Source organism: Pelobates fuscus, chromosome 7, assembly GCF_036172605.1.
Source record: "Pelobates fuscus isolate aPelFus1 chromosome 7, aPelFus1.pri, whole genome shotgun sequence".
NCBI lineage: Eukaryota > Metazoa > Chordata > Amphibia > Anura > Pelobatidae > Pelobates > Pelobates fuscus.
This window is the reverse complement of record NC_086323.1, coordinates 96,490,135-96,619,780: the sequence shown is the minus strand read 5'-3', so window position 1 is coordinate 96,619,780 and position 129,646 is coordinate 96,490,135. Positions and strand designations below refer to the sequence as shown.

General features: G+C 42.8%; 2 protein-coding genes across 4 annotated transcripts; one reads left to right on the top strand and one right to left on the bottom strand.

Annotated features, from left to right (window-relative positions):
- Positions 1-22,460: 22,460 nt before the first annotated feature.
- LOC134568014 (rab GDP dissociation inhibitor beta-like) lies at positions 22,461-54,350 on the bottom strand. Of its 3 annotated transcripts, none has more exons than XM_063426235.1 (11): positions 54,061-54,350; positions 46,663-46,770; positions 44,356-44,452; positions 43,536-43,670; positions 43,126-43,324; positions 41,753-41,884; positions 40,054-40,153; positions 29,782-29,953; positions 26,579-26,723; positions 25,918-25,972; positions 22,461-23,981 (listed from the first exon to the last, which is right to left on the bottom strand). In XM_063426235.1, the coding sequence occupies exons 2-11, from the start codon at positions 46,747-46,749 to the stop codon at positions 23,829-23,831; spliced, it is 1,275 nt and encodes a 424-aa protein (XP_063282305.1). In that variant the 5' UTR covers positions 46,750-46,770; positions 54,061-54,350; the 3' UTR covers positions 22,461-23,828. The 3 variants fall into 3 exon arrangements, with proteins under 3 accessions (XP_063282305.1, XP_063282304.1, XP_063282307.1); XM_063426234.1 differs by lacking the exon at positions 54,061-54,350 and adding an exon at positions 52,596-52,749; XM_063426237.1 differs by lacking the exons at positions 46,663-46,770; positions 54,061-54,350 and having other exon boundaries at positions 43,536-43,665; positions 44,356-44,431.
- A 3,804-nt stretch (positions 54,351-58,154) lies between these two features.
- SLC25A20 (solute carrier family 25 member 20) lies at positions 58,155-98,171 on the top strand. Its single transcript, XM_063426233.1, has 9 exons — positions 58,155-58,418; positions 67,290-67,382; positions 69,775-69,902; positions 70,619-70,709; positions 82,437-82,554; positions 83,286-83,358; positions 91,779-91,888; positions 92,356-92,480; positions 97,211-98,171. The coding sequence occupies exons 1-9, from the start codon at positions 58,314-58,316 to the stop codon at positions 97,271-97,273; spliced, it is 906 nt and encodes a 301-aa protein (XP_063282303.1). The 5' UTR covers positions 58,155-58,313; the 3' UTR covers positions 97,274-98,171.
- Positions 98,172-129,646: the final 31,475 nt, after the last annotated feature.

The window sequence follows — 129,646 nt, the reverse complement described above, 5'->3', positions numbered from 1 at the left end:
ACCAAAACCACTTCAGTGAATTGAAGTGGTTATGGTGCCTGTAGTCTGTTTAACATACATTCCAACATTGGCACACTGGTTCCTCTCTGCTAATGAATGTTGACTGCTGTGGCTTCTGCAGCTCTGCAGCAGCCGAAAGCATGTAACTGGACCGCCAGGGAGCATCGGAGCCCTGCGGGGTAGTAGATGTAGTAGTTATGATGCTTGGAGTGACCCTTTAAAAATGTTGTAAATGACAACAAAGCCGAGACAAACATTTCAAATAGAGACAGAGATAGAAACATTGTTTAATGTCTGCTTTTCTGCTTTCTCTATACTGACTGCCAGGACATAAGGTGCAGCCACCCAATTGCAGGATAAATAGGCTAAAGTTTCCCTTTATTAGCAATGGATCTCAACTAGCTGGGGTAATATTGTAGCAGATTTATATCACATTTTCACTAAAGAGACCCAGATGCATGTCTTCATTTGAAGGAGTGCTATGACCACTAAAATACATCCCTAAACTGGTAATACATGCCCGCCCACAAGACCTATCAGCCCACAGGACATATCAGTCTGGCGCACACACAGAATACCTTGCAGAGAGTACTGTTAAAGCACTCTCTGCTTGGCCCTAGTGTCCTCTACATACAGCAAACGTGTCTAATTATGCAATGGCACTGTGCTGTGCTAGACACATGGGGAAGAAAACAGGACAATGAGATTGTTCTATTGTCCCAAAAAACAGGAAATAGAGATTGTTCCAACAGATGCGGGACAGTTGGGAGGCCTGCACAAAGCAGCTTGACTTACAAATGTATAGATCTACAGATATAATAAATGAAATATGGTACTGACAACAGTTACACGCCTGACTGCAGAAGTTAACTCTGTAGCACTGTATTTTGAACTTCCAAATCTCTCCATAATTCATCTTCCCTGATAAAGGGTCAAAGTTTTTGCAATGATTTGCCTCTTGAGTTGTCATGCTGAGCGCTGGCCTCCTTTGGTGGTGGCCAATATCGCCATTCATTGATTGATTGAGAGTGTCAGCTAAAAGTTCTCTTGCAACTAATGAAACTCTGCATTTGGAGGTCTTGGCTTATTTTGCAAAGATTCCTGAAAGTGAAAGATCTGCTTTAAGCTTTTAATGGTAACAAATGAAAATACAAATGAGAGAAAATTAACTGAACTTGAAAACATTTTCCAACACAGCTATAGTCACTGCTTGGCAACTATCCCCTATGTTTTGTTTTGTATCTTTAGGGGTCACTTTAATGGTTTATTGGTTGTTTATCTTGTATTCTATTACGTAAAACAACGACAGGGGCTGGCGGGCCTGACCTTCATGGTGATAAGGCGTGTATCATTTTTAAAGAGGCTAAGCAAGTTATAAGAGCTTCCAAATCACACACAGAAGAGAAAATAGCACAGTCAGTAAAAAAGGGGGACAAAACTTTTTTTAGATACATAAATGAGAAAAGAAAAGTAAAACAAGGATTAGTTAGATTAAAAACAAAAGAAGGAAGGTATGTAGATGAGGATAAAGGTCTAGCTGACTGCCTCAATTAATATTTTTGTTCGGTATTTACAGCTGAAAATGAAGGAAAGGGACCTCTGTTAAAAAAAAGGATAAATGAGTCATTTATTACACGTGAGTTTACAGAGGAAGAGGTTCTATTTCAACTGTAAAAAGTAAAGACAAATAAGTCAATGGGACCTGATGGAATACACCCAAAGCTATTAAAAGAGCTTAGTGGTGTACTAGCAAAACCATTAACAGATTTATTTAACCAATCATTGTTAACAGGAGTAGTCCCAGAAGATTGGAAGTTAGCGAATGTTGTGCCCATTCACAAGAAAGGTAATAGGGAGGAGTCGGGCAACTATAGGCCAGTAAGCCTTACTTCAGTAGTGGGGAAAGTGATGGAAACCATGTTAAAGGATAGGATTGTTGAACATCTAAAAACACATGGATTTCAAGATCAGAGACAACATGGGTTTACTCCAGGGAGATCATGCCAAACTAATCTTATTGATTTTTTTGATTGGGTAACTAAAATTATAGATCAGGGTGGTGCAGTAGACATTGCTTACCTAGATTTCAGTAAGGCTTTTGACACTGTTGCACATAGAAGGCTTATCAATAAACTGCAATCTTTGAGTTTGGATTCCAATATTGTTGAATGGGTAAGGCAGTGGCTGAGTGACAGGCAACAGAGGGTTGTAGTCAATGGAGTATATTCGAAGCTTGGGCTTGTCACCAGTGGGGTACCTCAGGGATCTGTACTTGGACCCATTCTCTTTAATATTTTTATTAGTGATATTGCAGAAGGTCTTGATGGTAAGGTATGTCTTTTTGCTGATGATACTAAGATATGTAACAGGGTTGATGTTCCAGGAGGGATAAGCCAAATGGCAAATGATTTAGGTAAACTAGTGTGGTGGAATCTCGGTAAAAATAAATTTAGTAGGCCGAGATTACCACGTGGCATGTGTACGTGCATATGCTGACGTATCGATCAGTTGGTTGCACGTGGCAAGATACGATCAGTAGTGTACGGAGCATGTGCAAGAATACAGGATATAGTATTCCCCTTCCTCCATTGTGCTGGACAAGCCATGCGGTCAAACAGGAAGTTAATTCTTATTTGTGTTGATTGGTTAAGAGAATGTGCGGGTGGAGCTTAATATGGGAGGAGTTATATGCCTATATAAGGAGCCTGCACTATTGTCCGGGGCTCAGACTTTGCTGTATTTTGGTGACGCTAGTCCCTCTGAGTCCCGATCGGTGATCCAATAAAGAATCTCTTCCTTCCTGAAGAAACCTGTGTCCATCTCTCTGTGCTTGGCTTCCGTCAGTTTCTCCGGTATCATTTGGTGCATTGGCCGGGAAGCTCATCGTTCAACGGTAGCTGAGAGGCAGAGGCGTGAGACGGTCTATCTTTGCCCACGTTCTCTACGGCTGCACCCCTGAACTTCTGCGTGGACCTCCCTTCGTCTCGGCGCCACTGGTCTGTTGTCCAGGAGATCATCGGCCTCTACGTGAGAAGTGCTGGGGTGTCCCCGTCGATGAGTGTGAACTCAGGTTCAGGAACGAGGAGGTAAGATAACTGCTGTTTTAGACGGCAGGACCCGCTAGGGGTATACCGATTGTACGGTAGGCCCAAAGGGGTTTTTGAATCTGTATCTGCCCCCTCTGTCGGAGGGAAGGAGCGAAGGCGCACCGCTCGATCGAACGCTCTTTAGTCAGACCGTTTGATTTGGTTAGTCAGGCAGGGCGCTCTGGTGTAAAATAAGCCCTAGCCGGACACCGGTGTCTTGTCTAGACTAGCGTTCTAGGGTGTATATTTTGTTCGCTAGGTCGGAGGGACCGGGAGACTAAGCGGCGTCTGTGTAAATCCGGTTCGCTAGTTCTCATCCTATCTGGGCTAAGTGGGAAGGCGTGTAAATTTGGAACCCACTAGACTTTTGATAGTGCGACTAAGAGGCGTCTGTGTAAATTCGGTTCTCTAGCTCGCTATATATGTGGTGATTGGGCAGTGTGGCTAACCAAAACGTATGTAGATTGTTTTTAGGTAGTCCATTCAAGGTACTGGCCAATAGTTTAGTTGGGAATTGTAAATGTGTTAACGATTGTTTTAGTAAAGTGTATATCTTGTTAGATAGCGCGAGCTCAGCCGTCTAGCGAGAGTGTTAATAGTGTGTTGCTGTATTATAGTGCACGGTACCATAACCCTGTATATTTACTGACATTGTATAATAAGTACTAATCATTGTCGTCCATTGCATGTTTAACACCATAACCACTAATAATTGTATTGTGACCTTAACTTGTGCTTTGACCTATGCTAACCGTACTGTAACCGCTATTTGTAAAAGACGATGTTACTGGGGTGTGTTATAGACGGGTAATTCGTATATAGAGAATTATAGCGTGGGTGACTGTATAGTTACGCCAAAGGGCATAATATTGATTATATAGTGACTGGTGTAACAGCTGTGTGTGTACGGGAATTCCCTGGGTGATTATTGTTATTGTGTACGTTTCACTTGGTAACCGTACCACGTGGTGCTGTTGCCAGAGGAAACGGGTGTGACTGTTGAATAAGTACGCGTGTATAGTATTCGTTGTCGACGACGTTCCATTGTTAAATATGGGTGCGTCGCAGTCAACGATTCCGGATCCCTTAGGATGTATGGTTAAGAATTTTAAAAAGGGATTCAAAGTTTGTGATTTTGGGGTAAAGATGTCTCCTGTACGTTTGGTCACTTTGTGTACTAGGGAGTGGCCTACTTTGGTTGCGGCATGGCCGCCACGTGGCAGTTTGGATCCAACTCTGGTACAGCGCTTACACGTGGCTGTATCAGGTAGGCCTGAACTTTACGGCCAGTTTCCTTATATTGACTGTTGGAGACAGGCCGTAAATGACTCGCCAAAATGGCTCCAGACATGCCACGAGGAGCAGTGTCGCCTCATGGTAGCTAGGACTTGTTCGTCCACTAGGACTGGTGTTAGGCCCATTTTGGACACGCCCCCTGAGTCCGAGATCCCTTTGCCGCCCCCTTACTTTCCGTTAAGAAGAAGTGACGCAAACGCAGGAAGCCCTGCACCCCTCCCCTCATTACCCTCATCCACTTCCGCTTCCTCCTCCAGTACAGGATCCACCCCCCCTCGTACTAAATCTCCCCTTCCGGAACCAGAACCCACCCCCATTAAAAACGAATATCCTGATTTGGCGCCACTTCAGACTTCCGGTCAAGCTTCATCTAGCTCGGCCCGAAGTGTTCTATTCACTACCTTTTCCCAAAACCAACCTCCCACATCCCCATACCCTATCTCTCCCCGACCGGAACCCATGACTGACGCTTCCCTACGTAGCCCCATCCAAACCCGACAGTTGACTGGTGCCCAACAATTAAAGCACTATCAGATGCCTCTTCGCTTAAATCCCGGGTCAGCTTATATCGATGCCGCAGGACAAATGGCACACGCTGACCCAGTCTTCGTATATGTCCCATTTACCACTACTGACCTTTTAAACTGGAAGACCCATAATTCCTCGTATACTGAGAAACCACAAGCCATGACTGATCTGTTCACCTCAATAGTACAGACGCACAATCCGACATGGGCTGATTGCCAGCAGTTACTAATGACTTTATTTAACAATGAGGAAAGGACAAGAATAAATCAAGCAGCCATTAAAGCATTAGAAGATAGAGCCCGTGCTTTGAACCAAGCTAATCCAGCAGCATGGGCCGCAACACACTATCCCAACACTGATCCCGATTGGAACGTAAATGGTGCTGATATGGTTCAACTTAGAGCCTATAGAGACGCTATAATTGCTGGCATGAAAGCCGGAGGAAAGAAAGTCATTAACATGTCGAAGACAGTTGAGGTGATTCAGAAAAGCGATGAAGCGCCCAGTGTCTTTTATGACCGATTATTGGAGGCGTACCGCTTGTACACCCCCTTTAATCCGGAAGACGCAGACAATTCCCGAATGGTTAACTCCGCCTTTGTCAGCCAAGCATACGGAGATATTAAGCGCAAGCTACAAAAGTTAGAAGGGTTTGCAGGTATGTCCATCACCCAACTAATGGAGGTAGCAAATAAGGTCTATATGAACAGGGATACAGAAAGTAAGAAAGAGGAAGAGCGCAAGATGCGTAAAAAGGCTGATATGCTAGCGGTAGCGATCGCAGGCGTAGATAGACGGGGCCCAGATAGAGGCGATAGTAGATGGAATGAGGAACCTCTAAGTAGAAATCAGTGCGCTTACTGTAGGGAAGAAGGGCATTGGAGAAATGAGTGTCCGCGAAGGGAACAGTCTGAGAAAGACAGACCTAGGACAGGTTATGGAAACTTTAGAGGCAGAGCGAGAGGTAGAGGAGGCCCCGGAGGGAGTAATGGTTATAGAGGGAGTAATGGGAACAGAGGAAGTGTTAGGGAAGACAGGTATATTCCAGCAGCGCAAAGGTCCCGCGATAGAGAAGGTAGGGACTTCGTAGGATTGGCTGACACGGTCATGGAGGACTATTGATACCGACCGGGCTCCATCCCCCTTGGTCGAGCGGAGCCTATGGTCGATGTATCAATAGGGGGAAAAAGGAGCGCGTTCATGATCGACACTGGTGCTGAACATTCAGTGGTGACTAATCTAGTTGCTCCTCCATCTGGAAGGACTATTACTGTGATAGGAGCAACTGGAAGAAGTGCTGAAAGACCGGTTCTTAAAAGTCGACTCTGTACATTGGGAGGCCACGTAGTAAAACACCAATTCCTTTATATGCCTGAATGTCCAGTCCAATTGCTGGGACGTGATATGCTATCAAAATTACAAGCGCAGATTACGTTCCTACCAAATGGAACAACATCCTTAAAGTTTAATGGACCTTCAGGTATTATGACTTTATCCGTACCAAAGGAAGAAGAGTGGCGACTTTATACAGTGTTGACTAGCCAAAACCCTAGGAGTGATGAGACATTATTTAACATACCAGGAGTTTGGGCAGAGAACAACCCACCAGGACTGGCCCGCAATATTCCACCTATAAAAATTGAACTAAAACTTGGGGTTTATCCAGTAAGCCTAAGACAATACCACATCCCGCAGAAGGCTAAGAAGAACATCCAATCCTATCTGGATAAGTTCATACGGTATGGTATCCTAAAATTCTGTACTTCCCCCTGGAACACCCCATTGCTGCCTGTTCAAAAGCCCGGTACAGATGAGTATCGACCTGTGCAGGACTTGAGAGCAGTCAATGATGCGGTTGTTAGCATACATCCAGTTGTACCCAATCCATATAACCTGCTTGCTTTAATTCCGGGCGGGGCTACTTACTTCACAGTCTTAGATCTCAAAGATGCCTTCTTTTGCCTCCGAATTGCCGCAGAAAGTCAATGTATTTTCGCTTTCCAATGGGAGAACGCTGTAACGGGCTCAAAACGCCAAATGACTTGGACAAAACTGCCCCAAGGGTTTAAAAATTCACCTACCCTATTTGGTTCAGCCCTAAGTCAAGATCTATTGGATTTCGAGTCCATCCCAGGAGAGTGTGTCTTGTTACAATATGTAGATGACTTGTTGATAGCAGCAGTTACAAAAGAAATCTGTCAGCAAGCAACGCACGATCTACTACACATTCTCTGGAAGGCAGGATACAAGGTGTCCAGAAAGAAGGCTCAGTTGTGTTTGCCAACTGTCAAGTATCTGGGATTCCATATCTCTGAAGGTCAAAGGATTATGGGGCCAGAGAGAAAAGAAGCTGTCTGCCAAATACCAATACCCAAGAATAGAAGACAAGTGCGAGAATTCTTGGGGGCAGCAGGCTTCTGTAGGATATGGATTCCCAGCTATGCGATACTAGCAAAACCTCTGTACGCAGCTATCAAAGGTACAGAGCACGACCCCTTCTTATGGACCCAAGAACAGCAAACGGCATTTGAAGATGTGAAGAAGGCTTTGATGAGTGCCCCAGCATTAGGTCTACCTGATCACACACGACCATTCTACTTATATGTACACGAGAAAAGAAGAATGGCTGTGGGAGTATTGACACAGTACTTGGGATCATGGCAAAGACCTGTTGCCTACATGTCTAAGCAACTGGATGCAGTGGCCAGCGGACTTCCACCTTGTCTAAGAGCCGTAGCTGCAGCCGCCCTGCTAGTAGCTGAAGCCGATAAACTCACTCTGGGTCAAGAACTTTATGTACGAGTCCCACATGCAGTACAGACGTTGTTGGATTACAAAGGAAATCATTGGTTTAGTAACAGCCGTATGACCAAGTATCAAGCAATGTTGTGTGAAAACCCAAGAGTGCATTTAGAGACTGTAAACACCTTAAATCCAGCTACCCTTTTGCCACAACCTACTGAAAGTCAACATGATTGTTTGGAAGTAATGGATGAAGTATTTTCAAGTAGACCAGATCTTCGTGATTTTCCCATCCAGAACCCCGATGTTCAATATTACACCGACGGCAGTAGTTATGTGAAAGAAGGGATCCGCTATGCAGGATATGCAGTAACAACAATAGACAAGGTGATAGAAGCTCGGCCACTGGCGAAAGGAACATCAGCACAAAAGGCAGAATTGATAGCACTAACACGAGCGTTACAATTGGCTGAAGGTTTAAGAGTAAATATCTATACGGACTCTAAGTATGCGTTTTTAACCACTCATGCCCACGGAGCTTTGTATAAAGAAAGAGGACTACTGAATTCAGAAGGCAAAGAAATCAAGTACGCAGCTGAAATCCTACAACTATTGGAAGCAGTGTGGGAGCCGAAAGAAGTCGGTATCATACATTGTCGAGCGCATCTGAGAGGAGATGGTGATGTAACCAAAGGAAATCGGATGGCAGATAGTGCAGCTAAGCGTGCTGCTGAATCAGGAAGACAGGAGTATGTGGGGCATATAGCTGCTCTAATACCAACTCCACTGTCCCAATGGACTCCAGTTTATACAGCTCAAGAAGAGGAGTGGTTAAAGACTGAACCGGGAAAGTATTTGGAGAACAAGTGGTATCAGCTAGAAGATGGAAGAATAGTCATACCAGCATCACTAGCGGTAGAAATTGTCCAAAATTATCACAACGGGACACATTCTGGGAGAGACAGTACTGAAGAATCTCTCAGGAAACATTTCTACATACCAAGATTGTCCAACTTGACTCAGGCCATTGTACGCAGATGTGTAACGTGTGCTAAGAATAATGCAAGACAAGGACCAGTAAAGCCACCAGGAGTCCAGTTTATGGGGGGACTCCCCATGTCCGATCTACAAATAGACTTTACAGTGATGCCTAAATCGGGTGGACATCGTTACCTGCTGGTAATTGTGTGCACCTATTCAGGCTGGGTAGAAGCATGTCCTACTCGTACAGAGAAAGCAGGAGAAGTTGTAAGATTCCTGCTACGAGAAATAATACCTCGATATGGACTACCCTGTTCTATAGGATCGGACAATGGTCCAGCTTTTGTTCACCAGTGCCTACAACAACTGACTCATATGCTTGGTATAAAGTGGAGGCTTCATACTGCATATAGACCCCAGAGTTCTGGTAAGGTAGAGAGAATGAATAGAACTATTAAGAACCAGTTGGCTAAAATGTGTCAGGAAACCCAACTTAAGTGGAACGTTCTCTTACCTATAGCTCTATTGCGAATCCGCAGTACCCCTACCAGAAGGATGGGCCTCTCTCCTTTTGAAATTATGTATGGACGACCACCTCCCGTACTTGGTAACTTAAGGGGGGATTTGAGTCAGTTGGGAGAAGGAATTACTCGGCAGCAGGTTGTAGAATTGGGTAAGACTATGGAGGAGGTACAGAAATGGGTACAAGATAGATTACCTGTGAATATTTATCCCCCTGTTCATAGTTATCATCCAGGAGACCAAGTGTGGATTAAAGAGTGGAATAATGTACCGTTAGGGCCCAAGTGGAGAGGTCCTTATGTTGTTCTTTTGTCTACCCCTACAGCGATAAAAGTAGCCGAAGTGACTCCGTGGATACATCACTCCAGGGTTAAACCAGCAGCAGTCGATTCTTGGCAAGTTACAGCAGATCCAGAGAATCCCTGCAAGATCCGGTTGAAACGCACTACTCAGTCGGAGTAACGAGGAATTATTGTGGATTACAAATTTTATTGTTACAGGTGTGAGTGAGAAGGCCATAATAAAGCCTGTCCTCTTACCAACACATAGTGTATAAGCCAGGAAAGTCTCGAAGGGACACCTGTGAAGACGAGCAGGACTCCATTCCCTGCAGCCCTCACATCCTGGAAGCTGAGGTTCCATCGCACGGACGAAGACTGAGGATGACGGCGAAAGATGTGCTTTTGATTGTGTTTATTTACATGTGTTTTTATATTCAGGAAGGTAGAGGTACCGACACTCCTAGCTGTGAGGTATGCATTAAGACTACGAGAACAGGTAACCATATTTCCCAAACCCTAATTTGGCATTCACAATACGAGTGTAAAGGAGATGTATCGAGATGTAGATACTTAAATATAGACTATAGTGTGTGCCATTTAGGAGTAGGAGAACCTAAGTGCTTCAGTCCGGAGTATCAACCTCGTACAATTTGGTTGACTCTCAGGAATGGAGATCCTCAGGGGACCCTAATTAACAAGACGGTGTTAGAATCCGTACATTCTTCGGGTGTTCTGCTATTTGATGCGTGCAAAGCGATATCGAGTGGTAGAAAGCCGTGGAATGTATGTGGGGATCTTAGATGGGAGAGGAAGTATGGGTCTAATGATAAATATATTTGTCCCAGTAGTAAAAATAAATATGTGAGTCCTAGATGCCCAAATAAAGACTATAACTTTTGCCCATATTGGTCTTGTGTGGGGTGGGCGACTTGGGGACAGACAGTAGACAAAGACATGATAGTGACTAAGTTGCCGACTAGCCCTTATTGTAAGTCTATGGAATGCAACCCAGTCCATATACTTATTAATAACCCCGACAAGTTCCTAGATAAGTATGGCAATTTATTTGGGTTTCAGATATACGGGACGGGTTTAGATCCTGGGACATTATTGTTTATAGGAATAGAGACTGATACGGTATCCTCCCAGACTCATCAAGTATACCATTCCTTTTATGAAGAGATGAGTATAGATAATAAGATCCCCCATAACGCTAAAAACCTGTTCATTGATCTAGCTGAAAGTATTGCCGGTAGTCTTAATGTTACCAACTGCTATGTGTGTGGAGGTACTAACATGGGAGACCAATGGCCTTGGGAAGCAAAGGAGGTAATGTCCGGTTCTGAGGCAGTTGACCAATTAATATCTACACAAGCCGATTATCATATGAGTGTTAGAGGTAAATCTGAGTGGAGATTAAAGACCTCCATCATAGGTTATGTTTGCATAGCAAGGAAAGGAATAATGTATAATACTTCTGTAGGAGAATTAACTTGTCTAGGGCAAAAAGCTTATGATGATGATACAAAGAATACAACTTGGTGGTCGGCTTCAAATGTCTCAGAACCATCAAACCCGTTTGCTAGATACGCCAATTTAAAGGATGTGTGGTTTGATCTATCTATCACATCTACCTGGAGAGCCCCAGCAAATTTGTACTGGATCTGTGGTAAGAAAGCCTATTCGGAGCTGCCACAGGACTGGGAAGGGGCATGTGTGTTGGGTATGCTCAAACCATCCTTCTTCTTGTTACCGATTGAAACAGGTGAGACTTTAGGTGTTAAAGTGTATGATGTGAATCATAGGAAGAAAAGGGGACCCATAGAGATAGGCACCTGGGAAGATAATGAATGGCCTCCCCAGCGTATTATAGATTATTATGGGCCAGCCACGTGGGCTGAGGATGGTACCTTTGGTTATAGAACCCCTATTTATATGCTCAACCGTATTATAAGATTACAGGCGGTGGTTGAGATTATCACAAATGAGACATCACAAGCGCTCAATCTTCTAGCGAAGCATAACACCAGGATGAGGACAGCAGTCTACCAAAATAGATTAGCCTTGGATTACCTTTTGGCAGTAGAGGGAGGTGTATGTGGGAAGTTTAACCTAAGCAATTGCTGTCTTCAAATAGACGACGAAGGGCAAACAATAGCTGAGCTTACTAGCCATATGGTTAAACTAGCGCATGTGCCTACTCAAGTATGGAAAGGGTACAATCCAAGTAGTTGGTTTGGTAGCTGGTATGAGTGGTTTGGAGGGCTTAAGGCAGTGGTAGGTGGAGTCCTACTGATTTTACTGTTGTGTCTACTCCTACCGTGTCTTATACCCTTAGTAGTTAGGTCTGTGCAAAGCCTGATAGGAAGTATAGCAGAGAGGAAGGCTGCTGCACAGATAATGGCGATATATAAGTATAAGGCTCTAGATCAAGGAGAACCAATGCAGGAAGATGAGTGTTAAAAGATTCACATCATAAGATAAGTCTGGTCTGGTTCAAGGTAACTTGCGGTGTAAGCAAAACTAAGGTTATGTGATGCCTCAAGTAATTGTAAAATATCAAGAGGCATCAAAGGGGGGAATGTGGTGGAATCTCGGTAAAAATAAATTTAGTAGGCCGAGATTACCACGTGGCATGTGTACGTGCATATGCTGACGTATCGATCAGTTGGTTGCACGTGGCAAGATACGATCAGTAGTGTACGGAGCATGTGCAAGAATACAGGATATAGTATTCCCCCTCCTCCATTGTGCTGGACAAGCCATGCGGTCAAACAGGAAGTTAATTCTTATTTGTGTTGATTGGTTAAGAGAATGTGCGGGTGGAGCTTAATATGGGAGGAGTTATATGCCTATATAAGGAGCCTGCACTATTGTCCGGGGCTCAGACTTTGCTGTATTTTGGTGACGCTAGTCCCTCTGAGTCCCGATCGGTGATCCAATAAAGAATCTCTTCCTTCCTGAAGAAACCTGTGTCCATCTCTCTGTGCTTGGCTTCCGTCAGTTTCTCCGGTATCACTAGAAAAATGGTCAGAGTTGTGGCAACTGACATTTAATGTGAATAAGTGCAAGATAATGCATCTTGGACGTAAAAACCCAAGGGCAGAGTACAGAATATTTGATAGAGTCCTAACCTCAACATCTGAGGAAAGGGATTTAGGGGTGATTATTTCTGAGGACTTAAAGGTAGGCAGACAATGTAATAGAGCAGCAGGAAATGCTAGCAGAATGCTTGGTTGTATAGGGAGAGGTATTAGCAGTAGAAAGAGGGAAGTGCTCATGCCATTGTACAGAACACTGGTGAGACCTCACTTGGAGTACTGTACACAGTACTGGAGACCATATCTTCAGAAGGATATTGATACCTTAGAGAGAGTTCAAAGAAGGGCTACTAAACTGGTTCATGGATTGCAGGATAAAACTTACCAGGAAAGGTTAAAGGATCTTAACATGTATAGCTTGGTGGAAAGACGAGACAGGGGGGATATGATAGAAACATTTAAATACATAAAGGGAATCAACACAGTAAAAGAGGAGACTATATTTAAAAGAAGAAAAACTACCACAACCAGAGGACATAGTCTAAAATTAGAAGGACAAAGGTTTACAAATAATATCAGGAAGTATTACTTTACTGAGAGGGTAGTGGATGCATAGAATAGCCTTCCAGCTGAAGTGGTAGAGGTTAACACAGTAAAGGAGTTTAAGCATGCGTGGGATAGGCATAAGGCTATCCTAACTATAAGATAATGCCAGGGACTAATGAAAGTATTTAGAAAACTGGGCAGACTAGATGGGCCGAATGGTTCTTATCTGCCGTCACATTCTATGTTTCTATGTTTCTATGTATGGGGAGAGCTTTCCTAATCGTGATTATAAAGCTGCCAGCAGCCTTTAATCATTCACCAGCGACAACTACTTGACCAAGCACACAGTAGGACCCTTCGATTGTTAACTCCCGAGTCCCAATGCCAATCTAGAGCACCTATCTGTCCTGCCTTGCCTACAGGGAATGGAAGCGTCCATACACACCTTTTCCTGCATGGACTTAGAGCATGTTTGATACCTGCTTGCTACAAGTGGTTTACAAATTACCTTCTGGGGAGAAGTCGGGGACTGTGTCTATGCCAAGGAATTGGCTGTATTTGTGTGGTGGCATGTACACATCAGTCACAATAGCTACAGAGGCTAAATGTGCCATTTTCTTTTCTTGTGCCATTTACTTTGTATTTCCTTGTATATAAGCTCATTTTTTGCAGATTGCTGAGTAAATTCCTAACTCTATCTGTCCCTTAACTAGATATACATAGGTTTCCTTGGTAGTTATATGCACCCTGCCTTAGATACCTAGTCCCATTATTGTACACTCTCTTTTGCTATGCACAGTTTATTTGGGAAGGTTATTCTTATTCTTATGTTTACTCATCTTACTTTACATTTAAAATGAGGCCAACATCATCTAAATGTGACCTAGTGCATAATATTCCTTAGTGTAACGGAGCTCCAGTACTCCTACCGAGTACCTCAGTTGATGGATGCTCCTAGTGCTTCCTGAGGGCTCCAAGCACTTCTCTAGACACCATAAGCACTGCAGACCGAACCTCTCTTCCTGCAGAGAGCAAAGCTGGAACAAGCTCTAAAAAGAGCTTAGTGATTATAGCTAGGGGAGTATGCAGAGTATAGCAATCCCCCAGTGTAAATGCAGCCTTTTCCCCCCAATCATGAGACGAGGCTCTATGTTGAGGGTCAAAACAGGAACTCAGCAGTCTGAAGGTTTATTGGCACTTATATGCAACTTTTCCCACAAGGTTACCACCCCTGTGGTCTTGTGGAACAACCAATCAAAACATTACAATACAGTCAAACACTCCCATTCATTCCAGCAAAATCCTCCCCTTTGCCTGTGATAGAATTACTGTACACAATGGGCTAATGTAATTATCACAGGCAGGAAAATACACAGTTTTACACAATATTCATAACTTTAAAAGTATACATCACATAAAACTTACATATTCTGAACTAGCATACACAGTATACCAACATATGTAAAAATCATAGAAATTGGTCCAGTGGTTTAAAAGTTAGATGGAAGTCCTATTTGACCGACTGCAAGCATGGCTTTCCAGCCCAAACCAGTTCCACAGAGTTAGGCTGTGCAGCCGATCTATCTTCTCCTCTATCCTGGAGATAATTGGCTTAACTGGGTGTGGTAAGCCAATTATCTCCAGGTACAGAAAATATCTCCATTCACAACAGCAGCAAAAATACATCATTCCCATTACACTGAACAGAACCCCCACATTCAAGCTATCCCAGATAGATTGGATCTGAGCGCTCAATATATCCGAACAGCGTTTAGATCCCACGAACAAAATAAAGGTTAAAGTTTAGCATGGCCAGTTTCATTTTAAGGGCCAGAACAGTCTTTTAAACACCAATAAGTCCAAATAGTGTTTTTAAAGGGCCATACACCCCAGGGCCATAATCATGGGGAAGGAGGCTGGCAATCCGGCTTCTCCATAAGCCAGGGGAACAGGGTAGTTTGTCACATGAAAAACCAGTGACAAAAGGCCTTTTGTCACACTTAGCATTTGACAAACATAGCGACAATTTCTTAAAATATCATGAGACTGAATGCCTGGACTGTACTTTATTATATGACTGCATTTGCCACTGTAACACTGAAGTGATGTTTGTTATACCTTTGCCTCAATAAAAAATTATTGACAAAAAAACAAACAAAACAATGACAGTGCTTTGGTGTGAATATAGCAATCTTGAACTGGATGACACAAGTCAGTTACTGTTCCTAATGGAATTCTTAGTGACTAGCAGGGCCGGCCTTAGGGGTGTGCGAGCTGTGCGGCCGCACAGGGCGCCATGGAGCAGGGGGCACCGTGCGGCCGCATAGCCGGCCGGAATTAAAAAAATATATATATATATATATATTTTTTTTTTAAAAATTTCCGGCGGGGGCGGAGCTTACCGTGCGGCGGGGGCGGAGCTAAAAGCGCCGGAAAACTGCTGCAGGGGAAGCAGGAAGGAGTCCCTGCTTCCCCACCAAACAGTCACCAGGAGCTGCACTGCCTCCACAATGAGTGATTGTCAGGTGAGTGTGACTCTCTGCCTGTGTGTATTACTGTCTATGTGTGTGTATGACTGTCTGCCTCTGTGTGTCTGTGTGTATGACTGTCTGCCTGTGTGTATTACTGTCTGTGTGTGTGTGTGTATGACTGTCTGCCTCTGTGTGTCTGTGTGTATGACTGTCTGCCTGTGTGTATTACTGTCTGTGTGTGTGTGTGTGTATGACTGTCTGCCTCTGTGTGTTTGACTGTCTGCCTGTGTGTGTCTTTGTGTATGTCTGTGTGTGTGTGTGTGTGTGTGTGACTGTCTGCCTTTGTGTGTGTGTGTGTGTATGACTGTCTGCCTGTGTGTATTACTGTCTGTGTGTGTGTGTATGACTGTCTGCCTCTGTGTGTCTGTGTGTATGACTGTCTGCCTGTGTGTATTACTGTCTGTGTGTGTGTGTGTATGACTGTCTGCCTCTGTGTGTCTGTGTGTATGACTGTATGCCTGTGTGTATTACTGTCTGTGTGTGTGTGTGTATGACTGTCTGCCTCTGTGTGTCTGTGTGTTTGACTGTCTGCCTGTGTGTGTCTTTGTGTATGTCTGTGTGTGTGTGTGACTGTGTGTGTGTGTATGACTGTCTGCCTGTGTGTGTGGATGTCTTCCTGTGTGGGTGTATGGCCGTCTGACTCTGTGTGTGTGTGTGTGTGTGTGTGTCACATACAACCAATACACGCATATCACACACTGTTAATACACCCATTACAAATATCACACATAGCATACATATCACACACACAGACAACACAAACATTACAGCATACATGGATGACCGGGGGGGGGGGGGGGGGCGCTGTGAATATTTTTCGCACAGGGTGTCTAAATGCCTAAGGCCGGCCCTGGTGACTAGGTTTACTCAGTAAGTAGTTCCTTTTCATTTTTATGAAGAAAGCACTGCACTTCCAGGTTTGAACACAATGTACGCAATGGAGAACAAGATGACAGCTTCCACCTAATTACCAGAATGGAGAAGCTCTATACGTCATTACCCGCACATTATACTAATAAGAGCGTCGTAACAACGCTCAATAAAATGTTAGTATTATCATTTCAATTACCCCACTGTAATCTGACACTAATTCATTCCATATCTCTGTGTTAATTATTCTCCCTTTAGAGTGAACTCTGTCTATCGTGTTTTATGATCTTTAAATTAGCACATGACTTCGGTAAAGTTCGGGAGTATATGGAAGGGCCTTTAAAAATATATAGTTTAATCTTTAATAACTAAAGATGGTTGAACAATTACTCAACTTAGTAAATATCCCTCCTTTTCCTAAGTGCAAACAGTCTATTTGGACAGCATTTAGATGATTTTAGATGAATCAAGGTTTAATACAGGGTGCTACTAATTGATTGGATAATATAAAAAGTATACATACGGTAGTATGGTTCATCCATAAACATGATAAAATCCAGATTTAAATGAAACTATCTGATGCTGGGCAGAATATTCCTTGTGAGTCCTCTTTTTTTTCGAGTCTGCACACAGCACCTGTACTTTGAACAAATCATCAGGAGCTCTCCTCTTATCTCCCTGACTGACTCAAGATGGATTTTATCAGAGAACAAGACACGTAACCCTTTGTTTGCCTGAAGCGTTAAAGATGTTTTGTAAAGCATTACATCAATAATGTATCCAAAAAGATATACAAAACAATAAATAAAAAACATTTTCTAATTTGTGTCATGCTTCATTGTCTTGTACCGTATTTTTTAAAGTGAAAAAAAAATACATTCACATATTAAAGGGTTACTCCAAGCACTATGACCACTTCAGTGCTGAGTTTTGCTTAGAAACGCTGCACATACAGAGTTTAGAAATTCAACTCCAGAAGTGTCATACAGCCCTCATTAGCCAGCCTGGATCTAGAGTTTCAGGGCCAGATTAAGAGCCCAGTGGGCCTGGTGCTGACAATTATGACGGGAAAGAAAACACATACCCTATGCTAATCTCTCACTAATTTATGTTTTCATCTTTCAAGTAAATCCAAAACCCCTAACAGCAGTGTCCAGTCAAGCAGGAAGTCAATGGGCACGGTAAAAGGGTGTGCCACTGACACAAATCACGTAACCTGCCAAAAGGGGCGAACATGCCCAAAAAGAGGACATGTATGCCCAAAGAATTAGAAGGCCAGCCTGGCATGAATGCATGCCAGACTGCCTGCCAATCCTGCAGCTGGCCAACTAAGGGCATACTATGCAGGCAGCACCCTGAGCTTGGCATAAATGCATCTAATGATGTGCTCGCTCAACGCTTTCTAAGGACTGTCCTCTAGCACTCGCTGGTCCACTTGTCTCCTTACCTTCTTACTAGCAGGCAGAAGTTCCTGGTATTTAGTCTGGGACAGAGAAAAGCTGTATGTAGTGAGTGTAGAAGAAAGGGAACATTCCATAGTGTTAGAGAGACCAAAGTCAGCATTACCTTAAAGGATCACTATAGGGTCAGGAACACAAACATGAATTCATGACCCTATAGTGTTAACACCACCATCTAGCCCCACTGGGCCCCTCATGTCTCCATAAATATAGCAAAATCTTACTATATTCAAGCCTGAAGCTTTAACTCTGCATGCTGTTAGACTCAGAAAAAAAGCAGTCTGCTTGACATCATTAGAAGTGGTGGCCTGATCCAATCACAGTGCTTCCCCATAGGATTGGCTGAGACTGACAAAGAGGCAGGTCAGAGCCAGCATGATTCAAACACAGCCCTGGCCAATCAGCATCTCCTTAGAGAATTGAATTAATGAATCTCTATGAGGAAAGTTCAGTGTCTGCATGCAGAGGGAGGAGACACTAAATGTTTGGATGCATTTTAGGCAGCCATGACCCAGGAAGGATCTCTAACAGCCATCCGAGGAGTGGACAGTGAAGTTATCACTAGGCTGTAATGTAAACACTGCATTTTCTCTGAAAAGACAGTGTTTACAGCAAAAAGCCTGAAGGTAATGATTCTACTCACCAGAACAAATTCAATAAGCTGGGGGCGGGGCCGGACCGCCGAGCTGGCTGGTCGCACGCAAGACCAGCTCCTGCAACTTACCAAAGAAATGCATACGAACCTAAAGATTTTCGACCCCAAACCGACCGGCAACGGCGGCCCCCACCGGGCGGAGTATCCTGGAACCAGGGTGAGGCTGGCCTGATGGGCTTCAGTCCCCTGGTAGAGAAAGCCGACATGACTCCATCGCGGCCTACCTCGGTGACGAGTGGGGCGGACGGCCGCCGCCCTGCAGCACACTGTCCAGCACTCGGAGTCAGACCCACGGGGACACCGGCCCCATACCCCCCCCTATGGACCGGGGGGGTGATCCCGGTCTACACACCCTCGAGGCCCGACCACTACCGCAGATCGGCGGGAGGCCCATCCAGTGACCGCATGGGAAGCAACAAAATGGCCGCCGCACCTAACATAAACTGGAGGAACAGGGGGCAAGACAGGCATAACCGGCGAAACCTGCAATCCAGCCACAGACACCCAGATGGCGGAAGCCCAGCGGTAAGGAGTCCTGTTCAGTGCCCTCCTAAGCTGTTCACCCACAACGGCAGCTCCTGGTAAGCACAGGCCCAGGCCGTAATAGCACACCTGCAGACACCCCTGCATCCTTGCATGCCGCATACCCCTCGAAGAGACAGCACACTCAGAGGACAACTGCAAGACCCCGAACACCCTACAGAGCACACCAGTCCCCACTCTGCACCACATCTCCTTATGGACACTCCGAGACCCAGGCCCAGAGAACCGGATGGCGCACAGCCCCTAGGCAGAACCAGCTAACCAACCCACCGCCGCCACAACATGAGAAGCCCTCCAGACAACCACGGAACAAGCTAACTCCACGGACGGTGGGACTTTCCAGCCACAAAGGGACTTTTAGAGCACGACCTAAATAGTCTTTACTCTCATTAGCGTAAATATGGCGAAATAGTACCTGTCTTAATGTGTCAAATGCACCCATGTATGGCTATAAGAAGCAAGGGGTTAATGTAATATCTCTCAGGCCTTACCTACTGCATCCATGTGTAGCTAAGGGGCGTAGGGGGTGATGTTGTTACGTTCATAACTAAGCGTGTACCTAACTAATCCAAGCAAATACTCTGCATGTAACCATATACTTAATACCTGATATTATGCAACGCCTAGCAATAACTAAATGTTATGAGTCTCATCTACTAAAACAAAAAATGTGCCAGTTAATCGTATGCCACTAATATGTCCACAACTTTGCGAATAATGAGCTTGTCAGAGCTGCTGTGGCCATGCAAGCAATATTGTAACCTTCACTGCACAACAAAAATAAAAAATTCAAAATTCAAATTCAATAAGCTGCAGTTGTTCTGGTGACTATAGTGTCCCTTTAACTATATTCATTGTCAGCCAGTCTACACAAGTTTTGTTCCCATACATCCCTCTTAAGTTTCCATACTTAAGTAAGAGTATGTGAAAAGTAGTTAGGGTTGCCACCTTTCTTGGAAAAACATACTGGCCTTACTAATTTGCTTAATAAAATATGTATGGGTGACATCACATGATGTAAATCACAAGGAGTGACATAAGAGAAAATGCTGTAAAATCACCAAAAAACTACTTAGTTTGATTCTGCTGTATAGATGGATTCCTCCCAGTGCCCCCCCCCCATGTCTCCTATTGCCCTCATGACTCAGTGCCCCCATGTGTCGATTACTCCAGGTCTCAGTGTTCCTATGTACATGTGCCCCGTGTCTCCCAGTGTCTCCCAGTGTCCCCTAGTGTCGTGTCCCCAGGTCTCCCAGTGATCCTATGTATCACAGTGTCTCAATGCCCCATGTCTCCCTGTGTCCCCATGTATCCCAGGGTCCCCATGTCACTAGGACACTAGGAAGATGGGGAGTCCTGGGGACACGGGGAGAACTCGGGACACGGAGACACCAGTGACACTGGGAGACTAGGGGACTCTGGCTGGGACACATGGGGACACTGGGAAAATAGGGGACACTTGAAGACATGGGGACACAGACACTAGAGACACTGGCTGGGGGACATGGGGACATTGAGACATGGGGCACTGGGAGACATGGGGACACTGAGACACCAGGGCCACAGACACTAGGGACACTAGCTTGGAGACATGGGGACATTGTGACACTTGAGGCACTGAGAGACATGGAGGCACTAGGAGACATGGGGACAGTGAGACACTGGCAGACTGGGGGCACTGAGACACCAGGGACACTAGCTTGGAGACATTGAGACACTTGAGGCACTGGGAGACATGGAGGCACAAGGAGACATGGGGACAGTGAGACACTGGCAGACTGGGGTCACTGGGAGACTGGGGTCACTGGGAGACTGGGGTCACTGGGAGACTAGGGGTCACTGGGAGACTAGGGACACTGTGTCCCCATGTGTCTGTGTCATAATGTCTCCCAATGTCCCTTAGTGTCTCAGTGTCTGCCATAATGTCTCCCAGTGTCCCTTAGTGCCTCAGTGTATGTCTCCTTGCAGCCTTTCCCCCATCCCTTACTTCCCTGAGCTGTAGGCTGTCTCTGCAGGGTGGGAGTTGCTGTCTGTACTCTCTGTAGCTGCACCCCTGCAGATCAGTGATTAGAGAGAGGCAGGGAGGGATATGCTGGAACTTCCTATCGCTGCCTGTCTCCACATACAGCGACCCCTACTGACCAGTGCTGGTATTGCAGAGTAATCTCTTGTTTATACTGAGAAAAATACCAGCATTTGTATTGCCAGTATCACGGCAATATTGGCACCAGCCAGGCAGCCTCAAATACTGGCTGTGCCAATAAAATAAAAGAAAGGTGGAATCCCTAAGAGTAGTGTGTGTGTGAAAAATGTAAAAAAAAAAAAACATTTTTTTTTTTTTTTTTAAATCAATGGGCCTATTCCATGGGCGTGGGCCTGGAGCTGCAGCACCATCAGCCCCTATGTTAATCCGGCCCTGTAGAGTTTGACTTTAAGATTGTAATGCACACAACACACATTGCACTACATAGTGCGAGAAAATTGTCCAGCACAGTTAAAAAAAATATTTTATCTTCAATGATGCGATACGCTGCCTGCAACACTACGAGTGCTGCTGCAGCACTCAGACAGAAGCACAATTTTCTTTTTCTACTTTTTTATAGAGTTAAAAAAAAAAACAAATTGGCACAACGGCAGGGTCCATTCTTGCAGTAAACTGCCACACGCTGTATTTTAATAATTGAATCAAAGTGTGTGTAAGTGGCACTGACATTGGATAGGCATAGTGGTAACTTAACTATGTCACCAGCCTAATACTAGGATCAATGGCACTCATGCACAACAATGGGGAAACACACAATCACTGCTGGTCTGTCTCCTTCCGATCGCCCAAAATTCAGATGAATCATGATTCATTTGAGACCAAATGTGCAAGTCTATTGGTTTCGGCGAGATGTTCTTGACTTGTAATTTTCACTAAAGACTCATAAATGTCATGAGATCATGTAGTATTTTTGGAGCAATGAGGGAAAACTTTGCAGGTTGGGAGGAAGGAATAGACACTATTGGGTTATGGAGCAAAATTATTTTATTATATAAGTTTAATATAAAAAAAAAAGTATAGATAACCTTTCCCAAGACTCCACTAAGCATCCTAACATTTTACAAATGCCAATTGTAAAGGAAATTCATAACTCTAGCAAAAATTGTGAATAATATGCCGTTCTGAATATGACTGAGCCTGTGTTATATTGTCTTTGTGACATTTTCAGTTGAAAGAAGAAAAGACCTAGAGGCATTCCTATGGTATTTAGCACCCAGAACAGATGATTATTTTGTTGTCCCCCATGTCAAAATGTATAATATAAATATATAGAACATATAATATATGAACGTTATAAGCAAATTGGAAATAAGACAAATGCAGGATTATAGCTATTTAGTGAACAGACAATACAGCATTTTATTTTATAAAATGAAAATATGAGGAATTTTCTACAAATATATGTAATTTATGCTTCTCTGTGACTCAATACTTCTCTCATAATGTGTCCCCTTCACCTTTCCCATATGCATTTATGGCTTTGAGGGCCATCCCTAATGATACAATGTAGGGAATGATAGATCCAGGAGTTTCAGGCCGGAATATCGCTGCTTCTGTTACATTATTAAGAATTTGGTCATCACGATGCTGGCTTCCATGATATGAAATACTATTTAGGAGGGCTCCATTTTTAGGATGCAGAGAACACAATTGGCAAACACAAAGATCTGAGAATTCAAGCCATCGTATGCTTTACAGCTCCCTAGCAGTCAGCTCAGAAATGCACCATGAATAGTTCTGCCAGCCTAATGCATACCTCCCAAAATTTCAGGTAGACAAAGGGGGCATTTTCATTTTAGGGGTGTGAGTGGGGTGTGTGGCCAGGGTCAGGGCTGCACTGAGAAATTTTAGTTGACTTACTAATAACAATTTATGCAACTAAAATGTTATTTAAAACAAGAACAATGTATCTTATTTACACACACTAAATTCTAAACACGTTTCTTGTTCTTTAAAGATGCATTACTAGGAGTATTATTGCTGTGAAGCTCTGTTATACACTTAGACACATCAACAATACAGAGCTTCTAGGAAAGAGAGACATTCAGATAGAACAAGAGGGACAGATAGATTTGGTCCCAAAATATGGACTGTCCCCCCTTGTAGGTGAGATCCTAGGGTACCAATTAACTGAGCCCCTGGGTCTATGGGTAATCTAGATCTGCTTGAGATGGCATATTTTATGAAGTTCCTTGCTGACCACACGCACAGAAAAAGTTGTGAGTTCCATGTTCAGTATTCATGCTATGCAAAGTGTTACCAGATTGCATCTACATTCAATTTTTAACTGTTCTGTCTAAATTGTTTTAAGAAACTGGGTATGTGTCCGTGTCGATTAACTTTTTAATTCAAAGATTATAACAGTTCATTTTTATTTAACTTGCAATAATCTTTCTGATATAAATATTTTATAAACTGTGGTTGCCCCGTTGGAAAATATATTCTAAACTATGGAACCAGAGAATGTGTTACTTATAATTACACAAGAAAAGCAGAATCATTTTGCAACATATTATCATTTATCTGTGACAATAGACATTGAAACAAAATCTACCATTGACTATCGGAAGAAAAATCATGAACAGGAAACATAGATTGCAAAAAAGGAAACAAAATCACAACTGCTGCATACAACAGGGTGCAGTAAAGGCAGTGGATCAAAATATATTACATAATTAGAAATAAAAATAAACATTTTGATGTCACTGTATGTCTTGCTTGCACATTTCTGTGTCTGCACTCAACATGTCTTTAAAGACCAGAGTAGCACCTGTCATTCTTTTGAAGATGTCTTTAATGTCGTCACAAGTTGTCTCAAAGTGAGTTGTAGCATCGTATGATCGTGAGATAAAAATCTGCAGAAAAAAGAACCAAAAGAGAGAGTATAAGTTACGTTAAAATTGGAATGATGGAAAATAAAACAGTACAAAGATCCCAAAACGACTTTCAGAAATATTGCTGTTTCAGTAGGCTCCATATATTTATATTATATTTTTCAGAAGTGCTCCTGAGCTCCCCAATTTACATTTCCTTACTCTCTGTGACAATAGGGCATATATGGAACTGGCTCAGAGGACACTTCAACAGAGCTCAAGTTTTTTGGAAGACCTTAATAAATTGACCTTTTTAAAATTGTGTCTGTATTCTATGACCCATTCACCTCTTCTACAGCATCTGATATAGAAGACCTCAAAATGTGATCTCCACATGGGACCCAAGCTGAAGTGCTGGGCCAGATTTATTTTTTTCCATTCCACATTAAAGTAAGACACATATCAGCAATATCATGTTAAAGCACAAAAATGTTACACGTTGGACATCACATACAGCAAGCGGGCAATACATGCAGAATGTTTTTTTTGCAAGTAAAAATACAAATCCAGCCAATTTCAGCTTGTGCAAGTGGGTTTCCAGCTCAGGTAGGTTGCGTGCTCTATATATATATAGCTCCTAAACATATGAACAAAAGTACCTTCGGTGTTCCCCACTGGTACACGTAGCTGCTGCAGGAGATTTGTAAAGCTTTTCACCAAGTGAGAGTGCTTCTCGTGAGGAAAACTTATTGCTTCTCGTGAAGTCAGGAAACAAAGATATGGTGGAACCATCAAAGTGAAGTGGAGTTTTCCCATGGGCTGCTGCAAGAATTAAATTTTTATCCTGGAGAGATTGAAAGTGAATAATGAGATCTACAGTTGCCGTCAGGGTGCAGACACCCTGTTTTTTTGTTGTTGTGCGGAACATACCATGCAATTTCATTATTCTTGCTAGCTTAGGCAGTAGCAGTATTGTAAATAGGCGCCTTATAAGGTGCGGTAGATCACTCAGGCTCACGAACTCTGGTACACTGCGAATTTTGAGGTTGTATTTCCATCTGTATTCCTCCAGTGCATCCACTCTTTCCACAGTGATGGTTTGTTGTCGCTGTGGATCTTCCACTCTCTGCTCAACTGCAGTGAATCTTGTGTAGTTTTTGCCCGTTGAGGCCTCCAGTAGTGTGATCTTGGTTGTGGCCACCTCCATGGCGTCTTTAAAATAAGCCATGTATGTGGCTATGTTCTTCCGCAATTCTGCTAGCATGCTCTTAAGCTGATCTGCTGTCGCCAGCTCGCCGGCAGCAGGTGTTTTGGGTGTATACCCAGGGTTAAGGCTCACCAAAGTCCCTGCACCAGGATCATAGGAGAGGTCGTCCAAAGAGTAAGAAGAACCTTCGTCTTCCAGTACCATTTTCTCCTATGCCGTTCTTTGGAAATTCTGTAAGAGCTCTCCAATATTGCGGTTAATAGGGCCTTTATCGGCCTTTGGCTTTTTTTTCTTCCTGCCCATTGTGTTCCCCGGTAAGAATAAAAGATTTACAGACAGGCGTGCGGTTAATTTCCACCAATATTCTGCTTTGTTGTTTGTAAAAGGCTCAGGAGCTCAGAATAGTGCGACTACTCCAGATCGCTGCTAGATAGAGGCAGATGCAAAAACCCAATTTTCAAGTTTCTAAAACATCTCTATTTGTAAAAAAACATAGCAGTGAGCACTTACCCTTTCAATGATTATTACAGCAATTATTCCAAGCAATATTTCTTGAATAGGTCGTTAGAGGCTTGGGTAAATGTGGCAGCCATACACCCAAGAAACATCACTACATTACCAGATGCACATATTACCTTACCAGAGTGATGGATACAGTGGGACACAAGTTACTGTTACAAATCACCTTCCTTCTGGCCCTAATGATACTCTCAACAAATTAGTCTCTCATTTATTTTAATGCTTGCTCCTTTCTGGGAATTATATTCTCACCTGGTTCTTGATCCCATCATGCTTTGGGATGTACTGATCTGCTATCGTGACAAATCTGTGATGATTTAAAAAAAACAACAACAATAAATATATATTAAATATGTGCAGAATAAACAATCCTAGTCAAAACAAACACAAAGAAATTGGGAAAATGCCTGCTTGACATATTACACATAACTAGTTACTAAATAACTTACATTAGAATCAAATGATGTCCTTTTACTACATTGCACACGATAGACAGTACATAATAAGATTTACTATAATCCATTTTTAGTTTGTGGTCAGATTCAAAACACAAAACTATGGAACTTCTAGATCTTTCTAGTTGGCACAATTCCATGGACACATAATTATTATAATTGACAATACATGTTACCAGTCTGTAAAAGTATTTTGTGTAAAAAAAAAAGCACTCTATATTTGTCCTAAAATTATATTTTCAGTTACATCAATGGATCAGTAGGTCATTAAGTCACATTCAATAATCTACCCCCTGGTTACACTACACCCCTACAATAACAGCATGACTCTCTGTGGTCTTTTGAAATGTTAGGAGATATGCCTCGTGCAGAATTTAGCAGTCAGCATTGGCCGTACATTCAGGTACTCCTAAGACTAGTTATGATGTCACCATGTTGAATGACACAATCCTACTTACTTTTGATCAATAGGTTCCAGTAATTCGATGGCTGGCTGGATCTCTTTCTCTGGGTTCTCTGTTTCCACAGTGGTGCTAATTATAGCAACGTATTTTCCGTCCGATGCCACACAGTGCGAGCAAGATACCATGCAGACGTAGATATCTGAGCGGACGAAAAGGATACAACTGATTGCTATGAAAATGGCTACCATTAAAAATATAATTAAAAGGAACCCTCTAATGAAGAAAAACGTATATACATATGGCATATGGCACATATGTGGCAGTTGCCATGAATCACCAATTTAAAGCAACTCCATGAGAAGTGTTGAAGCAAATGCTTCTCATAGAGAAGCATTGGATGCACACCATGTCCAATGTCTGCATCATTTCTCAAATAGATTAAATAGCTGGATCTATTTCAGTCTGAAGTTTACACTGTTTAGTGCAACAGGCTAAGTGCACTGATTAGCAGAAAAGAGAGATAACTTAGCCCAAGAGAGATTCCAAAAACTCAGAGGGTCTGTCTTAGAGCTGTGTGATTTTTACAAATAGTTATAGTTCTAAGCCATGGTGTTCTACGCAACATCAGGTTTGCAATCATGCAAAGCTGTGATGGTACTTAAAATTACTCTTTAAATCTTAACTTGAGTAGCCTATCAAATGGAAACAACAGTCCATTCTGTTCTGCTCTGAATTTGAAAAGCAGGAATCTCTAAATATTGTTTGCAGATTCACCAAATCCACGATAACTATCAAATATGGAGTATATTGAAGTTATTAACTGGCACATTTTAGATGACAACAGTTCGCTTCTACCATGTCCTGTCTCTGATGAATAATATAAATAAAGATTGTCAAAAAAAATTGAATATATTAGTTGAGCAGTGCTAACACACTTTTTTTTTCCCAATCATTTTTTTTATTAATCAAGATAGTATTAGTGGATATAACATTTCATGAGAATAACATGTTCCAATATAACACACTTTTAACACAAATCTTGTGTTAATATGTCTTGAAATTTCAAAAATTACACATGCAACTCTTTCTGGTTCTGAGTATGAGTATACAGTGAGGGAAAACAAGTATTTGATCCTCTGCTGATTTTGAACGTTTGCCCACTGACAAAGAAATGATCAGACTATCATTTTAATGGTAGGTGTATTTTAACAGTGAGAGGCAGACTAACAACAACAAAAATCCAGAAAAATGCATGTCAAAAAATGTTATAAATTGATTTGCATGTCAATTAGTGAAATAAGTATTTGACCCCTTCAACTTAGTACCTGGTGGCAAAACCCATGTTGGCAATCACAGAGGTCAGATGTTTCTTGTAGTTTGCCACCAGGTTTGACACATCTCTGGAGGGATTTTATCCCACCCCTCTTTGCAGATCCTCTCCAAGTCATTAACGCTTTGAGGCTGATGTTTGGCAACTCAAACCTTCAGCTCCCTCCACAGATTTTCAATGGGATTAAGGTCTGGAGACTGGCTAGGCCACTCCAGGACCTTAATGTGCTTCTTCTTGAGCCCATTTCTTTGTTGCCTTGGCTGTGTGTTTTGGGTTATTGTCATGCTAGAATACCTATCCACGACCCATTTTCAATGCCCTGGCTGAGGGAAGGAGGTTCTCAATCAAGAGTTGACAGTACATGGCCCCGTCCATCGTCCCTTTGATGAGGTGCAGTTGTCCTGTCCCCTTAGCAGAAAAACACCCCAAAGCATAATGTTTCCACCTCCATGTTTGACGGTGGGGATGGTGTTCGTGGGGTCATGGGCAGCATTCCTCCTCCTCCAAACACGGTGAGTTGATGCCAAATGACTCGATTTTGGTCTCATCTGACCACAACAATTTCACCCAGCTGTCATCTGAATCATTCAGATGTTCATTGGTAAACTTCAGACGGCCTGTACATGTGCTTTCTTGAGCAGGGGGACCCTGCGGCAGTTGCAGTATTTCCGTCCCTTATGGCATAGTGTGTTACCAATTGTTTTCTTGGTGACTATGGTCCCAGCTGCCTTGAGATCCTCCCGTGTAGCTCTGGATTGATTCCTCACTGTTTTCATGATCATTGAAACTCCATGAGGTGAGATCTTGCATGGAGCACCAGACCGAGGGAGACTAACAGTTATTTTGTGTTTCTTCCATTTGTGAATATTCGCACCAACTGTTGTCACCTTCTCACCAAGCTGCTTGGCGATGGTCTTGTAGCCCATTCCAGCCTTGTGTAGGTCTACAATCTTGTCCCTGACATCATTGGATAGCTCATTGGTCTTGGCCATGGTGGAGAGTTTGGAATCTGATTGGTTGATTGCTTCTGTGGACTGGTGTCTTTTATACAGGTAACGAGCTGAGTTTAGTAGCCCTTCCTTTAAGAGAGTGCTCATAATCTCAGCTCATTTCCTGTATAAAAGACACATGGGAGCCAGAAATCTTGCTGAATGATAGGGGATCAAATACTTATTTCACTCATTGACATGCAAATCAATGTATTACTTTTTTGACATGCGTTTTTCTGGATTTTATTTTGTCTTTCACTGTTAAAATATACCTACCAATAAAAATATAGACTGATCATTTCTTTGTCAGCGGACAAACGTTCAAATCAGCAGGGGATCAAATAATTTATTCTCTCACTGTAGGTATCTCAAAGGGTGATTAACTTCCCCTTCTTGCCGTGCTTCCGTTATCATGTAATGAAAATATTTTAAAAAATGTTATGAAAAGATTCTCTATGCATACCAGGAATTATCCCAATAGATACAAAACTCACATGATTATGAGCCTAATTTCTGACTCTAGACTCAGTATAGGTTGTGATCTAGTGAATGTGCAAGCAATATATAAACATTACCTACTTTCCAAATTCTGAGAAAAATAATTGAATAGTTCTTTCCATTTGATATACTGTTTTGTCTATTTACTTTTGATTGCAATGCCTGTTGTGTGCTGTTTGGAAGTCACATAAGTGCTGCAGCATGTGAGACAATGAAGACTATTTTATTAATTTGTGAAGTCATATTGAGATAGAGACGAGAGCCATATAGTCAAATTGATATTACTTTGTTAATCACTGAGTTTTGACATCTGGCCTTTTTTCTCTTACAGGCACTCAACTCAACTTGGATCCAGTGTCTCAACAAAAAGTTTATTTGTAACCCATGCAACACCCACACTAATTCTTAAATAGAGCTGTTATCCTTGTTGTGCACCCAACCTGATTTTCTGTTGACCTGTGTCTGGGGGATGATGATTTGGCAAGACGTGCATTCATTGGTGTTCCTGATGGGGTGGCTGAGTATGCATATAACTCGTATAACTTGTCCAATCTTCTTCACCTGGTCAGGTACATAGCTGGGGTCACAAATTAACTTTTTACAGTGTGCAATCTGAAAGAAATCAGACAAGGTACTGACACTAGGGTATGGTGATTAGGTAGCTCCCAATGCTACATATACCCACTGGGAAAATTCTATTATATGGTACTGTAAGAGAGAGAGGGATAATGTAAAGGAAAGCCATTACATAGACAGGTCCATAGTGCTGGCAATTGCATTGTTCTATATCGGCGGTTCCCAAACTGCGCCTACGCGGTGTGAACTGTGCTCTCCCCTGCCGGCTCTGCAGGAGAGGACCCGGGGAGCTCTAACATTCAGTTCCGCTGGATTCTCCTCTCGTGAGCTCAGAGCTTTGCCGCGGTTACCATGGCAACGCTCCGAATCTCGCGAGAGTTAACTCTAGGAGCTCCTGAGGATGCTAGAGTTCACTGTCACCACCAGGACCACCAGGGATTGCAGTAAATGTCAAAATGACAAAGGTAAGCAGGGAGGGAAGACATCATTTTTATTTTTAATAAAAAAAAATAAATATATATATATTTATTAATTTGTTCTCCAACCCCCACAGACCCCACACCCGACACACTGCCCCCATACACACACTACCCCATACACACATTATCCCCCATACACACACTACCCCCAAACACACTCATTATCCCATACACACACACACACACCATACACACACACACACACACTGCCCCCCATACACACACACTTCCCCTCATACACACACACTGCCCCCATACACACACTACCATCCATACACACACACACACACTGCCCCCCATACACACAATTACCCCCATACACACAAACTACCCCCCCATACACGTACACTGCCCCCCCATACACACACTACCCCATACACACACTGCCCCCCCACACACAATTACCCCATACACACACACACTGCCCCCCATACATACACTACCCCCCATACACACACACACTACCCCCCATAAAAACACACACTGCCCCCCATACACACAATTACCCCCCCCACACACACACTGCCCCCCATACACACACACTGCCCCCCCATACACACACACTTCCCCTCATACACACACACTGCCCCCCATACACACACTACCATCCATACACACACACTGCCCCCCATACACACACACTGCCCCCACACACAATTACCCCATACACACACTGCCCCCCATACACATACACTGCCCCCCCATACACACACTACCCCGTACACACACTGCCCCCACACACACAATTACCCCATACACACACTACCCCCATACACACACACTGCCCCCATACACACAATTACCCCCCATACATACACACGCTACCCCACATACACACACACTGCCCCCATACACACAATTACCCCCATACACACACACTGCCCCATACACACAATTACCCCTATACACACACTACCCCACATACACACATACTGCCCCCCATACACATACTTACCCCCATACACACATTACCCCCATACACACACTGCCCCCCATACACACACACTACCCCCCATACACACTGCCCCTCCATACACACACACTGTATCCCCCCAACACACACACTGAACCCCTCACACAACCTGCCCCCACACACACTGTACCCCTCACACAACCTACTATCCTATACACACACTGTACCCCTCATGCACAAACTGCCCCACATACACACACACTGCACCCCTCACACACACAAACTACATCCTTCACAAACACAATGCACCCCTGTACATACACACTGTATCCCTCACACACAAACATGCACACTGCACCCCTGTATACACACACACACACACACTGCACCCCTCACACACACAAACTACATCCTTCACAAACACAATGCATCCCTGTACACACACTGTATCCCTCACACACAAACATGCACACTGCACCCCCATACACACATACTGCCCCCCCCCATTCACACACACTTCCCCCATACACACACACTGTATCCCCCAACACACACACTGTACTCCTCACACAACCTGCCCCCCTACAAACACTGTACCCCTCACACAACCTACTATCCTACACACACACTGTACCCCTCATGCACAAACTGCCCCACATACACACACACTGTATCCCTCACACACAAACATACACTCTGCACCCCTGTACACACACACAAACACACACACTGTACCCCTGTACACACACACACACTGCACCCCTCACACACATGCACACTGCACCCCTCACACACACACATATTGCAAACCTCACACACACACACACACCCCATACCCCAGGTAAGTTGTCAAACTGTTCTTAAACAGTTTGACTACTTAACTAGGTAGGGCACTACTGGCACTATAACTACTACAACGTAATGTAGTGGTTATTGTGCCTGGATTGTTTGTTTAAATAATCTACCAGTGCCACTCCCAAGATTAGGGGCCCAGTATATGCCGCAGCGCTGTACATATATACAACCTAGAAATTTTTTTGACTTGGGGTGTCTTGGAAAAATATTTAAATATTAAGGGTGCCTTGAACCTAAAACGTTTGGGAACCACTGTTCTATATTATGAGGGGATGGTACAATATTTGGGTTGCGCCACATACTGTACAAGAAAATAATTGAGTTACTAGTCATGTATGCCATTTGTTTTTGAAAGACTATATGGTAACTTAACATAGAAATGAATAAACGAAAATTATAGTTTACTTAATCCATTGATGGTAAAAGAATAGAATTCACGGTTCACAATTCTACAAAGCTCATTAAAGGAACACTATAGTCACCAAAACAACTACAGCTAAAAGTACTTGTTATGGTGAGTATAGTCAGCCCCTGCAGTCTTTTTGCTGTAAACCAAGCATGTCAAACTAGCGGCCCACAAACAATGTCTTTGCAGCCCGGCTAGCAGCAGGTTTGACATGTTAACAGGGCCGGACTGGCCCACCGGGATACCGGGAAATTTCCCGGTGGGCCGTCGGCACCTGGGGCCGGGCAGGCAGCTGGCTGACCTGCGGCCGCTGGCTGGAGGAGCTCTTTTGGCGGCCGCAGGGGGAGCAGGCTGTTCTGTCTCTGCTCCCCCGCCCCAGCGCGCCGCTTAATGAGACCGCGGCCGGAATATGACGTCATATTCCGGCCGCGGTCTCATTAAGCTGCGCGCGAGGGCGGGGGAGCAGAGACAGAACAGCCTGCTCCCCCTGCGGCCGCCAAAAGAGCTCCCCCAGCCAGCGGCCGCCAGAACGGCTCCCTCTGCGGCCGCCAAAAGAGCTCCCCCAGCCAGCGGCCGCCAGAACAGCTCCCCCAGCCAGCGGCCGCCAGAACGGCTCCCTCTGCGGCCGCCAAAAGAGCTCCCCCAGCCAGCGGCCGCCAGAACGGCTCCCTCTGCGGCCGCCAGAAGAGCCAGCTGAGCTCCCCCATGCAGCCACCATCAAACTGAGCTCCCCATGCAGCCGCCAGCACAAAGGTAAAAATTATGTGTGTCAGTGTGAGTGTATGTGTGTGTGTCATGGTGTGTGTGTGTGTCTGCCTGTGTCATTGTGTGTGTGTGTCTCTGTCTGTCATGGTGTGTGTGTCTGTCTGTGTTATGGTATGTGTGTGTCTGTCTGTGTCATTGTGTGTGTCTGTCTGTGTCATTGTGTGTGTCTGTCTCTGTCTGTCATGGTGTGTCTGTCGTGTGTGTGTGTCTCTCTGTGTCATGGGGTGTGTGTGTGTGTCTCTGTGTCATGGTGTGTGTGTCTGTCTGTGTCATGCAATGTGTGTCTGTGTCATTGTGTGTGTGTCTGTCATGTAATGTGTGTGTGTGTGTTTTAAGGTGTGTGTCTGTCATGGTATGTGTGTGTCTCTGTCATGTTGTGTGTGTCTGTGTCATAGTGTGTCTGTCTGTCATGGTGTGTGTGTGTGTTTCTGTCTGTCACGGTGTGTGTGTGTTTGTCATGGAATGTGTGTGTGTCTGTCTGTGTCATGTAATGTGTGTGTGTCTGTCTGTGCCGTGTATGTGTGTGTGTGTCTGTGTCACGGTCTCTCTGTGTCGTGGTGTGTGTGTGTGTGTCTGCATGTGTCATGTAATGTGTGTCTGTCATAGTGTGTGTGTGTTTGTGTCATGGTCTGTCTGTGTTATGGTGTGTGTGTGTGTCTTTTTTAAGGTGTGTGTCTGTCATGGTATGTGTGTATCTCTGTCATGGTGTGTGTGTCTGTGTCATGGTGTGTGTGTTTCTGTCTGTGTCACGGTGTGTGTGTGTCTGTGTCACGGTCTGTCTGTGTCATGGTGTGTGTGTATATGTGTGTTTTTACTCACCTTTTTTTCCCTCCACGTCGTGCTGGTCTCCCCTCAACTGGCCCTGCCCTGGAAAAAAATCTATGCCAGCCCCATAAGTCATTGCGCCATATATTGTTGCATGTAATATGTAAGGCTATGTCTTGCCACCTTAGATGATTGTATATATATATATATATATATATATATAGCTTATTCCAATATAAAATATTGGTCCTTCTTGTGTCAGTGCGGATTGGCTGAGATCATCAAGCTTGATGATCTCAGCCAATCCGCACTGACACAGGAAGGACCAATATTTTATATTGGAATAAGCAAAATATATATATATATATATATATATATAATCAATCATCTAAGGTGGCAAGACCTAGCCTTACATATTACATGCAACAATATATGGCGCAATGACTTATGGGGCTGGCATAGCTTTTTTTTCCAGGGCTGCTTTGGAATCCCCAGTCCGGCCCTGCATGTTAAGGCAGAGTAGGCACCTGCTCTCCCCACATTGCAGGTGCCTACTCTGCTAAAATTTACCTGGCCGGGAGGAGAGATCGTTGGCGGCAGCGAGGGAGCTCAGTCTTCCTGCTCCTCACTGCTCCCTCGTGTGCGACCTCTTTAGTGATGCCGGAATATGACATCATTCTGGCCCGGCATCACTAAACTGCGCGCGTGAGGAGCAGGAAAGGGAATCCTGCAGAGAGAAGATCCCACTGGACCCCAGGGAGAGGCCCCACACCGGCTCCCAAAGGTAGGGTGCAATAAACTGATTTGTGAGTGTGTGCAAGAATGTGTAAATGTGTGTGTGTATCTCTCAGTGTGTGTGTGTGTATGTGTATGTTTGTCTGTCAGTGTGTCTGTCTGTCTGTCTGTCAGTGAGTGTGTCTGTCTGTCAGTGAGTGTGTGTGGGTGTGTGTGTGTCTGTCTGTCGGTGTGTGTGTGTGTGTCTGTCAGTGAGTGTGTTTGTCAGTGTGTGTGTGTGTCTGTCAATGAGTGAGTGTGTGTGTGTGTCTGTCTCTCAGTGTGAGTGTGTGTCTGTCAGTGTGTGTGTGTGTGTCAGTGAGTGTGTGTGTCTGTCAGTGCATGTGTATGTCAGTGAGTGTGTGTTGATCAGTGTTCTGATGGCCATGACACCCAACGCCACGTCACATTCAGACGTGACGTCAACGTGCTCCACCTTCACAGGGTTTCAAGGAGTAGCGGGAGGATCCGCTTTGGCACGGGGTGCAGACAGCGCAACTGGGGTTATACCAGAGGCTGGACACCGGAGTCACATGCTGGCAGCGTGAAGTCTGCTTGTTGGCTAATATTGTTTTGTTTTTTTAAACAGGACCCGGGGTTTAGTAAAGGGGGGGTGCTGGAATTTAGTAGAGGGGGGGGGATCTGAGATTTAGTATAGAGGGGAGACTAGGGTTTAGTAGAGGGGGGCTGGGTTTTAGTAGAGGAGGGTGCTCTACGTTTATATGAAAGTTTAAGGCTTTTGTTTTTGTGGCCCACATAAACTTAAACCTTGTTTATTTGGCCCGTGCTAGCCTTTGAGTTTGACATGCTTGCTGTAAACATTGCCTTTTCAGAGAAAATTGCTCTCTAGGGACACCTCCAGTGACAGTCACTCAGATGGCCACTAGAGGTGCTTCCTGGGCAGTCGCCTGCAAGGGGAAACATTTCTCTTTCTGCATTTAATTGGACCTCAGACGGGGCACACAAGAACATTGCCCAGTGCTGGATTCCAGGAAAGTTTTAAACTATTATTTCACGACGTTTATTTTTATTTTTTTGTCAATCTTTCTTTTATTGAGACAAACGAGATGGGATACAAAATAAAGAGAGGGAAATGCAAGAACGTTTTACAGTATAGGGTTAGTACATCATTAACTTGGAGAAATTACATTTCCTGAATAGTGATGCCTCATTTTTTGTTGTTTTGTTATGTCGTGTAGAAAAAACATATTCAAGTCCAACAGTGTAGTAATACATAATGAAAGTCAGGTAGTTCTGCGCTGTATACACCATTCAGTCTAGATAACAGGGTGTGCTATTAGATTTTATGCTATATGAACTGAGGAATAGCGTTATTGTGCTTCTAGTGGGTCAGTGGGAGCAAAGTTAAACGTCAGGCATGCCATGTACTATATAAAAGTTGCGGTGGTAAGCAGTAACAAAGCGATACATCACGTGACATTTAAAATAGTACTTAATAGTAGTGTACAGGTTAGTATGGTTACGCACGTTATGGTACCTCATGACTAGTAAACAATTATATAACATATATGAGTCAGGTGTGACGGGTAACGCCTGGACGGGCTTGCTTAAGCTCAGTTTAAATGGTAAGAAGCATGCTAGCCCAGGCACTCCCTCATTTGCTTTTATGGGTACCGTTCAGGTACATATTAATTGTGTGCAGGAGTGTATTGTGGTATTAGATTAGCTCTGCCAGTACAACAAGCTGCCCAAGCTATAAGATTAGTCACATGGCTAAGATTTGTCTCACAAGGTAAACTTAAAGTAAACAGCACGTCTATGTGGTGCGACATACCAGGAGAAAACAGTGCAATTATAACGTAGGCTGCGTTAAAGGCAATAATTATAAACATAGCGTTTCATCGTTTGCAAGTAGGATATAGAGAAATAAAAAATAAAAAAATAAAATAAAAGGGGGGGCGGAGCCAACTGCCGAACCGACAAGTCGCACCCGCAGTGAGCTCCCGACGAAATCGACCTAAAAGACCCCAAAACCCGAAATATCACCCCCCAAAAAAGCAAACTAGCCACCCAAGTAAGCAGTGGAAATGGGCAGAAAAAGTAAGAAGCCTAAGCCCGACTTGCCCCGGGTGGGCACCAGTATAGGAGACCTGTGGCGGCGAGCGCACAGTGCCCCAGAACCTGTCATGGCCGCTTACATGGACGGCCTCGAAGATTCCGATGACATGCTCTCTGAGCCGGACGAGATCTGTCTGCCCACCATGCGGGCTCCGGAGAAACCTGCCGCAAAGCCTGCTACACAGCCCGACTCAGCTCCGGTCACGAAATCTGAGATGAGGGAGCTGCTGGCAGAGCTCCGACAGAACATTCAGGAGGATGTGGCGGGCATGCGGAGGGACATAAAGGGCCTCACTGACCGTGTGGCAACCGTGGAGCAAAACTCCCACACGCATAACAGGCAGCTTGCCGCACTCCAACAGGAGATGACTTTAATGCAACAACAACACATAAAGACAGAACAGGCCATGGCAGCAATGGAAGACTCAAGACGTGCCCAGAACCTCAAGGTCAGAGGCATAGCTGAATCTGTCCCAGAAGCTGAACTCCCCCACCTCGTGAGGCGCCTGGTGAGCACTATCCTGCCACCAAAACAGGCCAAAGGAGTGGGCCTCGAGGGCTTATTTCGGATCCCTAAACCACCAACGGCCCCACCGACAGCAACCAGGGACTTAATCATCAAACTCCAGAAACGACAGGACAAGGAATTAATAATGGCCGCAATCCGAAACACCGCGCCGATCATTTTTGAGGACATGACACTATCGATCTACTCTGACCTATCAAGGGGGACTATGGCCTGGCGCTCTACTCTAAGGCCTTTCACCGCTCTGCTCTGCGAGCGCGACGTCAAATACAGATGGCGCTCACCTCGCAAACTCCAAGTGCTTCACGGGGAGGCTACGCACCTTATAGCGGACTTACAAGAGGCTGAAGCCCTCCTTCCCACCCTGGGCCTTCCAGCGGACGCCATGAGGCGACCTCCCACAACCCGCAAGCCACACAAGTGGAATCCGGCTACCTCTGAACCCTTTGTTCCAGGCGGACCCACCCGCACGATGCAGACTGCAACCACCACCTGAATCATACAGAAGGGGACTGTCAAACCTCTATGGCTGCTCATAACACAGCTGCCTTATTTTCCGCCTTTATTTCTCGCCTATATCTCTCTCAGCTATCCTACTTACCGCTTTCAGATAGCGTTTAACTGTGTAATCTATACGTAGTAGTATGTTTAAACGCGTGTTGGGGGGAGGCAACCCGGGGACATGCCCGCCACAATGGCTCCAACATACACCACAGGTACTGCCACAGTCTAGACACGCGCAGCCCCATTACATGCCTATACCGAGCCGCTAAGCCACCACTAGACTTCACCCATACACAGACCAAATTAGTGTGATAGTGTTTCGGACCTAACATGGCAAACCAAAAGCGCACACAAGTCTACACCCATAGACTTTCATCTCATTCATAGGTCTAGTCCCAACAGTTTGGTAACCGATACACATAGTGGACCCACGATGGGTTTAGCGCGACAAGCCTCATTGACCCTACTATGACCCGCCTACCAGACAAGCGACACCGCTCTATATGCCGTAAGACTATAGAGTTAATCTTGTTATCGAGATCTTATTTTATTGTTAATTTGTAATCGACCTGTTTTAATGTTCATAAGTACCATATACTTAAAAAATGTGCAGACACCTCCACGTCACGGGAGTTCAAATACTGTGTCTTATTTTCACTTACTTCACTAAAAATGTACTGTATTATCCTATGACACGATATGACTGCCTGTGCCTGCTATGGTGGCTGATCTAGCTGTTTGTTTTACAATGCACAACAAAAATAAAGAATTCAAAAAAAATAAAAAATAAATAAAAGAAAGTGAGAGGAGAGAGTTAGAAATCGCTGCGTGTCTGCAAATCAGTCCTGTTCAGCCCATGCCGGTTCGCGGCAGGATGTCATCAGGGATGGGAAGGCAAAGGGTGTCGGAGCGACAGTTGCGGGGCGAGGACCCCCTCCAGCCCCAGGCCCTTATAGAGGGTGGCATCGTCTGACCACTGACTCGAGGGATCTGTGAGTTCGAGGCATTCCCATATAGGGTGCAGATGGAGCCGGTTTTCCGTCGCCGCCTGCAGCGGGCATTCCTCCTGCAGGGTGGTCGATGCTGTGGAGGCAGTCTTCTCACGGCCCTCAGCCTGGGTGGGGTGCGTGCTTCCGTGGTTAGCTTGGGGATAGTCGCTGTGCCCGGAGTGGGGCGCCTCTTCCCCCCAACCTCAGCTCCAGTCTTGCAGTCTGGCTGCAATTGCGGTGGTATCTTTCTCCGCTCCCCGTGGGCACAGTCTAGCTTGCACTTATCTGTCAGGGAGTGCAGGTTCGCTTAAAATTGCTTGCAGCTGATTTCCTAGCCTGTGCCAGAATCGGGCAAAAGCAGCATCTATTCGCCGCTGGATGTTGCTGTGATCCTCCGTCTCAGGTAGGCATTTTGGCTCGCTTGGTGTGCGTGTCGCCGCCATTTTGGGTGCGCCATGTGCTCAGCTGCACTGGCGTTGCGGTTCGTCGAGTTGTATGGTTGGCTCATTACTGCCACTCCAGTTGCTTGATGTGGACCGAGATGACCCCCATCGGTCCAGGGGGGGGGGGGGGGTGTAGGAGGTGACAATCTCGAGGGATCCATGTCCAGGTCAGTCAGCATGGGGAGCGGCCGTCTCCCCGCTGCCCGATCTCCGGTAGGCCTCAGTGCAGATTGTCAGGTTCCCAGGGGGTTTTAGGCTTGATTTTAGTATCGCGTGATACCCCCGGGTGTCCCCTTCATGGTAGCTCCTCTCCAGTGTGCGATTGCGCTGATTTGTTGGGGGATTACCCCCAAAAAGTGCAGAGTGAAGCTGGAGCTGAGGTTCAGCACAACCACTCTGCCTGGATGCTAGGCTCCGCCCCCGCGACTTTTATTTTTAATACAGTTGGTAACCTATTATATAGTGCCCAGTTTGGCACTATAAACAAAAAAAGAAATCAAAAAACGGTTGGAGTAACCCTGTAACTGGTCAATCATATGCCAAGTTGGTGGAACTAGCAGCTGCATGGCAGGCCTTCCTTCACTGATGTTTAATATGACAAGCACAGAGAAAGGAGTTGGACTAATATGATGACGTACCTCTCCCTCAGACTTCACACCAACCACGTGTCCCTTTTCCATTATGATCTCATCCACAGGTTTATTGAGCATGTAGATCCCTCCATACAGAGCACTCAGCCTACAAGGAAATAGGTAGCAATTATAACACGTGAAAAGAAATGGGGTTTCTATGATCACATTCATATTTAAACTCATGCCTAAATAATTATTTTTTCTGTGCATCATATGAATAGAAATATTAAAGGGACACTATAGCCACCTGAACAACTTTAGCTTAATGAAGCAGTTTTGGTGTATAGAACATGCCCCTGCAGCCTCACTGCTCAATCCTCTGCCATTTAGGAGTTAAATCCCTTTGTTTATGAACCCTAGTCACACCTCCCTGCATGTGACTTGCACAGCCTTCCATAAACACTTCCTGTAAAGAGAGCCCTATTTAGGCTTTCTTTACTGTAAGTTCTGTTTAATTAAGATTTTCTCATCCCCTGCTATGTTAATAGCTTGCTAGACCCTGCAAGAGCCTCCTGTATGTGATTAAAGTTCAATTTAGAGATTGAGATGCAATTATTTAAGGTAAATTACATCTGTTTGAAAGTGAAACCAGTTTTTTTTTCATGCAGGCTCTGTCAATCATAGCCAGGGGAGGTGTGGCTAGGGCTGCATAAACAGAAACAAAGTGATTTAACTCCTAAATGACAGTGAATTGAGCAGTGAAATTGCAGGGGAATGATCTATACACTAAACTGCTTTATTTAGCTAAAGTAATTTAGGTGACTATAGTGTTCCTTTAAGTTTAGTATTAGAAGTTGTACTTTTTGAATCTAGTTCAGGTAAATTCACTGCTAAACTCTAAGGAATTTTATGCACATAAAAGCTATGAATGTTTTCACTTAACATGAAAATGTGGCCATTTAACCAAATAATTATACACTTAGTCAGAATAACTAAACTAGCATAATTTCCCAACTCAGTTATACTTATGCTTTGGCTATAATGTTTTAAAATGTGCAATTACCTTGAAAATATGATGCAATTTTATTTTTGTAGAATAAACTACTATAGGTTAGTACAACATAGTATATACCCCCAATGTCCCGTGAACAGGGGGGAGGGGGTGGGGGGGGGGCAGGCTAGTGACCTGCCAATCAAGAAGGTCCATTGAGGGTAGGACTTGCAGGGAGCACTCTTTCAGTGCTCTTTGAAGGGTTCTAGTGCCCTGAGTCTAGCTCAGTAGATGCACAGGCGCTACACTTTTTGTGGACAGTTGCCTGATGTCCCCAAAAACAGTACACCAAGGAACAAAGTAGGGACGGTAGGACAGAACATGAAAATTGTGACTCTCCCATCAAAATTGGGATGGTTGGGAAGTCTACATGAGATATTTTACAAATGCCTTGATTGGAAAATGTGCATATGATGTGCAGAAAAGATAGGCTTGCCAATATTAGATTATTGCTTTCCTTACTCCTACTAAAATGCTTAACATATCATAGGGAAGACTAGGCAGTCTCAGATCCTTTATAAGAGAGAACTAGAAAGTAGTCACAAGGTGAATATTGCAAAGGAGCAGAACATGTTTGTGGGTGTGTTCTACCTCCCCAGAAGGTACTTAGTATATCAATAGTAAGATATCCTGTTGTTATTATATGGGGTCCTTGACATATATTCTGGTTTTGAATAGCATTTCCACCCGAGGTATAATATCAATGTTCCTTACCTTGCAAATCCCTGAGGTAGCTCTCCCAGTCCATACAGTGGGTATAGATAAGGGCTCTTACAGTACTTAGTCAAAGATTCGTAGTACAGTTTGATCCGGTTAATTGTCTCCAAACATGGCAAATCCAAATAGCTGTGTAAAAAAATAGACACATTTTATGGAGCATCTTTAATACCCAGTGCATTGTTGGAAAGGGTATTGCTAGGCTGTGGGTGTAAATGAGAAATGTTTTGTCTGAACATTATGCTCCAAAAAGATCTGATATCTCAGCTAAAAATATTGTTTACCACTTACTGAAGTATCCAGCGATAACATACATGAAAAAAATATAAGCAAACTACATTTAGAGCTTTGCTTTGTTACTACTGTTTCTGGGGGTAGGATGGTTGTTCTTTCTGCAAAAACCCGTTACTATGCCTTAGATTAAATCTCCTTTCTTCCAGTCTAAATGCGTGACCTTGTGTCCAAAAACTTGCAGGGAGCACTCTTTCAGTGCTGTTTGAAGGGTTCTGGTGCCCTGCGTCTAGCTCAGTAGATACGCAGGCACTACACTTTTTGGGGACAGTTGCCTCATGTCCCCAATAACAGTACACCAAAGAACAAAGAGGGGGCGGTAGGACAGAACATGAAAATCGTAATTCTCCCATCAAAATTGGGATGGTTGAGAGGTCTACATGAGATATTTTACAAATGCCTTGCTGTGAAAAGGTATTTGCCCTACCATCCCCACTTTGTTCCTTGGTGTACTGTTTTTGGGGACATCAGGCAACTGTCCACAAAATATATTTCCAGACAATGGTTTGTTATGCCCCCGAATATAGTTGTATAATACTATCATATCCCCTATCATATCGCCTATGAGGCACTGTTTCTCTAAGCTAAACATTTGCCAACCTTTCTTCATAACTAAAATATCCCATGCTTCTTATTAATTTTAAGGTTCCAAAAAAAATGTTGCAGCATAGTCAAGGTGTGGTCCTATTTATTTATAGAGTCAAAATTATATTTTCATACTAAGAATTAATGCCTCTGTATACATGAAAATATCTTACTGGCCTTAGCAATTGCTGATTGACATTGCATATTGTTGCCTAGTTTGTTATCTATAACAATTCCCAAATCCGTTTTGTGTATTGTTATCCCTAATTCACTACCATTTAGTATGTATGTGCATTCTTTACCCCAAAGTGCATAACTTTGCAATTATCTACATTAAATTTTAACTGTCGTTTGAGTGTTCAATCTCCCTATTTATCCAAATCCCTTTGCAGTAAAGTAATATCCTGCTCACATTGCTCAAAGGGTTAATGAGACTCTACTCCAATCTAGTTAAAAAGTCTAAATGCTACTCTTGAAAAGCAATCTTCACTCACTCATCAGTTCTGTACAAGGCGAGAGCATGACCAGTGAAGGCCATAATGTCTGGACCCAGGTCAAACCTTCTATAGAGCTCCCGCATGGTCATCTTTTTGGGGTCAATATCTTGGTGCGTCTTTGCGTCATGCTCATTGAAGTTTACCACGAAAACTAAGAATTTTCTAAATCGTCTCTTGTCAAATATACCCAGTAGGTCTGCAGCCAATAAAAAAAAATCTGAATGTAAATTTCTCCATCACACAAGGTTATCAAGACAGTAGACATTTTGAATTATATTTAACTATTGATACATTCTTATCATATTTTACCTGGAAAAGAATCTAATTGAATTAAAAATGAAATGGATCTTTTTCATTTGACTTGGTACATTGAGTTTTCAAATTATTTGCTGGATATATCAACTAACCTGAAGCCAGAGCTTCATCCTCTGTGCATGGGACTTTGTGAATCCTCCCCGATTTATAGACATAACTCCCATCAACCACTTTGAAGTCAATATATCGAGTCACTTCCGTGTAGAGAAGCAATTTCACCAGCTGCCCTAACAGGAGGAGAAAAAGGAAGAGAAACATTAAGGGAGATGCACTTTATTAGTGCTAGTAAATCTCAAAGCTCTTGGAAAACTAAAGCTCCTAGGGTACTTACATGAACTCTGGATAAAATGTTGTACTCTTACTATCCTTTTTCGTACTTTTGCTTTAGACTTTTACACTTATATGTCCCCACTTTAGATATATTTTATATATTTTTACCATGCTAAGAACACATATTTAATTGCTGTGTATTGTATTCATTACTGATGATCTCTGGCCAAGCTAATGCATAGAGATACATTTGGGCCCTATCACACATGTACAGCAACTGCCATGCTCCATCAATAGGATGCTTCTTATAGAGGAGCATTGAATCCAGGAAAATTAACTAAACTAATAGCGTTTGATACTGATTGTGAAGACTTTCAATCATTGGGATGGCTGTTGATTGAGAGCTACTAAAGGAAGTCTAAATTACAAATGGAAACATTGCAAATGGCAATGTTTACATATTTCAGACGGCAGGTAGGTTGGTCTTTTTGCAGCAAAAACAGTACATTAAGATAGTGTTTTTGGAGCTTCCCCTTAAAACTAAAGGAATATGGTCAGTACAAATTTACTTTACTGCTTATAAGAGAACTGCACTGAGGGCATTCTTTTTTACAAACAGTCTTTGTCTAGATGTTTCCTTACCATGGGCCATCAGGAACTTTGGAATGAGATCCACATTCCATTCTCTCCCTCTACCCATTGGTTCTGGAGGTCCGATGACATTAAATCTTCGATACAGCTGGAGAGACAGAGTATAATACAATTAGAGGCTTTCCAGGAGAAAGATCTTGAAATCTCTTAGCAGCATCTTTATTCTTATAACATGTAACGTTACTGACATGTAAACACAATTGTTAAAATAGTTTCCAGTTGGATGCAAGCTTTTATTTAAAACTGTTCTATAGCTCCAGATACACATGGCATCAACATTGAAAGGGTCGAAGGGCATCTTTCACCTTTCCAAATGCTCAACTTAAATGAGAAAGTATGGGCACATTGGCTGGGTATTCATAGTAATTCTTTGCTACTAACATAATTTACCTACTTGGAATGAAGGAGTATGCCCTCGACACTTTTCATGAAGGATTGTGAAGACTTGAAATCAATTCTGTCTAGGTGAGTGAATGCATTTACAGGACGCACACTAAAAGGAACAAGGAGTCAAAGTTGTGCAGAGACAAAACAGTTGTAATGTCTCACATACGTTCTCTCAAACCAAATACAAGTACCATATAAAAGTGTTTTTGTAATGGTTAAGCTTAGAGGACAAAAATACACAAAAGTAGCTTTAAATATTATTAAAGGGACACTATAGTCACCCAAACAACTTTTGCGTAATGAAGCAGTTTTGGTGATCATGCCCCTGGAGTCTCTCTGCTCAATTCTCTGCCATTTAGGATTAAATCACTTTCTTTATGCAGCCCTAGTCACAGCTCGCTGTATCTGACTTACACAGCCTTCCTAAACACTTCCTGTAAATTGAGATCTAATGTTTAAATGTCCTTTATTGCACAGTCTGTTTAATTTAGATTTTCATATCTCATGCACTGTTAATAACCTGCTAGACATTGCAGGAGTTTCCTGTGTGTGATTAAAGTTCAATTTACAGACCAGGAGTTGATAACTTCTAAAGCAAGTTAACATCTGACTGAAAATTAAACCCTTTTTTTTTTAATGCAGGCCGTCTAAGTCAGAGCCAAGGGAGGTATGGATAGGACTCTATAAACAGAAGCAATAGTGATTTAACTTCTAAATGGCAGAGACTTGAGTAGCAAAACTTCAGGGGTATGATCTATCCACCAAAACTGCTTCATTAGGCTAAAATAGTTTTGGTGACTATAGTGTCCCTTTAACTCCCATCATTCCTGAAGGTAAACTGCTCTTTTTTAGACAGGAATGTTTAGTAAAGTGTAGCCATCAATGCAACCCTGGCTAAACCAGTAACTGTTTACTGTGAACTGGAAAAGGAATTTGACATTTTAAGCAAATTAGCTGAGATATAAATATGTCTTAAAGGGACACTATAAGCACCCAGACCACTTCAGCTTGTTGAAATGGTCTGAGTGCAGTGTCCCAGCACACTTAAGCCTGCAAAGCTAATTATTGTATTTTTTTTTATAAACTGCAATAATTAGCTTTGTGGGGTAACTCCACCTCTAGTGTCTGTCTACCAGACTTTTGGTTGCCTAACTGATGCTGGACATCCTTACGCTATGCATTAGGACATCCAGTGTCACCTGAATGCCCATAAGAAAGCACTGTATAATGCTTTCCTATGGGGAAATCCTAATGGGAAAATGGCCATTGGCACGTTAGGTCTATCGTCGGCGGGGGAGGAGCAGAGGAGGACTCGAGCCAGTGCCGAGGGACAATGGGGCTGGCCTTAGGTAAGTGACAGAATGCTTTTTTAACCACTTCTGCATGGCAGGTCAGGAGTGAGGGGTGGGGGGGGGGGGGGAGAGGGAAGCAACTTTGTTTTCCTGGCCCTATAGCTTCCCTTTAATTTGATTTAACTCCTAAATGGCAGAGAATTGAGCAGTGAAACTCCAAGGGCATGATTTATACACCAAACCTGCTTCATTAAGATAAAGTTAATTAGGTGCCTGTAGTGTCCCTTTAAACTCTGTATGTGCAGCAGTTCAAAGCAAAATGCTGCACATACAGAATCCAGGCACGATGACCACTATAAATTCCTAAAGTAGTATTGGTGCTTGTATTAAGGAGTAAACCTCTACACAGACAGCAACAGGGTGCTCCACCAGAAATTTCTTAGCACAGGCCAATGAGTGCTACATTCTGTTTAGAACACCAGTAACTGAAAATGTAACCTAACATTTACATCCAATGTCTGGCAAATTTACGTTATATGGAATCTATCCCTGTCATAGTTTCCACCAATTAAAGATAGTACTATTAAAAACGGCACCATGTAGTAAATAAGCCTCACACCTCTTCGAGTGGCGTGATTGATGCACTTTCCCCTCCATAGTAATGATTCCGATCAATGTGCAAAACCTTTTTCCCATTCACAGACATTATTCCAGATAATACACATTCCTATGGATTAAAAATAAAATACAACAAAAAAAATACATTACTCAAACATCTGCTGAAATTAAAAATGCATTATTTACTAAAGACTGTAATTATACAGAACATTACAAAGTTAGGATAGTAACATAACACATACAATTAGATAATGATAAAGGTTGCAAAGCAGAAACCATATTGGTCAGGTCACCACACAACCACACTGAATTTAAAGAGCAACTGTCAATTCTGGGATTTTTTAATATGATGTCTATTAATCCCTCTATTTAACAAGTATGTATTTAAGGGGTGTGGAAAAACAAAAATTACATTTAGCAATCAACACCTATTTTATCTTGCAAATAGATGCCTCCACGATAGCTGCCTGTCAGTCATTGAAATAACGCCTGTCCTCAGCATCTCAGTCAGCATACAGAAAACATACAGAGAAGAGGTGAAATGATAGAATGTTTTATTTTATCCTATTCATTTGCAATGTACACGCTGGCTTTGCCTTGTCTGAACTTGATAATGTAATTTGCTTAATTGTAATATAAATTTGAAATTCAACATGGAACAACTCATAAAAAGGCCAACACAAGTTTATAGTTGATTTTCAATGGTTTAGTCGATGGTATAAATTCAAGAGAAGTGACCTTTAGTTCCCAAGCAATGCCTTAGTATTATTTAAAGGGACACTGCAGACTCCTAAAGCACTTTAACTTGTCGAAAAGCTTTATGTGTGAAGAGTGTGTCCTATTATTTTGTTTGTTTGGAAAAAGTGCAGATTCCAATAGAAATTTACACTTTTATGAATCTTACTAGTTACACCCACCTGGCTTTTCAAGCAGACAACATATCCTGTTACTTCCTGGTTTAAATAGCTTATTTGCACTGAACACAAGAGGCAGCAATTGCCCAGAGCACCTGCTTTGTAAAGACTTCTCATTGAGCTGCATTGGGAAGTCTGTGATTGGACAGCCACAGAAAGTCTGGGCAGGTTTGAAGAGGAAGGCTTGTAAAGGCAGCAGACAAGAGAACTGCAGTTTTTGCAAGCTGTTTTTAGCTATAACCCCAGTGAAATACATACATAATTAAATGCATGTAAGTTTTCACAGTGATTTCTATTTATTTCGTATTTGGTCCCTTTAACAAATAATACTCCTCAAATCTACTTAGCTCAACTAGACCCCTATGGCATTACTCACAATGAGATAAGATGTCAATATGCCCCAGTTGAAGATGTGCAAGTTAATTTCCCCCCTTTTATAATATTCTAAAGCTCTGCAGAATACGTTGGCATTATATAAATGTCAAAATATGATATTGCTCGGGGGAGCAGCCTAACCTCGAGCCGGAGCGGTCGCCATCTCCCAACGCTCCGATCCCGACACGGGAAAACTGCCGATTTTCGGGGGATTCACCCCACATTGGAGCATAGAATCATCGGCTCTACCAGTGGAGCCCACCAAGAGGCGTCCTATGCCATTCCTACAAGCCGCCAAACCGAAACGCCAGAAGCGGAGATCTGGGGCCTACAGACCGCTGCTCCAGGGCCTGGATCCCCTGGCCGATTCAGACTCTGAAGCTTACCTGCCCGCCCCGCCACCCACCCAGACACCGATTATGGGGCGTCGGATGCAGAAGCAGAATCCAGAGACACCCACGGGGTCCAGAGACATTGGGTCCATGATCCAACGGCAGCCACTGTCAAAAATGGCGGCAAGGGAGCCTGCAGTCGAGCAGGCCGCAACGGATGGGATACAGGCCGGCCCGGCCCCTGACCAGGTACTTCACCCAGCAGGGGACACAGAGGGAACAGCCGCGGTCACACAACGCGACTTCCGCAACCTAGTCGCAGAGATAAAAGGCCTACTAGCAGCCGATGTGGCAGGAATAAAGACCGACCTACAAGCGGTAAATGACAGGGTGGCAGTGTCGGAGGGTGACATCGCTGACCTCCGTAGGGATCTGTCGGCCCTATCGGATACGGTATCCAAAATGCACGCAACTCAACAGGCCCTGGCACTTCACTATACAGCACTGGATGATAGGTCGAGGCGCAATCATCTTAAAATTCGGGGCATACCCGACCCTATCACGCCCGACGAACTCCCACATTATCTCCGGAGGCTGGTGGCCTCGGTGCTACCACCAAGCCAGGCAAAGAAGTTTTCCCTAGACGGAACTTACCGCCTACCGTTACCGAGCAACGCACGCCAGCCAGGGACAAGAGATTTCATAGTCCGCTGCTCAACCGCGCAAGATAAGCAAAGCTTGCTGACGACACTGCGAGGAAAGACACCGCTAGCTTTTGAAGGCGCCACACTCTCCTTTTATCAAGACCTTACCAGGTCAACTCTGCAGTGGAGAAGATCGCTGAATCCTGTTACCAGCCAGCTGCGAACAGCCGGGATAGAATATCACTGGAGATCACCTAGGTTCCTGGTGGTTTCTCATGAGGGGACGGTACATAAAATATCGACTCTAGCAGAAGCTCCACAATTCCTGCAGAAACTGGGCTTGATGGCCCCGAAGACAACACCTGCTCAACAATCCATCACTCAAGCACGAGAGTCACAGAACACTGATCCATCCACCCCCAGGAGGCTTCAGACCCCCTCACCGGGAACATGAATATAATGGACAATGACAATCACGAAGATGTAGTCTAAACACTTTGTGATTAGTGCCACAGCGCACACAGTTGCCCATGTTTTTCTAGCAAGTTTTATTGGACTATAGTTTGACCAGAAATAGCCCCGTTGGCCACCCCAGTCCAGAACGCTCAAAGAAGCCTGAACACCCTCCCACCCATAGTGAGAAGCTCCGGCTCCCTGAAGCTAGAGTGCCCACCCGTATGGTGGATCGCACTCCCATACCACCAACCCCCCCGCTCTCCCACCCCGCTGCCCCCTAGGTTAGGGGTATATTTAGAAGGCAGCTGAACCACTCATCTGACCCTTAGTCACAAAACCGTAGACCCGGACTATGCCGCTGCTCTCCCTAAGCTATATAACTCTCATGTTAAAATGCCAATGTGTGGTTGTTGTTTATTGCTCTTTTCACCAAATTGTCTTTTCATGACAAATGTTGTCTCATGTAACGTAATATGCACCCTACCCCTCTTTTACTTCTGTATCCAACCAAACGCTGACATTGCAAAAAGAAAACCTTCAATAAAAATTGATTGACAAAAAAAAAATAAAAAATTATAATATATTGCTCTATCTTAAAGGGCCACACTCTACTCTAATCTTGTTCTGTTACTTTCTCATCTTGTTGTTTTGTTGCTATTTCCCTTGATACCCTTCCTATTGTGTTTTTATACCCTACCTCCTCTAGATTGTAAGCTTGTTGAGCAGAGTCCTCATCAACCTATTGTTCCTGAAACATTTTGAAATTGACTCACTTATTGTTAAATTTCCTTTTTTTTTTTAATAATACTGTAAAGCACTGCAAAGACATTGGCACTATATAAATGTCAAAAATAATAATAATAAAATAATAATAATAATCTTCACTTACTGAGTTAACTTAGGCCAACTGTAGGAGAAAGCCCCAAATAAACAATACCAAGGCTGGCAAATGTTTAATTTGCCCAATTTTTCCCAAAGCGCTCTTGAGTTATATCACCTGGATAACATATGGACCATTTGGTGGCAGAGATAAGTGGGCCAAATTAACTTAAGCTTCATCAAAGAAACATCACACATTGGGTGGGTTTTCCTTAATTGCACTCCAAGTATGCTTCTTTCTGTACTACACATATTATGGTACACGACAAGTAGAACTATTCGCCTTGTTCAATGCATTATACATGCAGTTATTTACAGAAGAATTGTTCTCTATATCCCATCAATACAAAATTATCAGAGTTCCCATTGACAATAATGTAAACTCTAAGATTTACTAAAAGAAATTACACTTTGTGGTTTAGTGACAGCTCACTGTTAAAGTCACCAGTCTTGGGTTTTGCGTTATATTCCGTAATGTCAAAGGTATTGTTTGTACTTTTTATACTTTACAATTAGTTTTGCGTTGTCTGAAAAAGCAATGCAAGTAAAATGAGGGATCATTTCAGCCTGGAGCATCCCTAAATATTGTGTCTGTCAAAGTGATTCTTATCAAGGAATGATCTGAGTTGTTTAAGTCCTTTACAACAACGTTTTGGATAAGGCACGTTATATCCTGACATGTCACCTGCAATGAAAGAGTTATGGTTGCTTATTACATACAATTCAGGCTGCAGTGCTGTAGCCAGGAGGTTCCTCTCTGAATTTACCTGAAGTGTTGCATTTTTTATTATTGCCACTGGTTAAAGCTGTAACCAGTCATCATTGGAGCATTTGTATTTTTTTGGGTTATGCAGCCATTGGTTATAGGAGAGTTTGATAAAAAAAAAAAGTACCCTGTAGTTGTTATTGTTGGAATAAGACTAATCCTACACTGACGTATTCGATAACAGTATAAGCCATTAATGAGAGATAGTATCACAAATCCTCCTAGCAGCTTAAAAATGCCAGCAGACCAAGCGATCTTGGAAGGAATCCACAAGAGTGCAGCCACGCAGATGAGGTGACGTGACAGCATGCCCATCGTCATCTGAGCCACTTTTACCTGTAGAGCAGGGGAGGACAATCTGTGGCTCCCCCCACCCACCAAGCTGTTGGTAACCTACACACCTGCATTTCTTGTTATGCTGCTATCAAATATATAAAAACCCTTTTAGAGTATACCAAGTCAATCCCACACCCACTCTTATCATTACATGACACATATTCTGTTACCATTAATTTATCATTTCAATTACAAGTAGATTTGTCAGTCGGACAGTTTTTACTCATGTCCGCTTGGTCAATCAAAATTGAAGGGCATCTGCTGAATAAGCAATAATATGTTGCCAGCACACCATGGTAAAGGGCTGCATGTGGGATGAGCATGATAAAAGTGTGTCCCTTGCCACTTGGCACTCTAGTCAGATGGCTTTGTTTTTCCGTAAAAGCATTTGGACCACAAGTTCAGCCAATAGGGTGTTTCCTGACGATGATGGCTTAAGGATAATTTTCTAACATAGACCTGATGTCAACTAGAAATAAACACAATAAAATGGTACACAAATAGGGCTAATATTAGCCACCAGTGGGCATAACATAGCAAGAAGATCAGTTTGAGAAGTCCATTTAATGGGATCAATAATAGGGCAATATCATACCTACTGCATAACAAGGACTGTAGGTCCCCAACTTAAAATTACTTTAAGGGACCCACACTTCTCAGTATAAGAGAGTCCTCACTAAAAGTTAACTTTTATTGGCACCTCTTTGGTGTCTGTCCTGTTACAACCTCCCCTTCCTGGTAACCTGAACCATGTACATACTGCTCCTTTTTCATTTATGTAGTTTAGTACTTTCTATATTTAACTTCATTCCTCTTCATTCAATTGCACAACCACTCGTTCTATCTGCAACAATCTTTAGGCAAAGGCTTGTACAAGGGTACTTGTTATAATCTAATTTACAAAAATTAAACACTTAAAAATAATGGGGTGCAATGGTTAATAACAGTATCAATTATTTTGTGTCTCTAGGAGGAATAACATAATATTGTGGCTTATTCAATAAACTGGGTTTTCTAGAAAGATACAAGGGAATGTTGAGACAAAACATTTAGACATTTTTCTATACTTGGCTTTTTTTGGAAAAAAATATCCTTTCCAATTCTTCGCAATTCCTATTTTAGTGCATAAGCTCCTGTGAGTGAATGAAAGATTTATCTTTAAGTCTGAACAGCATTAAGTGGTGCAGTGCATTCTATCCTAATAATACTGATACCTCATTCGTACCACTTACCTTGAGTCCCGTCCCTAGGACAATTACATCATACTCTTCCTCCATAATGGAGAAATGCTTGTGTTATCTTCATCCGTCGGTTCCTGTGGTTTACTCCTCAGACATGGCACTACTGTACTAAGCTGATCTGCGAAACACAGTTAAGCTACCAGCTTTCAGCATGTCACTAGCCCCTGTGACCCGAAGCCTGGCCACCTGCCGGTAACTGTAATCCGTCGCTATGATGCATTGGATGGGCAGGAGTCTGAGAAATTAGAAAATAGTAAGCGAATAAGGAGATTGGAATGCTTTATTTGCAGTAGTTTGATTGTATTATATATATATATTTATTTTATTCCCCCTGTTACTACTTTCTAGTTTATCCAGCACAAATCGTCCTTGTCAATTATCACAGGACTTTATAATAGACTTGTGCACAAATCCCTTTTATCTGTGCTGAATGAATGAAATGCCTGTTAATAGCTGGACGAACAAATGGATTCGTTCATGTTTTGAAGAATAGGCATTTGATAAGTTCACAAGTCTATTTTATAGTACCTCTGAAGCAACAGAGAGGTTTCTCAGCTAATGTTGTCTTCATTTACACTAGAAGCCAGGGTAACTGGGCTGGTAATTGTTAGTGAAGGTAAGCATCTGTTTAGTTAGCCTCCTTAAAGTAGTAAGCCTTTTTGTTTCTGTACTTTTTTGTTGTTGTTGCTGTAAACCAGATGCGCCCAAAAGGTAGATCCCTACATGTTTTAAAACTACAACTTCCATGATGTTTTGTCATTCGAAAAGCATTCTAAAGGTATGCAAAGCATCAAGGGGGTTGTGGTTTTACAACATCTGGGCACCTACCTTTTGGGCACCCCTGCTGTAAACATTTTGATTTGCAGGGGCAGTGTTAATCAAAGGACCACAATATAGTCCTTAGGTCCCCCCCTCCCTCAGGGCCCCCCTCCCACTGGGTGAAGGGGCTAGTACCCCTTCAGCCACTTACCTTAATCCAGCGCCAGGCTCCCTCAGTGCTGGTGACCTCTCCTCCCCCTCCGACGTCAACTCCCAAAGCCGAGCGCGTATTCAAACCGCCCATAGGAAAGCATTACCCAATGCTTTCCTATGAACGTTCTGTGTGCTCAATGTGATTCGCATTGAGCATTGCAGAAGCGCCTCTAGCGGCTGTCAGGACGACAGCCACTAGAGGCTGGATTAACCCTGCAATGTAAACATAGTAGTTTCTATGAAACTGCTATGTTTACAGCTGCAGGGTTAAAACCTGGGGGACCTGGTACCCAGACCACTTAATTGAGCTGAAGTGGTCTGGGTGACTATAGTGGTCCTTTAATGTTAGAGAGAGACTTTTTGACAATTAAACTGCACTTGAAAGCTACAATTTCCTGTCTGTCCTGACTGTATTTGCAGTGGCCTTGCTACAAAATAAATAATATATATGTATCAGTGTGATGAGTGCATTAATAAACATTACCTTGCAAATATATATTCAGATCCAGGGATACCAGGGCTTTATCCTCAGGAAACACAGCGCAAGTGTATCATTAGGCAGGCTTGCTCTGTGCACAGACACTAGGACACTGCATAAAGCACTTCAGCAGCATTCTCTGCAGGTTCTAGCAGGTTGGGGATCCAGCCAGATAGAAAGATCCTTTCTGTAAACCAGCTCACCTGCTTCCATCTTGTACCATCCAATGGGAATATGCAGATCCCTGATCCATTTATTCATCCCTCCTCCACCATCCCAAAAGTCTGTACTGCAGAATAGTCCTAACACTCGGGCATGTGTCCACAAACACTCTATGATCTATCTTATCAACAAAATACACAGGAATATAATGACATTGCACACCCAATAACAGTCACATGCATTTACACTAGTTATGCACACAGAAACACTTAATTTCACTGAAGTTAGAAACATTGTCTCTCCCCCTCCTACATGTAATGTATTGCTGACATTAATAGTCATATTCTTAAACATGCTAATATACAGCCATGAATTTAGGGACCCTTACAGATAAATGTTACTATAAGGGTACAATCGCCTCATTAGATGTGTTAACATAGTGAACTCATGTTATGTAAATATTGCATTATAAATTCCACATCCAATTATTGGAAAGGCCTGCTACCTGTCTAGCACAGCGTAAATTGCATGCTTGCCGCTCCTTGCTCTCCTGTCCCACATTTAAATATCCACATTTTGGATGTTAAAATTGCCTTGTCCTGTATTCAAACCTCCCCAATTTTGGCAGCTATGCACTCAGAAAATCTTAAAATGTCTGTGAGAGTTTAACTGTTTGTCATAAATACCTACAATAACTTTTAACATTAATAATTAACTTTGTTTTGAGGATAGGACAAAGGCCAGGCCTTTCTCTCCAATTCTACCAGCAGATGCTGACCAAGGACAAATAAACAGCAATTTATTATCAAACAAAAAATGTGGAAAGCCAGTCTCCAGAGCTCATCCTTATCTGAAGGCTCAGTATGGGGAGATAAAAAAATAAGAAAAATAGGGCAGGTTTTCAAAACAGTTAAGACTGCAGACTGATTCCATGCTTAGTGGTTGACATTTGGAGAAGTTCTCAGCAGCATAACCTGTATCAATATCTGGAATTACACAGCATGGAAACCCAAAGGGTTATTTATTAAACATCAAATGTAAATTTAGTCAACTGGATGGCAACATTGTGTCTAAAATGGCCAAGCTGTGATGTGAGGTTTGGCTCAGAGGCCCGGCAATTTTGGAGAGTCTCCAGCTAATTTTTGCATGTATGTCTGTGGGCAACTGTATTAAAATTGTTTAGGAATTAGTAAAGTTTGTAATGATAGCTTTCCTTAAAGCACTACTCCATGTACCATAACTAATATTCTCTCAAATTTAGGAGTAAAATCACTTTTGTTTATGCAGCCCTAGCCACACTTCCCCTGGCCGTGACTGACACAGCCTACATGGAATAATGGTTTTATTTTCAATTGGATGTTAGAAGTTTTTATCTCCTGCTCTGTATATAACGAACTTTAATCACATACAGCAGGCCCCGGCAGGCTGTAGCAGGATATAAGAAATTATAAATTAAACAGAATGTACAATAAAGTAAGTTTAAACATTAGATCTTTCTTTACAGGAAGTGTTTAGGAAGGCTGTGCAAGTCACATGCAGGGAAATGTAGCTAGGGCTGTATAGTGATTTAACTACTAAATGATAGAGGATTGAGTAGTGAGAATGCAAGGGAATGATCTATACACTAAAACTGCTTCATTACGCAAAAATGCCTATAACGTCCCTTTACTTGTGTAGGAATCTGCATGTGTGTTCGCTGTCTTAGGGATAATTCAACCCAAGCTGTGATTGCAGTGTATGTTATGCTACATGTTTGGGGGTTAAATATATATAATTTATTTATTTTTGTCAGCCGTGCTAACAGTTTTGAGGACCATGTCCCAGGTATTTTCTTTGGTGTTTACTTCTGCGGACAGGGGAAATTGTACCCTAATTGTTAAGAGAAAATTGTACCCCAATTGTATAGTGGTGTTTGTGCTGCGGTAGGCAAGAATTCCAGTGAATTTCAACCATCTAGCATCCTTGTCAGCCTACAGCTCATGTGTATAGGAATAAATCACATTGTGTCACTGGCATGCCCCCAACTAACCCCCTCTGATCTCATACTTGCAAAGGTTGGCAAACAGGTGGTGTTTAGTTTAGCTTAGCAGGTAGTGTTTAGTTTAGCTTAGCAGGTAGTGTTTAGTTTAGTTTATAGATGGATACACTGGACTCTGTTTATCTCAACTATTGTTGACTAAATTTTCATTTTCAAATTCACTTCAATAGGGTGCTTTGCAAATAAACCTCTTTATCAATAAAAGAGAAAAATAAATATATGAAAGCATTGTCTTTCTACCCCATTATCGCTAAGTCAACTCTACCAAAGCCAACAAGCAATAAATGGATAGACCTCTGTATCTTCAACCACCCCTAGACACTGAAGATATAGCTTTCAGAATTAATGCTGGGTAAAGTGTGAATCTTCCTGTTAGCATTGTTATTCTATGATATGCTTCTCCTATTGGGGTTATATATAAAAAATGTTTACTTTTTATACCTCACTAATCTCTTATTTGCTCCAAAAATGTTCTTACTGTCCCTTTCATAGTTTTTTTTTTTATGTATGGTTCACTTTTTTGGTTTGCAAATGCTGTTTCTTCCCATGTAAAAAGGAAAAAAGATTAAAAAGTCTGTTTCTTTAAACATTTTCACACCTCTATCAGGTTTCAAACTGCAAATGTGCCTTTTGTTCCTGGTAATATTACTAATTTGTCTGATTTTGTGAATGTAATGAATGGTAATAGTCAGTGTGGGAAAAAGAAGAGCGAAAAATAAATAAAAAATAAAAAGAAAGATTATTTCGAAAGGTAGAAACATTTCAAATGGAAAAAGAGGGACATTTTTATTTTTTTATGTAGGGTGTGGTCAGGGGCGGGCAGTTATAACTTAGGCAACTAAAATTTAATTTAGAACAATATTTCTTATTTACACTGATTAAACTAAATATTACTGTGAGGAATATTGCTGTAGAGCTCTGTTATGCATTCCACACACCAACAATATGGATTTTCAAGAAAAGAGTGACATTAGAATACAGTTGATGGACAGAGGGATTTGGGCCTTAAATGTGGACTGTCCCTCATACATATGGACACATGGGAGCTATGGTATATTGAAAATGGTGCATGAAACATTTCTACCTTGCTTTGATTGTACTGAAAGTAATAAACGTCCTGGCATATTATGCAAATGAATCTACTTCCCACGAGTCTGTGTTTGCTCTGCATGGACCCACATGTTGGAAATAACTGCAGCATAGTGTTATTAGGTAATTGCTGTATTTGTACCATTCCTTTAACAATGTATCTGGGTGGTGAGTATATATATATATATATATATAGTTTTTTTTTTTTTTAAACAGTGAGCAATGTGGCAGCTGTGTGAAACTGTTCACTAAAAAGTTTTTTTTTTCAACCCAAGCAAGATTTCACACAATTTTCCAATTTACAATGTTTAAAAGAAAAAAAAAAACAACAAGAAAAAACATTACGTGTATAGACATATTGGGCACTACACCTCATGATCCCTACATGCCTACGTTTACAACATACAGATGTAACCTTGAAACACTGTAATTCACCTACAAACTTCTGGACCACTACCTTCACTAAATATAAAATGTGTTGTCTTATCTGCCATGTTATAAATGGCTACTGACGTATTGTTATTGTACCCGCTGTTGTGGCGCTGCAAAAATCTGTTACTCTACGCACAAGTAAAATAAAGAATTGTGAAAAAAAACAAAAACAAAAAAAAATTACAAATAGTTTTCCCAATTCAAACATGGCGGCATGTGCCTCAGGTACACCTTACATGTATGGCAGCTCAGGGTTTTAACCTAGCGAGGCCGCTGATAGGTGAATATGAGCAGCCGCCTTCCATTGTAGGCGGAGTTTCGGCGCACGGCGAGCTATGATTGGTTCAGGGCAAACGTGCTATCCTGCTGTGTGATTGGTCGGTGCTCTGCTGGGCGGTGAACTGGGGCAAAGGTCGGGGAAGTAACCCTTGTCCTACTAGTGAAGTCAGTCCAGATCCCCCCCACACCGACCGGTCCCGTCAGTCAATCAGTCAATCAGTCACCTCACCGGCCTTTCCCGCTACACACCGGCCTCACCATGGCAGAGCAGCCGCAGCCCATCAGCCCAGTAAAGAACTTCTTCGCCGGGGGGTTTGGAGGGGTCTGTCTGGTATTTGCTGGGCACCCCCTGGATACCATCAAGGTGAGGCATGGGGTGTTATAATGACAGCCCCTACATGGGGAGACTGCTAATGACAGCCCCTACATGGGGAGACTGCTAATGACAGCCCCTACATGGGGAGACTGCTAATGACAGCCCCTACATGGGGAGACTGCTAATGACAGCCCCTACATGGGGAGACTGCTAATGACAGCCCCTACATGGGGAGACTGCTAATGACAGCCCCTACATGGGGAGTGGTAATAATAATAATCTCCTAGTAGGAGAAGGGTATTCTTCATAATCATTTTAGGAGGGGTTTAAAGGGGTAACCTGAGTACCATAACAACTACAGCCTTCTGTGGTGGTTATGGTGTCCAGGAGGTTCATGGCACCATATTATCCTACTACACTGTGAGCCGCTGAATTATTTTTCAGAATAAATTTTATTCCCAAAGCAGAATTGATACATTTGCGTCAGTGATATTTGTCCTGTAGTAGCGTGTTGCCCAGACAACCGCGGAAAATATCAAATCGGTTTTAAATGGTTTGACTGCTTACTGTGGACTGCACCATCTCTTAAGTGGTTTTCATGCTTGGACTGCCTCATTAACAATAATCCCTGATGGGGAAGAGGGGTTTAACAAAACCAAAAGAGAAATTTGATGTTTATTTAAAATATAAAATCTCTGCAATACTGCCATTGATTGTGTTTGGAATTTCAGAAAAATTCCAACCCAATCAAAAGATATACTTAGAAATATTAGGCTACTTTGTCATTATTATTATTATCGCTATTTATATAGCACCAATATATTCCGTAGTGCTTTACAATATTATTAGAGGGGGGATTAAACTATAAATAGGACACTTACAGGAATGATAGGTTGAAAAGGGCCCAGCTCAAACAAGCTTACAGTCTATAGAAACTAAGGATCTTATGGTATCCTTCATAGACCTCAATGCTGTACTCTCTCACATACACGAGAGTACAGTGTTGATGTGCCAGGAGCGGATGGCGGTGACTGCAAGGGACAGTTTCAGTTCAGTATTACCTGCCTTCCCATGGCCATTGGACCCCCAGCGGGGATGTCACTATCAGGAGTCTCTTCAAATCATGCCAATACTCCAGATGGTGACCGAGCCACTTAAAAGAACAGTCTAAGTGGTCGTGCTACAGGAGTCTGTGGGTGCCATCCCTTCTGTTTTCTTTTAAAACATTTTGAGATGTTTAGGAGGAAAAACAGAGTTCTCCAGGCATCCAAAACTTTTGTGTTCACTTCTGCATTATCTGTCCAAAGCTGTGCAACCATAGATGATGAGCACAGGCTGGTTTGAGTTCATTGCCAGTCATTGATGTCCAATGATATGGGGGTGTTACTCTCCTAAATCACATTATCTGAACAACTGCAAATGGTCTAGGGCTCTTTCTGGAACCCAAAGCTTAGAGTCTAGGCCAGGTATAGGCAACCTTTGGCACTCCACATGTGGACTACATCCTCAATAATGCTCTTACTCATAATGCTGGCAAAGCTTCATGGAAGGTGTAGTCCAAAACATCTGGAGTGCCAAAGGTTGCATATGCCTGGTCTAGGCTTTGGCTACCAGAAAGAGCCCCATTGATTTTCATGGTTTCACCGAAAACAAAAGGACATTGCCCAAGAATTCCTTGCACCATAACCACTAGATTAAGCTGCACTGGTTGTGGTACTCATGGTCTCCCATCAAGATGACTTGCTAGTTTGTATGGCATAAACTGGGGGACTAGTTGGGGAGATATACTTACATGAAGCTCTCCCTTAATTCCTCCATCTTCCCAATGCAATACTTATGCAGCTCCTGCTGTCTTTACATGCCTGGAACCACCATCACTACTGTATTCTCAAACATATCCAAGAGTACAACCTTTGGTCATGGAAGATCCCATTAGAACACATGATCTTCTGTAGATCTCACTCTTGCACAATCATGTGCCATAAGCATTTTGTTGCAAATTCTGCAAAATAATTCCTATTACCAGCTTAATGTAGTTGTTCAGGTATGATGTATAGCTCCCTGCAGGCAATCTAATGTAAACACTGTATTTTCAGAGAAAATACAGTGTTTACATTGATTGATAGGACGGCCACTGGAGGTATTCCTATCATGCAGGGCCCTAAAAAGGCCCTGTACACGTCAGACGTATTAAAATACGTCTGACGTGTGCAGGAGAGAGAAGGCACTGTGTGCGCGCCTTCTCTCTCCAGCCTGTCAGCAGAGGAGGGGGGCAGGCAAAGACTGCAAGCTGAGCTGTCAGTCAGCTCAGCTCGCGGCCGCGCGCATGCGTGGTAGTGCGCTCAGGACTTCAGAGGGCGGCATGAATGCCGCCCTCTGAAGTATGTGCGGCGAAGCCACGCATGTGCACAAGGGAGCAATGACGCTTCCAAATGGAAGCGTCTGATAGCTCCCTGCTCGAGCCCGCCTTTTTCGTCATTTTGACGAAATAGGGGGCGCGGCTTCACGAGGCTCCCGGCGCTGGAACCAGGTGAGTAAATTCGGCTGCCTGGAGAGTCCCTTTAACCCTCATAACCAATGTTTGAAGGGGAAATGTATCATTGGAAGCTCAGCCCATTGCCACATTTTGACAAACTTTTTCTCAGATATTTTTGTTAATTGTTTGGAATTTAAAAGAAAGTCAACAAGCACAAATAACCTATCTGGCTGAAAAGCACAAAAGTAATATGTGTGCATGTATAGGGTAGGCCATTGAAAGGCATGTGTATGTATGTATGCAAGGGCAAGCGTTTGAGTTACTAATAGTGTTCTCCGTATTCTCTCGAGCCCTGTTTTAATTTGTTTTTCTTAAGGTTAAATGGTAATCCAAACTTGGACCCCTTGCTCACTTTGCATAGGTGTGTATCAGCTACAGCTTACTGATGAGGTCTAATAAGGCTGAAACAATTGTCTGGGTTTGCATATCTATTGCGCAGAGGGAGACAGTCTGCATTTTGGATCTGGACTGCCCTTTTGGGTGGTAGGTTGTAGGTTCCCTCTGTAATTGCACAAGATTAACTAAAACTAGCTTGTAAACGAAGTGGGGGTAGAACAGAAAGGCGAGCTATTTAAGTTCTCAGTAGTCTCTTGATCCCTGTTTTTTTTTTTTTTTTTAATTCTTTATTTTTGAAGCGCATGAGGGTACAAACATTCTCGCTATGCCTTGCCAGCTATAGCAAGAAAAGAGTGAACAATGAGTTGAACAGAAAAGGCATAATAGCATATCAGCGCACATTTTTGTGTTAGTAGGTCAAGGGAGATGTTGTTTTAAAGCATTAGTTAATATTTAGCATAGTAGTAATACAGCTTAACAGTTATGGGCTGCCTAGTGTGTAGGTTTAGGTGGAACAAGCTTTTTAACATGCTTATAAAATCGCTTATAGGTAAGTTGCTGATTCACATGCTTTCCATGCATATCCTATGGATTCGTTACTACAGTGTAAATTGACTATATACGAGTAGGTGTATAGGTAGAAAACATGCTTTTAAGTCTCGGGTAACCGAGAGGTTAGGGAAGCAGGTAGGTTGCCAGACACGCCGGCTATTTGGCATGGGAATGGCCAGTAGCCGGGCAACTAGGAGCACTCCCAGTGGGCATAAGAAGATCTGGCAAGAACATACAGATATCAGTAATAATTGCAAAAACGTTTGAGCGGTATATAACAGAGTTTTAGTGTTAAACAATTATCTCGGCTTAGAGGGTTGCAGAAGGGATTCACCAGCGTTCAGTTTGGCAGGGGTAACAACCAATACCCTACGTGCGTTCCTGCGATGTGAGTTTCTCTTCACCCGATACCCATCATGGGAAAGGGCGTAAGGGATGCGTAAGGGTCCCGTGGTTTCATGGCAAAGTCCGGCTGAAAAGGTTCCCGTATTGGGTTCGTTTGCCAGTCGCTGTGGGTACCTGTGGGCGCGATGCAGGTAGGTGGTGCTCTTATCCGGGACTCTAGGGCTCCCCGTGGTTTTGTCGGCCTCCGGCGCTGCAATGTAGGTCTGCCACTCGGTGGTTGCTCAGCAGTTTTCCGATTCGTGCTGGGTTGAGATGGGTCTTGAAGGTCCCTTCGAGGTTGCAGTGACGCTCGGTGTAACCTCTTGCGGGCAGGCGGGAGATGTCTCCGTCTTCGTCGCCATCTTTGTTTGCTTTCTTTTGAGCGGGGTTGAGCTTGGCTGTGGCAGAGGCGTGAGGGACTCTCCCTGGGTAGGTTCGTTTGTGCTTTGGCCTGCCGCTCTCTGTCTTCTAGTTTCGCCCAAAAGGCGTTGAAGATGGCATCTAGATTTGTTAGTGTGTCGTTCCCCCATGCACTGCCTTTGTGGTCGTCCGTGGTGTCCGCCATAGTGTGGGCCTGTGGAGCTGGGAGTTGCTTGTGAGGTTTTCTGCCATCAGTGTCAGCCGTGGCCTTTGTGTCTGGCGGGGTTGGACCGGGATTACCCCCGCCGGTCCTAAGGGGGGGGAGCGGGTGTTCAGGGGTGCAGTGCCCCCGGCGTAGAGGCGAGGAGAGCGGCCGCCTCCCCCCATCCCCATCCGCCGCAGGCCGCAGCGGGCCTCCTCTGTGTCATGCTTGCGGGAAATATCGGTGTCCGGTATCGGTCGATTCGCCAGGGTGCCCCTATCTTGGGCAGCGTATCCCGGCATCAGTGTGAGCATTGGATCCGTAAGAATTTCCCTAAATTCAACTATGATTGTGGGAGCTCCGCCGCCATGCGACTGTTCAGGTTGCCGTTCAGGCCCCGCCCCCTTGATCCCTGTTTTAGTTCATGAATTATGAAGTGTCTGTTCCAATCCATAAAATAACCAGATGGCCTAATTTTTAGTCCTGGTTCAGGCCAATGAGTATTGATTGATTGAAAAAGAAACTCTATGCCAGTCAGCTCCTGCCCGGCACCACTTTGCGCTTCCTGAAACTGATATTCAGAAGCTGGTTGCAGTGTGGGGAACCTGCATTAAGAGTGTGCCCAGGGGCCTCCTGACACCATAACAACTTCATTTAGATGAAGTTGTTATGGTAACCGGAGTGCATCTTTAAAACTATTTGTTGCCCCATCTGGAATTCGTAAGCTTGTTGTTATGTATTCTTTTTATAACTGAGTTACACTATCATTACTTTTATATCTTTCCACGTGGAATGTTATTCCCAATCCAGATGGTATAATCTTTGAAGACCTTCTATATTGTTCCTACTTTTACAAGCCTCTGAGATAAGTGCACAACATTTATACATGTGTGGTTGTTTATTCACAGAAACACAAGAAAGAATTGTTCCACGTACAGAGCAGTGTGTATGGAATATTTAAACGCTTACTGCATGTTTATTTTTTATTTTTTTTGTGTGCAGTATCGCAAACCAGTTATTTAAAGTTAAAGACTTGTCCTGTATATCTGTTATTTGACTCCAAGAAGTGACATTATTTAATTAGGTGCACACAAACCAAATAGTTTTTTTTGTATTGTAAACATTTTTACAAAGGACTCTATAGAGACTCAGACCACTTCAGCTCATTTAAGTGGTCTGGGTGCACTTTCCAAGGCCCCTTAAGCCTGCAATTGTAATTATTGCAGTTGTTTATCAACTGTAATAATTACCTCTCAGGGTGCACTGAGGGTGCCCCCACCCTCAGGATCCCCCCTCCTGTGCTGCTGAAGGGGTTAAAACCCATTCAGCAGCTTACCTTATTCCAGTGGTGACCTCTCCTCCCCTGCTGACGTCAGCGGAGCCGAATGCGCATTCAAGCTGTCAATAGGAAAGCATTTCTCAATGCTTTCCTATGGACGCTCTGCGCTGTGGAGACATAATATGCCTCTAGTGGCTGTCCGGAAGACAGCCACTAGAGGCTGGCTTAACCCCAAATGTAAACAAAGCAGTTTCTCTGAAACTGCTATGTTTGTATCTGAAGGGTTAAAACCTGAGGGACCTGGCACCCAGACCACTTCATTGAGATGAAGTGGTCTGGGTGACTATAGTGTCCCTTTAAGAAGTCCCTCAAAGCCCATCTTTTCAGGAATGCACTCTCTCTCAATACACTTCCTATTGTGTTTCATACCCCACCTCCTCTAGACTGTAAGCTTGTTTGAGCAGGGCCCTCAACTACCTATTGTTCCTGTTACATTTTGTTATTGTCTCATTTTGGTAAATTCCCCTTTTATTGTAAAGCGCTGCGGAATAAGCTGGCGCTATATAAATACCAATACTAATAATAATATTGCTGCGATCAGATGTTCAACATTTTTGCTTTATATTGTTTTAGAAACTAGACTAGTGAAGTGAACTTAATAAAACATGTTAATAGTTTATTTGAAAAGAAACATTACATCACAAATGTAAGCATGCATGTCCGTTATCACAGTAAGACATGCGATGATGGATAGCAAGTAGCTACGCTGTGAGGTTCTACTTACTGTATCAACGGTTGATTGTGAAACCTATTGTAGCTCTCTCTACTGAATGAGCATATTATTATTATTTTTTTTGTCCAAACAGCTGCCCTTCTTAACACTGTATTTTACCTACTTGTGTAATAAGACCATAGCAGTCATAAAGGTATGCAGTCTGTCTGATAATTGTATGTAGGTTTAAAGTCACCACCTTTACTCTATTTTGTCCTGTCATTTAAAAGCAATATTTTCCTGCAGGGGGAGCCCCTGTTCAGTTGAAATGTAGGTGAAAGGTTTTTACTATTGGAGGTGAAGACCTTATATTGAGCTTAAGGACAAATTATTTTACCAGACCTGTCTGTTATTGTAGGGTTTACAATGGATTTAGCAGCCAAACAACATGCCTTATGTCATTTACAATTTAAACCAATTGAGCTAGTGCAGTCATTTTCAACTTAATTTTTTTTTATTTCCTTTCGAAAGACAGCTATAATATCTAAATATTAAATTGCACCTTTCATGCCACACATGACCTGCAGTCACTTTTTAGAGAGTTGAATTGTGTATTATTTTAGCTAAATTAATACTAAATATATAGATGAAAAGTGTTTTTTTTTTTTTTTTTTCTCTCAATGCTTTTTTACCTGCATAGACTCTGCCACTTTGTCACTGGCATGGCGGTAAATACTTTAATATGTATAATGTGAGTAACTGCACATGAGACTGACATCCCACAATGCCTAGCTTGCAGGAGTTGACAAATGCATGTCAGTTGGACCATGTCTGTGTCCATTCCAGTGATGAGAATGCTCTAGGTAAGTATTTTTTTTTCTCATGGATACATTTGCTGGCAACCTATCCAGTCAGTGTAATGTATAAATGGAATTTCCATGTAATCTACATTGTTAATGGAAATAGCGTTCACTGCAAACAGGTGATTTTTTTTTTTTTGGACCATTTTTATATGTGAAATACATCGATTCAGCTTTGTGTTATTCATTTTTAACTTGTCTTAACCCAGTCTTTTGCATAAACGTACCAATACTGTATGTTGTTGCAGTGGTGTAAACTATGTTTGACTTCCAGAGAAATAGATAAGGTATTTTGAAAATCTTGAATGAGTGGCCAAATACCCTTCAGTGCAGCAGTAAGTTCTGTATTCTAATCGTAGCTGTTGCAGTGGTTATTGCGCTCTGAGTCACTGGATGCTATCCCCAGGTTTTCCTTTTTTTGGGACTGTTTTGAGAGCTCACTTAGGTACTCACAGTCTAACCATCTGCAGCCATACTAATATGCTCAAATTGCACTTCCACATATAAAGTACAATCAGAGTACTGAGGACAGTTTTGCGCAGCATTTTATACCTGTTATTATTTCCCTCCAAGGTTGGATGGACCTGCACGTGAGATTGTGTAAACTTAAAATGTGAAGAACAGAATAAGTGAATCATTTGTGCTAGAATATGTATGATTCATAAAGCAAAACAATTGGCATTAATAGTTGAGTTGTCTGCTTTTGTTTGTAATAAATCCTTTGTGTATAGTTGAAGGCAACAATGTCAATCAGCAGTGGCCAAGGCCAGTAGGGTATTGTCATGCATGAAAAAGGGCATTCATTCTCGGGACGAGAATATCATTTTGCCTCTTTATAAATCACTGGTAAGACCACACCTTGAATATGCTGTGCAATTTTGGGCACCTGTTCTAAAGAAGGATATTATGGCACTAGAAAAAGTGCAGAGGCGGGCTACAAAATTAATAAAAGGAATGGAACATATCAGCTATGAAGAAAGGTTAACAAATTTAAACCGATTTAGTTTAGAAAAACGTCACCTGAGAGGGGATATGATAACATTATACAAATATATTCGAGGCCAATACAAACCATTGTGTGGAAATCTATTCACAAACCGGACTTTACATAGGACACGAGGTCATGCGTTTAGACTAGAAGAAAGAAGATTTCGTCTAAGGCAATGGAAAGTTTTTTTTTTTTACTGTAAGAACAATCAGGATGTGGAATTCTCTGCCTGAAGAAGTGGTTTTATCAGAGTCCATACAGATGTTCAAACAGCTACTAGATGCATACTTGCAAAAACAGAATAATCAAGGATATAATCTTTCAATGTAGGGTAATAACTGCTTGATCCAAGGATAAATCTGACTGCCATTCTGGGGTCAAGAAGGATTTTTTTTTTCCTAGCTTGTTGCAAAATTGGAAGTGCTTCAAACTGGGGTTTTTGCCTTCTTTTGGATCAACAGCAAAAAACATATGTGAGGAAGGCTGAATTCGATGGACGCAAGTCTCTTTTCAGCTATGTAATGTAAGTGATGGGGAGAAAAAGTGTTCCTGTAGAGGATTTTAAAAAATAAATACAATTTTTTTGTTGATTATAAACAAACAAAAGTAAATATTGGATGGACACTCTTAGGCACCTTAACTACTTTAGCTTCTTATCTTCAATTTGTCCCTTTAACAAAACAAATTTTTTTTTTTACATTTTTTTACAGGTTCGAATTCAGACACAACCAAAGCCGCCCCCTGGAGTTGCTCCGTTATATGCTGGAACTTATGATTGCTTTAAGAAAACCCTTGTTAAGGAGGTACAATTTATATATTTATTATTTGGTAGATGACCAGGTCTTTGGGAACCTTTTTGTTCACCTGGTTTTCTTATTTTTAACCTGGGACCGGGGGTTGGATTCTACTTCATTGGACAATATGGATATAGACTTAATGGAGTACTGTGGGGAATGCTAGCTTCTTGTGTGTTTATTTTAAATTTTTTTTTCCCCCATTAAACTTCGGGGGTCTTAACAATTTTGTGCATTTGTTACTGTATCACTTAAATGGTCAAAGGGACACTCCCGACCGCTAAAACACTTTAGCTTGCTGAGGTTCTTTATCTGTAAAAAGTGTTCCTCTATTTTCATTTTACGAAAAGTTCAGATTTTAATAGAAATTGGCATTTTTATCAAGTAACATTGTATTAAATCTGTTTTTATTGAGGTCAATATAAGGAACAGTTTACCCACGCAAGGATTGTAGTGCATGTTTGACAAGCGATATGAAATTCAGAATCGGTATATCAGTGGCATTTTGATATTTGCCTTTGCAGACGCTTATAATGTGTGATCTCTGTTATTGTTGAGATCGGCATATTTAATGAGATTCCCACGCAGGGCAGTGTACGTATGTCTAGTACTTATTTTAACGTTCAGTTACAGCTAATTTTTTGACATATATTCATGTTGACGTCAATTACGTGGGATAGGGCGTGCATCTTTTTTTTCTTGTAGTGTTGAGTTGTGTATCGGTCTGTTGTTCTTGTGTGGTTTGTCGTGTCTCAGGGTTTACTGGGTGTTGCCAGTGGATCATCCTCTGTCTCTTGTTAGTGTGTGAGGCGTAAGTCATGGGGTTAAGTCTATGGGGTAGGTCGGTCTGTTCTGTCAGGGGTTGTCCTGTGGTATCTTGTGGTCTACGTTAGCGGGGTGGGTTTTTGAGTGTTAGGGGTGGGTGAGTTAGAAGATGGGGGGGGGGGAAGAGGGAAGGAAGGAGGAGGGCGGCGAGTGAAAAGTGAGAAAAAGAGATCAAGTAACATTGTTACCCTCCCCCTCCTCACAGCACTTACCTTGCAAAAACTGAGCTGTAGCGGAAAATCTGTGATTCGACAGCCACAGAAACTCAAAGTTGGGTGAGAAGGGAAGGGCATTCAAAGACAAAATACAAGAGAATAGCAGCTTTTGCAATCTATTTTAGATATACCTCCAGTGAAAAATGCATAAGTAAATGTGTGCATATTTTCATTTGTGCTATATGTACTAAATATTGATCTTTATTATTTTGTATTTGGGCAGTGAGGGACTCTTTGATGTGGCACGGTCACTGTCTGTGAACTATGCCTAACTTGCAAAGACCCCCAATGGTGACATCAACACTGACCGGGGGAGCAGACAAAGGTGAGTTTTACTTGCCTAAACCTGTCCCTCACAGGGGCCGCCTCCTCTTATGGCTGGTCCTCTGCTGCTCCTGGCACTACAGCTGTCAGGAGCCAGTGTCATTGCTGTACTCTTGCTCATTTGCGAGAGTATAGCAGAGAGGTCTGTGAAGGATCCTGGGATGCAGCAGGAATTGGTGACGACTGGGGGATTGACACTTCTTGAAGTAGGTAGCTTCAGTCAGTGTCATGAAGTGTCAGATGTAGTAGTCTCTACTTTGTCTCAATATATCTTTTGACTTGGTTAAAATGTCAGTGAAATACCAACACAGTCAATCAGAGTATTTCATAAAGATTCTATCTTGATAAAATACAGATTTTGCATGGGGGGTAGGGTTAGGCAGATGACATTGTTAGTACATTTTTATTGAGAATTTGGAGGTTCTCTAAACTCCTGCTGTGTTTTTCTCTTTTATTAATACAATCAACATGCATAAAATGGGTAATTCATTTCCCTCTCCCTGATGGCTTTTTGGGGGAGAGCAACGGCTGTTTTTCAACTCCAGTTTATACCCACTAGCGAGTGTAACTGAATTGTTAGAATACTGTTAATTCCATCACTGATTTATTTATTTTATTTCAACCTGTGAATTATTATTATTTTATTATTTATATAGGGCCAGCAAATTCCGTAGCGCTGTACAAAATGGGGATTGAATCCTGTTTGGTTCTCTCTATTGTTGTTGAGATATCTCAATTTGATTATGCACTAAATAAAGATCCTGTTCAAATCTTAATGCTGTTGGTTCTATCTCTGTCAAGGTCATCCCAGCTTTAAAGTTTTCCGGGGTCAATCAAAAGTACCCTTGAGTTGGTTAATACTAACATCTATTAATCTTTTCACTGGAATAGTACAAATGTTCAAGAAGCTGGTGCTTTCTAACCAGTTTTACAGTCCAATGGTTTGTCTGTACTGACTTCATACCATTTTCCTTTAAATGGTTATTTACTTGTTTGCCATGTATTTATTTAAAGACCACGCAATATATCTATTTCAGGGTGTCAAGGGCCTCTACAAAGGAATGGCAGCTCCCATTGTTGGAGTGACTCCCATGTTTGCTGTATGTTTCTTTGGCTTTGGTCTGGGTAAAAAACTTCAACAAAAACATCCTCAAGATGTCTTAACGTAAGTATTAAATGTAATTGTGAATCCTCAGTACTTGTCGGTGATACACGTATATGCTCTTTAAGGTTTATTGATCTTGGTCACATCAGCTCTTCGACTATAACTCCTGCTGTAGTTGACTGAAGATCAGATTTGTAGATGTTCCTGTTTAATGTCTTCATGCTGTTTCAGTGGGTCCCAACAGTTTAGGACCGACACATAATATTTTGTCGGGTAGATGCTCACAATACATATTACCATAGCCTCAATGCCTTCCTCAATTTAATGGAGAAACCCAAAGACACACAGAAGAGTGTAATGAAGGTGGCTTGCATATTCTGTCTTATAAATCTTACCATGCCGTTAAAAAATGTTTAATAGTTTTTGCTAGTGACTCTGTCTTGACGTTTAATAGGTCTTTAAAGGTTTAAGAATTTAGAGCGCTAATGAAGAAGGGATATTTCCTGATTACGATGTTTCAAGTTAATAAGCTGTTAGGATTTTAGTATCCCTTTAAGTTCATTTTGTTCTTGACTTTTTTTATTTTATCCATAGCTAAACTTTTTTAAATGTTACTCGGGGATTAACAGCAGATAAGGAAATGACACTTAAAGTTCTAAATTGGCTCTTGCATTTGCCAGCAATCCTTTCTCCTCTTGTCGTGTTAATTGGAATCATTCAGCTGTAAGAGAACATTTTCTGTCTGTTTGCCTTCCGTCATTTGTTCTTCTTTACAGGTATCCACAGCTGTTTGCTGCAGGGATGTTGTCTGGGGTATTTACAACTGCAATCATGGCTCCAGGGGAGAGAATAAAGTGCCTCTTACAAGTAAGTCTGAAGATAAAATAACACAAATCATACTAGCAGAACAAATTCAATTGTGTCAATGCTGATGCATTGCCCCCACCTGTATAACATGGAATCGCCATGGAAGTATAATTTGTATGTAATATATATATATATATATATATATATAACAATACACAAGATCCAGCGCACTCTCCTATCTACTAAACAGCAACTTCAATGTTGACAGATTTTATTAGTTTTTAAAAGTTTTTTTTAAAAACACCTAATCTAGGCAAAAAAAAAAATATATATATATTTTTAACACTTTTGTGCCAGGGAGCATTCTAATAATCACAACAGATCTATGTACAGCTGTAAGTCTTTAAATAGGAACTGTTATTTTTCTGCTTGTGACGTTTCCTTTATTTTTTTCTTTTTCTCATCCTAATACTATTGAAGTTTCCTGAGGTAAGCAGTGCAACAGTGCTCACCCCAGTGAACATAATTAGCACTGCAGCACTTCCTGGTGATTAAGGCATTGTATGACCATGCTGTGTTCTGACTGGAGGAAGCAGGGCGGAGTGGTTTCTTCAGTTTTGGAGAATTGCCTTTTTACAAAATGCATTTGATCCTTCGCCATATGGTCCACACTTTTAAGACTAAATTAAGGCCTAATTGTTTCACTAATCCAATATAATCTATTCCATAAACATGTAACATTACAGCAGTGCCAAACGTTCTGTAATAATTTAGCTTCTGCATGGCCATGCTGTAGGAAAATAGTTACCTCACGTAAAACACAATTTAATACACAATTGCAGAAATAATGTTGATGTAGAAATGTAAAATACTTTTCCCCATGTGATGTGGAAGGTAAATATTTAGTGGTGAGTGGAACCGGAGATCAAATCTAGGGAGTGATATGTTTTTCCAAACCATCAGGCCCTTAGTATGTGTGTCCAAATCAATATGGAAAAATGTTATCATAAATGCATTTTAATTAAATGTGTTCCATAATTATTTTAGATTCATGAGCTCCCCATTTGTTTTAATTTATTATTATTATTATTATTATTATTATTATTATTATTACACAAACAAGTTCCGTAGCGCTGTATAATGGGTGGACTAACAGACACGTATTTGTAACCAGACGAGTTGGACACAGAGGAACAGAGGGATTGAGGGCCCTGCTCAGTGAGCTTACATGCTAGAGGGAGTGGGTTACTGTGACACAAAAGGTAAAGGTAGGGTAGAAAAGTAGGTTGCTAGGATAGTGTTCATTGACTGCTTAGTGTTTTGTTTTGATGACAGTTGCAGGAGTGGAATCAGGGTGTGGGGAGGGAAAGCTGTTCACAGTTTAATTTATATGCTTTTCTAAAAAAGTAAGTTTTCAAAGTTTTTTTTTTTTTCAAGGAGTGGAGATTGGGTGAAAGTCTAACACAGTGGGAAAGGGTGTTCCATAGGAACGGTGCAGCCCTAGGGAAGTCTTTAAGGTGAGCATCAGAGGTGTGAGTATGAACAGAGGTTAGACGTCTGATGGTCAAAAAGGGTCAAAGGAGAATTAGGATAGAGTAATGGCCATGGGATTTTGCAGTGATAAGATCATTGGATACTTTGGTCACAGCTGTTTCAATGACTAGCGACAAGCGTGGCATCCAGATTGAAGCGGGTCAAGCAGAGAGTTGCATTCGAGGAAATCTGTCAATTTTGCATACACAACTCTATCAAGGATCTTGGAGACAAACTGCAGTAGCAAGATAGGGTGGTAGTTGGACGGGGAATTAGGGTCAAGGTTGGGCTTTTTCAGATTCAGAATCTGGTTACGGTTGCATGTTTAAAGAGTAGAGGAAATGTGCCAGAGGAGAGGGAGAGATTGAAAATTTTAGTGAGAGGCAGAGCCAGAGAGGAGACAAAGTGCAGATGAAATACGAAGGAATAGGATCAAGGGAACAGGTGTTGGGGCGCGAGGAACGGAGCTGAGCAGAAACCTCTTCTGCTGTAGTGGGTGCAAATGAGCATATGACAGCTGAGGGAATGTGGTTAGGGGAAAAGTTGGTAGTGGATGGAGAGAGATGAGAGATCTCTTCCCTGATTGTAGAAATCTTCTCAGTGAAGTGAGTTGCAAAGTTTGTGGCGGTCAAATTGGTAAGAGGAGGAGGCACAACTGGGCACAGAAGAGAGTTAAAAGCACGAAACAGTCAATTGGGCTCGCCGGAGAATGTGGTTGAGTGTATTGAAGTAGTTTTCTTTTGAAGAGGAAAAAGCCAGACTGTAGGAGCGCAGCATAAATTTATAGTGGAGGAGGTCATCGTACAGTGAGACTTTCTCCAGCAGCGTTCAGCAGTTCTGGAACATTTTTGGAGGTATCGGGTCAGCTTGGTGTTCCAGAGTTGTAATTTGGGGTGCGCAGTGCGTTTTAAGTGTAGGTGGTGCCATGATGTCTAGTTGAGAGGAGAGTGTGGAGTTGTAGAGGGATGTTGCAGTGTTATGGCAGGTGAGATTTGAGATGGGTGAAAGAAGACTTTGGAGGTTGATGGAGAATTGCTGTAGGTCAAGACAGTGGAGGTTTTTGCAAGACTGATGTGGTGTACTTTGGGTACGGGGTATGCCGATCTCAATGGACAGCAGATGGTGGTCAGATAGAGGAAATGGAACATTGGAGAGATTAGAGATGGTACAGAGATTGGTGAAGATGAGGTCAAGAGTGTTTCCTGCTTTATGAGTTGATTAATTAGACCACTGTGTGAGTCCAACAGAGGAGGTTATAGAGAGCAGACAAGAGGCATCAGGGCAGTTAGGGTTGTTGATTGGGATATTAAAGTCCCCAGGAATGAGGGAAGGAGTGCTAGAGGAGAGGAAATGAGGTAGCCAGAAAGAAAAGTGTTCAATAAATAGCCTAGGATAACGACGGGGGTGGTGGGGAGGGGTGTCTAAACTATGGCAATTCTTAGAGTGGGTTTAAATAGACGGAAAATTCCTTTTTCAGGTGCCTAGACAGATGAAATTTGTCCAGTCAGATTCTTCTTGGAGATGAGCAATAAAGTTATCAATAGCAAAAATACTTGTTTGAATGAGGAATAAAAAGTGATAGAAACACAGATTATTTTTACAGAAAATAGTCACCAATGTATGAGTTTGTAACAGATATGCAAATAAAATAAAAAAATTAATGCATTATCAATTTTGGCCAGTCATTTGCTTCTCACAGAGTGGCATTGAGGGAACACAGCATGTTCTGTGATCTGCCTATTCATTGGTTGTGAGAAGCACTGGATCCAGTGATTGTCATAGAGAAGCATTGGTATGGCAGATCATGTTATGCATTTTGTCTTCAATGCTTGTGATTACATTTTCAGAATAAGACAAATAATTAATATTACTATGCAAAGAAATTGTTAAAGCTGCTTAGCTGTCACAGAAACTACCACTCTGACCGTGTCGGAAAACATTGGATCAGCACAAAACTGTCAGGAAGGAAGCTAACAGGAAAAATGAGACAGATGAAGGAAACTATTGGTGCAAAGTAAAGGGTGCCTTATTGTTTAGATCTCCCCAAGGTTTGGGTCTATAAGGAGAGTGGGGCTTCATCCCAGGGGAGATACAATCAGGCCACCTGTTTGGTGAGACTTATTGATTGGCACCAATGGGATTCACAACCTGGGATTGGAGATGTCTGGAGGCACTCTGACAGCTTTGGTATGGCTTGATACCAGACACTGGCCTCTATACTTCTAGATTCACCCTACTGTTGGGGCTATTCTCTGGGTGTGGCAGTCCATTTGTTGCAAGTTGGGACTTACAACTGCCCCAGGCCTCTTATTACCCTTGCATAACACTGAGGTGCCTGATGGGCTGCGAATTGGACTAGCATGGCATAGGGAGCTTTGGGAGATTCCATGTCTACAAGATGTATGCTCAGGGGAAGCTGTGATACGGCTCCAGGTTCTTTTTGACGGGAGAGAACCAACCCTTCTTGATCGCTTTAGATATAATCAGTTGCAACATCTCTAGGTTAAGCTTTGTGGTTAATGAATTATAGAGACCCAACTGGCTTTGAACAGCTGTTGTTTTCAGAGGAACATCTTGGTAGGGGTATTTCCAGTGTATATTAGCTTCTCCTGAATTCAGTGCAGATTGCCCCCTTGCTGTACACAACTAGGTGGGAGGAGCACTTGGGGAAAACCTTTCACTGAAAAGCAGCAGGAGGCAATATTCCTCCTGGCTCATAAGTCGTCTCTAGACTTTAAAAACCAGGAAACAAACTTTAAGCTTATCTCCAGGTACTAGTGAACCCTTGAACAGATTCACTAGTTTGCCCCAAATGTCCCTGATGCATGCTGACGATTCTGTGGCGGAAACAGCTATTCATTGATAAATCTCTACTGGAGAAAAATCCATGATGACCTGACTAAAGTTACAGGAGAATCTCTCCACTTCCCCTGTTTACACCCTAGAGTATGCTGCTTCATCATTCATCAGTCTCCCTCTTTAAATATAAAAAGGGTATGACTAGGCACCTATTAAATACTGCAAAGGCCCTCATTACAATTGGAATTCTATTGGAAACAAGCGATGGCCATGCTCCAGCAGTGGCTGTCAAGGATAGACAAAATACATAATATTGGGTCCTTGAAAGCTGGATTCCATGGTAGGTCTGAAAAATGTGCTCTGGGGCCCTGGCTCAAATATATGTCTAAGACCCTGCTCTAATATACTAATTACCACCAGTTGAATTTGGCTCTCATGAACGATCTACAATGTTGGATCCTACATATTCTTTTTTTTTTTTTTTTGTTTATCCATGTGGTATGTTGACATATCTTTTTGTTTACTTATGCAACGCTCTTGAATTAAAGGGACACCAGAGCAACTACAGCTTAATATAGTTGTTCTGGTAAGTCTAACAATAACCTGCAGGCGTTTTCATGCAAACACTACCTTTTTAAAGAAAAGGCAGAGTTTACATTGCCCCCCCTAGAGACACCTCCAGTGGCGCTCCTCAGATGGAAATGCTGAACTTTCCTCATAGAGATGCATTAATTCAATGCATCTCTATGAGGAGGTGCTGATTGAGTCTTATCTCAATAAAGATTGAGTGCAAACTGAAAATGCTAAATTATTTTGGCTTGTAAACATCTGTGCCACTTTTTATACATAACCCTCAGTGTGTCCAGCTTCACCATATTTTATGGGTGGACGCTGGACATCAAAATCATCCACAAACTGAATCTTTTTCTGTGTAGCATGCCTAATGTGGGTCTGTTTCTGTGGAAACTTCAAAAATGTAAAGAGTGCAGTTATGTTAGAAACCACACTGTGTACAGAAATAAGGCTGCAGGTGCAACATGTGTAGCCTAAAATCATTGAAAAATCTTAAGTGAATTTGCAGCTTAGTCTGTCCCTTTAAGGTCTTGGTATTCAGTGTGATGGAATAATCTTTTTGGCAAGAGTAGCCTGAGCTTTCCTAGTATAAGAAGTCCGTATTCTAAAATAAATTGGATGAGGACCCTACGGCGATAATGATTTGAAATCATATCTTATAGACAAGGAAGGGTTTAAATGTAAATAGTGGTTTAGTAAGCACTTTCTTTTGCAAAAAATAAAGGGTCATGACGTTTGGAGACTTTTCCAAAATCTATGCCTAGCTAAACAAAGTAGCTATCGAAGAAAGTTATCCATTCCAAATTAAGGTTGTTGTCTTGGGTGTACGTGTAGCAAAGCAGTTAAGTGGAAATAGACTCATTGCCTGATCTAGTGTCTGGCTGGTATCTTAAGAAGCACCACAGATCAAGTCTGTTTCAAAATTATGTAAACCTGTCCAAGTGTAGTCTATCTAGATTTCTAGAGGTTTTGAATTTCCAAAACGGTCTTTCTATTTTAAATAATTTTAAATGTTGTCTATACTTATAGAACATAAGGACAAAAAACATTCTAAACAGGATATAGCAGTTTAGGAACTAAAGTCATTTAACCCCTTAAGGACCAAACTTCTGGAATAAAAGGGAATCATGACATGTCACACATGTCATGTGTCCTTAAGGAGTTAAACTCCATTGTGAAAGCCAATGGAAGCCACTTGCCACATACTATCATTGATGGTACATGACAAATATGGTATGTACTAGGCCACTGCTGGACTGCTTCCCAATGAATCAGTCCAGTAATACTGCTTGATTTGCCCCCAAGCTGAGTGATCGCCTTAGCTGTCACCTGTCACTCAGCCCGGGGGCAAGTTAAAAACCAATGGATTATCATGGTTAGCATTGGCTAGAACGAGGGCTTCTTTGGGTTGGGGTTAGTTAATGTTAGTTTCACCAAATCTCGTCACCAGCAAGCATAGCCTTTGCAAAATTAGGGCATGTCTTTACTTTGACTCTGTAAGATTCCCCAAAATCTGGCAAAGATATACGTATTGGGTATTTATGTAATCATGAGATGCATCCAAATACACATTTGGAGTCTTTGAGGTAGTAGAACACCCAAAGCCTGTAAAATCTTGAATTATAGGGACATTCTAAGCACCAATAACACTACATTCCAGTGTAGTGATTTTAGTGCACCGACACTGCCTCTTTACCTGAACAATGTAAAACATTGACATTAAACTATAGTATACCTATAGTACTCTGTTTTATCTTTAGTTAAACTCTTTGGCGTTTATGATGGTGGTTAAAAAACCTCGATAAGGTAGAGATATTCTGGATAAAATGGTGGTACCGCTCTTAGAACATATATTATAACCTATCTAAGGAGCACAGTTTATGTTGAGCAAAAGGCACATGTTTCTTATAAAAAAAGTTGCTATCCCTTAAAGTTCCTCACAAAAGTAGTCTGTATGCCTGTGATGCACTCCCTAACAGATTTAAAATTAACTGGCTCCATTGTTAGTTTAGCGGCTATAATACAAATGTCCACAAGATGGCATCAGTTCTCTTCTTGAACTTAAAGGAGGGGAACAAAATCGTCACCATAATGTAATAGCAGTTGATATAAATAACTTATGAAGGTATACAAATAAAACAGGATTTGAATAAACTCCAATTTGGCAAACTGATAAGACGAAGGGAGCGTCACAAAGCCCTTTTTTATTAAATAAGTAAACCACATCTAGGATTGACCACTTCTTAATTTCTCGTGAAATGTTACCCAAGGTAACACAAGCAGAAATCTAGAAGATATTCGTCTCAGATCCTGTGCCTATCATTATTATTTATAAAGCGCCAACTAATTCTGAAGCGCTGTACAATAGATGGGCTAATAGACATGTATTTGTAACAAGATGAGTTGGACACACAGGAACAGAGGGATTGAGGGCCCTGCTCAATGAGCTTACATGTTAGAGGGAGCAGGGTATAGTGACACATAAGGTAAGGGGAAAAGTAGGTTGCTAGGATAGTATTCACTGAGGGCTTCGTGTTTTGTTTTCATGACAGTGGCAGGAGAAGAATCAGGGTGCTGTTCAGTTTAATTGATATGCTTTCCCGAAGAAGTAAGTTTTCAATGATTTTTTTTGAAGGAGTGGAGACTGGGTGAAAGTCTAACAGAGAGGGGGAAAACATTCCATAAGAATGGTGCAGCCCTAGAGAAGTCTTGAAGGCGAGCATCAGAGGTGTGAGTACGAACAGAGGTTAGACGTAGGTCTTCGGCAGAGCGTATGGGCCTACATGTGACATATTTGTGTATTGGTTAGGAGAAGTAGGACAGAGCAGCATTTTGTAGAGATTTATAAGAAAGTACCCGGATCTTAAATTGAGCCCTATATCTTACGGGAAGCCAATGTAGGGACTGACAGATGGGGGAGGTGTAGGTGTACAGGAAGATGAGCCTCGCCGGAGCAATCATTATAGACCGTAATGTTGAAAGTTGGGTGTACTTAAGACCACAGAGAAGCAAATTGCAGTATTCAAGGCGAGAGAGGGCAGCGGCATGGACAAGAACCTCTGCTGCATCAGGCGTTAAATGTTTTATGCATGGAAGCGGCAGGATTTGGCAATTGATTGGGAATGAGGGGTGAAGGAATGGTCGGAGCAAAAGAGAACACCTAGGCAGCGAGCCTGTGAGTTCTCTTTTGGACAGATTAAGTTCAAGGAAATGAGCAGCCATCCATTCGGAAATAGCAGAGAGGCAGTGAGAGACACGAGTCAAGAGGGGTGGTGAGAAATCAGGGGAGGACAGATAGATTTACATCTCATCTGTATAGAAATGATACTGGAAGCCAAAGGAGCTGATGAGTTTACCAAGGGAGGCAGTATATGTGGAGAACAATGGGGGACCAAGGGCAGATCCTTGGGGAACACTAACAGAGAGGGATTGGGGAGAAGAGGTAGAGCCAGAGAAAGAAACACTGAATGAGTGCTGGAAGAGAGTAGTATCTTGTAGACCGAGATTACAGAGGATGAGCAGATGCTGTTGATAAGCAGCAGAAAGCATGAGGCACATTTTCTGAGGTATCGGGTCAGCTTGGTGTGCCAGGGTTTTAATTGGGGGTGCTTAGTGCGTTTAAGTGTAGGAGGTGCCACGTTGTCTAGTTGAGAGGAGAAAGTGGAGTTGTAGATGGAGGTTGCAGTATTGGGGCAGGTGAGGTTTAAGATGGGTGAAAGGAGACTTTGGAGGTTGTTGGAGAAACGCTGTAGGTCAAGACAGTGAACGTTTCTGCAAGACTGATGTGGTGAGCAGTGGCGGATGTAGACTTTGTGAGGCCTTAGTGGGAGCCTCATGTTTGAGTTTCGCCTAACACCCAAAGTAAAAAAAAAATAGGGGTTGCATTGTGTGTATAAGGTGCTGTAGTTGTATTGAAGTAGAAGCTTGCAGCACTGGATACAGAGAGCTAGTCTCTCTATTCATTGTTCAGAGGCTTGTAGTGTTGCGGCTCCCTGTGCTGCTGTGACAAAGTGGGGGGAGGGGGGGTAGTAGAGGGGCGGCGATTGGGTAGGCGATGGTGGGGCAGCTGTGACAGGGTAGAGTGGGAGGAGGGGCTGTGATAGGTTAAGGGGGCTGTGTGGGGGAGCTGTGATAGGGAAGAGTGGGTAGAGCGGCTGTGACAGGGTAGGAGGTGATTGGGGGGGCTGTGACAGGGTAGGGTCCACAGTGGAGGGGCTTTAGCTAACTTTACTGATGACAGTCTGGACCATTTAGATGTTCCCAATCTATTCTGGCAAACCTCTAAAGGACAGATAATTGCTTATGAGTGTAATTTAAAATACAGTGGAACACTAAATATAACACTGACTTGGCAAACGTGCATCTGACATATATGGCTTCACTGCCTGGTAAAACAAAATCAAACCTATGTAAAGACCAAAAATTATTAGATTGCTTTTTGCTAGAAAACTTTTTCGGATGGGGAAACTCCTTGCTGCACCTAGCTCAACCCAAATCAGAACATTAGCGAATCACTCATGTAGTCAAACCAGATTTTTGGGTAATAAAAACAGGAAAGGCAGGAAAAACCCTGGGACCCAAAGGGGTAACTATTGATTACTATAAACTTTAACAAAGCCAGAGGACTGGCATTTTAACATCCCTTTTTAAATGCTATTTATCTAACCAAAATGCCAATTACACCCATCATACCATCTAGAATAATTCTAATTACAAAATCCGACAAAGATCTGGCCCTCCCAACCTCCTCTAGACAATTCACTCTATTAAATAACGATTTCAAACTCCGCACAAAAATATTGGCCAATATACTGCAACAATTTCTTCCCTCTATTCTACATCTTCCACAACTAGACGGTCCATTCAGGGACTGTCACGGCTCCCCGTTCTTCTGCCGGCCTGGCCACACATAAACTAAGCGGTCACGCCAACAGAGATATTGAATACTTACCTTGGTAGCGGTAAACCACTGCCAGACTTCCTTCCGTTCCGGTTGCCAGCGAGTAGAACATTCCTAGAGACGCTGGCCGCTGCAGTTCCGGTTTTAATGAAAAACTCACCTTCGCCCACACCAAAGATGGTGCCAACGTGCGTGCAACATCACATCATAGGCATCATTATTTGCCCCTCCGCCCCCCAACCCCTCACTCTAGCGCATGCATAACCAAACAAAAGATTCCCATGTGGTGTACAACTCACACAATGCTATAGCAGCTGGGGATCTACCATTTGCCCATCCTTGCAGGTTTTTTTTTTTTGTGAGCAGTGTTTGTATGTTTAAAATGTAATCATGTTTTGGTATAGAGAGAGAGAGAGAGAATTTGTTTGTACAGTTGCCATTAGAATGAAGTGGTGTACTTCTATGTAATGTTTGTGTTCAAATGCAGGGATGTGTTTTATATGTAGTGTTAGATTTCAAATCAAATGCAGGTGTGCGTTTGTGCGTAGTGTTGGTGTTTGAATGAAGGTGTGTGTGTGTGTGTGTGTATATATGTATATATATTTGGCATTTTAATACAGTGGTGTGTTTTTAATATTTCTGTTTAAATGCAGAGGAGATTTTGTATGTACTGATGGCTTTTAAATGAGGGGTGTACATTTGTGTGCAGTGTTGGTGTTTGAATTAATGTGTTTGTGTATGATTTTGGCATTTGACTGCAGGAGTGTGTTTGAATAGATCTATCCAGTTCAAAATTAAATCTGGTTTTGAATTTACAGACTGGTATCTTACTGCAGTAATAGCGAGCCAACGCCCTATAACATAAACAAATTAACCACACACTTGCCAATTCATTCAGTAATACTTTGAAGAAAGCAGGTGTTGGCACATAAATGGATGATTTGCCCTGATTTAGATTTTTCACATTCCAGAACTTCCCTGTGTTTCCCATCTAGAATGTCTAAGAAAGGGTATACAATTGTATGCTGGATATGCTCAGAAGGGGAGGCTTCTGTTGCTTATTTGGTAGAGTTGCCCTGATTATCCCAGTATTGGATAAAAGTCCAATCTATTATCTTAACATCTACAAGCTACCACACCACCTACTACTTATATTACTATTTGTGCTGGAGCCAGAGTGAAGATCCATCACTGTGTTTAAAATACACAAACATGCAGACGTCTAAGTTTCTAATCAAATCAATTACTGTGACCCTTGTTCAGATCAAAATACAGCACTCTCACGCATTCATTAAACAGCAATTTCAAGTCTCACAGAATGTAATAGTTTTATTTAAAATTACCTTACCTAGGGGAGTATATGATCATACATTGCTTAAGCCTGGCACTATTCATGGCAGGTCCTACTCTAGCAACCTGTCTGCTCCCAAGTAAGTGGATTAATCTCATAACCGCAGACATTAGTTGCTAGAGTCGGATCTGCCAAGAATGGGGTACATTGATGTTGTGGCAGGCTTATGCCATGTATGATCATATGCTGTAACTAAACCACTACTTTTTACAGACCAGTCTGTCATGAACATCCCCATGCCTTTTTAAAATTCCTTCTTCCATCATCAAACATTTTGTGATTGTTAGTGTTACCCCTTATCTCCGTTATTATAGTGTTGCTTGTTCTATCTCTTTTTTACAGGAAATGATGCCGCTTCTATAAAATACATGTTTATTTGTCTTCATTGTGTCTGTTGCATATACAGGAACTATCAATGTTGAGGGAATTCCTAATTTTCCACTCTGTTTTAGAGTAGGGAATTTAATGTATAAACACATGCTCCAATTTTTCAGAATCCTCTTCATGCAACATTGTCTTCCTGTGGTGCCTGTACCTTCCAGTCACTTCAGATACACATATTCTGCCCATACCCTTTAGTAAGATTTAAATGAATGCAACTCGTGATTCATTCTCTGATTTCACTTTTCAGATTCAAGCTGCCTCAGGCGGATTGAAATATGCTGGCCCAATGGACTGTGCAAAACAACTGTACAGAGAAGCTGGGATTAGAGGAGTATACAAAGGGACGGTCCTAACACTCATGAGAGGTATAATTTAATGAGCAAAACGGCCTCTAGGGAAAGGCATCACATGAAACATTAAAGTCTTCTAGTCTCATTTCAGAGACAGGTGTGCTGGGATGAGCTGCCTTGCTCTGCACCTGAAGATTCTATAACTCTGTGTGCATTACAAATGAATATTTGATCATTTAATGCAATAACTCATCATATTAGAAGTAAATGCACACAATCTCAGAGAAAAAGCCACAGTATTTGGCATTATTGTTCTCCCAACCTATCATTATCCAGAGTATTTTACTTACAATGTAACCTTCTAGCTGCTATTCATTTAAATCACGCAAAACTGTCGATCAGCTTTTGGTGCCAATATCTGAGCATACAGCCAGCCTACGAACATCTTCCACGGCGAAAAACTGTAAAACATTTTTGATTCTTTTTCCCATTGTGAAATCCAGCGGACTATTTTGTAGCTCTGTTAGATGTGTGACATTGTCTGATATAAAATATTGACTCTTCTTGAATTGTTTTACATATACATGGTTATTTTACTAAAAAGGATGTCATAGTGAATATCAAAATTAAGGCCAGAGTAATTAAACTGAAAACGTAGCTAAGTTATAGAAATTTTCCTCTAGTGAATAACCCTGATGCTGTATGTTTTTAGTAGGTATACAAAGAACGTTCAAGTGTTTAAGGTAAAAGTTTTATCATCCTCGGATCTTAGATTTAGTTTAACTGAATTCTGTTTCTTGTTGCAGATGTGCCGGCCAGCGGGATGTATTTTATGACTTATGAATGGCTGAAAAATATTCTCACCCCTGAGGGACATAGGTAATTTACTAGGAAACAGGAGAGACTGTTACCATTTATAGGCTGAGATTTTGGGGTAATTTGTATTGAGGACATTGGGCTAGGCTGCAGAATTTCCAGTTGCTATGTTTGGTCTTCTTCTAATAACATTCCTAATGAGAAATTGTTGGGGGACCCTGTAAAGCATCTGGTTCAATATCTGAAAAGGACAATGTATTCTGACTCAGACTTTTATTTTCTTTTTGCAATGCTGTTTATTCATGAAACCTGGAGGTGTGGGGAACTGATAGAGAAAAATGTGTTTTTAGACCAAAACAGCAGTGATGGAAATAGATGTATATACTCCCTATGTGACTACTTTAAGGAACACTATATCCTTATGAGAAAACCCCCCACTATTCCTAATGCTATAGGCCTATAATCCTGTCCCTAGTAGAGATAGGTTACTTCCCCCTTAAGCAAATGTTTTTACTTCCCCTTTTCCAGCTCCCTCAGTGCTGCTTAGCACTTAGCTTTCCTATGAGGTAATGAGGTTCAATGCAGGCACACTCACATCGGAACTGCCTGCGTTGAATATAGATGATCCTAGATGTCCTCATACAGTTTTGGAGCATGCTTGCAAGGGGGGAAGCATGGTTCTCCCAACCCTCCCTCTCTCATTTCAGCCCTCCATACCTTCCTACGGTCCTTAATGTGCATGGTGTTGTTTTTTTGTTTTGTTTGTTTTTTCCTCTTCCTCCTTCCTCCTTCCTCTTCCTTTTTTATTGAGTCAGGATATTATGATACAGAATAAAGATAATGGGCTATAGCCGTTGAACATATGACAGATACAGTAAACACCAGAGTATATCAGCCTCGCCTTTTGGGGTTTTTTTTTTTTTTTTTTTTAATTCTTTATTTTTGCAGTGCATATATCACTCACAGGCATGCATTTGGTACCCCAACGGCAATCCATATGCAGGTTCCAAGACATTAGTTACAGTGGGGAATAGATAAACAATGCACTTCTTTTTTTTTTTTTTTTAAAGAGACATATGGTTTGACATCAGGTTGGATATAAACATGGCTTAGGAATAACTTGTTCATTCTTGCAATATGATATGCTAAAATAATTATGAATTTAACTTTGAGAATCATAGATTGAGCAAACTGTTGCCCATAGTGAAAATTGCAAGTCACTTGTAATACATAGGAAGAAAAAATAATAACAAAAGGGGAAATAGCAAAATAGTCAAACGTATGTGTGTGGCCAGTTTAAGCTAGAGACATTGACAGTGAGAGCCCATTAGCAGTTCAGGTATGCATATCGCCGATAATCTTAGACTAATATGACCTGCTAAGTTGAGCATGCTTAGGACCATTGGGTCTACCTGATAATAGGGTGTAACGACTGACCTAACTGGCGATAAGTAATTATGCTGTGACATAGCTTCAGGTACACTGCCCGTTTTAAAATACCGTTTATGATTAATGCTGCCTAGTTACGACATCATGAATAGGTCTAAATAGCTAGGAGACTTCGGGCTATGGATCTTCAGTGGTTAATCTTTATGTGTGAGTATGCTAGGCTAGATATTCACGCTACTTTAGTACGTTTAAACGTTATGAGAGTTAAGCTAAGGCTAGGGCACATTATAAGGTATACAAAGAAAGATGATGAAGTTAAATAAAATTTGCACAACGTTATACCCCACATGTATCCAGACTGTTTTATGCGATTCAGCTTATTCCCATGCGGGTCCCACAGCCAAAAAGTCCCAGTTATTATGTGAATAACGCAAAATGTCACAGTGGGACAATAAGTCTTCAACAGAGAGATATGTGCATACATATATAGGCTGGTAGTGGCCTGGGAAGAGTGACCCGATCAGCCGACTCCCTCCAGTGGTATAGAGCTGCCCCGTCTGGAAGCCCTCAGGGTTCCCCTTTCTGTGCTAGGCTGCAGTGGGGTACCTCGGTCACAGTCTATGTGTCTTGCGGCGTCCTCTGTTCTCTTTTCAGTCTGCTTCGGGGTCCGTCTCTGGATAATGTGAGTGTGAGTCTCCGATGGGGTCGGGGTCTTTTTCCTCCACGGTCCGTGAGCGGCTCGGGTTGCCTTGTGCTGGTTTCGAGTAATTGGTTTTCGTCGCCGTATCTTAGGCAGCGCGGTAGTTTGTTTTGTCTGCTTTGTCTTCGGGCGCCTCGTGGGTTGCTTGACTGTAGGCCAGCTTGGGTCTGCGACTGGTTGTGTGTTATTTCGAGTAATTTTTTCTGTGGTATGCTGCGTTGCACCCCGCTGGGTCAGTTCCCGGAATTTTTCCCAGAAAGTGTCAAATGCTTGTGCGATGCTGTCTTGCGTGGCTCCCTTCCTGGGAGTATGGGTGAAGCTGGGTCTCGGTGCGGCGGCCATCTTGGCTCGCGCCACGTGGGATTCCGAGTCTCCAGAGCCTCTCCAGTGGATGCTGGACGGGTATGTCTGCCGTTTGGGGGGAACCGGGATGACCCCCGCCGGTCCATAGGGGGGGGGGTTGGAGCGCTTTTGGTCTCCGTAGTCGACCTTAGTGCAGGAAGAGCGGCCGTCTCTCCCCGCCTCGGTCACCAACAGGCCGCATGGCTGCGTCGTCCAGGCTACCGGCAGAATCGCCACAGGCAACATGGTCCCGGGTTGCTCACGGGTGTCCAGCAGGAGTATGAAGCGGTAATTAGTCGTTTTTGGCTCGTTAATTAGTCGATTTGTAGGTCTCGGGCCTGGAGCTCGGGCAGCCTGCGACCATCCACTTCAGCAGTCAGGCTCCGCCCCCGCCTTTTGGGGTTTTTACCCTCCCCACCCCTCTGTCCCCCCAAAGTAATACTAAATAAAGTATCCAATAGAACATTCATGAGTTTAAGATGACACTGCACTATTATGCATGCACATTAATCTGGTCACGAGGAGAAGTCGCAGAGGAAACCTATTTAAGCTTGGTAAACATATCTGCATTTTATAGAAAAACTATGTTAGTAGGCAGATGTGTGTAGACATGCAAGGTATGAAAATAATTAAATACATGAGTTAAGATACCATTGCAATGGTAGTGCAGCGTCTGGTGATCCAGTCGTATCAAAGCAATAATGTAGGTATTCTTGGCATAGAAAATGGGAAAGTAAAATTACGTCAAACATCAAATCTAGGTAAAATATTGTCACAAATTGCAGAACATATAAACACTAATGGATAGCAAAGAGGTGGATAATACAACTAGACATTGCTAACACGGGAGAGATGATCTGCCAGAACAGCAAGCTTGGCATGCCAGCTCAGCCAAGAGGCCAGTTAGCCTATGCCCCAGCTGGGCTGAAAATTTCCACATGGAGGCAGTTCATGAGGGTGAGTAACACTCTGAAGTTGGATTAAGGCGTCCCTCCTTCCCCAAACTTGGGAACTCCTGGATGCCAAGTTCTTCCCATCCGGGATCTTGCAGAAAGCCTTGTGTGGGGGTGATCCCCGGGTGGCCCTATGCCCAGGTAAGCGTTGGTTTGGGTAGTCGGGTACATATGAAATCGAATCGCCTTTGAGGGCCCCCTGATCTCGCCTTGCGTTGCTGCCGCTTTCCTGCCACGGGCACAGTAACAGACTCTGTCAGTCTCCTCCCGTCCTTTAGTACACCCCAGAAGCTGTTAAAAATCGCCTCCAAAAGGTCTGTGATACTGCAGGACACGCAAGTGAAATCGGCTTGTCATGACGTCTGGCATTGTGCTCGGCATTGAACACAGCTGCCCATCTTCTTCAGTCATGATCAGACTTGTGTAGCCTGTTAAAATCGAGAGCAGGTGAGTATCGGCAACAGTAGAGGATTTGCGGGCCGTGATAACCCCCGCTGGCCCACAGGGTAAGGAATACAGGTCTTTCTCATATTCCAGCCCATAAGGCTCCAATCTACAGGTCGGCTGCCACTCATAGCCAGAACCAAGCTAAGCCTCAACGATGTCGGACCGCTGCTCAGTATGATGAGTCACCAAAACCCACCAGCTGTTGTCTAAAGTATGTCTGACACTGCTTGGTGTGCTCAGTAATCGATGGCGGCTTGGTATTGTGCAAGTAAGGGGATTTATAGCCAATTCTGTTTGGAGCTCTTATCCCATGCATATGCTCAGCTAGGTAGTCGAGCCTAAATATGCTTATTTCCTCCCTTCCCTCCCCAGCTCAGAGCACATGCATGTGCTCTGAGCCAGTGAGATCTGTCCAATTCATTTAATTGGACCACGGAAAGGAATGATGCCAGGCGGGGCTTGGAGAGCAGCGAGGGGAACTCTGCCTGACGCTGGATATCAGGTATGTTATTCCTTTTACAGTGATTTATTTATTTTGTAAATATCATTTATTGGTTCATAAAGATTGCAGGTGTTAATACAGTAGGACACGCATTTGGTCTTGCGGCATAATAAGGGAACCAGATATACATTTGCACATAGTTACATAGCTGAAAAGAGACTTGCGTCCATCAAGTTCAGCCTTCCTCACATATGTTTTTGCTGTTGATCCAAAAAGAAGGCAAAAAAAAACCTAGTCTGAAGCTTCCAATTTTGCCACAAACTAGGAACAAATTCCTTCTTGACCCCAAAATAGCAGTCAGATGTCTGCTTGGATCAAGCAGCTATTACCCCACTAATTAGAAATGATATGCCTGTATGTTATTGCAAGTATTTATCCAATTGCAGTTTAAACCTATGTAATGACTCTGACAAAACCACCTCTACAGGCAGAGAATTCCATATCCTTATTGCTCTTACTGTTGAAAAAAAACTTTTCTTTGTCTTAGATGAAATCTCCTTTCTTCCAGCCTAAATGTTGTGACCTTGTGTCCTATGTATAGTCCTGTTTATGATTAGATTTCCAGATAAAGGTTTATACTGGCCCCGAATATATTTGTATAATGTTATCATATCCCCTCTCAGGTGCCGTTTTTCCAAACTAAAGAGATTTAAATTTTTTAACCTTTCTTCATAACTAAAATGCTCCATTCCTTTTATCAATTTTGTAGCTCGTCTCTGCACTTTTTCTAGTGCCATGATATATTTCTTTAGAACAGGTGCCCAAAATTGCACAGTATATTCAAGGTGTGGTCTTACCAGCGATTTTTTTTTTAAAGAGTCAAAATTTTAATTTCATCCCGAGAATTTATGCCCCTATTTATACATGACAAAACCTTACTGGCCGTAGCAACTGCAGATTGCCATTGCATATTGCTGCCTAATTTGTTGTCTATAACAATTCCCAAATCCTTCTCGTGTGTGGTTATCCATAGTTCACTACCATTTAGGGTGTAAATTGCTTGTGTTAAATTTCATCTGCCATTTTAGTGCCCAGTCCTCCAATCTATCCAAATCCTTCTGCAGCAAAGCAATATCCTGCTCACATTTTATTACTTTACAAAGTTTTGTGTCCTCTGCAAACACATGTTCTCCCATGTTTTGGCTACACATTTTATCCCTGTCCTGATTGGTTTTAGGCGAAATTCAAAACAAACTAAACCAACTAGTTTAAAAAATAGTGGTGATTTTATATCTGATTTATGTGTAAAATATAACAGGGTTATTTACAGAAATTTGAATTGCCAGTAATTCAAATTGAATTTCAAATGTTAGGCCAAAAGAGCTGGATTTATTTAATTTTCCAAGTAAGCTATATTTTCAGTTTGGCTATTTTAACTTGGAATTTGAAATTCACATTTCAGTGAATACCATTGTCTGATTGTTTTTGTAATTTATTTCATTGTCTCTATAGTATTGCTTGCTTGTTAGTTTTCAGGCATTTTCTACTTTTACCGATGGCTTTAATTTTTTTTTTCTGACCATTACCATTTTGTTACATAGAGTTAAAGCTGTCTCTTCCGCCATTATTGCCGAGAGACTGAAGTCTGTTATTACTAAACTGATTCATCCAGACCAAATTGGGTTCATCCCTGGAAGATGGGCATCAAACAACACTCGAAAGCTCATTGATATTATTGGTCTAGCTAAAGTTCATAAGGAGCCCCTCCTGGCCCTGTCTCTAGACGCAGAAAAAGCGTTTGACAGGGTCGGGTGGGACTATTTAAGAGAACTTCTTAAGGCATACGGCTTTAAGGGCTGGATATATAAAGCAATTATGGTATTATACTCTTCTCCTTCTGCTAGAACCGTAGGTCCTAATATTGTCTCGACTTGGTTTGAGCTCAAAAACGGAACAAGACAGGGGTGCCCCTTGTCACCACTACTCTATATTTTATCTCTTGAGCCTCTCGCGGTTAATATTAGAAACAATCACTTAATAAAAGGGGTCCCTACGAAAATACAGGATATAAAGATTGCATTATATGCTGATGACGCTCTGGTTATTCTTACATCTCCGGAGGACTCATTGGCCGCATTAATGAAGGAAATTGATAATTTCTCTAATATCTCTAATTTCAAGTTAAATGTATCAAAATCTACTGCCTTAACCAACAATTTATCACTGACACAGGTTGAAAGGCTATCCCAAAAATATCAATTTATTTGGACCGACACAGAAATTAATTATTTGGGTCTTAGTTTCCCTGCCAACGCCTCCCATATAGTGGAAAGGAATGTTATGCATTTAATGAAAGATATGAACCAAAATTTACAAAAATGGAAAAACTTAGAAACTCTATGGACAGGCAGAATTAATATTATTAATTCCTATATTCTACCAAAATGGACGTACCTGTTCTCAATGGTCCCTCTCAAAATCCCTAAGACCTGGCTATTAATGATCCAATCTAACATCAATAAATTCATCTGGAAAAATAAAAAGCCTAGAATAAGTCAAAAAAATATTTCTAAAAAACTGTCTCAGGGCGGGCTAAACTTTCCAAGTATTACTAATCTGTATTATGCAAACAATATACGACATATATATATTTTACAAGAACCACATTTTTTTTCTGAACCATGGTATAATATGGAATCGGAAGCTCTACATGCTTCTAGTCTCTATTCTTATATTTGGTCAGATCCTGGGAAGCTCTCAAGGGACTTGCCCAATTGCTTAATGTCGTTGGCCCAGTCTTTGGAAATATGGGCGGAAATTAGAAAAATTTTGGGCTTAACTAACTTAATTCCTAGAACATGTAAATTGAATATACTTGAAAGTAATATAGCAGATTTATCATTGAGATACTGGCCTAACAAAGATACACTAACTTTATCGGATATAATGCAGGGTGATAATATTCTACCTTTTCAACAGATAGTGGATAGCCTCCATATTCCATCTAAAGAATTGTTTACTTACCTCCGTATCAAACATTATATTCAGAAACATGTTGTCCAATATTCTTTTCCTTGGGCCAAAGAGTTGCAAACTATATTTTCATTTCAAACTGTACCCAAGATTATTTCGGTCGCTAATTCGCTTTTTAAAGGTTTAGATACCTTTCCATACAAACTGGTTAAACTATGGGAAAAAGAACTCGATTTAACGATTTTACCAAATGACTGGTTTTCGTCTTTAATTCTTGTAAATAAATATGTCCATGGTTTAAACCTGACTGAGTGCCACTTCAAGTTACTTTATAGATGGTATTATACTCCAACTAGATTGGCCAAGATGTATACTTCTCAAGACCCCACTTGCTGGAGATGTGGCACCTACGCAGGTACATATACTCATATATGGTGGTGTTGCCCAGCACTTAAACCATTATGGCCCTGGACTTTTAACATTATATCCGAAATATCTTTGAATGAGGCATCATTTAAGGATATAAATAGAAATCCAGCCTCGGCCCGCCTTCACCTGAACTGGCCCTTTAAATCAAGTAAACATATCTGCTTAGCTATTCACTGTTTTATTGCAGCTAAAATCATTATAGCAAGACAGTGGAAATCCTCTGCCCCTTTTCAGAAGATTTCCCTAATTAATCAAGTCAAATTCCAACTAACAATGGAAAATTAAATTATTAAAAGTCAGTCAGTGATTTAAAAAAAAAAAAGGATTGGTATACAAATTGGTTAAAAAACTGGTACCTACTCTATGGTAACTCATAAATCCTTTAGGCGAAGGGGATATGGATGATGCAACTTTAATTGGTTAGTAGAAATTACCCCACGGTCAATAAGTTTCTAAATCTCTGTTTATTCTTAGGGATATACTTCTAATTACATTCTCACAGACTCTTGTCTAAGCTATATAAATGACTTCCTGTGTTTTTTTTTTCTTTCTTTCTTTTTTTTTTATTATTTTCTCTATAATAAGGATGTTTGTTATATCCTAATGAATTTAATCTTTCCTTATATAATATGACTTATTTATGTCAATCGGATGTATTTTGTATGATTGTGCGTATCTATATGTTGTTTATGAATTGTCTTGTAATATTAAAACAAAATTTATGAATAAAAAGTATTTAAAAAAAAAAAAAAAAAGTTAAAGCTGTCTCTAAGACCTTTTTCTTTTTTCTTCTCGTGTTTTCTGACAGTGTAAGTGAGCTCAGTATCCCCAGGATCCTCTTTGCTGGTGGAATGGCTGGAATTTTTAACTGGGCTGTTGCAATTCCTCCAGACGTACTAAAATCCCGTTTCCAGACAGGTGGGTTAGGCGTGTGCTTTTCTGCTTACCATATCTGCAAGTGTGTGTGTGTGTGTCCGTGTCCGTGTCCGTGTCCGCTGTAGGATTGAGTTTCATGTGCTCTCTCGTGCATTTCCCAGAGCAATCATCATTTTCAGCTTTTACAAAGATGCAATCTGTCCTCGTCTTGGAACTGAATGATGATTAGAGTCTCTGAGCAAACATTTGGTGATTTAAAAGAATTGTGTTTTTTCTTCTATTTATAAATAAATGTCTGCTGTTTAATCCTCATTCTCAAAACAGAAGGTTTTTTGTTTGTTTCTTTTCCCCCTCTCTACTTTATTCATTTTTTTATTTTATCAGACTGGCTTGTTTCTGTTTTTAAAACTTTTTCAGTGTAGTATTCTGGGCATTACCTTAAAAATGAATTGTTTTTGAAAGCTTATCAGAAATTTTGTCTTATTGCTTTTGTTTCCTCCCAACTAAAGCTCCAGCAGGAAAGTATCCAAATGGGTTCCGTGATGTTTTGCGAGAGCTGATCCGAGAAGAAGGCATAGGGTCTCTATACAAAGGCTTTACAGCAGTTATGCTTCGGGCGTTCCCAGCTAACGCGGTGAGAATTAGTATAATATTGCCTGGGCGTTGCTGTTCATTGATGTGATATTTTTAAAAAGACTTTAAACACCTTCATTTCAGGATGCATAATTCACCATCGCACTATAGAATATCACTTTAAAAATGTGATTTGTGTAGTGCATACACCTGTGATCTGGCCATTTTCAGCATAAGAGGAGTTAATTTGATGGTATAGGAATGTGATAATGTCAGAAGGTTAACAACATTTAATAAAAAAAAAAAAAATTATATATATATATTTTTTTTAAGCTGTAACTCGGTTCATCGGCCAGGTGTGAAATGTTACACATGAGTTGCCTCTAAGTCTAGGTTCAATGTACACTAACTGGCTAATCTACCGTACACCTGTACCCCAATATAGATATTGGATTCTATTGCTATGCTAGGTGACCATTAGTAGTCAGGAGACCACTGTTGGCCAGGGTCATGTAAAAAAAGAAACATTAATAATCATGCCTCCTTTTGTGCATATTGAGAATGGGGAAAGCTCTCCCTACAAATGGAGTATAAATATGACTAGCGCAAATTAAGACATTTGAAAGTAATTGTGAAGTTTGTGGTATTCATGAGTCCTAAGTGTGACATATCTATGGAATTGATAAATTGCAAGTAATTAATAGATGCAAGAATTATTTCTGTGGCAAGCACAAGTGAGAAAATAGAATCAAAATGTTCTATTTGGACTGGTGTTGGTCAGAAACACAAGGAGGAAGCCACGTATTGTTCCTATAGATTAATCCTCCCTCCGACTATACCACCACTGGGCAAGCTTGGAAACTTTTTTTTCCCCTTGACATTCTTTGAAGTGCAGAGTTCAGTAATAATACACAGGATGATAGAAATTGAAAAGTTCTAGATGAGTGAGTTTAATATACTGCACTTTTATTTTTTTACATTTAAAGGGACACTATAGTCACCTGAACAACTACAGCTTAATGTATTTGTTCAGGTGAGATCTATAGCTCCCTGCAGGCAATCTAATGTAAACACTGTATTTTCAGAGAAAATACAGTGTTTACATTGATAGGAATACCTCCAGTGGCCGTCACTCAGACGGCCACCAGAGGGACTTCCTATCATGGAGGGCCCTAAAAAGGCCCTGTACACGTCAGACGTATTAAAATACATCTGACGTGTGCAGGAGAGAGAAGGCACTGTATGCGCGCCTTCTCTCTCCAGCCTGTCAGAGAGGAGAGGGGGCGGGCAAAGACCGCGAGCTGAGCTGTCAGTCAGCTCAGCTTGCGGCCGCGCACACCGCGCGCATGCGCGGTAGTGCGCTCAGGACTTTATAGGGCAGCATGAATGCCGCCCTATGAAGTATGTGCGGCGAAGCCGCGCATGCGCACAAGGGAGCAATGAGGCTTCCAAATGGAAGCGTCTGATTGCTCCCTGCTCGCGCCCGCCTATTTCGTCGTTTTGACGAAATAGGGGCGCGGTTTCACGAGGCTCCCGGCGCTGGAACCAGGTGAGTAAAAAGGCTTGGCTGGAGAGTCCCTTTTAAATCAAGAAAAATAATGAAAACTACAGGCTATGCTGAACATGAATATCTATTCTAGTCTTAGCTGGTGTTACAAGCTTGCAGCTGTATAGAATTGCTAGACATTAGGATAAATGATAATAATGCAAGAGTAAGATAAGTAGGATTAATAATAAAAAATAAAATAGAACCAGTGGGTTCTCACATACAGAGAAAGTCACAATGCATAGTTATAAGACAATCAAGGACATGTATAGAAATAAAGACCTTGTAGCTGGCTCCGGTGTGGCAAGTCAGCCAATGCCAGCTCGACAAGGTTCGCCACAGAGGGAGGTGGAAAGTCCCAAGGACTCCAGCATGTCACTCCGCCTGCCCGAGGCTGGTCCCCGAGCCATTAAACCTGCCTCGCAGCTCCACCAGTTTCAAGTGACTAGGATCCCTCTGCACGAGTGTTTGTAAGCTTTGAGCAGTGTGGTCCAGACGAGAAGCGGTGCGGCTGGGAGCCGGTCCTCCAGTAGTGAGGCACTTGCCTCAGTCTCCCCCTCAGCTGTTGAAGCATGACGCGACGTGGAGTTAACCATGCCAGACGCTGTTGTGCGGTCGAGGGTGAATGCGGGAAGGACCTCTTCGGTCTCTGGCCCTCTGTAGACCAGGTTTGTACTTGTGGGCTGAAGCAGGGGAACTATGAGTGTGTGAGTGGCAGCTCACCCGATGCCAGAACTCTTGGTACAGTTTGTCGAAGATGGTGTCAATGTGTTCCCTCCAAGTCAGACTTTCAACAGAGTGATGTAATGTCGTTTTTAGGATGTGCTCACAAATATGGAGTGTGATCGCCATTTTGGTGAGTATGTCTCCGTTCAGTGAGCAAGCAGAAGAGATCTCTGGAATATAGTGAAGGTACTTATGTCAGTCCAGTGGGGACCGGGTTAATGGCTGCTGGTACAGGGGGCGGGGAGACCGTAACAGTAGCACATGAGGATGTTGTGATTCACCATTCAGGAGAGCAGCTTTTTACTAAACATGGCTTGGTGTCACATTAAAGTGCATAGAATATCACTTAATCTGCTAGCCAAAACCCTTCCTGGGGTTAAATGCTGTGCTGTTGACATTGCCATTAAGACTGTTTGCAGTCACTACATGGGACACTCCTAGTATGCACCCACTAATTAAAGGACACTCTAAGCTTCCAATACAGCTTAATGTAATGTGTCCCTCACTTAAGCCACCAGAGGCGCTTCCTGGTGTGGTCCTGCAGTCTTTGCACAAGTGATGTTTGTCATCTTCGCTGTATGAATGCACCAAATGCTCCCCATAGAGATACATTGATCTAATACATTTCTAAGAGGAGATGCTAATTGTGGCAGCATGGCAATTTCAGCACCATTTTCTTTAGTGGTGTATGTTTAGAGCCCTGCTTGTATTGTCATTCATCCAGCAGATATCAGTCTGAGTGTGGCATGTCCAACTGCGACATAGATCATCAATAATATTTCTGTTTTAAATAAATGTTTCACGAGTGAAAGAATTAGACCCAAGCAGCCTGTATACTAAGCACAATTGCAAAGCTATATTAAATATGTATATTGCTCTAAAAATTTCAAATCCATAACTTAGAGTGCCTAATATTAAATAAGATAACATACTTTCATTGTAGCAGGCAAATTCATGCTTTTTCTCCTTTGAAAAATGACCAGTAGGCTACATTTAGGATGGTGGTCTTCTGCATAAACCCATTATATACCTTCCAATAGATGATATACATCTACTCAGCTAGTTAGCATTATATGTTGTAGGCCATGTTGCTAATGTAGTGACACATGCAGATAAATCCAAATCAGAATTCTAAAGAGTGTTCATGATACATTCTTGGCACGGGGCTGTCAGTATGTGCAAGGGAACTTTCTTTCAGTGAACAGCATGCACATGACTTGCAAGCACAGACCATAAGTGCACTGCAAGAACCTGTGATTTCTGGAAGTCTGATGATTGAGCTTTGTATGTCAATGCATGCATCACCACTTGGCTGTCACACTGACTGACCAGTGGGATGAACACACTGTAAATAGAATGCTAGAAACCTCAAACTGCAGGAGAGTTTCATTTTCTTAGGGGCCCATTAACTAGACTGTGAAGCTACTGAAGCTACTGTTCAGGTTACAATTTGCTTCACTGTCCATCCTTTCTATAAAACAAAACAACAACCCTTTTCATTGAACTTGCACCCCAACACTCACCTGAATTTCTTTGCGACTGAACATATTGGTCATGAAATCTGCAGTTTGCTTCTTTACTGCAATGTTCCTGACAGTTATGTTTTGGGATTTGAAAAAGTATGTTGAACTGAAATTTGGTTATGAGTGTGGAAGCTCCTCTAGTGGTTATTAGGAAGACAACCACTAGAGATGCGTTTAACCCTGCAATCAAAACATTGCTGTATTATTTACTAAATGTGATGTTTTAGATTGCACGGCTAAAATAACATACATATACTGTTCCTAGATCTCTTTATTAAAATGAAGTGGTCTGGGTGCCTTTGGTGTCGTTTTAAAGCTGCTTTGTCACCCCACCCTCCTCCCCAAAAATGAGCATATCATAAAGATAGAGTTGTTATGGAATAGTCATTATGATTATTGGAATTTCACAGAAATTTCAGCCCAGGCAAGAGATCGACAGATACAAATTAGGGACTACTTTGTCCCTGTATTTCTCCTCCACTTGACTTTCTTTGACACAAAAAGGAGTTGCAGAGTCAATCCCTGCAGCCGTCTTCAAAGAGGACCCTTTCAGATCAAGCTGGCAGCACCTGTGATTACCGCTTTAGGTAAGTAAACTCGCCTTAACCTGCCCCCCACCAATGGACCACCAACGGAAATGTCTCTAAACGGTGACAGTGCCACTTTAAGTAAACTGTTGTTTTCAGCTAAAATTTGAGTTTTATGAAAATGTTTGTTAAATATTTCTTTCTTTTTTTAGTACAGCAGGAATTTTGTTATGTGTAATATATAGATATAGTACATTATAGCATGTGCCTACCCACAATGCAACAAGAACAGCTTACAAAACAAGTTGTAAAGCACATTTTGATGAAAGTCTCTCTAACAATACATTTCCTACTACTTTTGGCAACACAAATGTAAAATGAAAGTTGTACCAAACCAGCAATGGTGAAATGGATTATTTGTTTTTTTTTTTTTTGTTGTAATTCTGATTGATCTCTCTTTATATTTCAGGCTTGCTTCCTTGGTTTCGAGGTAGCTTTGAAATTCCTAAACTGGATGGCACCAAACTTGTGAAACACAAATGATTTACAGCTTGTCAACATGAGATCCAGATACCTCTATGAAAACATTTGAATGTTTGACCGAAAAAATAACACACCATGCCTTATTAATGAACAGTGCAAATGTAGCACTTTCTGGGAATACTTGAGCCATTTATTAGCTTAAAAAAATGGAAACCTGTAAAAAAAACAAAAAAAAAAAAAAACACACAACCTCCCACCCCCAAAATATATCAGACTTTAGATTTTTTTTTGAATTAGCAGAATGAAATGCACTGCTCAGATGACTGTATTAAATAACTATATAATTATTTAGGTTTTTTTTAAACAAGCCATGTATTCAACGATATCTGTTTCAGGGCAATAAGTTATCCTGTGTTTTCTACATGCAACATCACTAAGTGCTTCAGGATGTGAAAGAATAACTGTTTAATAATCAGCCTAAAACCATTCTGCTGACACCAATGCTGTGTATGGTTAGGGCCCAACCACTACTTGTTTAGTTTTTTTTATAAAAGTGGATGGGAGATATTCCTAGTCATTTGTGGACTAGTGTAAAGGACCAGAAATGTATCTTTAGATGGGGTGGAGCAGATCCTTCTTCTGTGCCCTTCAGTTCTCCTTCTCCTCTGCTGGGGTATGACGAAGTACTGGGATATTAGAATAACCAAGGATGCCCATGGAAGCAAACTATATGTAACTGGAGGCAAGGCAGAAGCTGATTTGTCCTGTATCAGTAGTGCTATTCAAAGATTTTAATGTACCCTGGATTTCACAGTCTGCTTCCCAAATGTTCCATGTATATCCGTTCTTCTAGGCAGATGTAAATAATCTGTTTATAATCAGTCTATCGGTGAAACTGTTGAATGTACACAGACTGAAACATTAAATATTTTACTTGTAACACATGATTAGTAGTAATGTCAGATCCTGCCAGCTTTAAAGTCACGGTGCAGAATGTTCTAAAATCTGCTGGCAAGTCTTGTCAGTGGCACTGATTGTTTTGACAGTAGTGAATATTGGTGTTAATTTTATAGAGGGCAGCACTGTGAATAATAGCAGACTGAAAACTGCAGAAATTCTACTTGAGTGCACAAATGTGATGCACTTTAAGCATGTGGCATGCTAAGCATCATGTGATATCTAGACTAGTCCCATACTAGCTTTACTTTGTATAGTTATGTTTAATAATGTGGCCAGTCACTGAACCTTTTGGCAGAATATAAGATTTATCTCTGAGCCACATTATTTAATCATAGTTTGTATGCCACTGGGTTCCAGGTTTTAAAATCTCTGATTATCTTGAAAACATGGTACTTTTTATTTTGTTTAACATAATGTTAACATGGTCAGTAACAGTCGTAAAGGTATGTTATGAACAACCTTTTTATCGAAGTGCTATATTCTCTATATAGTTCAGATCAATATTTCTTGCAATGATGTACCAGTGATGTCAGTTTATGAATGAAGGTGGTGTGGTAGGTTTCATTATCTGTTCTGTGTTAGAAGCTCAAAGGAACACTGCAGACACAGAAAGCACTTGCGCTTGTTGAAGTGCTTTATGTGTCTGTGGTCATACACATTTGTTACCGTTTATAAAAGTGTCAGTTTCAATAGAAGTATTCCTTTAAAGGTACATGCATCCGTTTGTGATAATTGTCAAATTCTAAAGCTTTAGTTTTGAATGACTGTTACCTATTTTTTTTTTTTTGCCTTGCAGAATGAGACAACTAAGGTGTTATGTTTTTTTTTTTTTTAAATTTACCTGTTTCATCTTACTTGCACTTTCCATGCCCACATGATGGGGAGGCTAGTCCTATTAGTGCCCTATCCTTGTAATCATGGAAAGTAAAATGCATAGGTGAAACACCCACTGACTGCCAGGAGATTGAGGGTTCTGGTGCAGGTCCTGTGACTTGGTAATGTCTGCTAGTTACAGGGGTGTCACTGGGACACTGTTAATATGTGAGCATGTACACATTATTCTTCTATTGCACTGGAAGATTTCTCTGGCTGTGCCTTATGGGGATAAAGAGAAAGTGCTAGGTAGGATGGTAACTGTGTGTTAGTTTGGAAAGGGGTTTTACAGGTAAGCAAACGTGCAAAGCTTGCTACACGTCAAAATCATTTAACTGTGATGTGAATCATGTGTCTTCAAGACTGGACTAAATAAAAATCTGTGATGAATAAGGCTACAAGTCTAATCACACACTGTACGGTACCAAACACTCCATTTCAGACTACACATGAGTCATGATATAATGTTACACCGTTATGCCCAGGGCAAATGGCATTAATCTCTCTAATATTTAAAAAGACGTTAAATAGAAGCCAATCCTTATCTTTCCTGTCCAGACTTTTTTTTTCCGTGTAGAAGACTAAATCATACAAATATAAACTTATATCGGCCCGATTTATGACAAAACTGGAACCATCGACTTTAAGTCCAGCAATTAGGAGAATCTCTTTAATCTGGTTTTTATTTTAACTCTATATTCCAAACAGGTCCCATTAAATTGAAAAAGACTGTGAGGGGTTGAAACGTCACTTTGTAGCTGCTGGTTCCAATAAATTGCCTTTTTCTTGCACTTCATTTGGAGTGCCTGGATTATTTTTCTACATTCTACGAATACATTTGGTCCATTTTTGGTACTGGGACATATCCAGTGAAAGCACCCTGGATTTCTGGGCAAGGGGTGGAGTGCACTTCCATCAATTTGTGATATTTACCATTAAATAATATAGTCTGATATATAGTTTGGATAAACTAACTATTGATCGGTAACAAATGTAATGTATTGCCTACTAAATTTTTAAAGATCGATTCTTTCATCACCGCTAGCTACAGAAAGTAACCTTTTTTTGTTGTTGTTGTAGTATTGAGCAAAGTTACTTACTGGCATAGATCAGTCTCTTTTTCTTTGTTAGTCATCTTAACACCTCCCTGCTCTATGGATTATATCACCTGCCTTCTTGGAAGATAAAAAGCACCACCACATCTACACTGATGTCATCCCCATATCACATTTCTCTAAGAAGTTTCTACTACTACTAGGGGCAGGGCTGCCATCAGAAATTTTGGGGCCCCTGACAAAGCACAAGGTCTGGCCCCCCCCCCCCCTCCCGGGCCCGCCCACGCCCTACCTAGTTCGCTGACAATGATGCAGGACTGAATGTGGTGTGTATGGTGGAAGTAAATTAGAATGTGTGTAATGGATGTAGTGTTTGTGTGTATTAGATACTGTTTGTGCAGTGAATGCAGAGTGTGTGTTTGTGTAGCGGATGCAGTGTGTATAGTGAACATAGAGTGTGTTTGAGTAGTGGATGTAGTGTTTGTATGTACTATATGAAATGTGTTTAGTGGATGCAGTGTCTGTAGTGGATGTAGTGTGTGTATTAGACGCAGTGTCTGTATAGTGAATGCAGAGTGTTTAAATTTATGGTGGATGTAGTGTGTGTACAGAGTGTGTGTTAGTGTGTAATAAATGCAGAGTGTGTGTTAGGGTGTAATAAATGCAGAGTGTGTGTTAGGGTGTAATAAATGCAGAGTGTGTGTTAGGGTGTAATAAATGCAGAGTGTGTGTTAGGGTGTAGTGAATGCAGAGTGTGTCAGTGTAATGAATGTAGTGTGTGTAAATTTGTAGTGAATGCAGAGTGTGTGTTAATGTGTAGCGGATGCAGAGTGTGTGTTAGTGTAGTGAATGCAGAGTGTTAATGTGTAGTGAATGCAGAGAGTGTGTTAGTGTGTAGCGGATGCAGAGTGTGTGTTAGTGTAGTGAATGCAGAGTGTGTGTCAGTATAGTGGATGCAGTGAGTGTGTTAGTGTGTAGTGTATGCAGAGTGCATGTTGTATTAGTAAATGCAGTGTGTGTATTGTGTTAGTGTATGCAGTGTGTGTGTGTTAGTGTATGCAGTGTGTGTGTGTTAGTGTATGCAGTGTGTGTTAGTGTATGCAGTGTGTGTGTGTTGTATTCGTGTATGCAGTGTGTGTTGTGTCAGTGTTTGCAGAGTGTGTCTTGTGTCAGTGTTTGCAGAGTGTGTCTTGTGTCAGTGTATGCAGAGTGTCTTGTGTCAGTGTATGCAGAGTGTGTTGTGTCAGTGTATGCAGAGTGTGTTGTGTCAGTGTATGCAGAGTGTGTTGTGTCAGTGTATGCAGAGTGTGTTGTATTAGTGTATGCAGTGTGTGTTGTGTTAGTGTATGCAGTGTGTGTGTGCAGGGCCGTCTTTAATAACGACTGGACCCGCTTGCTTGGGCCCCCTGGGCCCTGCCGCCGTCGCCCCTCACTCCCTGGTATGCAATCACGGCATCCATCCCAATACAGTGGCGGCATTAAATAGAATGAATTTTATTGGGACACCCAATTGCAAGATTGGACTAAAGGTAGAACCCCATCTGTCGTGCAACTCTAACAATGCTTTGACAGGTGGGGCTCTACCAATTTCCCATGCTTGCAGGGTTGTATTTAGCACTGTTTTGTGTGTTTGAATGTAAGCATGTGTTTGTATGAAGTATGTTTGTGTTAATGTGTTTGTATGTGGTACTGGAGTTTGAATGAAAGTGTGCATTTATGTGTAGTGTTTGTTTTTGAATGTAGGAGTGTGCTTGTATGCAGTGTTGAAGTTTGAATGGAGGGGTGTATTTGTATATAAAGCTGCGGCTCAGATGCACAGGTACATAGTCTGACACACAAGCAGATACACAGATACATACACTGACTACATACAGATAAGCAGGCACATACACTGACAGACATACTGACACACAGGTACATATATTGACACACACAGACACATACACTGGTAGACGTACTGACAGACACACAGGCTTATATACAGACATACTGACACACACACTGATCAACATACTGACACATACACTGACAGAAATACTGACACCCACACACAGGCACATACACTGACCGAGATACTGACACACACACACACACACACACACACACACTGACAGACACACTGACACCCATATACACTGAGAAATACTGACACACATCCAGGCACATATACTGACACACACAGACACATACAGAGACTGACACATGCATGCACATGCACTGACAGACATACTGACACACACACATAGACATACTGACACACACACAAATATTTTGACACACAGACAGACCTACTGACACACACAGATATATTGACACACAGACAAACAGACATACTGACACACAGACAAACAGACATACTGACACACAGACAAACAGACACACAGACAAACAGACATATACAGACAAACAGACATATACAGACACACAGACAAACAGACATACTGACACACAGACATACTGACACACATGTAAAATGTACAATTTTAAACCCACCCTCCAGTTTCCTACCTTTTGCTGGAGGGTGGATTCTATGGGGTCCAGTGTGGTGCCTGAGGATGATGGGAGTGAGGATCCCCCATCCTCACTCCCTCCCAGCCGGCTGCCGGAAAGCAAGGGGCCCGGTCGTGGGGGGAAAGAGCGCCCGACCGGGCCCCTGCTGATACAAGCCCTCCGGGTGGCCCTAAGTGCATGGACCACCCGGTGGGACTCAGAAGACGGGGGGAAATTTTTTACATAATTATTTAATTAAATGGTTTCTGCCCCCTCCCTGCTTACCTTGTCCAGGGAGGGGGGAGATTCCATGATCCCTGGTGGTCCGGTGGGTGGGCCCCCGGCTCCCCTTTACCGCAGAGGGGGCCCAGGCAGCACACAGCTTCTCTTCTCTCCTCTGTTCCAATAACTCTCGCGAGACCCGCGGAGCGTTGCCATGGCAACCGGGTCTCGCGAGAGTTATTACAAGAGAGAAGAAGCTGTGTGCTGCCTGGGCCCCCTCTGCGGTAACAGGGAGCTGGGGGGCCCGCGGCTGCACACATAGATAGCGATATTCGCTATCTATGTGTGCAGGGAAGGAAAGTGGGGCCCAGGACTGCCAGAGCAGTCCGGGCCCCCCAGGGCCGCCGGGCCCGTGACAACTGTCACGGTTGTCACCCCCTGATGGCGGCCCTGACTAGGGGCACTGTTTTAAAAGAGATAAATTCAATTTAAATTGTCTCTGTTTTGTCAAAATTGCCATTCTCCTATTGTTTCATCTTTCAGAATCTATTCTTCATTTCTGGTCTATTTTGTCTTTGAAACATGAGACAAAGTAAGGACAACTTTGTCTTCTGTATTTTTCCTACCCTTCACATTCATGACATATGGTGGAGCTTTGCCAAACTTCATACTCTGTTAGCTTGACGAAGATTGAAAACTGACATGATTGTAGGGGAAAAAAAAGAGAAATAGATAAGAAATGGAGAAGAGTAAACAATAGGAGAGTTTGAGGTGACAATCTCTGTAACTCTTAAAACGGTTGGAGCATGTCATTAGAAATTAAATTAATGAATATAACATTTGTGGTATGGTTAAGACTGTAATATATCAAAAGTTGTGCAAGCTATTCTATATACATTGATCAGCCACATTAAAACCACTGACAACACACTACTAGCCCGCACACTGCAACCCAGAAGCCACCGACCCCATATTACGGCTATTAGAGCACCAGATGGCACACTAAAGGAAACGCCAATGGACATATCCTGAGTCTTTACGACCTATAAAACACTATACAATCACTCTCCACAGGAGAACACAAGTAGCTCCGACACGGATCGGACTATAACTGACTTCCTCACCAGCCTACACCTACCTAAACTACATACCACGGCTATCACAGAATTGGCAGCACCGATCACCAAGGAAGAAATTAACGTAGCCATTTCCTCCCTTAAAAGCAATAAAGCCCCAGGCCCGGATGGCTTTGAGGGCAGCTACTACAAAACCTTCAGAGAAGAATTAATACCACACTTAGAAACCCTATTCAATGACCTCATGGCAGGAACCCCGCCAGACAGGGACATGACACAAGCGCACATAATATTACTCCCTAAACCCGGGAAAGACCACACACAACCGGACGCATACCGACCCATCTCCCTCATAAACCATGACAGCAAGATATTCGCCAAGATACTAGCAGGTAGGCTGAACCCTTCCCTCACACATCTAATCCATGCAGATCAAGTGGGTTTCATCCCAGGCAGACAGTTATTCGAGAACACAAGACGAAACATAGACATAATCTGGACACTAGCAACAGCACACACCCCATCACTGGCTCTATCCCTCGACGCTGAAAAAGCGTTCGATCGCGTAAAATGGCCCTACATGTTCGCCCTTCTAGAACACATAAACATACCCCCCTCATACATCGCGGCAGTTCGCGCACTTTATACAAACGTATCTGCAAATCAAAATCACCGGGGCGACCAGTCCACTATTCAACATAGGTAATGGCACTAGACAAGGCTGCCCCCTTTCCCCGCTACTTTTCGTCCTAACCCTCGAACCACTCCTTCAAGCCATCAGAGAACATCCCCAAATCACAGGGGTTCAAGTAGAAAACCAGGAGTTTCTGGTATCGGGTTACGCAGACGATGTCCTACTCACCATTACCAATCCCGCCCCGACCCTAAGAGCACTGCTCCCACTACTGACATCATACAGTGAAATATCGGGATACAAAGTAAACATGGAGAAATCCAGTGCTCTCCCCATTAACCTATCCCCAACAGACATTGCCAAGATCGCCTCAGACCATCACATTCGCATCTCACCCACCTATCTCACCTATCTTGGTATCAAATTACCAGCGGCCCCCTGCTGAACTACACAGACTAAACTACACACCGCTACTCAACGAACTCATCGCGGATATGGAGACCTGGGCGGATAAACCTATATCCTGGATCGGGAGAATACATTCAGTCAAGATGAATGTCCTACCCAGAATCCTCTTCCTTTTCCAGGCCATACCAATTCCCATTACAAAACGAGACCTCATCCCCCTACAGCGAGCAATAGATAGATTTATTTGGCAGAATAGGAGACACAGAGTAGCCCGTAATATCCTATACCATTCTAAACAGAGAGGGGGTCTGGGACTACCCCACCTACACTTCTACTACATAGCAGCCCAAATAGCCCTATGGCATACTGCCCCAGATACTAGAAGATGGGTAGACTTAGAATCATTACTCGCGAAATCAGACCTCCCACAATTTTATATCTGGACCCCAAAAGAGCACAGAGCACTCCCAAGAATGACATGCCCAGCAATCACGAACTCAATACAACTGTGGGATAAGTACGCCCTTAAGTTCGACTTGACATCCACTTTATCCCCCCTCACACCCATATACCGCAATAGAGCTTTCCCACCAGGCATGAGACCCAGGGACTTCGGGGGCCTAGAGCGAGCCGGTCTACAGAGGGTTTACCAGCTGTACACTGACAACGCAATAGTCTCCTTCCCAGAGCTACAAACCAGAGCCACCTTAACGCCAGCTGACTTTTTCAGATATCTCCAACTCAGGAACTATGCAGCCCAAGCGACGGTGAAAACCGCCGCTAAAACCAAGCCGACCTTTTTCGAACGGATCTGCCTGGCAGAACAATACCAACGGGGCATGATCACCCTACTGTACCCCCCCTCTGCTCAACCACTCAGGAATGGGGCAACTTGCACTATACTGATAAGTGGAAAGCTGACTTAGGGGACACGCTAGAGGGAATCGACTGGCAGGACATTTGGGAGGCCAACACCAAAACTTCTATATGTGTCACGATGCAAGAACAGGCCTATAAAACAATGTTCCGGTGGTATATCACGCCGATCCAATTATATCACATGAAAAAAACGCCTACAGACCTCTGCTGGCGTAACTGCAGAGAAAAAGGGACATACACCCACATGTGGTGGCACTGCCCTGCAATTAAGCTTTTTTGGACAGACATTCAAACACTCATAGCCCAAATTCTCCACAGACCTGTTGACCTCGACCCTTGGGCATTCCTGTTAGCCAAACCCATTGACAACTGGTCCAGGCTGGAACAGCAATTGTTAAACAAGATAGCACTAGCAGCCAGAAGGGCCGTGGCCAAAACTTGGCTACAACCCACAACCCCCCCAATAGCCACGGTACTAAACAAAATCAAAGAGTGTCACCTCATGGACAAATTGACGGCACAAATCAGAGGCACCACAAAAACATTCACCAGGACATGGGAACCCTGGGAAACTTATATAGACAAACCATGACTAAGCGTACTGACTGACGGACTTGACGGACCCCCTCCCCCCTTCCCCCCTGCCCCCTCTCTCTTCAGTGCGGCACCTGCGCCGGGACAACCGGTACACCGACCTAAGGTGCAACACGATACATCCACCAAGACACGATGGCAATACTCTCATAATAAGTTCACATTAGTTCACATTGTTTCATGTCACGAAAACATAATTACTTGTTTTGTTTATTTGTCTGTTTGAGGATTAAACGTTCCTCTCTGGTTGTTTGTAAATACAAAAACTGTCAGGTGGCACGGGAGCACCGACACCACACAAGACACAAGAATAGCACTGTGCATGCTGTATGACAGGAAAACACGTACCAATGCTCAAAATACGCATAGGCTTTTGCATAAGCCATACAAAAATGATATGTAACTCTGTTTTTACCAATGGTATTACTTTCTGCACAGGCTTTTGCACAAGCCACACAACTGTGTTCTGTGATCTCCCCTGTCATCGCTAATTAAAGAATTGTTAAAAAAAACAAAAAAAAAACACTGACAGTTGAAGTGAATTACATTGATTATATGGTTACAATGGCACCTGTCAAGGGGTGGAATATATTAGACTGCAAGTGAACAGTCAGTTCCTGAATTTTGTGTGTTGGAAAAAGGTAAAATGGGCAAGCGAAAAGATCTGAATGATTTTGACAAGGGCCAAATTTTGCATCTCCAAAATGGCAAGTCTTGTGCGGTGTTCCCAGTTTGCAGTGGTTAGCACCTACCAAAAGTGGTGCAAGTTAGGACAACGAAAGAACGGGCATCATGGGCGCCCAAGGCTCATTAATGCAGGTGGGGAGAGAAGGCTAGCCCGTCTGGTCCGATCAAACAGAATAGCTACTGTAGCTCAAATTGCTGAAAAATGTGCTGTCCATGATGGAAGGGTGTTGGAACACACAGTGCATCTCAGTTTGCTGCGTAGCCGCAAACCTGTCTAGTAACAATGAAGAATCCTGTCCACTTCCAAAAGCAGTGTGCGCTGTTTATCTGGTAAAGAGATGGCAGGGAAACCTTGGGTCCTAGCATTCATGTGCATGTTACTTTGTGACGTGTACAGCCCTTCAGAGCAATGGTGTTCCCTTATGGCTGCGGCCTTTAATATCTTGGTGCCAGATACCACGTGACACATTTAGAGATCTTGTTGAGTCCATGCGCTTGACACATCAGAGCTGATTAGGCAGCACAAGGTGGACTTACACAATATTAGGGAGGTGGTTTTATGTTGTGGCTGATCTGTATGTGTGTGTATATATATATATATATATATATATAGTTGCAAGAAAAAGTATGTGAACCCTTTGGAATAATATGGATTTCTGCACAAATTGGTCATAAAATGTGATCTGATCATCATCTAAGTCACAACAATAGACAATCACAGTCTGCTTAAACTAATAACACACAAATAATGAAATGTTGCCATGTTTTTATTGAACACACCATGTAAACATTCACAGTGCAGGTGGAAAAAGTATGTGAACCCCTAGACTAATGACATCTCCAAGAGCTAATTGGAGTGAGATGTCGGCCAACTGGAGTCCAATCAATGAGATGAGATTGGAGGTGTTGGTTACAGCTGCCCTATAAAAAAACACACACCATTTCTGGGTTTGCTTTTCACAAGAAGCATTGCCTGATGTGAATGATGCCTCGCACAAAAAAGCTCTCAGAAGACCTACGATTAAGAATTGTTGACTTGCATGAAGCTGGAAAGGGTTATAAAAGTATCTCCAAAAGCCTTGCTGTTCATCAGTCCACGGTAAGAAAAATTGTCTATAAATGGAGAAAGTTCAGCACTGCTGCTACTCTCCCTAGGAGTGGCCGCCCTGTAAAGATGACTGCAAGAGCACAGTGCAGACTGCTCAATGAGGTGAAGAAGAATCCTAGAGTGTCAGCTAAAGACTTACAAAAGTCACTGGTAAATGCTAACATCCCTGTTAGCGAATCTACAATACGTAAAACACTAAACAAGAATGGATTTCCTGGGAGGATACCACAGAGGAAGCCACTGCTGTCCAAACAAAACATTGCTGCACGTTTACAGTTTGCACAAGAGCACCTGAATGTTCCACAGCAGTACTGGCAAAATATTCTGTGAACAGATGAAACCAAAGTTGAGTTGTTTGGAAGAAACACACAACACTATGTGTGGCAAAAAAGAGGCACAGCACACCAACATCAAAACCTCATCCCAACTGTGAAGTATGGTGGTGGGGGCATCATGGTTTGGGGCTGCTTTGCTGCGTCAGGCAGTGGTGTATCCTGGTTTTGTGCTGCCCTAGGCAGGACAAAACTCAGGCGCCCCCCCCTTCCCCCCGCGCCACCCCCAGCCAACCTTTCCCCCCGCCCCGCATTCTAAATACACACACACACACTCGCTAACAGAAACACACACACACTAACAGACACACTCACACTCACTGACAAACACACTCACTAACAGACACACACTCACTCACTAGCAGACACAAACTAGCAGACACACACACTCACTGACATACACACACACTCACAGGCAAACACACACTAACAGACACACACAGTCACACACTAACAGACACACACACACACTAACAGACACACACACACACTAACAGACACACACACACACACACTAACAGACACACACACTAACAGACACAGACACACACACTAACAGACACAGAAACAAACACTAACAGACACACACACACACACTAACAGACACACACTCACACTAACAGACACAAACACTGACACACACACACACACACACACACACTAACAGACACAGACACACACTCACCCACCCACATTAACACATTTTTTTAAATTTATTTTTACACATTTGTTTTAATTTTTTTTTTTTTTTTTTTTAACACTTTTTTTAATTTATTTTTTTAACACGTTTTTTTTAAAATTTATTTGTAACACTTTTTTTTAAAATTTATTTTTAACACATTTTTTTTTTTATTTTACACCCCCCCCCCCCCCAGCCTCCTTACCTTTGGGAATGCTGGGGAGGGGGGGTGTCTCTTCCTCCCTGGTGGTCCAGTGGCTGCTGGGCGATCGGGCGGTACTGCCTGGCGGGCGGGCGGGCGGCGAGGGAGCACTTCCCCTGAGCTGTCTGCTCAGCTCCCTCGCGCGCCTCAGAGTGAGGCTGGGAGCCGGAATATGACGTCATATTCCGGCTCCGCCTCCCAGCCTCACTCTGCGGCTGGCGAGGGAGCTGAGCAGACAGCTCAGGTGAAGTGCTCCCTCGCCGCCCGCCCGCCCGCCAGGCAGTTCCGCCCGATCGCCCAGCAGCAGCCCAGCAGGTCTGTTAGCCGCAAGGCTAACAAGACATTTGCCTTGGGCATTTGGGGGCGGCTTTTTTTGCCGCCCCCTGGAAAATGCCGCCCAAGGCAAATGCCTTGTTTGCCTCGCTGCTAATACGCCCCTGGCGTCAGGGCCTGAACGGATTGCTATCATCAAAGGAAAAATGAATTCCCAAGTTTATCAAGATATTTTGCAGGAGAACTTAAGGCCATCTGTCTACCAGCTGAAGCTCAACAGAAGATGGGTGTTGCAACAGGACAATGACCCAAAGCATAGAAGTAAATCAACAACAGAATGGCTTAAACAGAAGAAAATACGCCTTCTGAAGTGGCCCAGTCAGAGTCCTGACCTCAACCCGATTGAGATGCTGTGGCATGACCTCAAGAAAGCGATTCACATCAGACATCCCAAAAATATTGCTGAACCGAAACAGTTCTGTAAAGAGGAATGGTCAAGAATTACTCCTGACCGTTGTGCACGTCTGATCTGCAACTACAGGAAACGTTTGGTTTAAGTTATTGCTGCCAAAGGAGGTTCAACCAGTTATTAAATCCAAGGGTTCACATACTTTTTCCACCTGCACTGTGAATGTTTACATGGTGTATTCAATAAAAACATGGCAACATTTCATTATTTGTGTGTTATTAGTTTAAGCAGACTGTGATTGTCTATTGTTGTGACTTAGATGAATGTCAGATCACATTTTATGACCAATTTGTGCAGAAAACCATATCATTCCAAAGGGTTCACATACTTTTTCTTGCAACTGTACATACACTAAACAAAATTATAAATGCAACACTTTTGTTTTTGCCCCCATTTTTCATGAGCTGAACGCAAAGATCTAAGACTTTTTCTATGTATGCAAAAGGCCTATTTCTCTCAAATATTCACTAATCTGTCTAAATCTGTATTAGTGAGCACTTCTCCTTTGCTGAGATAATCCATCCACCCAGGGCCGGCCTTAAGCAATTAGGCGCCCTGTGCGAAAAGTCTTCACGGCACCTCCCCCACCCCCCACCAAGTTGCCTGAACACAGTAACACACACAGGCACCAGGGACGTGTGTATCGCTAGGCAAACATGGCATCTGCCTTGAGCAGCACTTTGCAGGGGGCGGCAAAAAAAGCCGCCCCTAAACCCCCAGGCAGATCCCTTGCTTGCCTCGCGTCCTGGGGGGCTCAAGAGCTGGCCGGCTGGCCACTTTGCAGCAGGAGCGTCGGGAGGTATTAGCCCCGCCTCACGATAAGCCCCGCCTCCGCCTCGCGATAAGCCCCGCCCCCGCCGCTCGGTAAGCCCCACCCCCTCTGCCGCAATTTGTTTTTTTTATAGACCCGGGTGGAGAATAATTAATCCTCCACCCGGATACCTGTTTTAGCTCCCCTGTCAGCCGGCCATGTGCGAGCTGTGTCGGCCACAGGGCGCCCCCTGCTCTATGGCGCCCTGTGCGGCCGCACAGCTCGCACACCCCTAAGGCCGGCCCTGCATCCACCTCACAGGTGTGGCATATCAAGATGCTGATTAGACAGCATGATTACTGCAAAGGTATGCCTTAGGCTGGCCACTATAAAAGGCCACTCTAAAATGTGCAGTTTTACTGTATTGAGGTGGTCTGGGGGGGGTCTCAAAACCAGTATCTGGTGTGACCACTATTTGCCTCACGCAGTCCAACATATCTCCTTTGCATAGAGTTGATCAGGTTGTTGGTCATATCCATTCATACTGTCATATCCATTCATACTGTCATATCCATTCATCAGTTGGAACTCTGATATGCTAAAAGCAGTCAGCTGACACTCTCAGCCAATCACAGGCTAATACTTCCACATTAGCCAAAGCAACACAGAGGGGTTGGACAGCCGAGGACTCTTGTTTAGCATTAAAAAATTTAAATATTAAAAACTGTTTAATGCTGATTAAAGTGATGGTACCAGGGGATTCCAGACACTATAAACAGTTTAATATAATGAAGCAGATACAGTGCCTAAAGTGTCCTTTTAATTGACAGCTTGTTGGTGAATGAGTTAAATATTTTTCAAGGGCATTCTTTCAAGGCCACTTATGTCAAATGTACCCCACTCTGCCACTCAAGGGCATTGGAGCAGTACTGCCGTGAATAATGCAGTGTATGTAAAAACACTCTGACCACCTTTACCCATGTTTAGGGCAACGTGCCCATCATGCCGTCGGTGTGCTCATGCATGCCCAAGCATGTACAGAGAGTGCCTGAGCATGCCTTCAATAAAGCTGTACATGTGTGCCTTGCCAACAATTGAAAACTACTGAGATTACTTAATTATAAGCAATGCAACCCATTGCTAACTTTTAATTAGCTATCTGCTGATGCATTAATCTCATTTGTGACAGTTCACTATATAAGCAGAAGGTAACTGTATTAATATATATTTATTAAACAACATCCTTAATCTATGAAAATATTAATAAATCACAGGAATGATTTATATACTATTTGGAGAATAGTAATTAAATATATACACAAAGTTATTATATAAAGTGGGAATTCAAGGTGGATTCAAAGTGAATCACAAAATGAAGGACAAATTCAGCTATGCTCTCAGTTTGGCTACTCTGACCTTAAATTTGAAAATCACTTTGAATTCTCACTTTAAAAAAAACAAAAAAACAAATAACCCTGAGAGTACACTATTTGCAAATCAACTGTTTACTGACATTTATAAAGTAAATATAGGCAAAAAATAGCGTATCTGAAAATATTCTCCAACTCGCCTGTGGTCAAACCTTGGAAGTAAAAAAAAAAAAAAGCAAACTCTTTGTTAGGAACACAAACATGTACTCCTAACACTAGATTGTTTATTATAACTGTTTGGATTAAGTAAATAAATGTACTCACCTTTATACCCCTGGCACATTAGTCTTCAATCCTGATGATCCCAATGTTTACATTGCAGGGTTAAGACTGCCTCTAGTGTCTGTCTACCAGAGAGCTACTAGAGGAGCTTCCTGTAGTTTCACTCTGTGCATGAAGACATTCAGTGTCAAGCAAAGCCCCATAGTAACAGTGGTGTATTTTGGATTTGTGCTGCAGTAGGCATGACCAAACTCAGGCACCCCTCCCATAAGAACAGCTCAGAGGACAGGACTCCCTTACACTGCGCCCGCCCACAATGTGAGCATCTGAATGCCTTGGGAGGCTCCTGTGGTGGCCAGTGGGCTAGCTCTTGGGCAACCAATGAAAGATGCTAACAAGGCATCTGCTTTGGCGCTTGGGGGGGGTGTTTTTTGCCCCCACCCTGAAAGTGCCACTTAAGGCAAATGTCTTGTTAGCCTCTGAAAAATACACCACTGCATAAGAAAACAATAAGTAAATGGGGAAGGCCTAATGCGTGCATCACTAGCCATTCATTAGGTACTCCCTATCTGATGATGTCAGCAGAGGAGGACCTCGACGCTGCAATCGGGTAAGTATTAAAAGAGTTATTTAACCCTTTATTGCGGCAGGAGTGGGGGCGGCGCAAGGGAGGGAGAGGCAGAGACACAAAATAGTATTAGGAATACATCCTCCCCTCTCCCACCCCCTCAGACAGAGGAGATCCGCAATTCACTTTAGTCTAGTGTTTCTCTGCAGGTGCATAACCTGCAACATTTTGTTGTGCTATACATTTTAACATGTAATCATGTTCTGTCCAGCTATAATCCTTAGGCAACGGCCCCTTGTAATCAAACCAGAGTAGACTTGTGCATTTGTTTTCAAATGAATCGTGATTGTGATCAACAGGTCAAACGGACAAACAATTTTGTTTGAATTGTGACTCAAAGTTATGCACCCGGTGCGAAATAAAAAGAGATGATTTATAGGCAGGGGATAGCCACACAATGAAAGAAAGATAGAAATGATTTAGTGACTATCCCCTACACTTGGGATCATCCCAGCCAAACACTTAAAATACACAACAAAACGCTCAAAATCACAAATATTGACAGAATGTAAGACGAATTGGAATGGTTAAATACCATTCACATTGACTGGAAGTTAACTGATCTTCATATAAAGGGTGTATATAATTTGCAGTACAGTGAAGACTAGAGGGGTGGGCCGTCTACCAACACCATTGTCCTAAATATCTTGAGATATTGGAGACAGACAAACCTCCTAAGATTGAATACATGCCAAATCTAACACACTACTTCTATCATTTCCCATAGTTATATTATCCGCCACTATATACAGCATTTACTTTCCAGTATCTTCTGTATTGTTTATATGTTGCACAACGGGAAAAAAAGTAAATAAATAAACAAATAGAGAAAACTGACAAAACAAAGATGGAAATTGAAATCAATACTGTTTCTGATACCGTTCGCTATGTATGCACTTCTTATCCTGTGTGGGAAAACTGTTCAAATTGTTGATCTCAATATTTAACACAAATAATAACACAAATAATTTCCCCCAAATTATTGGGATGGACAAAATTTGGACAAGTTGAATGAATAAAAAAAAAAGAAATTTCACCATGCAGAAGTCTGATATAGACAACCTTTAAAAATCATAGTTATTACAGCTATATTTTTGATTTACATCCTATTTTTTTTTTTTTTTTTTATTAAATTGCTTAGCTATTGCTTTAAATTCATTTTATGGTACAACCTGTAAACTATAACAAGCAAAGAATAAGTGCAATCTGTTTGCCAACTCCTTAGTAGCTTCGTATATATGTTTTCTCTGCTTTAAAAGTAACTCAAGAATTGTAACGCTGGCAATACCACCAAAACATCTTGTCACCCAACAGACGTGTGAATTAGTGATTTACAGGGTCTGATAAATAATGTAAGTGAACAGTCATCGGCTGTAAAACAAAAGACCTTGAGGCTGTAGGACACCCTGACAGCTTGTGGCAGGATTAATGTATTACTGGATTATATAAACTGCTAAGAAGTGACAGGTGACGTCAGAGCACTTTGTAGAGAAAAAGCAATTACATGACAGCAGTAATTAATCCAGCTGGATGATATACCAATTAGAATAGTTTCACTAGGCAACAAAGTGTGTATTTAAACTGAGGTTTCCTCCTGTGATGTCTGCAGACACGTGGTTACACAGGGAAGCAGTGGCAAATTTAGTTTCTTTCCTATAACACATTCATTGCTGGGGAGAGAGAAAAACATTAAATAATTCCAAAAGGGGTTATTTGCTAAACAGCGAGGGATGGTGAATTGTAAACCAAATTGCAAAACCGGGGTATAATTTATACTTTAGCAGGGACTTTGCAATTTAGTTTACAATTATAATTCACCAAAAATTGGTGTTTGATTAATAAACCCTTTCCAAGAGATTGGTTAATTCATTAAACTGTCAGGGTTATTTACCAAACTATGAATTTAAAGTGAATTTCACATTTTTTTTCGTAAATATATTTTTATTGTATATTTTTCAGCATTACTTCGAAAAGCAGTGTGGGCTCGCAGGTCCCATATGAGTGTTGCGATCTCGTTCAATTAGGAGGATTATTGAGTATCTTAATACAGTGTGGTGACACGCAGGTCACATATGAGAGCATATTTCTGAAACATAGTGGACTCGCAGGTCCTAAAAGAGGTTTATCTGCTCATGAGGAGATTAGGTCAACTCAGGTGGGGTACACTGTTGTGTTTTTTGTGTAGAATTATCTGGTTGTAATGTGCTTTCGCAATGTGGGTCGTGTAGGTTACGTAGGTCCTATGTTAGGTTTGCTTATGAAGGTTTTAGTGATGTGTATGAAGTGTCTATATGGGCACATATGTCGGTGGTTCCTAAGGGCCCAGAGGTTCCGATCCCTTAATTTGTGCTTCTTTGTAAGCTGCATTCTGCGCAGTGTATTTTTGGGTGAACAGTAACTGATATGTAGGTGTAGCTCTCGTGACAAGGTTGTCTTGTAGTCGTGGGTGGTTGGAGCGAGTGGCGTTTGTTTTCAGTGTGTGATGGGCTCCCATGTCCATCCCAGTTATGTTGTTCTCCCTCCTCTCCTTCCTGTGTCTTATGTCCTAGCTTTGTGTAATTCAGTCAGCTGAGTTGTTTGTATGTGCGATGCGGGTACCTTGGAAAGGAGAGCTATCCTCATTCCACACGTGATCGTGGCTCTAGGAGCAGGATATTCAGTTTCTAGAGTGGTAGTGTGTGTGGTTCGTTCGTGGGTCTCCTGTTGTCTATTCCCATCGTGGGTGTTAGTGTGTGAGTCGGCCGCGGTGGCCTGGGTGCTATGAGAGGTCTGTGTGTTGCTGTTCGTCGGGTTCGAGAGGTTATTGCGAGTACAGTATGCTGTTGTTATGGTACTTTTTGAGAGTAAACCAAAATGTTCAAAGTCTATCTGTTCCTGTCCAAATCAATAAAATTAAATTGCGTATATACGCTGAAGTAATTAAGTCTGACACACGAGGTTCAGGTTAAAATAACTTCGAGAAAGTTTATTGGCAAGTGCAGTAAAAGCGGGCGCGCAGGCCCTTTTAAGAGGCATTTTGCGTCATCATTGATTATTAGAATATCAGCAAATAAACATCATCAATTGGATTAATTGTTAAGTGACGGAGTTAGTGTCTTACCTATTGGTTCATAAAATTAAGAGGTTAGTCCCGTGCCCACCCATCAGAGGTGGGATTATTCTGGACACGGGGGGGATAAGGGGGTCCTAAGCGTCATTTTACACGGTCAATAATATCAGACTTCATGTCCAGGTGCAAGGTCTCTTATGAATAGAACATTTCATTACTACTGTGTTCTGTGGCCTTCAAACTATACTATCTTACAAGTTCTAAGGAGTAGCCAGCAAGTCTTAAGGAGTACCCAGCACCTCCTGGCATTTGTCCTTGTAGGAAAACACAGTCTTTGTCTACTATATTAATTGGGTTGAGAAGTTCAGTCACGTAATGTAGTTTTAAAATGAACAAGTTAAGTCATGAGGACAAAATGGAGGATTTGAAGAAGTCAGGTTAGGAGGACAAAATGGAGGATTGTCACAATATAAGGTTAAAATGGAGTTAGTACAATAATTCAATACAAGTACAATGATAATTTTTAATAATTCCACATCAGTCCCCCCTATGAAATGTTAGATTCTAAGAGATAAAACTTTATTATGTTAGTATCAGAAGACGTGTTAACCCAAAGGCACAGAAACCCCGTGGCCGCTAGCTAGGTGTTAATGCAAAGTGCAAGTCTATCCCTAGAACTGACCCTAATAGGCTAACTCATCCATCAGTATGGCTCTCGAACACTTCACACCCATGGGTGTCCCATGGCAGCTAACCCACCACTTCTCCGCACGGGGCCTTTACCATTCACTGACAGATGCTGTCCCTGAGCTAGTCCCTTCCTAGAATTCCTGCACTTTATCAACAAAAGGGAATGTTTGCAGCGGCAGACAGGGTGAGTTGATGTCTTGGAATTCTTGGTCATCAACTTCGAGATGGGTCAAAGTGGGTGCTGCTTGGTCAACAGTCTTCATGAGGGATTTTCTCAGACATGGGAGGACACAACAAAAGAGAAGAGCAAAAATAAAAAGAAAAATTAGTATAGCCATACCAATCTGCATTAAAGCCTTTTGCCATCCTGTCATCCAACCAAACCATCTTTCCCAGGGATCTTTTATCCCAGAATTCCTTTTTAACTCTTCAGACAAGTCATTTAATTTTTCTATGGCTAGTGTGACTTTACCATTAGGGCCTGTGTTTTCTGGGATGTAGGTACAACATGTCATGGTGTCGGGCAAAATTTTACAGACCCCTCCTTTTTCGGCTAAGATCATATCTAGGGCCATTCTATTCTGGAAAGTCATTTGGGATGTGGCCTGCAACTGTTCGGCCAACCCCTGGAGGGCGTCTCTGGTGTAATTAACAAAACGCTGTTGGTTATAATAAATGTAATTTATCCAATTTAAATTCTTGTTTGCGGTAACTATGGTAAAAATTGATTCAAATCCTGCGGCAACTTCATCCCTTGCTTTAAACTCATTGGGTACCCCCCTGGGCACCCCAATGGCATCGATATACACATGAGGATCAAAACTTCCTTTCACTGGGGCGTCACGTTTAACCTTAGTGTGGCTGGACTCATGGGTGTTGAGGTGTGTGTCAGAAATAATGTGTATAGGCATAATGGCCTTAGTCAAAGTACACTCCCCCCACCATTCCGTGTCCATTCTGGATCTTAGCTGTAAATCCCCACACAACCAGTAAATGTCTCCTAGCGACCTAGTGTGATGTTGCAGCAAGCGTACAGGGACAGTTCTGTATGTAGCACAATAACCTTTGGAAAAGTTACCTACAAATTTACCAATACCATCGTACATGGCATAGCAAGTGTAATTACCTTTATATACGGTAATACCATCAGGGGGTTTGACGTCTTTGGCTAGAAGAGGATACTCCTTTGTCCATGCAATACATATGGACCTGTTAAAATTATAGTGATAGGCAAAAAGGCTTAAAACACATTCTTCTATATCTACGGGTAGGATTAAAGGTACGGTACCCAGGTGAGGCCGGGCACCGCCACACACATAACATGCGGTTCTATTATGCTTATTAGCATTATATTTCATCCATTCTAACCATAAATTTACATCATTAAAACCTGTTTCAGCGGCCATGGTATCTTCAAAAGTGGGGTTAGCAATGGCCATCATGTCCTGAAAGGTCTGGATATGAGGTTTTAATGGGTTAGGGACCATATGGGTGGCCCCTTGCCACTCAGAAGAGTTGCACATATCTTTGAGGTAGAAATGCCCTAATTTCTGGTAGGAACCCCTTTTCCAATACATTCCCATCACATACTGGTCTGCATCTGTTGGGCTTGGGTGCTCAATGTTAAGGATTAATTTCATTGGTGTGCTCCCCCCAGGCTTTCTTAAAGTCATTCTCTGGAGAAGCGATCTACCATGATCATCTACTTTAGCTATGGCACTTTTTGGTTTGTAACCCCAGGCAGGCCCGGCATTCCACCCCGCCGCCCCCCAATGGTCACAATTGTGCCCCCATTGCTTGTCAACTACACAAACATATGGGTCTTTCGAATGAGGGATATCTCTATAGATGCTCTGGATTTGTGGTGTGGGAAATGGGCATTCTACAATATCACAGTAGTCAAAGGTATAAGTAGCCACCTGGGTGCATGATGAATTATACCAGAAGGTGTACCCACTAATGTCTTTGGTAATGGCTACTTGCTGGGCCTTCATAAGGCTAATTAAGGAGAAGATGTACCAGAGATACATGTTTGTGCGATATTCGCTTCCTCTGGGGCAGGAGATTTCTTGCAGTGGGAAGCGTGGATCCAATTTGGCCTACCGGCCAATTTGACGGAGGTTGCGGTAATCAGGAGAACTTGGAATGGACCGTCAAATCTCGGTTCTAGGGTATTTTTCCGCACAAACTTCTTAACCAGGACCCAATCTCCGGGGAGTAGGTTATGGGAACCTGTATCCAATTCGGGATCTGGAATTGAAGAGAAAACTTGGGCATGTATTTTGTTTAGGACATTTGCAAGTTCAGTTACATAGTCTACTAAAACATCTGATTGGAGTTGCAACTGCTGCGGATAATAACAACCTAGTCTGGGTGCTGTCCCAAATAGAACCTCATATGGGGACAGTGAATGCTTCCCTCTAGGTGTGTGCCTAACACTAAATAGAGCTATTGGTAGGCTTTCTGGCCAGGGCATCTTTGTTTCTTGTGACATTTTTAACATTCTGGTTTTTAGAGTGCCATTCATGCGCTCCACTTTACCACTACTTTGTGGGTGGTAAGGGGTATGGAAGGCTAGAGTCACCCCTAGAGCAGTCCAAATTTCTTTAGTCACAGTTGCTGTAAAGGCTGGGCCTTGATCACTCTCAATGACTTCTGGGAGTCCGAATCTACATACAATATCTGTAAGTAGGCGCTTTGCGGTTGTTTTTGCAGTGATATTGGCCACTGGGTATGCCTCTGGCCATCCTGAGAACATGTCCACTATGACTAGTGCATATTCATGGGGCCCACTCTTGGGCATTTGGATGTGGTCAATTTGAATTCGTTGGAAGGGGTACATGGGTTTTGCCAGGTTCTTTGCAGGCACCTTGACTGGTCTTCCCGGATTGCATTTTGCACAAATAACACAGGCTTTGCAGAAGTTGCTTATCAATGTTGTGATTCCGGGTGCTTCATAATACTTCTGTATGAGGGCGGCCATCAGTTCTTTTGACAGGTGTGCAGGCCCATGTGCCCATTGGACCACTGCTGGGTATAAATTTCTGGGAAGACAAAATTTGAAGTTGTTGTAATATATTCCGTCCTTTTGGACAGCTCCTTTCTTTTTCCATTTCTGGATTTCCTCAGGAGTGACTGCAGCTTGTTGTTCTTGTAAAATTCGCAAATCAGTAGGAAGAGTTTGCAAAGCAAAAATAGGGACTTCTTCTTCTTCTTCTTCTTGTCCGGACACTTCTTCATCCACTTCCTGCAGATCCCTGGCCGCTAACTTAGCAGCTTGATCAGCCAAATGGTTGCCCCTTGCTTCATCTGTATCCAATTTCCCGTGGGCCTTAATTTTCAAAACGGCCACTTCTTTGGGGAGTAGGAGGGCATCCATTAGCTCCTTGATTGCAGTGCTGTGTTTGACTGGTGTACCGGCGGTGGTAAGAAATCCTCTAGTCTTCCAAATTAGGCCGAAGTCATGTGCCACACCCAGAGCATATCTTGAATCTGTATAGATGTTGGCACGTTTTCCTTCGGAAATTTTGCATGCTGAAGTCAGAGCCTGTAATTCAGCTTCTTGTGCAGACATTGTTGGCGGTAAGGATGATGATTTAATAACTTCATCTGTTGTGGTTACGGCATATCCTGTGTGATATGTTCCTCCTTCATCGGCATATCTCGATCCGTCCACAAACAGGGTAAAATCCGGATCTGGTAATGGGTTCTCATGCACAGTTGGTAAGTGCACTGTTTCCATTTTCATCTGTTCAAAACAGTCGTGAGGTGTTTCTGGGTCATAATCATTCTTTATGACCAGATCTTGAAATTCCTTTTCCAGGAAGTGGCGTGGCCATGCTTCTAGAAGGTCAGTTGTTGGGTATTTGACAATACCATTTTCCTGTAGCTGTTCTTCATTCATGGTGGCCCATAGTTTTGCCATGGGCCCAAGATCATTCCATGACCTTGTCTTCAACTTGGTAACAGGAATATGTGGGATAGCAGTATCCCAATGACGGTAAAGGTAGTTAAGTTGTTGAGGTAGCTGGATCAAGACCATGCTATTGCCTTCAGAGTCACAATAGAAGTCTTGTGCAGTGAGCTTTACATCGGTCCGGTGGTAAAGCTCATCTTCATAGCAAGGTTCAGGAGTAATGTTCGGTTTGTACCACATGGTGCAGAAGGCGTAATCCGGGCTTACACAAAGAGGTGTCTCATCTTCATGAAATGACAAGTGTGGATGCATGACTTTCTTGATACATCCACAGAGCAGGTAGATGTAGGTTTCATCTGTGATAAATCCATAATAGATACCCCCCTCAGGGAGTGGAAGAAGAGTGGACGGATTAAGCACTTGACATCTTTGGATGGAAATGTTGTCAGGCAAAAGAAGATGACACTGTAAGCGCAGGTGTCTGGCTGGAGACACGTGCTTGAGCTGGACTTGGTTGATGATGGCAGAGATGTCATGAGGGGCCAAAACAACCAGAGGGTGACCAAGGACCAGGTCTGAGGTTCTTTCTATGAGTTCTCTCGCAGCAAACACAGCCCTGAGACAGGAAGGAGTCCCTCTGGCCACAATGTCCAGTTGACACGAGAAATATCCAATAGGTCTCTGGCGGCCTCTCAGGTCATTAGTTTGGGTGAGAACTCCTGTAGCATGGCCTTGTCGTTCAGAGACAAATAATTTGAAAGGTTTGGAGTAATCAGGTAGGCCCAAGGCAGGAGCAGAAGCAATGGCACGTTTGAGGGCATTAAAATTGTCCAGAGCTTCATTGGTCAGACCGAAGGGGTCGGACTTAAGAGCATCATAGAGAGGTTGCATAAGCAGAGAGGCTTCCGGGATCCATGCTCTGCAGTAGGAAATGAGGCCTAGGAAGGCATGAAGAGACTTAGAAGTCCTTGGAGGCGGAATGTCCAGCACAGCTCTCACCCGGTCCCGAGTAAGATGTCTGGTACCTTGAGATAGACAATGTCCAAGGAAGATCACTGAAGACTGACAGAATTGTAGCTTGATGAGTGAAGCTTTACATCCCTGTTCTGCCAAATAGGAAAGAAGACTAAGTGAACACCTTTCAGTAGTGGGCATATCATCTCCACACAGCAGTAGATCATCCACATACTGAAGCAGGACAACTTCTGGGTGGTCAGCTTGCCATGGGTCAAGGATGGTGCCCATGGCCTTTGCAAATTGACTTGGAGAATTTTGTGCCCCTTGGGGCATGACAGTCCAGGTATACTGCTGCATCTCATGAGTGAAAGCAAACAGGTATTGACAGGATGGGTCCAGTGGGACACTGAAAAAGGCATTGGCCAGGTCAATAACTGTGAAGAATTTTGCAGATGGTGGGACTCCAGAGAGCAGAGTATGAGGATTTGGTACAAGAGGGGTGTCCAGGACGGTAGCTTCATTAACAGCACGGAGATCCTGGACCATCCTGTACTTTTCTGGCTCACCCTTTGGAGTTTTCTTTTTCACAGGAAATAACGGGGTGTTGCATTCAGATTTACATTTGACAAGGGCACCCTTCTCCAAGAGTGCCTTGATGTGGACAGAAATTGCAGCAGACTGTGCTGGTTTTAATGGATATTGTGGTTTTCTTGGTAGTTTAGCTCCTGAAACAAGTTTTACCACCACAGGGGGAACATTTAGGTGACCTATGTCCTCTGGGCCTGAGGACCATAACTTGGCGGGCACTTGTATTTTTAACTCCTCTGGGAAGTTAGACCTTAATTCTGCTGCTTCCTCATGGGGCTTTTCTAAATGTAGCATCAGAGGCAAGGAGCACAGGGCTGAAGTGTCTGATACAGATAGAGGTGTAAACATTTCTACCTGCCCATCCGGGGTAAAGGTGATGGATGCTTGCAGGCGTGAGAGAACATCAGCACCTAACAGGTTAATAGGGCATGTGGAGGATACTACAAAGCGAGCAAGCAGGCTAGAGCCAACTCGTAGTGGAGTTGTTAAAGGGCTACGTCTTGGCTGGCCATCCACTCCAACACAAGAGACATCAATACTGGACAGGAAGGATGGGTCTGGCAGGTCTTGTTCTCGTAGAACACTACGGGCTGCACCTGTGTCAACTAGGAATGTAGTAGGATGGTCTTCAATGGGCAAAGTCACTGTGGCAAGTGGCCCTCCCTTATCCCCTGTAGACGCTGCCATTACAGGGGTTACAGACACAGGCTTGCCAGTTTCCTAATCATCTGGTTCTTCAATAATTGGAATCTTTTTCTCGGTCTTGGGGCCTGGGGCAGGCTTAGAGAACTTTCTGGGTGCCCCAGGTTCCTTTTTAGGTTCCGGACAATCACTTCTGTAGTGTCCCTGAGCCCCACAATTAAAACAAGTTACATCCTCTAACTTGACACCCTTGGTGCCAGAGGTGATGGGGGTAGCGCGGGCCACCATGAGTGGAGCTGGATTGGGTCTTCTTGGGGTCTGAACAGATTCCAGACCTCTAGCAACTAAAAGCAGGGTATCCAAGGGAACAACCTTGTATTCAGGACGTGCAGCAATGATTCCCTTGCGTATAGAGTCTTTAACACCTTGGACAAATGCACCTGACAGCATTTGTGAATGAATCTTGTCTGTAAGATCAAACCCCAAATCTGTGAACATTTGATACAGTCTTGCATGAAACCTTTCCACTGATTCTCCTTTATCTTGAATAACATCAGTAAGGCCAGCAGCCTGATCCGCAAGTTTGTCCTTAGCCCATTCTCTTAATTGGGTGCAAAAAGTTACTCCAGAGGGGTAATCAACATCACTGCTGAGCAGATCTGTACTGAGGTGTCGGGCCATACTTGGCCAATATGCATCCCCTGCTTTTATAGCACAAATGCTCAGTAGATCACGCCATGCAGCGGAATAAGTCTTTTGAATTTGAACTATCCCTCGGTAGAAGGGCATAGGCTGTTTTTCTGGGTCAGGGAGTGATTTCATTAGAGCACTAGCTTGAGTGGGATTGAAAGCAACATATTTAGGAGGGGCCTGTTCTCCCCGACCCTTGTGGCCAAAGGGGTCATCGATAGAACGATGAGTTGGGGCTCCCGCGGCAAGCTCCGATGAGACATGGGACACCCTGTCCATCTCGTCATCATCGAATTCTATGATATTGGCTCTTTTGCGCGGTGCAGGGCCCGCATGAGGTGAAAGGATCGGTGGTTGGGAACGAGCCCCAGATGCAGGGGTGGCTAGCGAGTCATAACCTGGGGATAGGTAGTCACCGGGAATTACCGGCATCAGGGCCGAACTGGGGGCCGCCATATTGGTGGCCGGAAAAGGTGTTACATTAGGGTTAAGGGAAGGAGTGGCGGCCATGTTAGATGTGGGCACACCTGGAGCAACCTGTGCCGGACTGGGCATAACCGGAACCTGGGGAGTGGCTTGGGGAAGGGGTAGTGGATATCCGGGATAGGGCAGGGCCATGGGATATGGGAAGGGGTAGGGCCAGGCTGGGGAGGGAAAGGAGGTGGGGTATTGGACTGGGGCGGAGGTGGGAGGGGACGGAGAGGGATTGGTAGGGGTGGGTGTAGAGGGAGGAGCCGGGGTGAGGGTGGAAGAGGTGGTTAGCTGGGCGGATGCAGAGGGGAGGGGATCATTAATGGAGAGGGATTGTAGGGAAGGAATGGCAGATGAAATGTTAGGGGAAGGTATAGCAGGTAGTGTAGGGATGGATGAGGATGATGGGAATGTCAAAGATGGGGAAGGGGAAAAGAAAGATCCATCGGAATTCAGGACCGGGCAGACAGGGGAGGTAATGGGATGGGTGTTAGGAGGATTGGGAGTGGGGAACATAGTCAGCTGGCTATCACTTATGGCTGACTGAACCTTGGGGATAGACATTCCCTGGGCGCCGGTTTTTGGCGCTGGCTGAGGGTAGACCCCAGCAACACAATTATTATGATACACAAACAATTTCACACCTTTGTGATTTATCTCTTCCTCAACCCAACCTTCTAGCTGAATAGCCTTCGCTACTCTATACCATGCTTCAGCAGTCTTTAATAAACCATTATCTGTAAGTTTGCCTTTCTTTTCTGTCAGTAACCTACGCCAACTTTCCGGTTGCAATCTTCCACATGTCGGTACAGCAATTCTACATACTTTCGCAATCTTTTCAACACCTTTAACCATTTCCTCACCCTCTCTGTCTTCGACTAAATCACATGCTAACCAGCCCTTACTGGGCTTGCTTAAATCCTGTCCCATAATCCCTTTACCCCTATACCAGCGTCCTAGATATAGGGAGAGAGAAGGAAAACTGAACAAGAACGTCTACAATGCTCGACTGCCACCCGAGAATCGTGGGACTTTCTCAGGTGCGTCTTCCCAAAACGTAGACTAGTCACTGAATCCGCCTACCCGGGGTGGTAGACACGGATTGGAGCGAGGTGAGAAGTGTGTGACCAATCACTTCTCTTTCAAGAGAAATGGGAGTGGATAGTATAATAGTATAGGAAGTTTAGAAAAGATGAAAGGCAAGGAAGAATCCTTAGAGACAGACACAGGAGTTCATGAGACTCCTAATAAAACAGACAAGACAACAATACAATTGAAATACAGTGCATGCATTACAGTTCAAATAAAATCAACAATAATCCCTTTCCTTCTACATGTGCTTACTCCAAAGTCACCTTTCTCAACCTCGTAGTGTCCCCGCTCGGAGAACGACTTTCATAAGTCTCACTACCAGCGGCCACGGAAAACAACTGACACCGGTCCGAGTTCCGTCAGCCTCTCTCTACTCTGCAGTCCACAAGAATGTGGCCACGTCTATCCTCACTCCCGTAGTGCCCCTATAAAACCCACTTTATAAGTCTCACTACCACGTGATGCGAAAAACAAGCAATACCTGCCTGAATTCCCCCAGGAAACAAAGTCCCCTGCCACAAGGCTAAGTCTCCTACCACAATTAAATAATCAGTGGACCTTCAGCTCAACTAGAGCTGGATGGTCCGGGTCAGGACGTCCCCAACTCAACTAGAGCTGGATAGTCCGAACGCGCACAGTGAAGCTAGCTAGGCTATCAAAGTGACACAAACTTGGATCACAGGAAACTATGATTCTACACAGATCCCACAGTTCCACAAACTTCTTTTTCCTTACAGCCACAGCCACGAGGCTCCTAAAAGAAGTAAACAGGCAAAGAAGACCCCCCAGGAACACATCCACGGGTCAACCCCCCTTTTTCCTTACAACCACAGCACCGTGGTTCCTAAAAGAGGTAAAACAGGCAACAGAAGACCCCCCAGGAACGCATCCACGGGTCAACCCCCCTTTATCCCAAAAGGGGTAAAATACAAACAGATAGACAGACACACTGAAGACCCAGGCAAGTCCCCTCAGGTCCACCCCCCTTTATCCCAAAAAGGGGAAAACAAGCAAGACAGAACCCCAGGCAAATCCCCTGCAGGTCCACCCCCCCTTTATCTCAAAATGGGGAAACAGGCAAACAATTCAAACACAATTCAAACACACCCAGGCAACAGATAGACTAAAATGCAGGTAAACAAGTGAGTGACGAGACACCGGGCAAGATATTACCTGTCTTTGATGTCCTCCCGGGAAGCAGTCACAGACACGTGGACGGGTCAATCAAAGGGCCGGAACGTACCGGTGGCTCTGCAGAAGTCTCTACCGTGTATCTGGAGGTGATCAATCTCCCTTCCTTCCCCCTGGATTCCTCCGTCCACCCTTGTCTTCCTTAGGACGGCTCACCGGCCGGACATAGCCCGATGCCCCACGTTGGGCGCCAAGTTGTTATGGTACTTTTTGAGAGTAAACCAAAATGTTCAAAGTCTATCTGTTCCTGTCCAAATCAATAAAATTAAATTGCGTATATACGCTGAAGTAATTAAGTCTGACACACGAGGTTCAGGTTAAAATAACTTCGAGAAAGTTTATTGGCAAGTGCAGTAAAAGCGGGCGCGCAGGCCCTTTTAAGAGGCATTTTGCGTCATCATTGATTATTAGAATATCAGCAAATAAACATCATCAATTGGATTAATTGTTAAGTGACGGAGTTAGTGTCTTACCTATTGGTTCATAAAATTAAGAGGTTAGTCCCGTGCCCACCCATCAGAGGTGGGATTATTCTGGACACGGGGGGGATAAGGGGGTCCTAAGCGTCATTTTACACGGTCAATAATATCAGACTTCATGTCCAGGTGCAAGGTCTCTTATGAATAGAACATTTCATTACTACTGTGTTCTGTGGCCTTCAAACTATACTATCTTACAAGTTCTAAGGAGTAGCCAGCAAGTCTTAAGGAGTACCCAGCACCTCCTGGCATTTGTCCTTGTAGGAAAACACAGTCTTTGTCTACTATATTAATTGGGTTGAGAAGTTCAGTCACGTAATGTAGTTTTAAAATGAACAAGTTAAGTCATGAGGACAAAATGGAGGATTTGAAGAAGTCAGGTTAGGAGGACAAAATGGAGGATTGTCACAATATAAGGTTAAAATGGAGTTAGTACAATAATTCAATACAAGTACAATGATAATTTTTAATAATTCCACATCACTGTTGTGCCTTGCAGCTTCATGGGTGGAGTTTGTGGGGTAGCTGTGTGTGGGTGATGTGTTGATCATGTGAGTGTTGTGGCTGTAGTGTGTGCGGTGCGTGTTACATGTTTGGGGGGGGGGAGGTGACTCCCCTCTAGCTCCCTTCCCCGTCCGCCGCGTCCCTCACGTCTCGTCTCGCCAAGTACATTATCCAGGGTTGCCATTTGTCAACGTGTTTCGTGAGGGTATCCCGTATGGTTGCGTGCATTTCTTCTGCGAATCTTATCTCTTCTACCCTGCTTAACCATTGCTCTATTGTAGGGACGCGTGTCATTTTCCATAGGGCAGGGATTAACGCCTTGGCCGCGTCAAGTAGGTGGCGCAGGATCGATCGTTTGTATTTTGAGATCGGGTCCGTGGTATGATGCAGGAGGGTGTTTTCTATAGATAATTGCGTCGTGGCCCCTAGCACATCTTTTATGCGAGCTGTAATCTGGGTCCAGAACGGTTTGATGTTGGGGCATTCCCACCATATATGTTTTAGTGTTCCGATATCTGTCTCACATCTCCAGCATGTCGCCGAGGTGCTGGGGAAGATTCTGTGGAGAATGTCTGGGGTTCTGTACCAGAATGTCAATAGCTTATAGTTCATTTCTTGGTATTTTGAACTAATCGTAGATTTGTGATGAAGGAGGAGAATTTTGTCCCATTGTGCGTCGGTGAAGACTTGGTCGGTGATGTTTTCCCATTTTTCTTTATATCTTCGTGTTGCCTGCTGACCATCCGTGATTAGGTATTGGTAGAGCGTCGCCGTTGGTTTCTGGATTGGTGTTTTTTGTCGCAGATGTCTTCAAACCACGTGAGGGTTCTGTGCACCTCTTGTTCGTTCGGTAGTGTGTGATAGAAATGTGTCAGCTGGGAGTATCTGAATCTGCGCATGGGTGTTGGTGGGCCTCCCATCAGTTGTTCCAGGGGGGTCAGTCCAGTGGTGGTTAGCGTTTTGTGGAGTGGGATGAAGTCCACCCCTTGTAGAAAGTCCCAGGCCCTGATCGGTAGTCCTCCTCCTAGTGTTTGGTTGTGCGTTAGCGTGGTCATCGGGCTAGGTGTTCGTATTCCTCATTGTTGACCATGTTCGGAGGGTTTGGCTCGCCGGGGAGGGTGTGCAGGGATCGTTGTTCCGTGGTGTTTTCTTATTCCATAGGGATGCGAAAATGGATGGGCCACATGATTCCTTGTCCAAGGTAACCCACTGTTTGTATCTTGGGTTAGTGTGCCACTCCAGTATCCGTTGTAGGGCTGTTGCTTGGTGGTACTTGCGTAAGTCTGGGAGTGCCAGCCCGCCTTGTCTCCTGGTCTTGCATAGTATTTCATATCTTAATCGATGTCTGCATCCTCTCCAGACGGAGGTCAGGAATGCGGTTTTTAGTATCGCGAAGAAGGTCATCGGCAATGCCACTGGGATGGTATGGAACAAATATAGGAGTCTGGGTAGTATATTCATTTTGATGACCGCTATGCGGCCGAACCACGATATGTGTGGGTAATTCCATGTTCGGAGATCATGTTGGATGCGCGTGAGGAGTGGATGGAAGTTTTTCTGGTAGGTGGTGTTGGGGTCCGTCATCACCCATATCCCCAGGTATCTCATTTGGGTTTGGCACCACCGGAACGGGAAGGTCGAGGCTATATCCCTGTGTTCCCCCGTCGGGTCCGTGATGTTGAGCAGTTCGCATTTGCTTAAGTTAAGTTTGAGGCCCAAGAGGTGCCCGTATTTTTCAAGTTCGTCCATTAGGCAAGGTAAGGTGAGTCTTGGGCGTGTAATGAAGAATAACATGTCGTCAGCGTACGCTGCAACCTTGTGAGTGGCGGTTTTCCCAGTGTAGCCTGAGATATTAATATTTCGTCGGATTGCCTCCAACAGGGGTTCCAATGTTAGTGCGAACAATAGCGGGGATAGGGGGCAGCCCTGCCTCGTACCATTTCAAATTGGGAAGGACTCTGTCAGGGCTCCGTTGACGTGTACTGCCGGCGTCGGGGTGCTGTAGATCGCTCCGATCCATTTCTGTATGCTGACGTTAAACCCCAAGAGACGTATCACCGTTTTCAAGAATGTCCAGTCTACTCGGTCGAACGCCTTTTCGGCGTCCGTGGATAGAAGCAGGAGTGGGGATCTGTTTTGTCTCGCTAAATGTTGTATAGCGAGGACTCTCAGGGTGCTGTC

Coding starts and splice junctions, on each gene's coding strand:
- LOC134568014 (XM_063426234.1), bottom strand. CDS start 52,640: ATGGAGGAAGAGTATGATGTAATTGTCCTAGGGACGGGACTCAAG. Junction 46,771..52,595: donor TCCTAGGGACGGGACTCAAG/GTAAGTGGTACG, acceptor TTTAATCCATAG/GAATGTGTATTATCTGGAAT. Junction 44,453..46,662: donor CAATCACGCCACTCGAAGAG/GTGTGAGGCTTA, acceptor CTGTCTCTCCAG/CTGTATCGAAGATTTAATGT.
- SLC25A20 (XM_063426233.1), top strand. CDS start 58,314: ATGGCAGAGCAGCCGCAGCCCATCAGCCCAGTAAAGAACTTCTTCGCC. Junction 58,419..67,289: donor ACCCCCTGGATACCATCAAG/GTGAGGCATGGG, acceptor ATTTTTTTACAG/GTTCGAATTCAGACACAACC. Junction 70,710..82,436: donor GAATAAAGTGCCTCTTACAA/GTAAGTCTGAAG, acceptor TTCACTTTTCAG/ATTCAAGCTGCCTCAGGCGG.